This window comes from Ascidiella aspersa, chromosome 6 (genome assembly GCF_963924565.1).
Source record: "Ascidiella aspersa chromosome 6, kaAscAspe10.2, whole genome shotgun sequence".
In the NCBI taxonomy this organism is placed as follows: domain Eukaryota; kingdom Metazoa; phylum Chordata; class Ascidiacea; order Phlebobranchia; family Ascidiidae; genus Ascidiella; species Ascidiella aspersa.
The window spans coordinates 2,483,407-2,588,011 of NC_139452.1; the positions used below are offsets into that span (position 1 = coordinate 2,483,407).

The 104,605-nt window shown below is 34.8% G+C and overlaps 10 protein-coding genes across 10 annotated transcripts; 8 read left to right on the top strand and 2 right to left on the bottom strand.

Annotated features, from left to right (window-relative positions):
- The first annotated feature begins 25,013 nt into the window (after window positions 1-25,013).
- On the top strand, window positions 25,014-29,317 carry LOC146139130 (gap junction delta-2 protein-like). The gene is made up of 5 exons (XM_083391301.1): window positions 25,014-25,193; window positions 25,686-26,230; window positions 27,163-27,337; window positions 27,816-27,966; window positions 28,507-29,317. The coding sequence occupies exons 1-5, from the start codon at window positions 25,050-25,052 to the stop codon at window positions 28,779-28,781; spliced, it is 1,290 nt and encodes a 429-aa protein (XP_083247427.1). The 5' UTR covers window positions 25,014-25,049; the 3' UTR covers window positions 28,782-29,317.
- A 6,569-nt stretch (window positions 29,318-35,886) lies between these two features.
- LOC146139131 (uncharacterized) lies at window positions 35,887-38,451 on the top strand. Its single transcript, XM_083391696.1, has 4 exons — window positions 35,887-35,923; window positions 36,822-36,862; window positions 37,228-37,543; window positions 38,266-38,451. The coding sequence occupies exons 1-4, from the start codon at window positions 35,887-35,889 to the stop codon at window positions 38,448-38,450; spliced, it is 579 nt and encodes a 192-aa protein (XP_083247822.1). The 3' UTR covers window position 38,451.
- A 3,036-nt stretch (window positions 38,452-41,487) lies between these two features.
- On the top strand, window positions 41,488-44,252 carry LOC146139132 (body wall muscle protein HR-29-like). The gene is made up of 4 exons (XM_083392106.1): window positions 41,488-41,615; window positions 42,226-42,329; window positions 42,864-43,014; window positions 43,994-44,252. Exons 1-4 carry the CDS (start codon window positions 41,518-41,520, stop codon window positions 44,163-44,165), a joined length of 525 nt encoding a protein of 174 aa, XP_083248232.1. The 5' UTR covers window positions 41,488-41,517; the 3' UTR covers window positions 44,166-44,252.
- Window positions 44,253-45,363: 1,111 nt separating this feature from the next.
- LOC146139133 (membralin-like) lies at window positions 45,364-48,209 on the top strand. Its single transcript, XM_083391643.1, has one exon. It carries the CDS (start codon window positions 45,435-45,437, stop codon window positions 47,697-47,699), a length of 2,265 nt encoding a protein of 754 aa, XP_083247769.1. The 5' UTR covers window positions 45,364-45,434; the 3' UTR covers window positions 47,700-48,209.
- A 694-nt stretch (window positions 48,210-48,903) lies between these two features.
- LOC146139134 (protein transport protein Sec61 subunit gamma) lies at window positions 48,904-49,548 on the bottom strand. The gene has a single exon (XM_083392014.1). It carries the CDS (start codon window positions 49,417-49,419, stop codon window positions 49,213-49,215), a length of 207 nt encoding a protein of 68 aa, XP_083248140.1. The 5' UTR covers window positions 49,420-49,548; the 3' UTR covers window positions 48,904-49,212.
- Window positions 49,549-50,490: 942 nt separating this feature from the next.
- LOC146139135 (STING ER exit protein-like) lies at window positions 50,491-51,201 on the top strand. The gene has a single exon (XM_083391447.1). The coding sequence runs from the start codon at window positions 50,520-50,522 to the stop codon at window positions 51,168-51,170; it is 651 nt and encodes a 216-aa protein (XP_083247573.1). The 5' UTR covers window positions 50,491-50,519; the 3' UTR covers window positions 51,171-51,201.
- Window positions 51,202-52,047: 846 nt separating this feature from the next.
- LOC146139136 (ER membrane protein complex subunit 6-like) lies at window positions 52,048-52,876 on the top strand. Its single transcript, XM_083391448.1, has one exon. The coding sequence runs from the start codon at window positions 52,069-52,071 to the stop codon at window positions 52,411-52,413; it is 345 nt and encodes a 114-aa protein (XP_083247574.1). The 5' UTR covers window positions 52,048-52,068; the 3' UTR covers window positions 52,414-52,876.
- A 779-nt stretch (window positions 52,877-53,655) lies between these two features.
- Window positions 53,656-90,463, bottom strand: LOC146139137 (doublecortin domain-containing protein 1-like). Its single transcript, XM_083391697.1, has 40 exons — window positions 90,327-90,463; window positions 89,914-89,980; window positions 89,041-89,199; window positions 88,785-88,870; window positions 80,465-80,606; window positions 79,786-79,948; window positions 79,279-79,475; window positions 78,040-78,133; window positions 76,311-76,470; window positions 75,744-75,843; window positions 75,172-75,310; window positions 74,241-74,386; window positions 73,887-74,021; window positions 72,621-72,790; window positions 72,058-72,151; window positions 71,223-71,363; window positions 69,861-70,003; window positions 69,326-69,459; window positions 69,123-69,187; window positions 68,744-68,866; window positions 68,168-68,370; window positions 67,498-67,618; window positions 67,013-67,095; window positions 66,354-66,553; window positions 65,804-65,896; window positions 65,407-65,488; window positions 64,729-64,863; window positions 63,593-63,777; window positions 62,722-62,869; window positions 62,153-62,264; window positions 61,485-61,686; window positions 60,649-60,896; window positions 60,114-60,245; window positions 59,323-59,410; window positions 58,770-58,899; window positions 58,125-58,312; window positions 56,789-56,892; window positions 56,168-56,290; window positions 55,270-55,492; window positions 53,656-54,678 (listed from the first exon to the last, which is right to left on the bottom strand). The coding sequence occupies exons 1-40, from the start codon at window positions 90,455-90,457 to the stop codon at window positions 54,467-54,469; spliced, it is 5,601 nt and encodes a 1,866-aa protein (XP_083247823.1). The 5' UTR covers window positions 90,458-90,463; the 3' UTR covers window positions 53,656-54,466.
- Window positions 90,464-91,997: 1,534 nt separating this feature from the next.
- On the top strand, window positions 91,998-92,833 carry LOC146139138 (small ribosomal subunit protein uS14-like). Its single transcript, XM_083393081.1, has one exon. The coding sequence runs from the start codon at window positions 92,007-92,009 to the stop codon at window positions 92,241-92,243; it is 237 nt and encodes a 78-aa protein (XP_083249207.1). The 5' UTR covers window positions 91,998-92,006; the 3' UTR covers window positions 92,244-92,833.
- LOC146139139 (protein arginine N-methyltransferase 1-like) lies at window positions 92,830-100,517 on the top strand. The gene is made up of 10 exons (XM_083393080.1): window positions 92,830-92,951; window positions 93,507-93,653; window positions 94,528-94,747; window positions 95,328-95,470; window positions 95,741-95,872; window positions 96,206-96,277; window positions 96,891-97,041; window positions 97,315-97,436; window positions 98,170-98,284; window positions 99,752-100,517. The coding sequence occupies exons 1-9, from the start codon at window positions 92,910-92,912 to the stop codon at window positions 98,251-98,253; spliced, it is 1,113 nt and encodes a 370-aa protein (XP_083249206.1). The 5' UTR covers window positions 92,830-92,909; the 3' UTR covers window positions 98,254-98,284; window positions 99,752-100,517.
- The last annotated feature ends 4,088 nt before the right edge of the window (window positions 100,518-104,605 follow it).

Here is a 104,605-nt window from a genome sequence, read left to right on the forward strand (position 1 = left end):
TTATCATCGATTTAACTTTTATGGCGTAACACAGAGACAATCGTATTACGCACAATAATAGGAATGATTGTCTCCAGTGAATTGTCATTATGACGTACTAAATGATTGAATTATTGTTGCAGTTGTTCTCCAGGAAGTCAGTTCGTCCAATGTCTCAACTGTTTCGGTAACATTGAACGAATATAAATAATAGGATAAGATGCAATGAACTTGATAACACCACGTATTTTATTACTTTGTATTTTATTTCCGGTATTTTTTTAAAAGTTACGGTAAAAAGGTTACATTAAATTGTCCCATGATCAGGTTTTTTTTAAGGTTTGGTTTGGGTGACCGCTAAGTAGTTTTAAGAGACCGCAAGTGTTTCATTTAAATACCAAAAAGTTGTAAGTCCAAATTTTGGGAAACCGTTTCGGTCCCCCAAAACACCTTCGGTCCCCCCAAATACCTTAAAAAAAACACTGCCCATGATCTACTTAGCCCTGATACCTACATTGGAAAAGTCCCTATCGCCTCCTAACCGATATTACCGGTCGATTTTTACAATTTACCGACAACAAAGATTTATATGCGCTATTGCTGTGTATGGTATTACTTTCATCATTTTGTCACAGTTCAAGATCTTCATAGGTTTATGGCGACAGCATTTAATTTTATTACTAGGGCGAATATTTTTTGACTTGTCAAAAAAAGTCAAAATTTTGTCAAAATTTACACGTTAGGTCAAAAGTCAAATTAAAAAAAAAATGTACATAAATCGTTTACAAAATTAAAAAAATATATATAGTCAGCTTTTTGAAATTCGTCGTTCAGTTGTTTTGAAATTTATCGTTCAACTTTATCAAAAAAAATTAGTTTTGATTTATGTTCAAAGTCATTTTAACCGTATTATACTTTGATTAGAGCAATATACAGTACAAAAAAACGCGTGATTAATGTCGCCTAGCTCATTTAAATCAATGTATTTCTAACAGGTCAAAATTTTAATTCTTCAGGTCAAAATTTCCTATTTTTAGGTAAAAAAATATTCGCCCTACTTATTACAGTTTGATTAATTAATAATCACCGATAGATTTACGCTATATACTAGTCTAAATCTGTTTTTTGGTTGTCAATTGCATTTTATTTTGTGTGTTAATAGTAAATTTCCTAGATAGATTAATGTTTTAAATCGCAAACTCGAAACTGGTGTTATACTAACCAAGTTTACAGTTTATTTTTTACTTGAGTCAATAAGTTGTTGCAGAAACGTTTCAACTGTGAATGATTATGACGTCACAATGTTGATTCACGTGTCATACAACGACGGAACAGGGGCTTTTGCCGAACCGAGGGGACCCTATTTGTTTTCTGTTACGTCATGAATGCATTTATGCTTGATGTCATAGTTTGCAAGAGGTTGCAGTAGGTAATGCAAGTTACAGTCATAACAAGTCAATAGCAAACATGTTACGCCAACACAACTGGTCCCTTTGTCTATACCAGTGGCCATCAACCTATACTATACAGAGTTAACCCCTACCGACCCGCGCCATACTTTTAAAATGAGGATAAAGTATTGAAGAGCATATGTGTTCATTAACCACTGCGATCTAGCTCCTCTAAAGATAAAGAACAGATAAAATAATGTGTCTGATGCAATTCACAAATAAACGTTAATGAAATGTTAAACTAAACGACACTTTAACAATGATAAATACATATTTGTTACAGGGTTATTTATATTTCCTTCGTTAAACAATATTCAAGTTAATAAAGTTCAACGCAAAATTTTATGTCTGGCCGGCGATCGTAAACCGCCCTTTAAAGAAAAAAGTTTAGAGGTCTAACAAGTCAAAAACCAGCAAATGGCCGATTTGTACAAACGCATAATGTTTGTCAGCGTTGGGATACACAGGGTTGTTCACAATTAAGTGTAAAGATGTCCGATACTTGACATTTTAATACCGATACCCGATATTTTCGACAAAAGTATCGCGATCCTAAACCAAGTAGCCTCACAAAATATCTATTGCTGGGTGCGTCGTAAGTCTAATAAACATTTTAAAAGGCGTCACAAGAAATGGAATTTAAGAACCACTGCTTTAAGAAGTTATAGTGGTTACGAAAAATAGACCAACTAAGTTATTTATGCTGCTAAAGCTTGTTACATTAATTTTTTTTCTATTTTTGGTTTTAAAAGTTTTCCCGGTAAACTGTCCTGCGGTTTGGCAGCATACGGATTATTACGTCATTATTCAGCTATTGTGACGTTGCAAGTGCCGGGGGATTATATTGCCGTGGAAAAGTGCGAGCCGTGAAATAGTGCGACGATGATTCGACAAGGGATTTCCCCCAAAAACTCTGCAGAGCTTATAAATTACGACACGAATCTTCACAACTCAGAATCATAGGAATGTAAAGCAACCACCCATTGCTATTATATTAGAAACCAGTTTTATTTATAAGAAACTAGTTTTTCAATGCTTAAAGTTAAAAGAGTGACAACGAGCCAAAAAGTTCTATAAAGCCAGTTGCTGCCACAAATCCTTTTTGAATATTTGCAGAAACAAGGTTTAATCTCGTGACCATTGCCTTTTGCCGGAGGTTAATTACAAAAAACACAAAAAAAAACGCTATTTTATAAAAATTGAATTAGAAACCAGTTTAATTCATGAGAAACAAGTTTTTTATTGCTTGCAGTTCAATAGAATAGTTAAAACGAGCCACGCAGTTCTAGCCAGTTGCTACCACAAAGCCTTTTAATTATTTGCAGAAACAAGGTTTAATCTTGTGACAATTGCCTTACGCCGGAGATTAATTACCAAAACCATATTTAAAGGATTATTTAATAATGTTATGTATCGCACATGTAAGATCAAAAAAAACTTATGGTGAGACAAACCTGGGGTAAATTCTAAGCAGTTGAGTAGTTTTTCACATTGAACACCAGTTTGTTATCCCTTCTGATATACTAGTGTTCTGCTACATGGAATGCGTATTTTTGCTAAATTTTTTTTCGGATAAAGATTTTGCACTCTACCAACCTATTCCGACCTCAAGGTGATTTATTAGTCCTTGAACTTCCAATAACTTATATAATCGTCGAATCGGTTTTGTCCGACAGCTGAACAAGCTTTCCCGGCGCTCTAATTGGTCCATTCCAACAACAGGTCAACTGTGATGTCATAATCCTCAATGGAAAAGGCCGCATTCTGGAACAACTTTGGAGTTTGCACAAAGGCTCAAGTACTTTCTGTTGTGATTCTATATTTGTTGTGTTCTGGGCCTTTTTACTCGAAGTTACTACTGAATAACACACCATGGCGTGTGACTTTGATTCCAGTTGTGTTGGGAACGATGTTTGAAGACGGATTTACCTTAATCCTTCAGCTTTGCCAGCTATTTTTTGTAATAAGTTATCCAACAGCATCAAGAACGTGGTTTTTGGGTATAATGTTTTCAAACAGGACATGTTTGCGGCTTTTATTTGGCTATTACTTTAGCTAGTTTTAAAAGCTATTCACATCTGGCCATGTTATATCTATAGTGGTTTTAAAATACAAACTCTTTATTTAAACAATTTAGCAAAGAGCTAACAAGTAGTAAGGAAGCCTTGCATCTGATATATATATAATGTAGGAACAGTATAAGTGATAGATTAGTCTGATTTAAAGAGAGGGAATTTACAGTAAGTTACAGCTACAGCCGAGACAATTTGGTTTCCTGAAATCCCAATTTACTATATTTAAACTTACAAATTGAGAAATAAGTGGTAGCGACAGTTTACCAATCTTATTCGGTTAGTTGTTGATTTACTGCGATCACATCAAACGCTAAGAACCACTGAATGCTAGCGCCGCTTTGTCAATTAGGCAGCAGAGTGTAGGACGCCTTGCTAGCCAGACAATCCGCCTACAATGCTCGCAGCGCTGTAATTAGTTCACCAGTTGCTACTAGCGCGTAAGTTGTGTGTGATTTTGGATCAGGTTGTGTTTTTTGCTAGTGATGTTTAGGCTTCAAGTTTAAACAGCGCCAAAAAATTGACACACGTTAGAAATACGTGTAAGGAGAATATAGTTGCACAAACCACAGGAATATTAAGACGAACTTGCATAAGAAAATTTATAAGTTTACCAGTTGTGTGTGATTACGGATCAGGTTTTGAGTCATGCATATTTCTTGTTATGTTTAAGTTTGAACCGCCCATAAACCTGAAACACGTTAGAGATATGTGAGGAGAAAATAGTTGTGTGTGTGACAATTCGTGTTGTACGTGTGAAGTCTAAGTAAGGTAACGCTAAATAAAGCCGGCGCGGAATCCGCAGTTGCAAATATGACGTCACAGAAGTGTTATCGCCGTCATATTACGTCATCAAGTTAGAAATATAATATAGGTTTACCAGAACCTTCCTGAATTGTATCGCAACTTTATTTCCATGTGATCTACAACCTCAAAATGTTGTTTAAAACTTGAAGGCGAATGGAATATTAACGAATCAGTCCTTTTACCCCAGTGTGTCTCGAGAGATTGCCTTATGTACCGCGGAAAACAACTTATCCTAATTAGAGTGACATCTCAGAATATGAGAATAAGTTCATACAATCCGTAGAATAAACTGACAATATTGCGGTATTTTCTGGTAAACTTCAAGTTAAAACTGTATTGGAGTGGTATGTAGTTTGTGGGTCACGAATAGTAATTATTTCATTGGTGCGCCAAAATCTCAATAAGTTTGAGAGACATAGTGGCTGACAACTTTCTGACATACTTTTAATGAATGTCGAAGAATTAGTTTCATTTTGTGTTCTTTTGATGAATGTTATTGGGTTACTTTCAATTTGTGCACATTGGTAATTTCCCTTGTTGCGTTGTTTTAAGTATGAATGCCTGCTATAAACACCAACGAACGCCCTATCAAATGCCCACAAATTAACAACTTAAAACTCGGTATGGCGTATTTTTTTAATTAAAAATGAACACTTTAAAAATTAATTCAGTTGATTAACGCAGATTCAGTGTTTTAACGTATCGAAGCAGTTTGTTAATTTGTCAACGCATTCCCCGAAAACAATCGTTTCAGCACTTCTGTTTATATTTACCGAAACAGTTAAATTTTCAATTTTTTTTTAAAGTCACAAAATCCAAGCCTTAAAAAATAGGTAAGAGACCAACTAGGAAAGTAGAAAGAAACCAAATAAGGCTCGCAGTGAGACACAAAAAGGGTGTCGACATATTTCTGGCAAAAAAAGATCCGCGCCCTTCAAACGCGTCAGGCTCAAATGGATCAGAAAGGACAGCGTTTTAAGGAAGACGATTATTGGTGCATTATAACGCTTCACTTACTTTAGGATTCTGCCGGTTCTTTTCTCAAGTCATTTCTAACTCGCTAAAAGTTGTTTTTGACGCAAAATGCATAATTCGTCGTCCCAAATCAAAATATTTCCTTGTACTACAAAGTCAAGTATTTTAGACATAATCCACGCCATTTTAAAGGTCATGCCACGTGTTTCTCAAGGTCATACCTGTTGTGACACGTTTAAATGCTTTGTTTTGTTAAATTTAAAAGTGTAGTCAGAATTTGCGCACTCTTAAGGTCAAACCACGCCAGTCCGAAGTTCAATCTGAAAATTTTTGTTTTCTTAATTTGTAAACTTTTCTCCTATTCCACGTCAAGGTTATGTGCACTAACTCAAAATTAGATTGTGTTTTGTTTAAAATTCAAAACTTTAGTCACAATCTACCTGTTTTCAAAGTCAAATTACGCGAATTTCAAGGTCATTTGCACTGTGCGTCAAACTTAAACTGGTGTTTTACTAAATTCAACGTTAGTCATGACACACCTGTTCTCAAGGTCGAGCCACGCCAATTTCAAAGTCATGCCCATGGCGCCAAATTTAAATGTTGTTTTTGTACAAATTTGTAACTTTAATTTGATCACAAATGCTGTATTGTGACGAAATTTAACGGTTGGTGTTTAAAGCCCGATGAACAACACACAATCATTACTTGTTTGTCACGCTGATTGACTTTGAGTGCCGGTAATAAATAAAATTTTTAAAGCACGACTAGCGGCGTATATAAAAAAAGTTTACGTGATCTTAGTCTCGTAGCATTTATATTAGTCGAGTTTAAAGATGGTTACCGCTGAGTGATAGTGTTGATCGCTAAAGTTTAAAGTTGTATATTTGTCTTTGTTTAAATCTATTATTAAAGCGTTACGAAAAAAAATAGTATAAACCTTACATTTTCCGTCTGTTGTGTATCTGCAAAAAATTGAAACGTTTTTTGGCACTTCTGTGCTTTACCATTCTTCTTGAAAACGTAAAATCAGATTTGTATAAAAAAAGCCAGTCGTAATTTTACTATGTTTGTATGTAAAGGCTTGAATGTTACAGGAATATGTAAAGTATTATCAATACATCAAAATTAATATATTAATTTTAAATAGGACTCACCTTAACGATTTGAATTGGCCATTAAAATAATATAGAGTCTTAAAGACGATATAAAGTAAAACTATAACGACAGCTTAGCAATATGCGCTCATTGAATGCGTAAGTGGTGGATATACAAGCGTCAACTTGTTATACGGTATGCTTGAAATTAAAAGTAACCAAAGTTTAATATAAAATCAAGCATTACAAACCACCATCAAAGTTCTTTACTGATTTTTTTTAATTCTGCATTAATAACGTATGTAACTTCATCAAATCATAACTTGAGTGGGTGAATATAATCCCAACCCTTTACAAATACCCCCCCGGCGCACCCCTAATTGAATCCTTCCCTCCAATTGTCACCAATCCGTAACGGCTGACCTTCGGTGACCTTGTGGGCCCACGTGCACTCCAGGGTCTCAATCTTACCCTAAAGCCCCTGGTGTTTTTAGGTCCAGCCAAGCGTCCAACGTAATGGACACCTGAGTGCAGGAAAAGACGAAGTTATGGGATTGAATGTAGTTTAATGCTTGAATGAAGCTGAAGAGCTTTTTTCTCTGTTGAAATTCTACAGTTTTAGAGGTTTACAGCTGAAGATTTAAATCGCTGCTTTAAATGCATTTGTGTAGCACTGTTATAAACGCGAAGGCTTAGCTTGGTTTTAATTTAAATCATTGTTAGAAATTCGAAAATGACTGTTATATAAGTGACGTAACAAAGATGTTGTTGTTTTATTGCCTTTTTCTTGATTTTTGATGGACAATGTTATATATCAGTTTACTTAGTTATCGTTTGGAAACTTCCATAACGATTTTTTGTTGTTGTTCGAAAAAGTTTTGGAGCGACTCACATTGTTATGCTTGTGATGTCACAATGCTTGACTTGTTGTCATAGTCAGGCATGACTGGCCACAAAAGTTTTAACGGCAGATTTATCAATATACCGGCAGCTTTATCTCCCAAACTTAGGCGACGATCACGTTTTCCCTGAAGACGTTGCCCATTTAACCCGACGAAATGTATTTTCATATGGAACAGAAAAAAGCTATTCAATAGCTTCAAGAGAAACGAATTGACCATGACTTGAAATGAGGAATGTATATGAAACCGTTTGCCTATTTCTATCTTAGTTGATAGTGCTACTTGTTTTATTCACAAACTAAAAACAAATGGGACAATTGGCAAATTAAATTACTGTTTAAAAGCATTTGATTTGAAAAGCTTGTTAACATTTCTATTGGTTTTCAGTTTTGTGTTTTATAAATGACCTTGCTTTAAAATATCAAATACAAATCGTTAAACGTAAAATTGTGGGGGGTTGTAGTGTTTTGTGCTTATTTCATCGTTCATATTTCGGTTAACAACACGTGGTCTATACGGTTTATTTTTGTCACCTCAGAACCAGAGCCAACTTTTGCTGTAATCTAAAACTGTTCGGCAACCGGCGTCTGTCGCTGCTCTGTTAGGTAATAATACGGCCATTGTTGCGTTAACAGGCGGCCTGAAAGGAAGCTGGAATGTTTAGTAAACTTAGAACAAGCTTTACCAGTGTAAGTACAACTAAAGCAGGTCGTGATTCAATTGTGATGGACGTTTGATCGAAACGACAGTTTTATGTGTTTTTGATAGTGTGTTTAATTTTGATAATTTTTAAGTAGTTAAGCTGTGGAGCATAATGGCTTGAGGTTGCAGTAAGACGTAGTAAGAATATCAAAGCCCATATAGAAGTAGGTAGCAATTATGTGGACGTTTTGAATATCTCTTTATTAAAGAGAAACGTTCTAAGTGCTACCTACTTCTGTATGGGATTTGACATTCTTGCAGTTGCTTTCTGTGGTGATTGTATTGAGACTCCATCTTATCATGGAAACACTAAACACGGACCTGTTCATAATCTTCAGTAGAAAGAGTGGCCCAAAAAATAGATACAAGATTCATTATATTATTTGCATACGTTTCGGCAAGTGCTTACGCCATCTTCAGTCATTTTTACCGCACTGAAGATGGCATAAGCCCTTGCCGAAACGTGTGCAAATAAAATAATGGATCTTTTATCAGCTATTCGGGCCACTTTTTTCTACTGAATCTTATCATGGCTTTTGATTTAACTCCCAGTAAGAGTAGCCCGAACGGTGAAAACAGGTAAATGTAAGAGGAAAGGTAAAAAGCGTTATCAAGAACTGCTCTAGCTTAAACCAATATTGTAGGTTAACAAAAATGTGAGACTGATACTTTGTAATCAGTTTCCCTAGAGCTTAAATGTATGCGCTGTTTCTTGCGTTGAAGTATTTGTGAGATACAATCACAGTTGGAACTTGAAAAATGAAACCACATCCCATGACAATTTATCCTGGCCATTATATTCCCAGCTCTATACTAAAGCAAATATTGTATGCAGTGGCAAAATAAACGTTTTACTGAGATTATGATCGTATATTAGTGGGTGTGTACATGTTGTTATTCACGTTGCGTATAGACACCTGGTACAGCTTTCTTCATTTCTTTCACTTTAATATTTTAATTGTAATTTGTGTTTTATTGATATAATTAATCGCTGTATTATGAGTTTATTAGGAAATGATATTTCTCCACAAATCGAGTAACGAATTTGACGATAGTATTCGTAGAGATAACACTAAATAGCTCAAGAAACATATTCTATCCATAAAAAACATTCTTCGTGTGAAAACCTATTAAGCCTAACAAGTTCATAATTTAATACGCCCGAATCGGCATTAATTTTCTGATATATTTTACCCCATTTTGATTCCTTTTTTAGCCAAATAGTGTCGTGTTTCTCATCGCATAGGCTAAATTATAAGTTTTTTTTCCGCTTTGCGCAAATCCATAACATATTTGTAATGTAGCATTTGTATTAAAAGTACCACTTCTCCAACCTTTACCAATATAAACGAACTGTGTATTGTTCCTAAGGTTACTTATTTTTGACGTCACGTTTTGACGTAACTTTGTGACGTCATCTCTCAAATATATTTCATGGCCCCCCCCAAACAAACATTTATGAAGTTTATGTTCGCATTAAGCTTCCTATAATAAAGTGAATTTAGTCTTAAGTCCAACATTAAAACGTGTTAAACATCGATGCGCCTTGGGATCTTAACAAAGGGTCATTTGTCATGCTTTGTTTCGTATCGCCGACGCCTTCTGTGACGTAATAATTACCCTGCACGACACCCTGGGGTGTAGTCACGTGACGTGATTTTAATGTATGTTTGATGGATTATGATTATATTTTATTTAAAGAAAGACACGATCTGCAATCTTTGGTGTACTGGAACTGGTTAAAAGTGAACGTGAATATTCGCCCTAGCATTAGATTATTTGCTGCCGCAATTGTTTAGATATTATCACAGGCTAACTGTTTGTCATTTTTTAAGGGGGATGTAGAAGCGGTCGCTTTGTAATCTTCTGAGTGCTGCCTATTCCCGTTTTAGACTCATATAAATTGTGTTCTTAGTTGTTTTTGGATAGCTGTTGTTAGTTTTTTATAACTGCAGAAGAAATCGTATTTTTCGGCACTTTTAAACATTATAATTAAACCGCTGTATTTTTGTTATAAAATTGCAAAAGTTACCTTATATAAGTCTTTATTGTTGTGTAATTTATGAAAGGTTAATGCATATAATATTGGCCTTTGATGCTATGTAAAAAAACAACAACATTGAGTAACTGATTTCGTCTTTAAGTTTTTGCAATAGATAATTTGTTTATTTTTGAACAGCATTTGTTATGTCCTGTGTCAGGTCGCATTGTTTGAAAAATCTCCTTGTTACGCCACAGTGCCATGCTTCTGTGGCACTGCAGTAGCTTGAGTTGGGTCAAATTTGTCGGCGAAGTTTTTTCTGAGTCCAACTACCGTTTTATGGTTTTACGGATTTGCAGAACTTCGGTATTCGCAACGTTTAGTTTTTTTGTAAAAACAAAAGCAATGAAACTGTTTTGATTGTTTTTAATTAAGTGATTGTACTTGTAAATATCTCACTTTGTAAATATAGTATTAAATCTTAAATAACCAACTAATATTCTTTGCATTTAGTTATTTGGATACATATAGGCCGTTTTTACCGTTATGTTGCAAAGCAGTAATCACCTTAAATTTCGGATTAGTTAGGGGTATTACTTAAACAAGCTTTTTATGTGATTTAATTATAAAAGTTGTCTTACAATTCACACCTATCTCGAAGTCTATACAAAATTTGTTTGTTACAAAGGCGTACAAAAATCTACTTTTTATCGGTGAAGAGTTATTTATATGGATGTCTACAGGTATTATATGTAGTACCTTATCCAGAGGCTCTATTTGCGAGACCCAATTGTCTAAGTGAAATTACCATTTTGCAGACCAATGTCCTTTTTGTATAGTCCAATATTCTGTCTGTTTGCGTTGGCTTTTGAGGTATTTATGAAGGTTTTAAAAAGATATTCTAATCTTAAACATATCTCAAAATATAAACTGTTGTTACCAGGTATATTGGGCTGATTTTAAGCTGTTTGTGATTAAACACATCTCATTGCAGGTGGTTTCAGTTGTATCAATTATGCAGGGCGTTTAGCTGCGCATTCATAAATGCGGCATCGACGCTGAACCTTTGTGCTAAGGTGCAAGCTTAAACAATTATTCTGGCACCTCTGCATAATTAATTCTGCAAACAACGCGAGGTATCTAGATACGAGATACGATTTATAATAAGAAGCGACTTAAATTCCGGCTGTTTTGGATTAAGGCAATTTGCCTTGGGTTAATCGTATTTAAGCGGAAGGTAAAAGGCAGTTTTGTGCAGGTAATTTAGAATGATGCGCGTGTGGCTTTCAGCGTGTTTCAAACTGTTTTAAAACATGTGTTAAGCACTTTAAATTTTGATGTAAAGATTATCGTAAAATGGAAACCAGCTTAAACAGTTACTTGTCTTTATTTGCAAAGATTATGGCGGTTAAATAGACTAACCTTAACTTTTAATGCAACGTAATTTGGCAGGACCTTCAAGTTGCTAAGTTGTGGTTAGAATTATTTTTCAAGGAAACCGTTGAGAGTAACTTGACAAATATTTTTTTAGCAGTTTTACTGTAACACCACTTGAAAGAATTTGGCATTGATTATAACGAAACTTTGCTGTAAAAATAGTGCGTTAAATGCAACACTCTATTGGGTGTTACTTCCCTAAAATTTGTTTGCAAAATCTTAGTTTGAACAGATTTACTGTAACGTGTTTGTGTGACGTTTGCAGTTTCTAAATCAATTATTAAATTTGCGTTTATTACTAGTTAAGGTTCCTCTCAAGCTGTTTCAAGAGACCGCAGTTGTTTGTTATATATTTGTTAAGATTCTGATTTTGTGGCCACTAAGCATTTTTTACGAAACCCAACTATTTTATAACCTTGGTTTTTATAGGTTACAGATGTAGGCTATATTTTGAAAGACAGTGTCTGTCCCACAAAATCCTTTGAAAAACACTCCGTGTGCATGGTTCTAAACCAGTGGTTCCCAACTTGGGGTTGCAAGAAGTTGTACGAGTGGTCGCCGTGTACTACTTTCTGAACGAAAAATTGACAAGAAACAAAACACTACAAACAAATTAGCAGTGTAGTAGTAAAAGAATGTCTAACAATTATGTTATCGACATTTGCTTTAGTGAACCAGTTATGTTTTTGAGTCAATTTTATCCTTGTTTTCAACCCATGGAAGAAAAAATAGGGGTCGTGTAGGTTCTTGTAAACTGGCAAAGGGGCCGCGACAACAAAAAGGTTGGAGACCACTGTCCAAACCTTTCTCACAACGATTTATCATTACTTTGATTAAAATAGCTCGTTCAAGTTACCAAATCTAGATTTAACTTTTCATATCGAGCGCCTGAACTACAAACTAAGTCTTCAATTCCTTCACGTAATTCTCGAGTGCCGAAAGCAGTCCAGACCGTGAGCTGACGTGTCGCTGAGTGATTGGTTAAACCACGAGCAGCCAGTAGCTTTGGTGTAATCGTGTAATCGGCTGCTTCCCAATAGGACTCGAGGTTTGAGGGGTAGAATATGGGCGACCTGGGTGTTGTCTTAATCCGCTAAGGCGCCCAACTAATATAGCCTAAGATTCCTAAACAACCAGTTTGTCAAACTTAGAGTTATGCTATTTTTGGCGTTATTGCTGTTGCCAGTGATAACATAAAAAAATTAAAAATTGTTCTACTTTTTTGTAAATGGTGACCTTCTGATTAGATACCATTTGAAAAAATCAGTAAAAGTGAGAGAAGAATTTGTGTTTGTTTGACAATAGAAACACAATATGATTGGAACATTGAAATATTTAAAGTGATAAGAATTGATTGCAATACCTTCATATTGCAACTTCAAATGCATTTTGAGGTAGTGATGTAGACAGCTGAACTCCGCCGTACAATTTAAACACTTTAAAAGTTGCAATAAATGCTTGAATTACCGAGCCGAGAGTAGCCTTAAATCGTTGGTAGGGTACAGTTGGTTAATTAACAGTACCCTGCATCTGCAAAATAGTATCGAATTACACCTGCTTGAATTTCCGTTGTTTCTGAACATCTGGTTTGTTTCTCGTGACACTGGGGTTTAATTACTTTGACACCCAAAGAATTATATTTAATAATTTTGTCATCTCTTGTTAATAATTAATAAAGGCAAACATAACGTTTAATCGTTGACAACAGATTAGGTTGTGTCGAAGGCTCAAAGCGCTGTTTTGTTAAAACTTCTGCAATCTTAAATAACGTCTACAGAAATTGTGAATTAAACAAAAGCGACATTTGTTACACTTATACAGTATAAATGCTTATTAGCGAGTTAAGACCTAAAGAAAGATTTAAACGAATGTAAGACAATGTAATTAGCGAAAGAGTAGCTCATTTTAACCGGCTATCCCCTCTTTCCTTTTGTTCCGTGCTTTTAACCGTCACCAAATGACAAAATGATAAGGCTGAATAACTGTGATAACGAATAAATGACCAAATATTTTTTTACCAACTGTCTAAAAAACAAACAAAAAAACATAGGTATTAATTGTATTTAAGTGGGGTGCTTTTAAAAGAGCATATAAACTAGGCCACACTTTTGTGGTGCAAGTCTGACACTAAGTAAGCTAACTCTCGTAATTTAACCGAATAACCCATCAGGTTATAGCCCCTTATTTCCCTTAACTCCAAACATATCGTTACTTTCTCTCCTTATCGTGAAACGTAATTTGTTGAACAACGTCCGCACTTCCAACTTGAACATGTTTTTCACACATTGGAATGGCCCACTTCAGAAGTAACACTGACCAACGATAACGGAACATATCGGAGGGTACAGATCATTTCAGCAATGCTGACGAATCAGTCCCATATGTTAAGCGTAGACAGGGGCCGCCGGAAACTGTGAACCACGAGCTAGAAGAAAACGCTATCATTACTTTTATTCAAGAAAATTTTGGTAGATTGTGAGTTATATTCGGACATAATTTTGACAGTTATTTTCAGATGTTAGACAGTCAAAGTTGAACCTATATTTGTGCACAGGTTTTTTTTAAGCTTATTCGAAATTGTAAAGGTCCTTCCAATTTCATGTATAAGTATTATGTAAAAAAAATAATTCGAAGCTTTAGTGGCAGAACTATTAGAGCAAATGACTGTATGTTGAAAGACCGCAACTATTTTATCGAACTACTGATTTTTGTAATGTAAATTGCAGAAATAGGTTTGATTTTCAGAGCCCGTTGACGGAATTTTAGAGACAGTTTTTAGAATACTGTTTGTGTCTATTATACTTAAAACGTACTAATACTCGTGGACTAATTTCCTTGAAAGTATTGAGTATATTTCTCGTTTTTGTGCTAAAGTTTGAACAGTTTGCTCTGTTAAGTACTAGGTTTTGGGTTTTTGTTTAATTTCCTACTAAGTATGGAGCGTATTCAACGGTTTACCAAGTTTACAGCATGTTTCGTTGTTTTGTAAAAAAGTTAAAAGCACTTTCCCAGTTTTGTAACAAGTACTGACTATTTTTTTACAATTTGATTCAAAATGTTGCCCATTTTTACAGTTTTTTTTTAGTCAACATTCTATTCTTGTGTAGCATAGCGCTAGTACTGTTTCCCAGGGCCAATAGTAGGTGTGGTTGGAACATAGAGTGGCACTACTCAAGCCTACCCCATAACCTACCGTCTAGCCCTCACAACCGCGATATACTCAGCACCGGTCGTCTTGATAAATTCGTGCCTGCCTATTCTCCAGTCTGACAGCTCTTCAGATTTGAACTTGAACCAAATCGTCGCGAGTCTAACCACTGTTGCGTCACAATATCAAACTTGTCGCTTTCGGAATGGCGACTGTGACGAAACAGAAGGCGTGTCACGTGAGACAATTGAAACCGACGATAGATCGCGATTTAAGTTTACAAAATGGTCGCTTCGTTAATTTAAAAAAACATACAAATTAGAATTTAAGCTATTGGAAGGCTTTAATTTGAAAGTTCAGCTCGTTAAAGTTTGTCATAAAACTGTGTTTATTTTTATTTCTTCTAAACAGTTACTAATACCTATTTTACCGAAAACTAGAAAAAAACAAGAATCATCATAAAACACGCTACAGGATCGAATAATAAAGCATAACTAAAGAAAATAATGATGACAGATAATGTTTAAAAACATTCGCTAAAGTTTAATGCTGAAAAACTTCTAGCGGTCTAAACGGCGTTTTTACTTTTCAATGTTGACTTAAAACTTATTTTTTGACAATAAACTGACTGAGTGAGCGATTTTAATTCAGATTTTGAAATGAACTTGTCCGTTGTGACGTTGACAGAGGCCCATTCACGAGGGACAAACGTCACAATTGTTTACTTTGTCTGATTGACAATCGGCAAGCAGCACCTGCAGAAACAAGAAAACTGACCGTAAAATTCCAGCACAATATCGCAAAACGATGCGATTCCGCTGGAATTTTGTCGGAGCAAGCAGTTTATAAGGAAGCTGTTTTGTTTGCGAAATACCGAAATGTGTGACCCCGTGGCGTAAACTTTATTTGACCTGCAAGTTTACATTTACGCGTGTCTGTTTTTTTTTTAACTAAACCTCGCGTGTGCACTATTTCTTGAAAAGTCGAGTTTTGAAGTTTGTCTAAATCGTATTTGGTTGTGAAACTGGAATATATTCCATAACTTTCATTGTACTTTTTATCAGTTGTATTCTGCAATGGTTAAAACGGTAGATTTCCCACATTAATTAACTGTGTAGCCAGAAACGAGTGCGTTTCGGTGACGATATGTTATAAACTAATTTTCTTTGTAACTATATTTGTACATTTAAAACCTAAATGTAATATTTCATTCTGTTATATACTCTCATTTCCAATATTTTTGTTGTTGATATTTTAAATCAGGATAGGTATACGTAGATTAGGGTTACAATGTGTCAGTATCTTCCCATGTCTGGAATTTCTGTGCTACACTTTTCATCCGTTATATCAATTTAATTTTGATCATTCCAGTATAATGGAGAAAATGGAAAAGCACAGTTTTACTGTGGTATATTACTTTTACCAGTCCATGGTGTAGTTATCCAAACTGTCATAAATATATCCTGGATTTTGCCGGCTTAAAACGCTAACCAACGTGTATGTGAGTGCATTGTCCAAAAAAACACACATTTTTGTCATCGATCTGAAGTCATTGGTAAAACTGGGTTCGGGTCATAATACTCAATTTATTGGATAGTTCATTTGATTTTTTTGCGGTATAAACTAGACAGAGTGTATAAACCATAAATCCGCCCAACATTTCTACTGTATATGCGCTGGCCAATACTATCAACGCCAAGACAGGTAAATATCCCTGCCAGGATATAGCAGTCTTAGAAGTTTAAAATTTGGGCAATAAAACGAAGCTTGTTTGACTTTCCCCCGTAACGTTTTGCCTCAGATTTTTGGCGCCAAGTGTTAAAATATACTTTCAGTGTTGACCAAGGCGAAAAATCAACGCAAAATGAGTGTGCCTTTTAGTTGGCTTCTGGTTTAATGAAACTCTCGCCCACGTTATTAAACACACGCATTCCGCTGTGTGGGTTGGTACACAACCTCTAAATAACTTGATTGCTTTGTCCTGTCCATTCTGGAGTTATTGTTGTTTATATTCTATTCACAGCAGTAAAACAATGCTACATTGTTGTTCAGGTCGTTATGCCGTCATAAGTCGCATTATCGCGTCATAATGTTTGTTATTCCAGCCCCTAAAGGCTTTAATCCACCTAGGGAGGTCCGAAAGGTTACCGATCGGTACAAAAGAGAAATTTCCTGAAAAACTTCGACCGACTCAGCTCTTTGTGTCACGCCCGGTAGAGGGCGCTACGCTCAATACAAAAATATAAAGGCGGATCTGATTACTGTGCGAGCGGTTGGCCAGAGATAATCCGGGATTATTGTTTCTACGGGTAACTTTAAACTGGATCAATATTGGTCTTTTGTAGCCCAAGACACGGGACGGGAGAAGATAAAAGACTTTATATCTTTTGTAATCGCCTGCATTTTGTAATTATACAACCGCGCACCTAATTAACCCTTTTCGTTGTAAATGGGCGTAAAAAGTTTATCAGCTAACGATTTCAAATCCCGTTGCCTAAAGCGTGTCTTTGAAAGTAACTAAAGTTTGCAAAAGACTTCCATTTTTTAATTCCTATATTTTTTTTATTTGTTCTTCCAAATACTTTTTGTTATTTTTTTGTTCTTAAATTTCCTCAACGTAATTCAGTTTAATTCACTCTTTAAATAATATGTCGTCTGATTTAATAAATATCAAAAAAGGCTTGATTAATATTTAAGAGATAAAAAATTGAAAGAGAATTTCGGGTTAACACTCTGAACTTTTAATCAACTAACATAACTTTGGTCAAGTTTTTAAACTTTGAGAATCACTTGTATATCAACATATCTGTGGAGCAGTGATCGACAAGCAGGAACCTGCTGCCAATGAATATACTGTTGCTGCCAGGCATTGTATCAATCGTAAAATTGTTTGTCCAGCAAAGATTTTTATCAGGTGTACCGACGTTTAACATTATACGGGATATCTTTATCAGGGCAATAAACTTGCAACTGGGCAAGGAAAAATCTATAGATCAGCCAACTGCTTCCAATGGTTTTGAATTCCATAAAGATTAAAAGTTTTACATTTTTAGTTTCAAAAACTTAACTGGGCAGCATTTTAAAATTAAAAATGTCTGATCCTGGTTTATTTTAGTTTTAATTTTGAGTTCTATTGTTAATATACGCGTCAGCTGAACAGCGACCGACAAGCAAAAACCTGCTGCCAATTGTTTTTAGATTTTATAAAGTTTTACACTTTAATATTGTTATTTTCAAGAAGTCAATTGGGCAACATTTCAAATTTAAAAATGCCTGACCCTATATTTTCACTCGATTTTTTACCTTTGAGTTTAACAGTTAACGACAAGCATGCTGCCAATACCTTAGGATTCCATAAAAATACACCCTTTTATGGAAAAAACTGGAACAGGGTCCCATTTGGACCCCATTATGTGACAGCACCCATCCACGCATCGTGTAACCTTGGCAACCGAGCATTATGAACCAGTTGACTTTCTCATAACTCCTTGGTCGCGTGACTTTCTTCGGAAACTTTCTTTTAAGCGTCGTCTTTCGGCGCCGGAGCGTATAAATAAGAGAGCGCGCGATGTGAGTTCAGTTGAAAGAGTTTGTGAAGAAGAAAGGGTAAAATAGAAGCTGGTAGACTTTGGTGGAAAGAAATGCTTAAAAAGTCAAGAAAAGTGATCTACAAGCAAACAAAAATATTGCTTGGTAATTCTAAAAACTTTAAAAAATGAGTTGTGTACACTATGCACGAATCGGTAATGTAGCTTGATAAAAAATGCTTCTCAGTCACATTAACTAAAGATGATAGAAGTTTGTATCGAAACGTCTTTATCAAGGTGATGTCGATTTACTCGACCTTTTTGGCTTTAGATTTTATTATCAAGTTAAAAAATTACTTGTTTAAAAAATATTACTTGTTAAATACGCTTCAGCGGAGTATCATTTTAAATTTAAACGGTAAAAGATATCCTTATGCTATGTTGACTATTGGCGTAGGAAAGTCCAATATTATTAATTTAGGGTGCCAATTAAATAGTAGAAACTCGATGACGAGTATAGAGACTGATTCTGACGGTTACATAAGATACTGTTTTTCGTTTTTTTCTTTTACGTTTTTTTTTCGAAATATATTATTTGAATTCGTTCTGCTGTGTGGCTATTTTTAAGGGGTGGCATCTATCCCCCCTTTTTGGCTTTTTGAAACCGTTGTTTTTTAAACTCAGATTTTTATCCGCAGCATTAATACTGGGCAATTTTTAGGGGTTCTTTTCATTTTTTTGTTTTTTAAGGCCGTTGTTTGCAAATCCATTGACACTTAACCTTCTTAGCGCAATGATTTTGGCCTCGTTCCAATGTAATTTACGAATTCAGTTAGAATCTTCTGGGAAAAGTCTAAGTTGCCAAAGTTGCGGCGTTAAAAACACAAACCGTTAAAAATACTCGCTTTCCGACCTCTCCCATTAGTGACGTCATTCCCGGGGGGTTAGTGGAAAAGTTTGGGAAAAATTCATAATTTCCCGCTCGGCCAATATGCCGTTAAACCTTAAAATAACAGCTGGTTCGCTTGGCGATAAATTGCATCGCTAATGTTAACATAACAACTTCGTCTTTGCGAAACAATAAATGTATCTTATGCTGGATTTTGGAGCATAATGGCTGAAGGTTGTAGTAAGACGTAGTAAGAATATCAAAGCCCGTACAGAAGTAGGCAACATTTTGAAAGTTTACGAAATACCTACTTCTGTATGGGCTTTGTTATTCATTCTAGGACGAACTCCAACCTCCAACCATTATCTTAAGATTTATTCAAAACGTTCAATACGATACCTACTTTGGTATGGGCTATGGAATTGTTACCTATGGTGAATCTGTTTCGTTTAACTAGAAATGCAAACCCTTTTACAAAACAACTTGCGCATACAAAAAGTTGCACACCAACGCTTTAAAACGCAAATGAGCCTTGAGACTCGATTGTTGCATCGACGCGCGCGCTTTAACATTGTTGCGCATTAATTTGATTTGTCGTGGATATTTACTGTCGCTTTCCGATCTTTAGGTAGCTCTTATGTCAAGTAGCGCGACCCGGAAAACGCTTAAGTCAATTGGCTTATCTAATAAAGCCAAGAGCATCTGCGGGAAAATCGCATTAAAATTCCCGCTACGAGCCATTTTTTTTCTTGAGGCCCGAACCAAGCACTTTGACAAAAAAGCTATTAAAATGCGTTTTGCGGATGTCAATCAAGTCTAGAATTGCTCGCCCCAGATTCAATAAAGGTCGGGTACTCTGACTGCGAGCTGTATAAGATTTGCGCTGGGATTTAGTGTGTATTCTATAAAGCTGTGGTCTAGCACTTTCGATCCGCGGCGAACTGAGTTCCTAATACGTTTTCCGATAAGGTTTTTCTGTAAATTGTGATAAACGTAAAGGTGGTTTAAAGTTAAACTTAAAACATGCTAGTTTGACTAAACTAGATTATTAAACTTTAAACGTACTTCGGGTCCGACTGCGTAAAATTTCTTTAAATCCCTTAACTGGTTTCTTCAGTGGATAAGTGTGAACAGGCCTATTGTAGTAAAGTTAATAAACAGTGTACTTTGGTTAAAAGTGCGTCCAATGCCACGGTTTTAAAGACTGGTTGCAAAATATTAACGGACTTTGGGTTGTCATGAACTAAGCGTTTACATCTGTTAGTAAAACCGCCCAAACCGAACTATACATCAAGTTTTCGCACAAAGAACACGTGTATCGACATTGTATATAAACAACTTTAATGCCAAAAGGCCATTGAAATACGGAATTTAAATTGGGCCAAAAACATTTTGAAAAAACATATGTGTGGCTTCGTGTGGCCACATTCTACATTAAGCCAGTGTGTTAAATTAGGGAGACCACAGTACAGCATTAAGCTCGCAGGTAAAAAAAGTGTCTTAGAAATTCAGGTTGTTGTTCGGATGTTCTTCAATATATCATTTTATTAGTGTAACTATCACCTAAGTTTAGAACGACACAAGTTTGTAAACTTTAAGAGTTACCAAAAGTCGTAAAACTGTCAAAACCAAAGCTGTAGAAGATGGCATTGTGTGAATGTTCTCGTAAAACAATGCACATTATCAACGTCATACTTGCTGAAGGTTGTACAAAGATACAATGTTACCTGCGTGTACAGCAGGCTTAACTTAAGCTGGCAATAAAGCTGTGTTAACATCTAAAGAGATCCATGCTTGTTAAGACAGCAGTGTGTTCCTTTCAGTGGTTTGCTGTTACTAACGTAGTGGTTCTCAAACTCGGCTTGTTGTAATGGTAATTATCATTTGACAGCTTTTTAACAGGTATAGTAGTTTGTATGAGAAGTGGTTTAAATGTTAGAGCAGAGATGTTTGTACAATATTTTTTTACCGGAGTGTATGGAACTTTCAGAAATGACGTTCCAAAATTACGTCGCAACGAAACGTCTAAAATGAGTAGCCTTAGGAAACCTTAGGTTATGTAGCCTATTTGATTTATGTAGCCTATTGAACAAATATGCAACTTAACACCCAGTTTAAAGCCATTTAAAGGAGATGTTGGTGTAATAACTTTGCCAAGGTTAAACATTTACGGGATCCTTTATAAATGTGAGGAAGTGAAAGCGAAAAAGTGCGTGAACTACTAAACCATAGATTTAAATCTAACGGGCTCGGTAATATTTGCTTTGACGTCATACCCGGAAGTTCGGAAGCGAAAGTATTTCCAATAGTGTCGGTTTAGGTTTGTGTAAGTTTTATAGGTAGTCTAATCATCGCTTCATCGCGGCAAAACCAGCTAAAATCAACTGTTTTATAAGAGGGTAGCTCACTGTATTTTCATTAACCAACGCAAGTTAGGTTAAAAAATAGTGTATTCATAAGCTTAATTGTCGTTTTTCGTTCTGTGAAACAGTAGTTATGGAAGAATGTTAAATCGCGATTTAAGTTTGTTTTAACGTGTATGCAAAGTGAAAGTTTGAGTAAAATTACCATTTTTTTATTTAAAGGAGGTGGCAATAACACTAAAGTCGAGCTTAGATAAACATTCTGCGATCTCATCAAACGCAATCCATGTTAGATTCCATGTTAAATGTTAAAATTCTAAATAACGCGACTTAATTGTGTTCAGTTTTGCTCCAGTTCTAACGCATTCTATATTATGGAAAACATATTCTGACAGTTTGAATTTTTCGCACAAGTCGCTTTACCGAATTACAACCTTGTGCAAACAATGTCGTTAAATTATCAAGACTAACGTATCCTCACAGTTGTAACTTGTAACTAAGCCTTGTTCGTATTTAACGCGTTATTTTCTATCTTAGTCAGGCCAAAAAACGTGTAGAACCTTTTGGCGTTCAACAAATATTGTTTTATAGATGTTTCAACAATGCGTGTGTATATTGGGATTTAGTTCCGGGTCACAGATAGTATTTTAGTGGGCGAATCTAGGAATGTTGTTTAGGGGACATGTTTTTTTTTCGGGGGGGGGGATGACGTCATAAAGTTACGTAAAAATGTGACGTCACAAAATTACATTACAGCGCGACGTCATAAAAGTAACTTCATGAAAACCACACAGTTCGTTTATTGAGTAAAAGTTTAATAGATTGGCGCGGGGCGCGAACATTGTTTGCATTTGCTTAGTTAAAATCGGCGAAAAATGCAGTTTGCCTTTAAATCTTTACACAACCCTGTGTCAAAATATCATTATTGCAACTTAGACTCCCTCTATACGAAACTGCAGAACATTCACCCGGTGGTTAATATTTCCAGTTTCAGAGGAGTTATTCGTCTAATTCTTAAATCATGCATCTACAAATTCCAAAACAGGTGCCTCGAAAAGCTTCTTAAAAACATTATTTTCCTAAAATATCATTTAAACAAAGAAGTTCCTAAATATTGCACCAAAAGGGTAAAGCTTGCAGTTTCAAAGGAGTTTTTTGCTTAATACTCAAATTTCCCAACCACAAAATAAGTTTCGTGTGCGCTGTAAGCTTCAAACGGGCGTTATATTTGCTCGAGACCATACGTTATAGACCACTGACTGCACTTCAGCTAAAAACAAGCAGTGCTTAAATTGTTTGGCTGTCAACAAGCTTTTGCTCGAAAGTTTCGATTAAATATGATAAGGATCTCAGATTTCCATTTGCCAGCTGTGCGTAGGCTTTTAACTGCTGGTTGAAGAATATGTGCGGCAGTTCCATTTAAATAAGATTCAGAGAAGTCCTATTGTGGTTTATGAATCAGCAAAGATAAGCATAAGTTCGTTGGTAAAATCATTTTGTCGCATATTATCGACAGTCACAAAGTTATGAATCACTGGTGATCGTCGCTAGCTACTTAGGGAGCAAGTCAAGAAACAATCATAACATTGCTTTTCTTCATCCTATATGTAAACTAGCCTATGGCGAGATTCGAACTTACGACCACGGTCAAAGCCGGGCCTTGATACGCTCTTAAACTTCCGAAAGGTCAATGAACTTTGCGCAACCTAGCACCTCTAAAGTAACCCTGACCCTAAATCCCTCGTACACCTAATCGTTGTCACTAGGTGGCGAGAAAGGAAACGCACGTCATCGCGTCAAGGTCACCCCAAGGTCAAGTTATCACTGACCCAGTTGATTGAACCCGGGTTGAACTTAAATCGAGTCCTGATGTCTTTTGCGCGTCTTTAAATAAGCAATCAGTTGCAATAACACAGTCGCAAGTATACAGGCGGCTAAAGATGAAGCTGCAATAAGTCATAAATTGCGGATAATTTAGATGAACAAAATAGTTAGCGCTGAGAACTTATGTTTCGGAAGTTATTAAAGACGTGTTATTTCTTCCTCGAATACGTATTACATTAAATAACATAAAATTGGTATAGTCTAAGTACCGTTTATTATGTCTAATACAATGTAAAGTAAGTAAGCATTGTTGAAATGTTCTAGTAGAACAATGAACATTGTCGACGATGGTTAAACAGAATGTAAACAAATTTTGCGGACAAACGAAAATATGTTGTAGTATTACCTTCAGATGAGCTGGTTTAGCGTGTACTTACAGTTTTGCATAGCTTATCTTCGAAAAAATGCTGGATATTATAAAGAGAAATAGATGATTAGTTTGAAGTTTGGAAATCAGACTTTGGTATGTGGCATGACTTTCAGTTTGCATAACGGTCATGCTAGCTACTGACGGAGAAAAAAAGTCGAATAACTGGAGAGTACTAGTATTAGAGCGCATACAGAAGTAGTAGTATTACGGTGAACGTTTTTTAAACAATGGTTTTATATTGGACAGTAAAACTACAACAGGTCGATAGGCATTAATGGTTTATTGTTTAGTGTTTATTGTATAAATGAAGCCTTATTCGTTTTTGAGATCCTATAGTTGACTTGGCCCGCCACAACATTTCAGGTTTCTCATGCGGCCCGCAGTTAAAAATAATTGCTCACACCTGATCTAGAGAATTTTTTGTATTTGTGTAAACGTTGTTCTATTTGAACAATACGCATTATGCGAGCGATTATGGTTTTAGATTGTTGCACAGTAAAACTTATAAAAACCCACAGATGGAAAGACTTCCAAGTGATTAAGGAAAATTTATTTCACTGTAATTTTTTTAATTGTGTTACATTAGGTGATAAATTTTGTAGTAATTTTGCAGTAATTTATGTAGTTGATTTTGGCGCCTTTCATTGCTTGCATAACGCAATCGTAAAGCTGTATATGAAAGCAAACAGGGTTAAGTTTATGGCCGGCATCCTTTTTAAAAAGGAAACAACCGCAATATTATCTATTTTCGGCTTCATTGTTTTTTCGCGAGTATAACAGAAGCAATATTAGTTGAGTCATTGTATTTTTCACAACACTAGGGGCTGCCGCAAAGCCTTGAAATCTGTAAAGTCTTTGAATGTCTTTGAATTGATTTGCACATTGAAATGTCATTTTAAAAAGGTTTAGTCTTCGAATTTATTTTACGATAGGCTTAAGTTATGTAGGTTGTGTTCAAAACGTAAAAATAGCTTTTAATTGTGTTGACGGTAGACATTTATTTATACTGTCTTGTTTACGAATTGTATTGAAAAATCGTCAAGCGATCCGATTATTGGTCTTAAAACCTACAAACCTTCTTTGAAAAGTCTTTTTTCTACGAATTGTGGGCAACTCTGTAGTAGTTATCTTTGAAAATTTGAAAAGGAGGTTGTATTTTATGAAATTCTTATCTTTTTTACCAGGGAATTTCTTGTAGTTATAACTTTGATTTACTTTTTTTCCAGTGTTCGAGAAAGGTTTAAAATAAAAAAGTTGCACTGTGTGTTATTTCCGTCGAGGAAACGATTTCCGCCTCCGTAAATTGAAACGTCCGGAAAATCGAAATTTGAAGAAAAATTTAAGATCACCAAAAAAAAAAAAACACCAAAAGAACAAAAAGACACCAGAAAACACCAAGAAACTAGAAAAGCACCGAAAAACGCAAAAAAAAGACCAGAAAGGCACCAGAAACTTCTAACCAGCAGAAATGGCTTGGCATATCCTCCATGGCTTGTTGGAGCAGGTCCGGGTCCACTCCACGTTTCCAGGAAAGATGTGGATTTTCCTCATGTTTGTCTTCCGCATTGTGATCGTTGCGAGGATCGGAGACATGGTTTACCACGATGAACAGGTTGGTAGGACTGATTACGAAAATATATCAAGCACTTTTTAAATTATTTACTTCCAAACCATTCAGTTATTTTGCTGCAGTTAAACTGCCACATAATTTAATCACGTTAAGAAACTTGACGTCAACTTAAATGACGTCAGACTAGAAACTGAATGTTAAGGTCTACATATTTTAAAAAATTATCTTTTGTTTCTTCTGAAAAGAATTGTAGCTGATATGTCCAGGCCACTTACAGATTATTCTTGAAAAAGTTAATCTTAATTTTGTTAAAAAAAAAAAATATTTGGCGCTTTGTGCAAATCTTGTTCCTGTATCGAAGGTAACGTATAGTTAGAGCCCTTTTCAGTTGCAAAATGCTTTTTATCCCTGATTGGCAATCGTTGCCGTTGTTATATTACGATACACAGCTAACATTCAGTTTGGTTTTGGCCCGCGACTAGAAGTAGTTTGCCCACTTCTAATCTAAACCCTCTTTCTGTGTTTATTCTCCAGTCTAGCTTCATCTGCAACACGCTCACTCCCGGCTGCGAGAATGTTTGTTTCAACGGATTCAGTCCGATTTCCCAGCTCCGATTCTGGTCTCTTAGTGTCCTGGTGGTCGCAGTCCCCGGCATCTTCTTCTACATCTACTCGCTCCACAAGATCTACCACGCAAGCGTCAAGTTCCCGGAGGACCCAGAAGATGCAGAAGAAGACACAGAGGATAGAAAGGGACGCTGGGACACTGACTCCTGCTCTCACCCCCCTGGTGTGAAGAGGAAGAGGGATAATCATCCTCCTCCTTCATTTGCCAACGCAACAGCTCCTCCTTTGTACGAAGTGAAGAGGCTCAACTCAAGGAATTCGAGGAAGAACGAAGGCAAAGACGGGATGCGGATGCGGGAGATGGATCATGGAAGAAGAAGGAAGTTGGCAAGGAACAATCGGGATGAGGACAAGGATTTGATCGAGAAAAGAAGGGGCTCCACCACTGATAATAATTACACGCCAACTGAGGATTTTACCCCCAGGAAGTACCAGCACTGGGGCGACACCAAGTGAGCAAATAAACATTTCTTTTGTAAAAATATTAAGCAGTTTTTTCAAAGTTTGTTAACTTTTTTCTTCACAAGAAAAACCGGAGATTTTTCGATGTGTATTACTTTACAAAAACTATACACCTTTGGAGGTCTCAACACTGAGGCGAAACCAAGCGAGCATATGAACACTTTTGTTTGCCCGAAAAGAAAAAAAAATTGTAGAAAGAGAACCAGATTTTTTACTTAAATACACGTGTTCAAAATTAGCACCTATTAAGAAATGTTTTAAACCCTGAGAATTTCCATTTGGACAGCAAATTTACGTGTTTCGTGAATACTTTTTAGAAAATTACAACGCTAAGGGACACCGACAATCAACTATTTTTTGTAATTAGCCGTTTTTAGCAATTGCTTAATTTGTTGAATTAAAATTTCACTTTAACAAACAACTAAATAAAATCGACACATTTTACCATAGTTCATAAAACCTCTGCTTTTATGGTGCCTGGCTCTTATGCGACACCAGGCGTCATAGTTTTTTTCCAAAAAACTTCTATTATACAAGATTTAATTTCACGCAATTGCCCTTCTGATGCGAGATGCTTGTTAAATTGGACGCCATCTGTTTAATTTGTCTCAAAGTTTGACGCAAATTGTTTAATTTGACTCCCAATTAGACGCAAATTGTCTATTAAATGTTCGGAAACTCAGCAATTCTTTATTATCAGACATCCCTACCTCATGGTATATTATAACTTACCGAACTCTTAAATGTGTAAATAACACTTCTTCTCTGGTTTTGCAGTATATGCTATCTGTGTTGTAATGACTTAGGTAAATATATTCCACTGTTGTGATTACTTAAGGCTTGACTTAGACTTAAATTACTTCAGAAATTACTTGACATGCCTAACCCGGGTTTATCAAAACTTACCCAACTCTTGTTTCAGTCGCAACGGCTTCCCGATTTACGCTGACAACAGAGGCACCAAGGTTGAGTACTTGAAGAAGCCCAAGGTACATTCTGAGGCGGTCCGTGGTAATAAGGAGAAGAAGCTGTTCCTCGAACACCCGATGCTCTGCCGCGCTTATTGGTGGCATGTCGTGTTCAGGACCATTCTAGAGGTTGGAAGCTTTCTTTATTCAAGAATCGAGCGTATCATAACGAAATATTTTAAAATATGGTTTCGAGTTTTTAATAAAATGCTAAATTTAAAAACTTAATTCAATATAGCAGCGCTTCTTAAGCGGTGCGGCATCACAAGAGGAAAAAATATTTTAAAATTTAAAACGTATGTATTTTTACTTTCTATTTGGGTTTAGCTCATTCATCTCAAGATAAGCAATCAGGCCCATAAAATACAATTTGCTAGTATTTGAAAAGAAATGCCGGTCTTACCGAAAATTGAGCTAAGCTATAGTTTGGCTCTTAGGCGCGCAATTTTGCGTGTGCTACCTGTTTCGACAACAATCACTTCGACTGATTTCCCTCCGCCGTTTGCGCCAACTTATATGTCAATAAAACCAACAATATTCCAGTGGTTTCTTATATTACCTTAAAAATCGAACTTATATCTCATGCTAACGTAAACTTTTACCTCAGGCTGGCTTCCTACTTGGTCAGTACTACTTGTACGGATGGATTGTGCCAGAGGTTTACAAGTGCACACGCCAGCCTTGCTTCGAGGTCGTTTACTGCTACGTTTCAAGACCGATGGAGAAGTCTTGTCTCATGTGGATCATGTACTCTTTAGGTAAGTTAAACCTTAAATCCGTAAACCAACTTTTTCTTGTTTGACCTGACTGGATATATTAGTACTATAGTTTATACTACGCAAACTGTAGTTTCACTGATTTATCTGACAAATGTTTCATTATGTGAAAATAAAACACTTTTTATAATGTTTAGTTCAATAAATACAAAAGTAGGCCAATAAAGCGGATAACAGTTAAATTGTAATATGTTAGGGCAATTACTATAGGAAAAACCTGTTAAAATCTTGAAAAATTCCCTTTCTTGGTCCTTTTGTTTCAAATTTTACTGGAACGCTTTACACCATCACTCTCAGATAAATAACATCATAATTTTTTCTTCAAAAACGTATTAGTTTTTTTTGGTGGGGGGTCTATTTTTTGTATATTTAATTTACTATTTTGTTTTCTAGATTTCTAGTTGTTTGAGTGTTTTTTATTGATTACAAGATTAACAATTTTCTTTCGAAGATTTCCATTTTTTTATCGTTTTTTTGTATGTTCGATTTCCAAGTCAACAATGTTTTTCTTTTTATCTTTAGGTTTCTTCGCTTGCTTCCTGAGCCTGGCCGAGTTCTGGACTCTCGGCTTTCGCAAGTTCAAGAACGCAGTGTGCTGCTGTGGGAGGAAGAACCGCCACCTCGGCTACGAGGAAAAAAGGCGACGCTTGGCGCGTTATGCAATCCAGCATGCGTCCGACGCCAAAAAGGAGGGGGGTCACAACGCGCCCGTCGGGGAGGCAGGGATTATGCACAGGGAGGGCTACCACGTATCCCTGGACAGCCTCAGCAGCGATACGACCGTCGAGAGCGTATGATGACGTCACTGTGACGCGCTGTAGTGCTTTTGTGACGTCATGCTGCTGCTTTTCGGTTGCAAGCCATCTCACGCTCGCCCCCCGCGCACCTTCGATCAAATCGAAACACACCCCCGCACGGCCGGTTTCCAACCCGAGACCCTCGGAACTTTGCGCTTTTTGTTCCTTGCTCAGTTTAGCGCAGTGTTACTGACACCTAGCGGCCAGTAGACGAACACCTTTTTTTCTTCACTTGCTTTTTTCCGCGCGCTTCGTGAGGTATTATCCTGTTTCGGCCGTCGCGCGTTTTATTGTTGACGTCATAACGACACTTTGATGACATCACACCTTATTTTGAGAGCTTAAGTTTCTTTAGTTTGTTCTCTGCTGCCTCGAAGCGGTGGGATTTTGCTTTATAAACGTAAATTATTTTTTTTAGAAGTTTTTGTTTGACGAAGATTTATTTTTTGCGACCCTGAATCAGTTTTAGAGAAAGTTTTTTTTTCGGAGTTTCTTGATGTACAATCAACTTTTGTAAAATAAAACCAGCATTTGTATTTCGTCTTGTTTGTTACAGGTTTATGACGCAATAATGGGAAGTAGAAATTAACTAACAATCTAATTTAAATCTGTTGGTGTAAAATATTTCGATTTGATTCAGTAAAAAAATACAACATTTTCAAAAGATAAAAAGTAGTGACACTGGTTGTTAATTTATGGTAGACACATTGCTTCACTAAGAAAGAAATTTAAGACTGCACTTCTTGTTATAACAAAGTCAACACAATTGATGATTAAATAAATAACCTAAAATTAAATCACTTCTACACTATTTTATTATCACAATATTCCAGCCTAATTGTCAGTTAGCGCTATCTTAGTTTTCCTCTAGGTTTACTTAAATCCCCAATAATACGAGCTTAAGCCTCCTACAAACCCATAGTTATTTAAGACAGTAAAAATCGATTTCATCAGCCTCTTTATTATGACGGTATACTTTTACATGACGTCACACTGGACACAGGTTTTTGTTTGATATGACGTCACAGTTTAAGTCCAACATAATACCACAACATAGTTGATTGCAATATGACGTCAGATTTCAATCAAACATAACGTCACAGTTTCTTTATTTCATGCGATATTACTCAGCATTTATAATTTTAACGAGACTTCGCGTTGTGATTTGTTGTGACGTCACTCTTTTTCTTCTGGTATGACGTCATTAGGGTTGACGAGAGCGACTTGACCCCTCTTGAATGGGGTCATCTTCAAACTGAGATTCGACCTTGACCGTTTCAAGGTGAACCGAGCGTTTGTCTGGGAAGGACTTTTCTGAAAAAATATTCACAAGGGAGGTTTAAAAAAATGTTTGCTCTTGTGACGTAATAAAATCTTTGTGACGTAATGATTTAGGAGTAAGTGATGACGTAGCACATTTTATAATTAACTTAAAATACGACATAACTAACTTTGCGGGAGGAATTACCAAAAGTACTTTATTAAGCTATAAACATATTAACTAAAAAATATTTCGTCTACCTTTTTTGAAATAAAGAAAAAGAGTAAAACACTGTTTGTTGTGAATTTGCAGTTAAAGGAAGTTTAGAATCTGGGAAAATTGAAATATAAGACTTAAATAAATGAATGAAAGCAGAATTGACCCAAAAAATATAAAAAAACACACGTTTGCTTTCTGAACTAAGTAGAAACATAAAGCCTGACGTTTGACCTTAAACTGACCTTGAGTGAACAAACGTCCTGACTGGAAAGCAGGGGCGACGGTGTTGACGTCATAACGACGTCATTGTTCCTCTTTTGTTGCAGAACAAACATGCGCTTCCCGATCGCCATCCCATCTTCTAGGTCGTCGTTTTGCAAAACCATGCTTTTCACCCTTCGTACTGCTTGGGGCCTGAACATACAGAAGCAAAGATTACTGTAGACCAGCCTTTCTTAACCTGGGGTCAATTTACCCCAGGGGGTAAATTTACTCGTTCTAGGGGGTAAATCCAGGGATATGTATTCAAGCTCTTAATATTCTGGTTCCATTTTCTGTAACTAACTTTTGCGAAGCGGCTTCTCTGCATTGCTAACTATCAAATATAAAGCACGAAACCGACTTCATGTTAAATCTGATATTCGTTGTGCATTATCACTAATTTCCCAGACATTGCAATTTAACTCGTTGCCAAAAAGCAAGGGCAGCCGTCACACTGACTATAACTGATCTAATTTGTTACTTTCGTGTTTTTAATAAATGCGCACCACTTTAAATATTGGGGGTAAATTTGATATTCATTTTTGTTCAAAGGGTAAAACAAAAAAGGTTAAGAACCCCTGCTGTAGACGGTCAAACATACACACGAAATACAAATAGGCCAAGTCAGATCGTGGGGAAGACAGGGATTATGCAAAGGAGGGCTAGCACTTAGTGCTTTGGTTAAGGCGGTTTTGTTTTGGCAGTATATCCTTGTGTTCAATACACCTGTCTGTGTGGTTGCAAGCGATTCTTTTGAAACGATTTGGCTTATACCAGTGTTTCCCAACCTTTATTTGTACTAGCGCCGCCTTGGGCTCGACAGATTCTTTAAACGCCCTCTATGTTACAACAAATCAAGGGGTGGATTTAAGATGCCTGATTGAGATTGGCATAACAACATTAGAAAAAGACGTCAGAAAATCAAGTCATAAAGCAAGTAAGTTAAATCAAGTTCAAATAAATTGAGCGAATTTATGCCGAGAATTAAACTCTCTCCCGCGTGCAGCACTATATAGGAATTATGTTGACATTTGTACCACAGGTAGTTCAATTTCCTGCTTAAAAACCTAAACAGAAAAAGTTACACAATCACTTGTGAAGCGCTTCTCAACTGTGAGGCCCATAGATCTCTGGTAACTTATAAACAGTGATTATTCACTTAGTTACCGGCCAATGTATTAAGTAGCAGTCAGGGACAGTTTCGCTTTCACATTTTAGATGTAGTCGTATACCATAACATTCCTTTCACCTAACTTGCACGTGTGGTTAGTTCAAAATAAAAATAAAATCACAACTCAGGATATAAGGTGATCAGCATACGGTTTGACATATCGTTTTTTGTTTTTTAGAGATTTTTCAATTTGGAATATTTTAATCTACCACGGGCGCAATTAATTGCTCTGACATGCGAAGAAATGCCAAAATACTGATGGTCTGATATAACTAAAAGTTATCGATCGAGCAACGTTACCTTACAATTCGTGAAGCTTATCAAGCAAGCTGTTGAAAAAATACCATTTATTTTCAACCTGTATGAAAAGCAATTTATGCAATAGTTTTAACAAGATCACTCACTTGATGCACGTTTTGTCCGACGAAGTCATGACGTCATCATTGAGGTTTAGGGCGTTTGGGGGAGGCCTGGGGAAGATTTTCTTGGGGGGTCGGGAACCACTGGTTCCGGGGTCATCGTTTCCGGCCGCCGGCATTATCGCATGACCTTCACCGACCATTCCTGAACCTCCGACAAGGTCATTGCCTGTGCAGTTCAGTCAAGCTTATTTATTGCTTTTGTCAAGGTCAAAAGTTCGATTTTTATTTTATGTGATAGTTGCAAAAATGAACCAATGCATTGGCAGAACTAAAAAAATGAAACCTTCTAAAAAAGTAAGTTATTGGTTTATTTTAGAAATTGAAAATAAATCCGCAATTTCAAATTAAGTGACAGCCAATTGAATAATGTGGTCTGTCGTTTGAGGGTAATGTATTTACTTTTTAGTCCCTTTTAAGTAATTTAACCAAGGCTGTTATATTGCAGAGCCGTTATTTAAAAAAAAATCAAAATTTTCCAAAATAATTTTAAATCGCATTCACCTCCAGATAACCTTCTTTGCATTTGAAGGTCACTTAATTCGATTTCATCTTCGTCAAATAAATCGTCAAATTCGTCGTCAGAAAATTGAAGGGCTTCCTCCTCATAAAGTGCATCCTATAATAAGATATCTATGAGTAGGGATGCCGGATAGTCATTTTATTACGTTACCGATACCCGATAATTTTGGCAAAAGTATCGCGATTCGATAACATGTGACGTCATTACTGTGCTCAAACAAGAAAAACAAATAATATTAAAAGATCAAACCCAATGTTTTGCAAATTGTTAGGCCAAAATTTGCTCGAGGGTTAAAAAGTTCAGTTACCATCATTTGTTTTGTTTTATTTATTTTAAATATTTACATTTTAAGTCGAAATCACTGCTTTGGATCACAAATCAAGCCTTAAATTCCATATTAATTTGATATCGGATCGGCACCGATATCACCTAGTATCGGACGAGTACCGATACTACCACTAGGCATCGGGTATCGGCGATCCGATATTATCGGACGAGTACCGATACTGCCACTTGGCATCGTGTATCGACTCCGATATTATCGGACGAGTACCGATACTACCACTTGGTATCGTGTATCGGCTGCGATCCGATATTATCGGACGAGTACCGATACTGCCACTTGGCATCGGGTATCGGCGATCCGATATTATCGGACGAGTACCGATACTGCCACTTGGCATCGGGTATCGGCTGCGATCCGATATTATCGGACGAGTACCGATACTGCCACTTGGCATCGGGTATCGGCGATCCGATATTATCGGACGAGTACCGATACTGCCACTTGGCATCGGGTATCGGCGATCCGATATTATCGGACGAGTACCGATACTGCCACTTGGCATCGGGTATCGGCTCCGATCCGATATTATCGGACGAGTACCGATACTACCACTTGGTATCGTGTATCGACTCCGATATTATCGGACGAGTACCGATACTACCACTTGGTATCGTGTATCGGCTGCGATCCGATATTATCGGACGAGTACCGATACTACAACTTGGTATCGGGTATCGGCTCCGATCCGATATTATCGGACGAGTACCGATACTGCCACTTGGCATCGGGTATCGGCGATCCGATATTATCGGACGAGTACCGATACTGCCACTTGGCATCGGGTATCGGCTCCGATCCGATATTATCGGACGAGTACCGATACTACCACTTGGCATCGGGTATCGGCGATCCGATATTATCGGACGAGTACCGATACTACCACTTGGCATCGGGTATCGGCTCCGATCCGATATTATCGGACGAGTACCGATACTACCACTTGGCATCGGGTATCGGCTCCGATCCGATATTATCGGACGAGTACCGATACTGCCACTTGGCATCGGGTATCGGCGATCCGATATTATCGGACGAGTACCGATACTACCACTAGGCATCGGGTATCGGCGATCCGATATTATCGGACGAGTACCGATACTACCACTTGGCATCGGGTATCGGCTCCGATCCGATATTATCGGACACCCCTACTTGTGGGGGTTAAGGCGTCGCACTAACTGTATAGTCCTTGACCCAAGAAATCAAACGACGATCTCACCCAAGGGTAGGAAAGTGTAAGACATAGGGGGGTGGTTATATACCCTGTGGCCCTCCTGGCTACGCCTATGGATATGTCTGTTCTGTTCTGGGCGAGAGACTTGGGCGTTATAGTTAACGCTAGACTGAGTTATCGAATAATTATCACTAGACAAGCGCTACCGTAAAATAACCGTTTCCTTTGAATTTCAAAACCTTGTCTAATCGTATCCTACCTCAAACCTTCCGCTCCATGACCCTGTTTGCTGTTTACAGCTCTCCCCCAGCCTAATGTTGTCCACCGATCTTTCGCTGTACAGTGAGTCGTTGCTATCCGAGTCGGGAAAGTACTCGCTGTCTGTCTCGCTTATTGCGTCATCACTACTCGTGTACTCGGGACAGACAGGTAGACTCGGCAGCTTTGAGTCGGCAGGGAACTCGGCCTTACTCGATTGCCCGAGAGTTTCTTTCTGTGCAAAAAATCAGTAAAAATGAGGTTTAAATATACTGTATAGGCAAAATCTTAAAGTTCCTGCTAGGAAACTTTGTGTTTTAGATTTTTTCTCAGTATATAGTTATACTCTATTAGCAACATGGATTGTTTTTCCATCAAAACTAAAAAACAGTAAATTCATAACAGGTTTAGGCGACACTAGTTTATTACCGCCCAAACTGGGTCACGTAAAACATGTCTATAGAGCTGAAACTTTTTTTCCATGATTCATAGGTCCCTTCTAACATATTTTAGTAAATTTTAAAATAAATTAATTTTTAAATGTACAAAAACTATTTACCTCGAAATTCCTCGAAGTTTTTTTGATTGCCAAAATTTTTCTTAGTTTTGACTGAATATCCGACGATTGCGGATTTGAAGTACCGGCTTCTTGGACATCACTGGGGTCCAGAATACCGCTAAGTTGGCCCGATAAAAAGGCAACAGCCTTCCCGGATATTTCGTTCACCTTTTCAGCCTGTGTCATTGCTTGGGCGGAATAGGAATCCACGCATTTTACCAGTTTTTTTAGTCTCTTGACCTGTTTGTTGGAATGTTCTAACACTTCGCTGACATCGTGCGAATTTCCACTGCTAGATTCCATTTTACGGGTGTTTTTTTACTAGCCACATGGTTAAAGTCAATTTGGATCGAAAATTGCTACATTTTCGATAAGGTATTCACTTCTAGCTAAATTTCTAAAATCTTATATATTTTCCCTGCTTTTATTGGGATTTTAACGTGAATTGTTACGTAACAATAAATTTAAAATGAAGATCAAAGATTTGTAAAAACAATAAAACAACAGGCAAAATAACGCATTTAAGTGAAAAATGTTCTGAAAACAAAGTTTTAAATTTATTTTCACGTTTTACTCAAAAAACTATTTTAACAATAAACGTCACGCGCAAAAATGATAACATCCCGAAGCACAAAACGCTAAATTTCTGGGGCGTGGTAAATTACCCGAAGATTACATTTTACTTAAATATTAACATCATTATTTATATATTTTTATTATTATCCAAAGAAAGTTATTCTTAAAAAGTAATAAATATGCTTTAAACATCTTAAAAGGTGTAATTTTGACATAATTTTAAGATTGATACGCTTCAATTATGTTTGTTGTCTCCCCAATACCTGACGTTTATTATTATTCAATAAATAGTATTTTTCCAAATGTTTGTAAACATTTATTTGAAGAATTTTTATTCAATGGAAGAGCCAGAATATACAGTTGTTATCGAGAAAAGTAAGTGAACGATATTAGTATGTTATAAGTCTTTTAAAATACTTCAACTAAATATTGTAAAAACGTCAGTCTTTCAGAAACAAGGATCCGAAAATGACCAGAATTTACATTTCTTACTAAATTCTTTTTAAACCACGTCAAATTAATGGGCGCTGGTCTAGAATCCTACCACAACCAAACATTATTTGGGTTAGGGTGCGGGTTTGGGTTAGGCTGGGTCAAGTATTATTGTTAAATAAAGAATATAATAATACTTGACCCACCCACACCCGAACGCTAACTCGCACCCTAACTCAAATTTTGTGCTTTGATTTTATAACTGTGGTAGGATTCTAGACCAGCGCCTTATTTGCACTAGTCTAGAATCTTACCATTTTTTACACTAATTAAACGAGTAATATTACAAGAAATAAATAAATATAAAAACAATGCTTGACCCACCCAAACCCAAATTTGCATTCTAACACAAATAATGTTAGCAATCTAAAACCCTAGACGAAATGTGGTGATTCTAGACCAGTTCCCAATTAAGTTTCTGCCTGCTAAACCATCTAAACCTACACAAACAATCTGCGAAATAGTACCTGTTGTGGTGGTATTATATTAGAGTTAATTTTTAAGAAGTCTTTACAGTTTGTTTCTTGTTTTATGGGTTTTTTCAGTCACATTTATTCATTCAGATTTATTCAAGTTGTTTGGACATTTTTTCCATATGCATTAGTTATTCTGAAACACTATATACAGATCTGTTCATAAGTTTAATGGTGAAAATCACAGCCCAAATAGACATAAAAAGCGACATGCTTTATTGTTCAAACGTTTCGGCAAATGTTCATGATGATGGCATGAGCATTTGCATTAGTTATTCAATATCTAAGAAAATGTTATTACGTTTTAGATCCAATTATTTCTGTTGAACTCGAAACTGAAGATGAAAAGGTAATTCTTGTTATAATTTTTACTGCTTGTTGAACTTCTAAATTAAAACCATTTAAACCAACTAGAGGTGATTATATCATGTTTGTTGACTTTTCATTACAATTACCAGTATGTAATCTTATTGTTTTGCAAACATTTATGCATCAAGTGCCTTCTATTTGAAACAAATGGTATTTTAAGAAAACTAACTGCTTTATTGTATAAAACCTATTTTTGGCATTTTATTTTATTTGTGATGTTAAGGCATGGAACTTGAAAACTTGAATTATTATATAAAAAAAATGCCAAACCTATAGAGTTACCTATTTCTATTGGGCTTTGATGATTAAAGCTCTAATTACTACAAGTGCTTATACTATTTTCAGGATTCTCAAAATGATGCAAACTTAAAATTTGGCACATTTGGACAATCACAAGATTATCGCCAACACACAAACAATGTTTGCAATCATTGTGGATTGATTTTCCCAACCAAACTGTTGATGTCCGAACACGCTAAGACCCACTGCGATGTTCGGAAGTTTCAATGTGTTGTCTGTCAGAAGTTGTTCCGCTTCAAAGAGCACCTCACGTCGCATATTCGAACTCACACCGGGGAAAAACCATTTAAGTGTAAATACTGTGGGAAAAGTTTCACTCAGAAGGGAAGCTGTGATAAACACACAAACTCTTACCACATTGGTGAGTTTTGTAGTTGTTTAACAGATAAAATTATAATGTATAAAGCAGTAGTTCTCAACCAGGTGCTGTGGGGCCCTGGTGTGCCATTTCTAATGCTAAAGGGTGCCGATAGGCAATAGTTATTCATGAAATTTTTAAGAATTTGATTTTTGCTTAATTGGTAAGCTTCTTGGTACAACTATTTGTGTACGTTGAGCAACCATGTAAGTAAAATGACATTTTCCTACATGTTTTAAGTCGATTGTGTTGTTCCAGTTCCATTTATAGTGAAAATTTCAGTAGAATACTCTACAAAAATCCCAGTCGGGGTGCCGAAAATCTATTAGTTATTTTCAACGGGTGCCGTAATTCATAAAAGGTTGAGAAATCATTGGAAAAAATCATAAAGTTAAAAGAATTGGAATTTGCTAAATCCTTATTTCTTTTTATTACCGATGACAAAATACCTGTATTTTCCCATTAATTTATTTTCACAAATGAATTGCTGTTTTTCTTAAAAGTTTTGGCCTAACTGTTAAAATGACTTGTTAAATGAAAAACATATATCATTTTAGCATCGCTATTTACGAGTTAGTTGTGTTGGTTGGCAGTGTTTTCCATTTCCAAAAGCAAAGAAATGTAGAAATCAGTTTTACTTGTTTTAAAGTCCTATAGTTACTGTTGTAAGCCAATTTTACTTTTTACCAATCGTTTTGGTTTTCTAACAATTTTTAATTTTCCAGGCCAGTGTTTGCAGTGTGATATCTGCGGAATGAAATTCACTCGGTCAGACAACCTGAGAAAACACATCAAGACTCATTCTAAGGAGAAGCCATTTCAATGTCCCATTTGCAGCAAAAAGTTTAAACGAATGGACAACATGGTGTTGCATAAAAAGAAGCATTTGACAAAATATGCAAAATCCTAGAAAAATTGTTAAAGTTACATTCGTGAAAGTTTGGTGTTGGTCTAGAAATTTACAACTTTTTTGCAAACTGGGAGAATAAATTTAATAATTAAGAACAATTCACCCTACGAAACGCTAACCAGCACCCTAACCCAAATAATATGGATTGATTTTTTATAGTGGTTGGATTGTAGACTAGCGCCATAAGACCTATTATAATGTAACATATGTTTAAAATCAATTTGAAGGAATGCTATTGCTTTTACCAATCGACAGCATTTATATTTGTTATATGTTTATAGCCATTTAGTTTATATTACAGCTTGCAGGTCCCAGCATGCTAAATCACATGATTCATTGTACTATGCAATAAAATAAAGTTTTAGGTTTCTATGTGGTTTTATTTCTATTTTCTTTGTAATTTATTTGTTGTCGATCAAGTTGTTCAGTTGCATTAATTTATCCAGCATTTTAAGGCGCTTCACATTTTTTTTTAAATATAACAATTTTTAAACAAGTCTTCCATTGCTTGATCGTGTGTTTTTTATTTTAATATATTTAACTAAATGCAGATAGATCGTACTTATTTTTGTGCCATACTTTTTAAAAGATATTTGGTAACATTTATATGCATGTGGATGATTTTTGAGGCATAACAATTTATTTTGTATTTCACACTACTCCATTACTTAAAATGAGAGTTTTATCTAATACCTAATTTCATAAAATACCAAGGACATTCCCACCACGTTTTAACGTTTGATGCTTGTTATATTTTGTCTGTCTTGTGTCAGTATTATAGCTGTGATCATTGTTTTTTGAGAGAACAATTTTATTCTTTCCAACTGGTATTGGGTCATGTTTAAAACAGTTTAAACATACTTAAACCTGTTTTTTTGAAGCAATGCGATTGCCCTTAAATCTGATTAAAAATGAAATTTATATGGATTTTAATCCATTTTAGAATTGAGTTTAGTCAGATATATTCCCTCGCTTAAAATATAGTTTGTTAAAAGGGGTTCTTTAACTGGGGTCCATGGATCCCTTTGGGGTCCATGAAAGCCTAATTGAAATGTTAGTGACTCCATTTCACGTTCGCATTTTACTTCCGAAGTCGGCAGGTTTATGAAGTCTGTTTAAACTGTGACGTCAATTTATGACGTTTTTTTTTTGCCAACCGTGTTCCACGCGAGGCCAAAAGAGAATTTAGCGGTTAAAAAAAGTTTAAAAACCCCTGGTATAGAAGTTCATAAAATACACTATTCTTGTTTTTAAGTAGATCATTTTAGCACATTAGCTTGCAGGTTAATCTAAAATTCTACATGTTCAAGTTATAATATCTAGGTTCTTTCCACCCGAATAAAAATCGTGTTGGTAGAACACAAACGTCTACCACGGAAAAATAAGTCAGATGTTTCGTTTTGGTTTTCAAAACCAAAAAGTTTTAAACAAGTGCCTTAAATTTCGGCAAAGTCAACAAGAGATTTAGAAGCTTCATATTTAAACGTTAAATATTTGCAGAACCCGGAATGTCCGATACCCGATAAGCAGTAGCATCGGTACTCGTACGATTCTAGGCTGGTATCGGTGCCGATCCGATACAAACACTAGCATAGGATTTTTGCAATCCAACGCAGCCATTTCAACTTGAAAGGAAAATTTATTAAAAATGGTAGGTTTAAACTTTCGTCTTATAACCAAGTAAAAAATACCTTTAAACTTTTCAATTTCATTTTTTGCCTGTTTAGGGATAAGAATGACGTCATTTGGTATCGGAACACGATATATATTGCCGATAGTATCGGGTATCAGAATAAGTTGTGAAGTATCATCCCTCATTCAGAGCCCTTCGGTGACATTTGTCATGGATTTAAATTTGTGGTGAAACATCCTTCACAAGATAACATGCTGCCATGTGTCGCATGTAACTTGCCAGTCAGGCATCACTAATAGCTCATAACGTCATGCATGTTCCCAGAGGAACGCTCGTCTTTTATGGTGAGTTTGTGTGGAGCTGTGTCAAGGCTTTAATCATTTGTATTTCAGTGCAAGACAGACTTCGCAGTTTAATCAACTCGTAATGTTGTTAACATTGAGACGTCTGGTAGAATTGAGGCATTTTTATGATGAACCAGTATAGTCGTTTAATTAGCCATCTAATCGGTAAGCTACTGACTTGCTGCGCATATTTTAATACCTATTAGAAAAAATGTAGCTTGGTAATAAGGCATTAAATACAACTCCAAAAATGACAGAAAACATAGTATCCTAGAAATAAAATATAATACTATTTTAAGCAGTATAACGCAATTGTTTGGTTGTGACGTCATTTTTCAGTGAAGTTGGTACAGTACGTTACTAATTAACGTGATGACGTCATCCTGGCGTTTCAGCCACCAAGGGCCGTGAATAATACCGACGTGCGCATGCGCAGTACAAATTTCGAAACTGATTTGGACACAATGGTAAAGTGGAATTGCATATGGTAAAAAAGTTTCCAACCTGTAATTGTGGGTGGAGGAGTTGTATGACACCACTATGAGTGGAATGCTGATTATGCGATGTATTTGAGTTATGTAAATGGAGGGAATACGGGCTGTAGAGACGTAGAGAAGGTTGGTTAAAAAACCTCTCTGGCTCGGATGTTTTTCAACCAACACCTCAGTCCTGGATAGAGTTATCTCTAATATTTTAGGCAGCTATACAATACAAAAAAATAGTAAAAAGTTGAGATTTAAATTTCAACAATCGCCTCGTTTGTCATTTTAAATAAATTTAAATAAAAAAGAAAAGTCACAGCATGATACCTGCCCAACCTTTTTCGAGAGTTCTACGAAAATTTTCACTCAATATGTTACTTCATTCTATATGTGGCTTTGGTACAACTTTTATATTAAAAACTTATCTCAATATTGTTTTCTTCCAGCAGTTATAACCGTTCTAGCCCAATATGTCCATGATTCCCTTTCCCGGTGATTCCTCGGACCACTGGCCCATGACGTCACGGCGGTTCCAGGACCCGATCGGGTACGGGGGATTTCCCTACATGGCACCGGCGCCGCGCTGGAGCGACCCCCTGTGGCCGAGTATGAGAAGAGATCCCTCTCCTTGGATGAAGCAAGCTAGGGAGAGATTCTTGGAGATGGAAAGAAGATTTGATCACTTTATGGCCAAGGTCGACGGAAGGTCAGTCGACTGCTGCGAGACTAAATCTGCATCGAAAATTTAAAAACAAAAATTAGGCAAAAATATTGTTATTAACACATTCCAAACGCTGTTACACGGATGAACTTTTTTATAGATTACGGCCAACCAAAGCTCAGTAGTTAAAGAGAAAAAAATCTACGACTTTGCTTATTCTTTCGAACTGAGAAACATCTTTAATTTTCAACAATTTTATGAAGCCTGCGTCAAAATTATGCGAATCTATATCCATTTACCTATTTACAATTGATTATATTTAAAACGCCATTAATTCTCATAATAGTGCGAATGCTATAATTTTTATTTTTTTTAGCATAGATTATGCTTTTCAGACTGTAAAAATCACTAAAGTCTTTCAGACAAAAGATTTTGAGAAACTAAAACTGCCGTTGGACAAAATAGAATTTTCAGTAAAGTCCGAAATAAGTCTGGATTCAGCGGGATGTAAATTCATGTTAATTATTAGATTGACACATGTTGTTGTTGATGACTTATTGATTGCTTTATATCAATATCAGGGATTTCACTTGCACTCGGTAAATGCCTATAGTTGTTTTAGCCACAAACATTTCAACGTCCTTGTTGTGTCCAGATTCAGCGGGATGTTGAGCTTGGTGGATCTTAAGGAGGACCTTGATACGAATCTTCCCATACAAGTACAGCACGAAGGAAAACCAAGCATCACTGCAAAGGATGGTAACTATAATGGCACCTTATCAACATAATTCATATATGTGACTTTCAGTGTCAAATCGGTGTGCTTTGATGTTCAATATTGCTAGGAAATATTATAAATTGAAGGTCGCTTAATAATAAATATAATTGAGGTGGTTTAATAGTTAGAATGGTGTTTGAGGTAGAATTGCAAAAAAGTTGGACTCGTATACTTCATGGTATTTCGTTTTCATGCTTTATGAAAGTATAAACGCGATACTCCAATCAACAAAGTCTTATAAAATGTCTGTATGGTTGTTCATTGTTTTTTTTAATAAATTGTAATTTGACTAAATCAATAAAAAAACTAATCTTACACAGCGTGGTAAAATTTTGAAATGTAACTCAGTATCCAGCCCAACAACGTATTTTGTTGTTAACACCGGAGTGTGTGTTTTTATTTAGCAAAGATATATTTTACGCCAAATATTGTGTTTAGCTTAACACCGATAAACCACATGTTTCGTCGATTGGGGTCGCCAAGGCTCCATTTTACCATTTTATCCGTGTCTGTAGAATCGCGGCGCGGTTATTACCGAATGGACATCAACGTGCAGGACTTTAAACCGGAGGAGGTGACGGTGAAGGTGGATGAGGGCAAGGTAATGGTGCACGCAAAGCGAGAATCAAAGAACGAAGATAACGGGATGTACGCCTATACCTTCAGGTTGGGATGGTTTCGGTGTCCACTATGCTTAGCAGTGTTGAAAACAAGTCATTTCCAAATGTCCAAGTCAAGTCAAATTTAATAAATAACAAGTCAGGTCCAAGTCAAGTCATAATTAGAGCAAGTCCATTTCAAGTCCTTGTCATAAAAATAACATTTGTTAACTAAACTCAAAACTACGATAAACGCAACTAAGAAAAAAGTGAAAAAAGTTAGTGAATAGTGAAAAAATGCTTAATGAAAGCATTTCATTTTAACCCAAGTCATTCTCCAAAATACTAAAGTCAAGTCATTTGAAAACAGTGACTTATGCCGTTACAACACTGCCACTATGCTTCGGGTTTATTCCGAGACCAATACTTTTGTGGTTGTTGTTTGGCCGTCCTTATACCATTACGTCATTACTATTGTCTTTGATAGCCCGCGACGAAATATATTTGGGCCACAGTGATGCATACTTTGACGTGTTACGCCATGTGAACTCATGTATTCTATAAGGTGTTTCGTGCAATATGCGAATCTCTTTTATGTTCCCAATACGTCACGCACGCACCTTTTTGAATTGAAAGTTTTGCCAATTAATCCAAATAAATTTATTTTTTAAGACGTTATCTTGTGACGTCCACCCTAAAATTTTCATTTCTATATGGCGTAGTGCTTAATATGGAAGTATGAATATAAATAAAAGTTTATGCCCAACTATTGGAACCCGTAGAGCATTACACAAAATGCACACACGAAATATGTATATAAAAGAATAACTCAATACCTCAGTTGAAATTGTTGGCACTAAACGTAACCAATTGTTTCACATCTGTTTATTTACATACGTAGACTATTTAGCGGAAACGCATAAAACACGTAAAAACATTTAGGTTTTTGTTTCAGTGCAAAAACGCTGAAAGCGAATCGCGTTTAAATTCCGTAAAATTTAGACAAACTGTCTCAAATTTGTTACAAATGAAAACTTGTGATTTAGAGAGTTTAAAAGAGCCTTCACTCTACCAACTGGAATGAAAACAGAAGATGTAAAATCGTCGCTCTCTGGCGACGGAATATTAAAAATCGAAGGACCGCACGATGTCAGCAAGGAGCAGCTTTGTTTAACCGGAGAAATTCCAGTTAAAGTCGATCACAAAGGCGAAAAATAATAAAAGACAAATGCTAATAAAAAATATTTGTTTTGTTGATTTAGAAGCGTTTCTGTAGTTGAGCAATAAAAACATGAGCTAGTTTCATGTGTTTTTTGTTGTGTAGTTCTAATGTGTAGTTAAAAGCATGTTGGAAGGTTTGTTTCCACACATGAAGGAAGTAAACGATTTGCAATAATATTTAGCAGCAGAGATTGTTTTAAGTCTGTTAAGTGTTATAAGGCAGTTGGTGTTTACTTGTTAAATCGGAATTATATTGTTTTCTTAACTCGTTTGTATAAAGTAAGAAAACACAGGTTATTATTCAGTGTTGGTGGTTTACCAATTAAATACAATTATAAACAGTAAAATGTTGGTATTTATTTGTTAAATCAAGCAATGCAATGACGTGATGTTTTCATTTTTTGCCCTTTGTTATCGAAATTCAGAATATCTATTATAAAAATTTTAGAATACAGATGTTACAGAACACAATTTTTGGCCAATTACATAGAATGGCTAAAAAGTTTTTGATTTGGGTACTATTAAATAGTTAGGTTTAATTATTAACTTTTTATATAGAACTTTATGAATACTCAGAATTTAATCTAAGCCTGTTATAGTTGTATAAAAGAATGATGCCCTTTTGTCAAATTATGGTTTAAAGTATATGAATAATTTAACAGGGTTGAAGCGTATGTTTCCAAAGTCATTGCTATTTAATTTATTGGTGTTCTGAAGTATTGACCTTTTTATGACCGACTTTAAACTAAAATTTGTACAAATATTAAAAAAATTAGATTATTTTAGCTACAATAATGTTAATATACATCTCAGTTGTTACTAAGTATTAAAGATCTTTTTGGCACTGGTCTAGAATCCTACCACAGCGTTACAACAATTATTAAAGCAATGCACAATATTTGGGTTGGGGTGAGGGTGGGTCAAGTATTATTATATTTATTATTTAATAATATTGCTTAACTACCCAAACCCGCACTCTAACCCAAATAATGTTCGTTGTGATAGGATTTAGACCAGTGTCATCTTTTTTGAATTGGGTTGTAGTAACCAAATTTTACAACCTTTGGTTTGGGTAGTAATATGTAGCTTATTAGGAAGCATTAGATTGTATTCATCATTTTTTATTGCGATAAAAGCTGTGGTTGTCTCATAAACTATGTTTTAAATCCGTTTTAAATTTGCAGAATGTGTAACTTTTAAGGCTTTTTAGTTTTTATAAAAGAACAAATGGTTCTGAATTGAATTGTAACCTTTTAAATCTACAAAATGGATTCTTTGGAAACTTCAACAACCGAGCAACCTTCTGAAAACACCTCTTCAGAAAACAGTCCATCGCCAGAAGACTCACCTAAAATACCTCTGGTCAAAGTTTCTCCACAAGGGTCCCAAACTTCAACCCTACCACTGTCTTCAGAACAAACTCAAAACCCTGATAATGAGAATGAAACTTCTGAGGATTGTAAATCTACAGAACAACCTGAAAATCCCACAGAGTTGCCTCAAAACCCTGTTCCAGATAATGGTAATTCTTCAGGCTGGGAAACTGACACTTCAGTAAACACAACTGTTGTTGAATCCCCAGCTCCGCAAAATGCAAACCAGCAGAACAACAATCAGCGAGCGGGGCATAACAGGAACAATAACTCGCCTTTTTATAGCCGGGAAGGCTTTTTTATGCATTACTTGTTCATAAATCTGTCCGTGCGTTACGCCACTTATTTTAAGGTGACTTCTCGAAGATTACTCGAGTTTTTTGCACTGATAAACGCACTTGCAATGCTAGCTGTTCTCGTTTATGTCCATGTCACTTTTATTCGATGCACAAACGACTGTTTAAACCATGTGAAGGACATTTGGCCGAAAACTGGGATTCTTAGGGTTCAGGTGTCCAATAACGCGTCATTACCCGAATACAAAATGTACTTTATGGACGAACCATTTGTTAATTCTCTATCAGTGGAGTCATCTTCGTACAACACTGTCCTGAGGTATTCAACACCTGTTTCCTATCAAGATATCATCAACTTCAAGTCGAAAATCCACAACCGCATAACATCCAAAAGCACTTGCCCAAACAACAATGCCATCAACAGTTACTTCCAGTTTCTTGAGGTCTTGGGACTTCGGCCAAACTATTCTCCCGTTTTAAAACCAGACTTTGAGTCTAGAGTTAAAAAATCCTTCTACAAAAAGTTGCAGTCAATTGTACCAGATGTTACTGTAGAATACAAAAACAAGTTAAGCACTGTGAATATGATTAATCAAGAGTTGCTCTACTATGAAAATGTTGACTCAAAATACGACCCATTCGAGCCAAGTCCGATTCGTGATTTCTATGCCATTGAGTATAGCGAAGAATTTGGATTTCTAAGATTATCAACAGAATCTCGAAACAAACTTGCAATCCCAACTTTGGTGGTCAACCTCAATCCTGAAAAAGACGTCTGCTTTTCTGGTGCCTTTAAAAAGTTCATGTTGTCAACATTTCTCGGATATGACGACTACATAATGACTAGCATTAAAAAGTTGGCGGAAAAGGATAATTCACAAGGATATTTGCACAATCTTGTAACTGGCGAGTACTTCCGTTTTGTTACGATGTCAATCAGTCATGCATCATCGGGTGTGGCATTTTTAGCAATGGTTGTGTTCACGCTAGCTGTAACAATGCTCCTACGATATTCATACCACCAAATATTTGTGTTTATGGTAGATCTTCTGCGTTTAATTGACACCGACACCCGCCTAATATTCCCCGCCGCCCCAATGCTGACAATTATTTTAGCTCTGGTTGGGATGGAAGAAATAATGACTGAGTTCTTCCATGATTCAACAGTCGCATTCTATGTGATCTTGCTTCTTTGGGGTGCCGACCAGTTTGACGTTATTTGCCTTCATACAACGATAAGTCGACGTCACTGGGTTCGTTTCTTCTTTCTCTATCATTTCTCCTTCTACATTTACCACTACCGATTCAATGGACAATACAGCAAGCTGGCTCTCTATACTTCATGGCTCTTTATACAACACTCAATGCTTTACTTCCTTCATCATTACGAGCTACCGTTAATCCGCAACCAACTGATCATAATACAGAACCGCAACAACCAACAGGCAAGAACAGACAACAACAATGGACCTGACAATAACAGCAATAATCCGACAACCAACGATTCCACGACCGACCAAGTTCCAATTAACAACTTTCCGAATCCACTAGATGGAGACCTTTTCCTTGATGATGATGCCGACCAAATTCCGACTCATCCTACAATATTCCCGCGACAGTTGTTTATGAACTTACATTTTATTGCAGCTAAAGTTGCCACTAGTCTACGAGATTTGGTGAAACGTTTTTGGGAAAAGCTTGTATCAATCTTTCTGATTTGCAAGTCGGACATTAGCAAAATGTGCACAGTAGGATTATTTTGTATTGCTGTCGTTATATGTACAGCGGTTTTAATTCACCTTAATCTTAACAGAGCATCTACTCTAAATTTGCAGTTACAAAAAATTGATAAATTTGTGTAATGATTTTACTTTAGGGAGCATAATGGTTGGAGATTGTAGTTAGACATAGAATGAATATCAAAACCCATACAGAAGTAGGTAGCATTTCGTGGACTTTTTAAATAAATCTTTGTAGTTGTTTACCAAGTACTACCTACTTCAGTATGGTCTTTTATATTCATTCTATGTCAACTTTTTGTTTTTATTACTTTTTTTATTTATTTTATCATAATTGCTAAGGTTTTTTTTTTATTGTGTGAATTTTCTTTTTTGTGTTTTATTTTGATGCATACACACTACACAGCCCCTAGTTCAACTTTAGGTAAAAAATGCTTTTAAAGTTGTAAGATTGTCATTGGTTTTAGTGGAAAATATTTCAATTTGTAGATTTTAGGTGATGATCTTTCTAATTTTAGTTTCATGCAATTTCTGAAAAATGCTTTTGCTTTTGTGAAAACACTACTTTTAGCAATGTACGATGTGGCGTGGATGTATTTTAAATAAATTGTTCTTATTTGTGGTTAACACACAGCAACATAATCTTGAAGAATGTTTGCATATAAAACAGCTTGTTTAGTTACGCTACCTTAACAATTTTTTGATACTATTCGGAAAACTGTTAATACTAGGACATTAAATTTGTTAGCTATCCATTGACCGTGTATGTTAGTGTTTCTCTACATATGGATCACAATCTAAACACGATACTGTTTAATTTAGTGGATTGTAGACTGCCATAATCCACTTGGTTAGGTTAACTCCAAATGTTTGAGAAAGTTGTGGGTGAAATACAATACATGGCAATTAATCAAATTCGAGTTTATTAATGCTTTTTGAGTTACGTTTTGGTCACTTTTAAGTTGATTTACTAGAATATGGTCGCCAAAGCTTTGCTGTTACATTTACACAAAGTATTAGTACAAGGCTGAGAAATAGTGTTGTAGACTAAGGAGAATAATATTTATTTTGTATTACTTCTAATATTATTGGCAACATTTCATGTTTCAATGAAACCGATAAAATTCCTCACTCTATCATGGAAATTGCTGTTAATTGCTAGCTGCCTTGAAAAGTTGGATTTTGTAATTGTATAAAACAAGTGAAACTAAAAAAGCTAGCTAAAAAAATGTAATTCAAAATATATCTTTGCATTTCTACAATAACATGATCAGCTGGATAAAATTTAATAATTTCTAGTTAACATAATGAATAAATTAATCAAATCTTTCATTTTCCCACTTTATTCACAGAAAATAGCAATGTAGAACACCATCTGTATTCGTCGACAGATAAATCGCAAAAGTTGACAACAATTTGCAAATATTTAATTATAAAACTTTGTGTAGAAATATAGGTTTAAACAATAAACTACAAATTGGCCCGAAAGTTTTATTTAAGAATCATACAGTAGAAAATATTCAAATTGCACTTTTTGTCTTTAATCCGGGTGTTTTAACAAAAAAAAACACCACAAACTGCTGAACGTTGAAATATACATTCGAATAAAAGTTTTTTGCGTAAATTTTCGATAAAATTAACTTCCCACGATGATATTGTTGATGGGAATGTGAATAAGCTTGACGAAAAATCCAATAAATCCCATAATCGCGAATCCGATGGCAGTTGCAATGGCGATTTTCTGGAACTCTTTCCGGTCAGGTTTCGTGCATCTTTTCACCAAACGAATTGAATCTTTGGCGAATTGCTTTCCTGGCTCGACCCAAGCGGTTACTTGATCCATTTCTAGTTAGTTAGTTTGGTTTCTTCGCGATAAAAAAATGACGTCCTTTCGATGTCGGCGCTTCGAGATAGTGACCAATTTTTACGTCACAATTGAAAAGGGTTGCAAGGATGATCCACGTCACCTGGTGACGTCACTGAGGAACTTTTTTCGAACAGTTCTATTGTTCACAACGACTCGATCGCCCCGGGGAATTTATTTTATTCCGGTCGACGTTTTTATCGGCGCTTCTTTTGTTTGATTCAAAACGGATCGTAAAACCTCTATTATCTTTAATTTACGCATTGTATGAAAATAAAACAAAGAACTGGCAAACACACCTGGAGGCAAGTCTTTAACTTTTATTCACATGGTATGAGAATGTCTTAGAATGAATTTGAAATATGTTTGGCTTTATTTGCAAAAAAACTCATATTAGTAAACAAAACATTTTTTAACGTTAAAAAATAAATAATTTATGTCCCGGAAGAAAAAAAAATTATTTCAACATAAAATTCTTATATGATAAATAGTCCCTTTGTCGATACTGCATGTACAACTTTTTTTACAATTTGTAACTTACTAAAATATATTTACTGTTAATTAAAAAATATTTTTAATCTATTTTGTAATAAAGAGTCATCCCTAAGTAACTGAGATTAAACCAAATACAAACTTAGTAACAAATAATTAGTTTGTGTAAATGTTTTTAGATGCTAGGCTCTCTCTTGCTTTTAACTCATAATTTCTTTTTCTGGGTTCTGCCCATTTTATTTTGTAGTATTTTTGGATATCGATGATCCACTCATTAAAGTTAAATATATGTACCAGCAGTTATTTTGGCGCTGGTCTAGAATCCCAATTCTTAAATCAATGCACAATACTTGGGTTTGGGTAAGTCAAATATTAATATATTTATAATTAATAAAAATGCTTGACCCAACCAAACGCTTACCTGCACCCCAACCCACATAATGTGCATTGTGGTAGGATTCTAGACCAGAACCGGTATTTTGTTTAAGACCATTGTAAATGCCACTTAATCACGAAATTATTTAAAAAATTTCAGAAAACAATACAGTTAAGGGAAAATATATGTTTTGATTTAGGTTTGTTTAAAAATGCCTAAAGTAATATCAAAGAGTGTTGTCTGTACAGACAGCCAGGACCAAGAAGTGTACGGAGAAAAGCCGTTGTACACTTACTATTGCTTGTGTGGACAAATGCTGTTTATTCTCGACTGCAGCTTGGACCGACTACCTCTAAGAAAACGCGATAACGCTCGAGTAATCGACAAAACGAAACACGCAAACAAAGTTAGCAACATTGAGAATTGTGAATCGATTTATATTCGGAGACAGGACGGAATCGAGCAACAGTTCCGAGAAAAATGCACCCGGTGCGACTTGCCGGTGTATTACCGCCACCAGGAGGCATCAAAGAACGTCCGCTTCATTCTTAACGGCGCTTTGGTTAGCGAGAGCGAAAGCTCGTTTAAAACGAACATTTACAAGAAGCAGGATCAACCAAAAGCGGTGAAGCTTGTCAAGCACACAAAGAACATGGGAAAGTTCAGTTCCGTCACAGTTTCGACGATGGACGAGGATGAAGACGCGTTGGAAGCGAGAGAGATCGCTGACAGTTACGCCGCAAACGCTAAAGTTATCGAGAAGCAGCTGGAAAGAAAGGGAATGCTCGGGAAACGACAAACGCTGCAGACCGTCGACGATATCAAGGCAAAGAAAATGAAGGGGACTTTAATTGATAACTGAAAGCTGTCAAAAGAATATGTTTGTTACAAAGATGTGGAAGAAGTTTGTTTCAAATAATATATTGTGGTTGAAAAAGCCAGTTAGTCGAAGAGTTAATGAGAACTTCCAAGGGTGTATGTAGAATTGCTTAGCAGGTTTTATTTGGAAAAACTTTTAAATTCCTGCTTTTACTACAGTAATTATTTTGCTTATTTTATAAACATTTTTTTATGTTTTTTGTGATCTTTGCTTTTCACATAAAAACAAGACTTTGTTGTCCCATTCCAACAAGACTTTGTTCAACGTTTGGATGACCGCAAGTTATTTTGCTTCGTTAAATATAATTTTACAATGTTTTCTTACTGCTACTTTCCTATGTCTATTTGTGGAAACAAGTTTTTACTGATTAGGCCATTCTTGTAAAAATATATGTCATACATTGTTTTTGGATTTATTTATTTCATGTTAGTAGTTACATGTAATTTTTTAAGTTAATGCCATGCTTCCTAAAATGGATTTGTTTTAGTTCATGAGATTAATTTATCTATTGAACTTGTTATATTGGAAATGAGTAATATGGAAGATAAAATAAACAAAGCCTGTTTACTAGTAAATATCTTTCGGAATTTTTTATGGAACCAGTACTAATTCCACAACAAAAAAACTCCATAAATTACCATAACTGGTGGTAAATTTAAACACTTGTCATTTATTATACCAATCAAATGATGTTGAAAAAATGTAATGTTTCAGTAAAACAAACGATTATCTGCAATCCTAATTTGTTTAAAACAAAAATGTGAATTTATTTTTTACATACAGTTTGTCCTACAACTGCATAGTAATGTTTTACATGTGGTTTAACTTGTTTTACTTTTTACTCACTCTTTACAGGTACCTTAATAAACTTATCATAGGCATGGGTAAAGAAATGGGTCGAGTTTTGCCCGATGTCCAATACATCAACCCAATGACAGTTCGAATGAACATGGCAACTGCAGAATATTGTCGCACCTCTGTGTCAGCACTCAGCGGGGTCACAGCCGGCATTTTGGGACTCACAGGCTTGTATGGATTCGCATTTTACATCGTTTGTGCTCTTTCCCTCTTTGTTGGACTTGTAGCGAAAGCTGGAGGCAAGAAAACTACGGCAAAGCAGTATTTTATGGCGAGACGGCAACTTCTTTTCAGTGGACAAGTGGGCGCCTTGTTCACCTACATTTTATTCTGGACCTTTCTCTATGGGATGGTTCACGTTTACTGAATCACCATCTCAGAGATTTAACACGATCTCTTCTACATGTTATTCTACAGCGTGGAAGCAGTGCAGTATAAACTGTCAACACCATTTCTATTTCACAATATTATTTCGCAATTCCGATAATTTTGGTTTTGCAGTTCAGATTTAGTAATTTATTAGTTTTTGTTCACTATAAGTTTAAAGCTATTCGATTAACATAATCCTCTTAATGTATAATTTAACAACCAGTGATTACATAGTTGGTTCCCTGGTCGCTTTTGTTTTTCTTGATAAAACAGTTATGTGAAAAATTCACGGTCGCTTTGTTAGATGAAGATATTTGTGCTACGCTACGAAATGAGTTTTATGCCTGTGTTGTTTTTGGTGGAATGTTTGCAATGCTATGACATGTTTATTGCCGCCAATACATATTTGTGCAATGTTTTTGCTAGTGTGAGTCTTGCATTGTTAGTTAAATTGTAAGGTTTTATAAACTGAATAAAATATTGCCTTATATGAACAACAGCAACTTTTATTTGAATAAAACTAAAAAACAAGCTTTTTTAGTGAAATTTACAACACAAAGAGTTTTAAGTACAATATAAAAAAACTTAAAAGCTTTTTAATTTTTAAGGTTTGAAAAACCTGCTTCGATAAGGATTCACTTGAAATTTGAGCACAATTTTTTTTATCAAATTTGGCAAGGTAATTTAGTCTAGTGGTTTAGCCCTTCAAATATTTTTTAAAATGTATTTTTATGAAAAAATTCGCTGACTTTCTTCAGCAGCTTGATATAAACTAGTTTATGTCAGAATTTGGGGGAAACTTAAAGCACAAAACTATTTAAATTAAAGAGTGGTGTTTTTATCGAATTTACTACAAAATTTAATTATTCAAGAAAATATATACCATGTTTTTAAATGAAGTTAGCAAGACTGCTTTTTTATTTTCGAGATTTTTCAAAATGATTTTGTTTAAAGGGAATATACCGTATTGTTTGTTACAGCCAACTAGACTAGAAGCACCATATAATGCTTTAATCGGGAATTTCGGACAATATAAAGTACTAAAGTGTTTTGAAGTAAAATTATAAAATTTGACAAGGCTATAGTCTTGCCCATTTTCGACTTGTGGGAAATATCTAATAATCCACTTTCAAAGGTGGACTTTTTCATTTTTTTAAGTTTTTTTATGGCAATTTTTCCATAGTTTTCAGCAACCTGAAAAAACAAACTAATTTTTTTTCGATTGTACAGCTCTATGGAATAAATACAAGGTTATTTTTAATGACGGAATCAAAGACAAACAAAATAAATTTCAACAAAAAATAATAATTATAACACCAATCTCTAGAAACAAATCACAATGCTAACAAATGCTTCTTAAAGCCATTAATGCAAATAAAAAACAAGAATAAAACAAACAATCTACATCAACACCTAACAGACCACAATCCAAAATATTTTTCAATGTTTGAATTAAATTTCGTCATTTTGAAAATTTTAATCGTTAATGGTGATCTACACTATAGGTAAAATCGTGATAAATTGTTTTTTTAATTGCGCCAGCGCTATATATTTTTTTTAAGATGAACTTCAAATTAATTTTTTTAGAGAATTATAAATGCGCAATACGATTGCAAGTTAACAAATCTAGCAGCAACAAATCATGCAAAAAATAAGGTTAAATCACCGAATACTTGCACATCACCAAAATACATAAAAGTGAAATAAAAAGCGAAACTACTACATCGAAAATCAATTTTAATTAAAAACATGTCAACAGGATAACTAAAAAGATACATTAAGAAAAATTGATTTTAAAACACCACAAAAATGTAAATAAAATTATTTCAAATCTATATAAAATAAAAGAAGGCGAAACTAAAACAATAAAATTACATTTTATTCTACCAAGTAAAATTGTCAAACATGATTTTAAAAAACCGCAAAAATTTAAAAAAATTAATTTTATATTTATAAAAATAGTGAAGCTATAGAAAGATTTAGGTTGTTTTGCTGTTGATTTTATAATTATTCTAAATTTAAAAGAGTTTTTTAAAGAAAAAAAGTTTTTTTTATTCAACATTCCAGGCCACAGCGGTTTGATTTTGTTCAGAAGTTATTTCAAGGTTAGAAAACGGGTTAGAGGTCAAACCGGGTGGGCCGTAAGGGTCGACTCCAACTGTGGTCAGGTCATGACTAGTGACTGGGACGTTTGCGGACTCTGGACCTTTCTGTTTGCGAACTTTGGCATAATTGGCCTTCATTTGCATATCGCTTTGTTTGGCTGCAAAAAAAGTAAAACCAAATTTAAACTGGAGAATTAAAAGAGTTGATTTGCACTTTTCCGTTAAACTAAGAGGAAAGTCATCGCTTGTTTTACTAAAAAATAAAGTTGAAATAAAAATCGAAAATCACCTATAATTACAATTAAAAAAGTGTTTGTTTTACAAAATAAAAGTAAATTAAAAAAAATGACCCTCTTTTTCATAGAAACTATTTATTTTTTAAAACAAAAAAATGTTTAAACATTATTGTTTAATGCAGAGATAGTTGCTTTCTAAAGTTCTTTAAATGCATTGCTTCCATGCATAAAGAATTACTTCTTATTTTTTATGAAATTTAAATTAATGTAATAAGAAAGCGGAAATAAACGAAAATGATTTCTAGAGAGGCTTACAAATTATTTTTACAAAAATGTAAAAATAAAAATATTTTTTTCAGTTCTTTTAAAGACTGGTGTTTTCAGTGACAAAATGGATTTTTATACTGTGATTGAACAACCAAATTTGTTCAATTGATAATAAATATTTTCATATTTATATCATATTTTAAAACTAAATATTTAAAAAAAAAACTAAAATATTTCTACACTCACGTCTTCCTTTAAGGGATTCCCCTGAAGTGACACAGAGCAACGAGTCTCTTTCAATTCCATCGAACGAGGTGATCTTGGCGCCGTCCTGGTCGTACAGGGACCTGGCCCGTTTGGCCATGTTCAGGCGCACCGTGGCGTCCGACAAAATCTCCCCTATCGACTCCCCCCAAACGTAAGCAGCTTTGTTTGCACTTTCCCCCTTCTGGTAAACCATCACACGTTTCTGCAAAGTAAAAATAATTTGTTCTAATTTTCGGGTTAAGTTAAGCAACTAATGAGTATATACTGGTAAGTATGTAATGTAATGTACAGACAGATACTGATTCTTTAGTTTTAGGAATTTAAGACAAGTGACGGTCTTTTAGGTTAAAGTGTATATCGATTGAACCAAAGCAGCGTTTTGCTTAATAAATATTATTTTTTTATAACATTTCTAGCGTGGCATAATTTGACTCTGCAAAATGCAAGTGGTAACGCCATGCTGGAGTGAACGATTTTTAACAGATTTAAATTCGGTTAGGGTTCAAGTTCTTTTAAAATATTCGAATCCGTTCCGGTTCGGTTTCGTAAAATAAAACGGTTCATAAAGTTCCGGTTTGCGAATTTCGAATACAAGTTTCAAAGTTCAACAATTAGAGCAAGTTTGCAATAAAAGGGCGCCACGGAGTCCAATCACGTGATGTACGCCGACCAATCAGCGTCGGTGTGTGCAATTACGTCATCATATTGTGTTCTTGTTGTCGAAATATTGTCGTGCAATATAATTAGGCCGAAATCCCCCCAACTTTAGCCGTGGAGTAATCCGACAAAGTTCTCCCCGTAAAACAGCTTTTGACTTTGTTCGTCTGGACGAGTCTGTTGCTAAAACCATTACATTTATGTAAAATTCTGTTTTTACCTTGACAGGTTGTCGATAAAGTTCTCGGTTGAAGTCGATCCCCTTGGTCTTTTGAATCGGATGAGAGGGCCGTTGCTCCGACAAATGTTCTTCCAAACGATGAACCAAGTCGATTTTACTCGCCTGAAAATCAAACTACAAGGTTAATGAAGTTCAAATATATTTTCTAAACCGTAAAAAAATCCTAAAAAATATTTTTAAAGGTAACAAAATTTAAAAAAAATACTTAAAAGCTTTTAAAAGGTGATAGAGGTGTTATAATTTGGCCTTGTAAATAGTTTTTCAACTGAGTCAGTCGGTCTATTAAGCATTTCCGTGCTAGTAATGCGAGCTTGAAATATCTGAGATGAGATAACTCACGGCCTTCTCTGAACTATCTGACAATACAGTAAGTTATGCCACGAAACAGCAAAAAAATTATACCTTTAGTGGATTTAGTGGACTTAATTTTTCCGCATTACTTTATTAAATACGTTTTGCGAAATAAAATACCATAATTAATTTTCAATTTCAAACGTACATATTCCTTAGGTTTTCTATAATTAATTTTAACTCTGCAAAAACCACAAATAATCCTTTTGATATTTTATAAGGTAGAATTCTGAAGGTTAAATATTTGACCTCTGACTTAGTAGTCTCCTGCCAGCCTCCCTGAATGAGGATTGGTTGTTGCGGACTTTTCGTTGGTTTCAATTCGTGGGGAGACATCTCCTTAAAACGACGACCTTTAAAAAAAAATTGTTTTGATGTTTTTTTTGTGTCGAGTAATGTTTGGTACAATTTAGTTAAAGTACTTGATGTAGAAATATAGTTTTCAGTCAGAATAGTAATTTTATATCTCACTGGTAGAATATATATAATATGTGGGATACATTAGTTGTACATTTTTAACCAGTTTATAAATTTTCATGACGTTATTTTTATATTAAAAAATACACCCAAACATTGTTTCTTAAGATGTTTAGAAAGACTGAAACGGTGCCGAAATGTCTCAAGCGGTCTCTCAAAATATGGCTGTTTGTAACTTATAAACTATAAGGTTATTTGTTCATCCTATCATGAAATAAGTGTAAGCGGTCTCCCAAAGTCTTATAGACACCTCTGTAAAATTGCCCCTTTAAAATATAGTTTGTTTTTGCCAAATTACAACTTTTAAGAATGTAACTAACGTACGTTAAAAAATAAAACAATCCTGTTTTGACGTTCGATAAACTTTTCAGGGCTTTAATAAAAACAAAAACAGATCAAAATTCCCCTAACCCAAAAAAAGTGTTTTATAATTTGTTTTTTTTTTTAATTATAATTCTAAAAGGAAAAAAACTTGCGTTTAAAAAGTTTAGAAAACATTCTTGTTTTGACGTTTGATACATTGTTTAGGGCAGGGGTTCTTAAACTTTTTTTACCGCGGACCCCTAAATTTTTTTTTGCTTTGCATGGACCCCGGTAGACAGGAAATGCTCCAAAATGACGTCATAAATTGACGTCACAATACAAATAGACTTCATGGCTCTGTTATTTCGGTCCGAAAAATGTGAAAGTTAAATGAATCTAACTATACATTCAGTGCAAAACCGTTTAATTTTGAATTAAAGTGTTTTCTTTTTAAAATTAATTACTTTAAGTATACACTAGTTCTTTAATTAGGCCTTCACGGACCCCCAAATATCAGTTCACGGACCACCAAGGGGTCCATGGACCCCAGTTCAAGAAACCCTGGTTTAGGGCTTTATTAAAAACAACAAAAACAAAATTTCCTCTAGTATCTAGATTTTTTGTTAAATTATGATTTTCAAAAGATAAAACGTATGTTATAAAAAAAAATAAAAAACATTCTTGCTTTGACGTTTTACACTTTTCAGGGCTTTATTACACAAAAAACCATCAAAATCCCCCTAGTCGAAAAAAATACTAGCCTCCAGCTGCAGCCTCGCCGGTTCCCACGGCAACATGCGCTCACCTTGCATATGTCTGATCACGTGCTTCTCGGTGTCAACCACGAGGTTATCGACGTTTCGGCCCATCTGCTCACCAACACGCTGCGACACCAAGTGTTCGGCCACCCCCGGCGGAACGAAGTTCTCCCCACACGACACCCAAACTTCCACCGGGTGGCGTAACACGACAGCAAGTGGTATTTCATCAGGTCTGCAAAGAAAAAGTTTCAGTTGCATAAACATGAGGTGATTTTTTTTAAGTTTAATTCGGTCCCTAATTTTTATTTAAAATTTTATTTATAAATTAAAAAAAAATAATGCCCAGAAGCAATCTTCTAAAATTTAACCATATGAATTACTGAAGTCGGTAAGCCAACCTAATTAAACGATAGACAATTAATTTTGGGTCGCGTTTCATGGATTTGGAGACACTGGGTTAAAATATCCCTCTATACTTAAATAATATGAATAGAGAGGTTCGTTTCATCAGCTTAAAGTGAGGTTGAAATTTTGGTTTAATTTTTTAAAAAAAACATTTTTTAACAGTCCGCTTGTTTGTTTTTTAATTTGGACGTGCAATTTTTAGTCGACGATTTGAACTAATTTCAGAATTAAACAATAACTATTTTTCAAGGCTTTAAAAACGTGTTTTTTTACCAAGCACTTACAAGCCTTGCATATCAGGGGATTTCCCTCCAGACGGCGAGCTGGTGGGAGGTTTCCTGCCACTAGGTGGCCGCATGCGCGTAATAAGTTGGGGGTCTTCGTGGTCCGGTGTACCCTCCGTTGAGTGGGCGTCTGGGGGTAAAATAATGGTAAATAGTGCAAAAGCAAGGGGTGGGCATTTTTTGATAGGGGGCCATGAGAAATGGCAAAAAGTATTTGGCCGGATCAAAAGAGGAACTCTGAAATATATTTAATATAAAGTGGGATTTCCCTAAAGAAAGCACTTTCCAACACATAAGTTAAGCTGGTCATAAAAAAATTTAAAGTTTATTTAAAAACTTTTGAAAAAACATGGGGTTTTGCAAATAAATTGAAATACCGTTAAAAAATCAAAGACTTTGTAGCACAACGAAACACCAACAAAAATTTCAGCACATTAATGTTTTTCCAGAAAAATGTAAAAAATATGCTTGAGTCATTTTAAATTACGTCACGTCAGTTGGAAGACGTTTCGTTATATTTTAAGTATAATTTAAGCGTTTTTGTCGAACTTACTGTCGTCGTTCTTCTTTGGGGAATGCCCCTCGGGTTCTCCCCTACCGTACACCGCATCTTTATCGCCAGAAGCCCAAAGACTTTGAGCCTGGAACAAAAATAATGAATTTCAGTAAAAAGTAATTCTTTTTGTCAAATATTCCTATTTACCAATATTTTATCTTTAAAATTGATAGACGTTTCGTTCAAATGATCTTTTGTTTTGTCATAAGTCTGCTTTCGGTTAATTAAATAGCAAAGTTTTCCCGCTGTATTTTGTTTTTTTAAAAAAGTATTGTATATATTACAGAGAAATCAGGTGGCACTGTATCAAAGTTTGACCTGATGAAGCACGGTTGTCCAAAAGCTTGTCGAGAATCAAATACAATTTGTCTTTATACAGTGCCACCTGATTTCTCTATTTAGAATTAGACAAATACGGCCAAATACAAAGATGTATATATTATATATCCCCCTTTTTTTTCAAATTGGCGTAGCACGGTCAATACTGAACCAAACGTGCTCAGATTTGTTTTGTGGGTTTTTTAGACGCAAACTAACAATTCCAGGGGGGCCCACTGAAATTTGACAAAAAGGTGTTTTTTTTGAACAACCCTAATATATAATCAAGTTATTCGAAACGTTTGCTGCCGACTTTTGTATGGGCATAGATTGGTCCTATGTTGTAAATATATTTTTTTAAATTACCTAGAAACTATTTTTCAATTGCAAAAAGTAGAAAATATTCTTCTTTCTTTGTATAGAGTTCGGAATTGTTTGAAAGTTTGATGCCGTATTTCAAAGTTTGTCACCTGTTGTTGGTTAAAGTTGTTGACTGCCCACTGGACAAGTTGCTCCATGTGAAGAATTTGCATCCCATCGCAAGTGTACAGACGCCGCGCGGCGTTTCCTAGCGACAGACGGTGAGTACATTGTTCCAAGATCTAAATAGAACCAAAAAGCTTTTATACCATCAGCTTAACCCAAGCTAGTTAAATAAATACTGTGTGCCGCGGTGCACTAATGGTAGTTAAGTGTGCCATGGAACTTTGTGTAATTAAAATTTTGTAAGAAAATAACTTATTTGTATTAGAAATAGGCTCACACGCAAAAAAATTTGTTGTTCTCTAAAAAGTGAGCCGCGAAATACTGAACATATTTTTAGTCTTTCGCACAGCTAACAAGACTGAGAACCACTGCTAAAAATAAAAACTATATGTACAAAAGCATATTTTTCATTAACCACGAACGTATACAGGAATACACCAAGGGGTTTGACGTCAACGTGACCCCTAGGTTTAACCCCCCCTCCCCCTCAAAAAATACCCCAAGAGCCATGAATCTCACCCCAGAAACACTTGTCCCAATAATCAGCTCCGGGGATTTTAACCTTCCCTGACCGTTTCGCATGGCTAGCACTCGACACGCTTGGTTGGGCACGCTGGTGTTTATTTCACGGTTGATCGACCGCAGGCTAGTCACGTGATGCAGCTTGTCCAATTGCATGCTCCAGTGGCTCAAGGTCGAATCGGCCTCGAAGGTCGAAAGGTCAACCTTGCCGTTTAGGAAGGCGAAACTTCCGCGTTGTTTCAAACCTGAGACAATGGAAGAACAATTAAGACATTGAAGAAAACAAGTTGGACAATAGAAACACAATTATAAGTAACAAATGTAAAGCAGTTAGGGCAATCATAAAGAAGTTAGACAATTAAAAGACGTATAAGAATATGAAGAACAATTAATTCGACAATCAAAAAAAGCCACTATAATACATTTTATTTTTCATTTAACAATAAAATAAACCACAAAGGGCAATGATGAACCCAAGCCAAAAGAAGGGTTAGAACATTGCTAACCTCACTTTCCCTGAGGTACCTGAGCCTTTAACAATAAAAATAAAATTGGTGTGTTATTGAATCTAAATATTTGCAAAACAATTTGATATAGCCTTCTCAGGTTTTGGTTTTAAAGTTTTAACATAGTTTTACGGAAATGGTCAAAAAAAATCTTTTAAAATATCAATCTTAAAAACATCAATCACATATCCAACGAGATTATTGTCTTTTGTTTGCGTTTTTTTATGTTTTAATACGGTAAGTACAATCCAAGACTATTTTTAGCCGAATCATAAACTAAAAAAAACACAAAAAATTCTTTCCAAGTTCACAGAAACAAAAACTCACCGTATTTTCGGGGATTCCCCATCGCACAAGCGAAACTCCAATTAGCCGGTGCTTTCTCGAGTTGGGTGATTCCCCTCATTACTTTTGCGCATGAGCAGCAAACCAGGATCGGGTCTGGGCAATTGTTCCCGGGGGACAGGACCAGGTAGCCCTCCTGGTTCAAAGTTTGCGCCCCCGCTACTGCGCATGTGCAGATCGACATCTGACAGGAAAAAAAATTAACAACCTAACTTTTCGAGTAAAGAAGCGTGCTTTACTAAGTTAGGCAAAATAAACTTAAGATAACGATTCTAATTCCATAATTTTATAACAGCCTTTTTAAATAATTAATTGTTTTTCAAAACAAAATTATTTCTATAACTACCTTTTAAATACAATTGGAGCTTATTTAGCATAGAACGAAATATATTGCGGTAAAAAAAAAATTCTTCAGTAGGCAAAAACGCACTTGGCTAAGGTAAATCCACTTCTTACTTTGAAGTTATTAAAGCTGAACCAAACGTGTTTTACTGGTCCATTTTTTACAAACAACTTTAAATTTATACTTTGAGAAATGTAAGTTATTTTCCTTTTTACTGATTACATAAGAACAAAAAATTTGGTGATACAAAGCGGATTTGGAAAATTGCTTTATATACCAGAAAGTCGTTCAAGGATGTTCAACTCACATGGTTGGCTGCAGTAACTTCCTTGTCAGTTGTGTGTGAATGGAAAGCATGGATTTGGTCGCTTGTCGGATCCCAGAACCACTTCTGGTGCGAACGACCCTCGCTCTCTTGTCTAAAAACATAACAACGAAGAGTTTTCGACTGCAAGTATAAGAAGGTTTGTTCACTTCAGTTTTAGTATTTACTGGCAGGGGCAGCGTCGGTAGCACACCACGACGTATTACAACTAGGGAAGTCCAAAACTTGACATTTAATTGCAATGCCGATACCCGATATTTAGAACTAAAAATATCGCAATCCGATACTAAATGACGTCATTACTGTGCTTAAACAAGCAAAATAAATAAAACAAATACGTCCAAAGTGATTTTTGCCAGGTTAATAATTCACAGTTTGCTTTAGCGTTGATAAGTTCAGTTACCTCCACTTGTTTGCCAACCTACCAATTTTAAATCAATTCCCAGTTCAAGGCAAACCGCCGCGTTTAACCACGAATCCAGGAAAAAATTCCCGATGTTAATTTAGATGGGGTCGGTACCGAAGCAAATGTTTGGTGACCTTTTACTGACCTTATCTGTTGTATTGTGACGTAACAACCCTCAAACGTCACTTCTTGGTCGGTTCCGGGTTTAAACGGCGGCGGGGAAACCCCCAAACCGAAACGGGGGTTGCACCGGAGCCGTATGAACCCGTCTTCAGTGAGAACCCATTGTTGGACTGGGGAGGGAAAAATATTAACGTTTCTTGGACTTATAAACAATAAAAAACGGTAATAATACCAAAAGTAATAAAATTATTAACAAACTATCTACTAAAACTTTCGGACATATCAGTTGGTTTACTCGGTTTTCTTTGATTTAGGTCGTTTTTCACTTTTTTAAGGTGAAAAAGCAAACTGGATTGTGTTACCAGGTAAAGAGAATCTAAAATCTCGAAAGTGATTTATGGAGTAAAATAAGACTTTCTAGGAAAATTAAACAAACCAAATAATAATACGACCAGCTTTTTTATATTTTTTTAAAATGTTACACTTTGCTTTTAAGTGTTATTTGTTTGTAGGGTATCATATAAAAAATCAAACTGACTTGACCCAAACCGGAACTTGCGTTTTGTTCTTAAGTCAATCTTAAATAAATCGTTCACAACAATAAAAGTTAAATATTTTTTTTGCTGCAAATTCCCACTTTTATCCACAACCACCGATCTTGCAAAATTCAACGTCAAATTAAATGTGAAGGTCCAAATTACTTCGTTTGGGAATGAAAACATTCTGACTTATTTCTTTTCAGTAAGAATTTTTAAACGAAGTTTAAATGGCCGATTTAAACTGTAAATCAGCTTTTTGTTGATTTTTTTTTCATTCTTAAATAAATTGTTCACAACAAAAAAAGTTAAAACATTTTTTTGCTATAAATTCCACTTTTACTCACAGCCACTGACCTGGGTCGTCCAACGATTTCTTGCAAAGTTCAACTTCAACTATCCCCGATATTTTGTCCAGATCTAACCCCGTGACCCCCAGAGCGAGGCTCTGATTGGCTGAGGGCGATATGAAGCCGTCGGTGAAAACGAACCTCTGGTTTGAAATCTGCTTCTGCTTCCGATCTTTACCGAGAGATTTTGAGCTAAAATGATACACACGTCATAAACCTTTATATTCAGCCACATTAACTGAAGATGATACAGGTGCGTATAGAAACGTCTATATTCAGACGATGTCAATTTATCCGACCATTTTAACATTAAAATTCATTTTGAAGCTACATTACAGATCCGAAATTGCAAACTAGGAGAGAATTTATTTGTGTGGGCTTTTTTGAGATTGGAATATCTTAGATATACAAAAGGCGCCTAAAATGTAATGTTTACAAACAAAGGAACATACAACGCATTAAAACATATTTTGACGATCATTTATCCTATTTCGTAATTTAGATATACATATATATAATATACACAATGTCTATTCTGTGATCAAGTTGCCTTCGGAAAGGCTTACCGCTACCAGTAAGCCCGATCAGGATTGTAGTGCAAGAAAGGCCATTTTACACATTGTGTATATGTGTGTTTCAGTTGCTGGAATAAGGGCTGTCGATGCCCTTCGATATATGTTGTGTGTACCAATAGATGCAGTAGGCAACGGTGCTGTGGTTGTTTCTCGACTTGCTCCCCTCTGAGCCCCAGCTTAGTTGATAGAGCCTCGGTCCCGGTATGATCCAGGTTGTGAGTTCAAACCTCACTGAAGGCTAGTTTTACGAACAGAATGCAGCATGTAACAGTGCTATGGTTGTTTCTCGACATGACTTCCTTTGATCTTGTGTAGCTTAGTTGGTAGAGCGCTGGATACCGTATGGTCGAGGTCGTGAGTTCGAACCTCATCAAAGGCTATAAGTTGTTTTTCTAGCCTGCCCTATTTTGCTTGCACTATAATCCAATCAGACTGACTGATTTCGGTAAGCTTCTACGAAGGCATCTTGTGTACTATATAAAGGAGCAGTTTTAAGTTTTCTCTATTTTGCGCCAAAACTCAAACTCAGCCATTCTTAAGCGAATAATAAATATGTTTGATACCGTACCTCCTGGCACTGTTCATCGGTTCCGCTTCGGTGATCTTGTCATCGTTCAAATCCTCGTCATTGTTGCGTTGCCATGGATACTTCTTGGCGTTGAAACTCAAGTCGGATTGAAAGTGAGATTTCTCATGAGCGCTCCTAGTGGGTAAACATTACAAATACTTTTTTTTAAATACAAATTTTTGATTACACTATGAACGGATCTGTAATGTAGCTTGATAATAAATTGCAAAGCCAAAAAGGTCGAGTAGATCGACATTATCTTGATTAAGACGTACTCTACTCGAACTTTTTGGCTATGCAATTCATTTTATCAATACAACTTTTTCACAGAAAATCTATCGAGGTTAGTTGTAATTGGAATATTTTGCGAAAGTGTCCCTATATATCTGATTTGCAATTACGTCTGAAAGGATTTTTACTAAATTCCATTTAAGTTAAAATAATGATTTAGAAATATTTAGGCTTTGCGTTTATTGAGCCAATGTACATCACTAAGTGTAAAAAGAAAAGTGTTAATTCAAATATCCTTTTATCAGTGAGTGAAAACGAGAAATATTATTTATTTTCAGTAGTTCTATTATGTTGGCATTATGTTTTAAAATAAAAACAAAAATTGGGATTCAATATAAATAAAAAACTTTACTTTCAGCAAACCCATAATGTAGGTATTATGTTTACCTAGTGTTGGAAACAAGTGGAATTGATTCGTCGGTGGAATTTTCTGAAGAAATATCATCAGTGACTCGTTTCCGTGATGCGCCTAAAGTAAGAAAAATTCAATTTTCACAATTTGTAAATCACATATCGATGATAACAATAACACAACACGTAACTTATATTACTGTACAATTAATCAATTGTAGCACACTTTTAATTTAAACTAATAAAAACAACATCTAATATTTAAAAAGGCCAAGATTTAACAAAATTTTAAACACCCTTAATTTTTAAGTCAATCAGGGAGTCCGGGAAAATAAGTAAAGAACGAAACTTTAAAAATTAGCTAAGGAACGAAAAAAGTAAAAAAAAAATAAAAAAGGCGAAACATTAATTTCTAACATTGCTGGAAGTATACCTTTAGTCATATCCTTTTTCTCTTGCTTTATAATCTGTTTTAAAACAATCTTCGAGCCTGGGTTGGGTCCATTCGACAAGTCAAGGACAAGATCTGTAATAAAGATTAAGATCCGATACTTGATACTTGAGCAAAAAGTTTATCCATACCCAATGACGTTTTACTAAATATTTTTTTAACAAATCTCGCAAAAAAAATGTTTTTTGGAATAAAAATAAAACAGAAAGTTTCGGATATTTTTATTTTAAAACTATTAGACTTACAAAAAAAATTTTTAGTTGGTTTGGTATTTGACCAAAACAAACAATGATTTTTTTACATAGTAAGAATATCAAAGTCCGTACAGAAGTAGTTAGTATTTTACGAATAACTTCCAATTTATTCGAAACGTTCACAAAATGCTTCCTACTTCTGTATGGACGTTGATATCCTTACTACGACTTACTACAACCTCCAACCATTATGCTCCAAATAAACGAGGCTAGAAAATTATATACTTTGAAGCTTCAATTATTAACTTTTTCTTAACAAGTATTTGTTCAATTCCTACCTTGTGGGTTTCTGAGGGCGCAAAACGCCCTGATCATTGTGACGTCATTATGAAGTCGCGCGAGCATCTGGCGCCGCTTGTGGTCGGACTTGGTGGTCCGGGGGTCAACCCACCCCTCCCCGCTGCTCACGTAGACCACTTGGTGTCGCACCAAACCACGCAAAGTGTGAAGTTCTTTGCCCGAATCGTCGAATAAACGTCTGCGTGAAAATTGAAAGTTTAAGTCTGGGTTTTTATTTATTGTTTTTTTTTGGTTTTAATTAATTTATTATTTTATTTAAAATTTTACCAATTGTTTTTAGACATTTTATAAAAACGTATATCAATTTTAAATTATTTAAAATTCGTGTCATCTATTGTTAAAATTGATTTTTTTTAAATTGCTTATTTTTAAAAATTGCTTATTTATAAATATTAATTTAAAAAAAATTAATGTAACTATCACTTTAATTTTTTTGTTTTTTTTATTTATTTCCGGTTAAAACAATTTATGTGTCACTATGATTATGCTATTTTTAGGTCGCTTTCAAAAGAAATTAAGTGTGAGCATCGTGTTTTAAAGTTTAAGATCGAGCATTTTTTAGAAGTGTTTCCTTATTTTAATTTGTGGAGGAACTTATACATTTAATGTTTAGTAAACAACGAATTCGTTAAATTACCTGGCTGCGAATCCAAGGTCAAGCAAGGACGTTGCTCTCTCCAGAAACAAGTTCATTTCCAAATCTTCAATCTGTTTCTTGGTCTGCGAACATCAAGGCAAAAAATGAATGTTTTTCAGGTAAAAAAACAGGTTATAAAGAAACTTAAGGTCGCTGTATTCAACAACAAATTGACCTCCTTCAGTTTGATTTTGTAATTGCAAAACATGTTTAAAAAACAATAGTTATAGCAGTAGTGTTTTAAATATAACACAAAAAACATTTAAACCAACAAAACCTAGGTTAACATCAACTATAAACATAAAACATCTTGTGAAAACATTTGAAATAAATATTTTATTTCAATGCTTATACATTGTATTTCGGGCCAAAAGACGGACTTATTACAAAGGTTAAATAAGTACAAACAATAACAGGGATAAATACAAAATCGACTTTGATGCAACCTTGTTACGCAAGAATGGATTGCGTCACAATCGACTCACTTTCTCGATTTCCGCTTCATCGACTTTTTGGCGCCTTCGTCTCCCACTTCTGGGGAATCCCCCGATTCTGGGGTCTTTCTTCTGCATATGACTTAAGTCTGGTGCCACCAAGTGGACGAAACTAAAACCCGACAAAAAACAAAGTTAATTTCAAATTTAAACAAGCTAATAAAAATAAATAGAAAACACAGAGTGGCCAATTTATATTTCTTTGTTAATAATTTGGTCTAAAAATTTTTCATTTTTTAGCCATTCATTTTTTTATAAATAAGTGTCAAACATACAAATATAATAATAAATTATTTTCACAGTATTTTTTGTAAAACCTTTTTAATTGTTTTATTAACTTATTATTACAATAATTATCGATTTAAAAAAGATTTGTTACAACAGATTAAAAGTAATTCAAGTTTTTTAATACAATTTTCAACACAAAACTCACAAACTTTTGTTGAATCAAAAAATAATAATGACACAATTTCGTGTTATTTTTTCTTTTATTGTTAATATCATTTTCTAATCAATACATCATATAAGGTTTTTGTAAAAATGAAAGTTAAAAAATAATTCACATTTTTGTAAAAAAAATTACATTTTTGTAAAAATAAAAATTAAAAAAAATCTCTTTTAAGTTCTAAATATAACATTTTTTTTCCCAGTAATTACTCACCCTCTCTTTCCACTCTCTCCATTCCTTGCGACCTTCAGCTTGACAACATCTTCTCCTCCCGATTCCTTTCGATCTTGTTTATTCGGGGGAGGAACCTTACACAGCAGGGCGCCCTCAAGTGGCCAGTAGTAGTCCTTGTTCCAGTTCCCGTCCGGGAGAACTGGCCACGAGAGGGCCAGCTTACGCCAACACCGGTTCTCGACCTGGTATCGATTCAACACAAAAAAGTTTTTACCTGCTAATGCGTTAAGTTGTTAAAAACAAAGTCATATGGAAAAGGAAAGAAACTAATAAATATTTAATTTAGCCAGTGTTATCGAATGTACAGTGCTGTAGCATTATACTGGTGGGAAGGTAAAACTTTTTGACCTTGGGACCACTTGGCCACTGACCTTGGAGCCACGTGTCTACTAATTTTGAATCACGTGCCTTGGCCTTGAGAACAAGTTTCTACTGACCTTGAGGCCACGTGGTAATTGACTATGGTTACGTGCGTATGACATTGGACTACTAGCGTTGCCCCCATGACCTTGAGACACGTGTGCATATTAACCTTGACACCACGAGTTTACTGACCTTGGTGTGCTTCCACTGGTTGGGAGTCACCAAGCTTTCTTGCTTGATCGCCCACCGCTGACACGTGACCAGCCGGTTCCGCTTCACTGCCCTCTCCAGGGCGACCACGCTCAGCTCACAACTCTGTGAAATAATTTCAAAATAATTTCCAAACTTTCAAATTAGTTTATAACTTATTGGTTAAATGGCCACAGGTAAAGAACCCCTGTAGTAAACATAAATTAAACGACAACCAAACAGGACAGTCGACAATCAAAACGCTTAAATCAGGAATAAACAATTTCGGTTTAGAGTGTACTTTTTGTCCATTTTATTTTTATCTTGATTGAAAAACAACTGAAAACATGGCGTTGGCCATTTTGTGTCATGTATGTCTCACAGGTTGATCGGGGTTCGGGCGAGCTGGCGAGAGGTTGGAAACAGAATCCGGGTCCGTAGAATCTCCTGGGTTTAAATAACGATTAGACTAGAAAATGTATTTATTATTAAAGGGTTTATACAGAAAGAGTTAACAGGTAAACAAAAAGCCGTTGGTCAATCAAATATTTTCAGTAAAACTGTCAGGTTTAGGCTGAATTTTACCTTGCTTCGAGAGATCAACAATTTTTTGCACGAGTTTTTCGTCCAAAAAAGTTAAAACTTGTTCAGATCTTGAAATAGCATGGATGTTCCCGCTCTGGGTAAATCCCCATTCCTGAGAACTGTCACCCTTTATTCTAAACATTTAAGAAAAGTTTGGCATAAAAATGGATGTTCGTAAATAAAACAAAGGGTTAAAAAAGCTAAAATCGCCTGAACGGCAGTATGGTTTACCTTTTTATGTTTCTGATAAAATTAATGGTTGCATATTCACCTTATTTTACGTTACCAAATGCGTAGGCTAATTTCAAATCTAAATCGATTGATATTTTTCATAATTATAAATTAGAAAGGGTTACAAAAGTTAAAATTGCCTAAATAACACTACGTTCTATGTTTTTGGCGTTTTAAAAAATCGTGAACTGGTTTACGTGACTTTATTTTAAGTTAGTAAAATTTCAGCCCAAAAATTTTATGTCGTGTGTTAGTTTAAACGCTCTTTAATTTTAATTCCCTGCATAGAAGTAACGAAACCAACCTTCTTCGAAGTGAAACCTTTGATCCTTCCAACATCGTTCCGTCTGTCAGGTGGACTGTGATTGGTCGGTTGTTGTCCAATGAGAGGGCGAGGCCGGGAAAAGCGCGGGAATAGATTTGACCGTTTTGGTTGAATATGAAAGTCTGAAATGGAAGTTTACTAAGTTACATCCATAAAAGGGAATATACGCACACATTTGCGTACAAAAACTGTGATCTAGCCCTAGTAAAGCTTTCTGGAGGAACGATTAAGTATTAATTGTACACCAGATTCTGTTAGTCTGCGTTGGTTTCAGTGTACAAGGTCAAACAGTTGCCAATATTAGTTATTGCTAAACCAGTTTGTTTTAGTTAAACAATAATGTATAAGAATATTAAAGCCCATACAGAAGTAGGTATCATTTTGAACGTTTCGAATAACTCTTTATTCATTTTCAACATATGAATAAAGAGTTATTCGAAACGCTTAAAATGCCACCTACTTCTGTATGGGCTTTGATATTCTTATTACGTCTTACTACAACCCCCAACCATTATGCTCCAAAATAATGTATACTTTTTTACTGTTTTTTGCAGTTAATCTTTTATATTATTTGTTAGCCACACTATGAGCAAAAAAGTCAATTAAAATGTGGTTGTGTTTGAATCACCCAATTCTGCTCGAGTGTATGTTAACATTTGAAATTTCAATTTACACAGGCGAGCATTTCAATTACTTTTCAAGTAGCTTCAAGTAGCTTCAAGTAGTCAATCGTTTATTTGGCCTTTGTTGAAAAAAGTGAAGTAAAACATTTGATGGCTTGAGGGCCAAAAAAAACAACGATTTAATAATTGAAAATAAATTTCGTGTATTAAGTATTTTTTGCTCACCAATTAACTTATTTTATTAAAATACGGTTATACTGCGTTTACCACATAAAAAAGCTGTTTTTGGAGAAGTTTTTGGGGTATACCAGTTTTTCGGATCGTCACTCAATTTCTCTTAAATTTAAGTTTCAATTGTTTTTCGCCCCATCCGACGATAAATGCAATGCACAAGCAAAATAAGAAAGTAAGTAATTAGAAAAAGGAACAACCTTCGACCACAATGGGTTATACAAAGAAACTGTCTTCGCATTTTGTTATTACATACAAGCTTCATAGTTGAAATATTTTTAAAATACTGTGGGTTAAATAAGCTAAGCCGAAAAAGAAACTAGAAAACTAAATGGTTTATAATTTAAAACATTTTTTTCATTTCGCCGGCAGCGTAATTGGCAACCTTTCATTGTGCACCTTTTCATTTTGGGAGCCACTGAGTTAAACACTTGGCTACGTAATTAAGAAAAGGTGTGGGAAATAAAGCTATTGTTTATGACGTCACCTGTGCTTCTCGGGGCCATAGCTCCCCCCTGGATGACGACTTCAGGTCGACCTCAAGTTCAGGGTGAAGCACCAACTTCCGGTCGCTCTTGTGCGCCAGGTAGTGGTCGTCAGACGGGAACGATTGGAACTTGATCGATTTCTGTTGAAAAAATTGGAAATTGAACATGGACTTCATTTCGACTCGTGGTCCTCTGGTGGTCACGACCCCCCCTACCCTGGCCCGGGATCGCGACCTGGCTGTCAATTCTTAGAAATACGTCGATTACGTCATAGACACCAACACGACAGTAAACATCAACTCCTTTAAAGATCGTAAACTAAACGTCAAGCTGCTCTTTCTTCTTCTTGGCTCTTTCTCCTTCTTTTTCTTTTCTCCTCTTTTCGTCTCTCTTTCTCTCGCGTACATTGGACCAATTGATTTACCTTATAAAGCATTCAAGCGCGTGGCCCTTCGTCTGATGACTTCATCAACTTTTCTTAGAAGATCTATTGTCCTCACACATATGACCTACTTACCTTGTACAAGTTTTTCTCAAAAGGCAGCGACCAGAAATTAATCACAAATCAATTGCTGAGGAAAATTGCCAAAAAACACCTCAATTTTATTATGCGAGAATATTCTCTGTAGTTAACTGCTTGTCAAAATAGAAAATGAGATAACAGATGCCTAATGTCCAGCACGAATTTTTACCTATAAGTTGCCCGATATAAAGTTACAAACCTTGACTATACACAAACCAAATCCGGTTATACAATGGCATTGATAAAATTATACCAATATTATAACAAGGAGAAAAAACTTACTTTTATAAACACAACAAGAAGAAACTTACCTCAACCTCATATTTCCTTGCAGGATGGAGTTCACTTAACGGGAGAGAATCGTAGAAAGCTGGGAAACCATCGCTAACCTCCCATTGGTTTGACCTGAGGAAGGTAAAATATAAGGCTCCATAATATAGTGGGTCAACAGACTGATCCCTAATAAAAATATATGCTCGGTCATTATAACCTTGATAAAGTGATATTCAAAGTTTTCTTTTGAATAAAAGAAACAATTCTGGTTGCACAATAATCATAAAGATTAATTACACAACTTAGTGAAAAGAAAATCATTTTTTACAGTAAACTAAGTATGACCAAGAGTCTTTAAAAGAGCACGTCGAAAACGAATAAGCAAAATACTGTAAACCCTTGCTTGATTTGTCTTATAGTAATTTCGAAAAATACTTTAACCAAGTATCACTTTAATTAAATATGCACAAAGTAGAATTAATTACATCAGTGGTTGTTTTTTGGAACCATGCCAAAATTAGAACAACCCATACCGAAGTGAGAAAAAAGCTTTTAGAACAAAAATATAAATAAGTCACAAAATTTGTGCTTAAAGCCGTACCTCTCGGCTCCTTGTGGCATATCGTTGGCTACATCCAACATTTCCCTGTAGACCCGGATAGTTTCTCCCCCTTCTTCGCTGTCGTCAGTGACCGCTGCGACCTTCTCGATCTTGAAGGTCAAGGCAGGGGTAAAGTGAGGCTTGAAGTCTTCGCCGTAAGACAACCAGATCTGGAAACCAACGAGAAGATTATGAGCGGGTTGAAAATGGATGAAGGTCGATTGAGATTTTGCAATAGTCACTCGATCTACTTGGATAGGTTAAAGTTTTAAAGACTTTTCTTATATAGTTTCTCTGCAATTACTGTAATTAGAGAATAGGTCAAAATGTTGAAAATGAAAAAAGACTTTGAAACATATGTACACACATATAAGTGTGCTTACAACTGAGATCTAGCCCTTCTGTCTGCAATGGCTTTTCAGTGTATTAATAAAGACTTATTCGAAACGTTCAAGATGATACCTACTTCTGTATTGGTTTGGTATTCTTATTACGTCATACAACAACCTCCAACCATTATGCTCCAAGGTCAAAATTAGTGTTATTTTTTTTTTTGAGGTTGGGTTTATATGGAAAAAGAGCCGATAGGTTTGTAACTGCAAGTTGATGCACCAACGGTCGTTAAACAGGAGTTTAGGTGAGACATTTTATAATAAGACAACCAGAACTGGGAACTAAAACACCACAGGCGAATTTAAACCCACAAATATAACCCCTAAACGCATTCACAATTAAACCATACATATCTTTTGTCCATCTTCAATTTTCCCATAATCTTCAATCCAAACCCTCATTTCACCCCGAACCACACAACTTAACTCCAACATTCCTCTTTCCAACCCCTTATTCCAAACCCTAAACCTCACAATTTTAACCCACCTACAAAAAAACTGTTCATCCCAAAACCCACCTTTTGTTCGTTTCAATCTTTCCAACATCTTTCATCCCATCACCATCTAATTTCTCCAACTCCGTCAATTTAACCTCACGCCCCACAAGGTTTCGCCAAACCTATAATTACGCCCTAAATACCCTTTTTCACCCCTAAATCCAACGTTATAACCCCTAAAATACCATGTTATTCCCCCCTTCTATACCTTCTGTTTGTTTTCAATCTTTCCAAAATCTTTAATTTGTTCGCAAATTTAATTCGAACTCCAATTTACACCCAAACCCCACAACTATACACCAGACCAATAATTGCGCCCTTTTCACCCCTAATCCAACTTTTCAACCCACTAAACATCCTTTTCACCCCAACCATACCCTCTGTTCATTTTCGATCTTTCCAATATCTTCAATCTCGTTTCCATCCTCGTCAAAGATGCGCCGAACCGTGACGGATCGAGCTGGTCCGCTCGGGTCGGTCGGTTTGTGCCACGAGGTCAGCACTTCGAGGAACTACGTCACAATAGTGGGTAATTTTGCAATCATATGCAGATTTGCTAATATTCACATCAAAAAAACCTTTAATATTCAGAGAAAATAGAAAAATAACCAAAAAATAAAATAAAATAAAATAAAAAAATAAAACAGAAAAAACTTAGATTTAAAGCACAAATAAAATCATTAGTCCGCCCTATTTCTTCAACCCATTACTGGGGTTCCTGGGGTACTTACCCTGGCCCTGATGAGCCGCTTGTCCCCCTGCGCCCCCCTCATGACGTCACGCATGTTGACGTGTACTTCCTGGGGATTTCCCTCCACCCCGTTTTCGTGGATCCGGACCTTGATGCCCCGCAGCCCCACCATGCGGTCATCACACTCTGCAAAGAATGAAGGGAATTTTGTGGCTCTCATTATTGCTCGAGATGATTCAATTGCTGAAGATTTTATTGAGAAAGAAATAATAGGGAAGTAAAAAAAATTAAAAATAAGATGTGTATATAAATCCAGACTACCTTAAAATAGTTCAAAAAAACAAAATCATCCAATTTTATTTGAGGTCTTAAAATAAATGCTTTACTTGAAATATGTTGATTGGGTGGATTTTTATTGGTTTTGAACAGGGATGTCCAACCTGCGGCCCGCTAGTCTTTTTCACTCCAAGTAGTATTTTAAACGTTCAATTTAGCCTAATTAAAATGTACCAGTCAGCTTTTAGGGGCGCACTAATAGTATAATATGGGTAAAAAAATATACATATATAACTCTAAAGGCCCGTTATAACTCTAAAAGCCAATACTTAATCTTGAAACTTGATAGGTTCTGCGGCCCATTAAATTATTTCAAGTGTCAATGCGGCCCACTATAATAACATGTTGGACATCCCTGGTTTAGAAAAATATAACTGTACATCGAAAATAAAAAAAAATATGAAATAATTGTGAAATAATTGAAATTAAACGAATTAAATTACTGCTAAAAAAACATGGTACTTTTGCAAAATATATTCATGTTGTTAATGTAACGCGTGTATTTTAAAGTAAATAGCATGGGACCCTTTCAATGGATTTAAATATATTACAACCATATATTAGTCACTTATACACAGAAACCAAGCACATTACTTGGTATTGTTTCATCGCAGCCTTATTTTTTATTTTTTTACTAATACTTTGCAATATGTTTATTAATATTTTCACCCTACCATATTCACTTTCCTCTTTTGTCGTCATGTCTTTCAGCGTTTTTCGGCGGCTTTTATATTTTTGCAACAAGCTTCTTATTTCCTCAACATCCTCATTAACCTTAAAAGCAACAGGAAGTAAAAAAAAGTTAAGGTATCTACAACAGAGCTCAAATTTATCTATTTGCTGACTTATAAGTCAAAAAGCACTAAACATAATTAATTTATGATTTAACTTAGTCATGCCTTGCAAATTTTTTAAACAAAACAGCAAAAAATCAGAATTTTCTTTCGAATAAAATAATGCCTGAATCCGAATGGTGAAAAATAAACGATTCTTGGTTCACATCAATGATAAATATTAAATTAAGTGCAGGATTTAGTAAACCGAAAATAAATTTGTGAATGATGTTGCTTTAGTAGCGAAACTATATTTTATCATATAACATCCAAACAAACTGATTTTCGGTTTACTAAATAGCAAAAAATTAACGATAAACTCTGTATGTAGAATAGTTACCAGACTTAAATGTGACAAAGTGCTTTAAACTCACTTTATCAAGTGTAGGTTGAACCGCCCAAGCCTCAAGCTCAAGAATTTCTTGGCTCGTCACTTCACCGAACCTTTCCTCCAACATTAAGCCAAGCTCATTTCTGGAAGGGTTTATTTTTATAATTAAACGTAAAAGGGTAAGGTGGCTGTTTTTTTAAATTAGCAAATATTCTAGTAGGATACAATAAGTGTTACAAACAAGTCATTTTGAAATGACTCAAGTCCCAGTCAAGTCATTCGTAAAATAGCTTAAGTCCCAGTCAAGTCATATTCTGTGAAAGTCAATTCCAAGTCAAGTCCTTGTCAGGCAAATTAAACGCTAAGCTATTAAAATGGGTAAACTAGTCCGATTGTAGAAAAATACTTTTAGAGTAGATTTGCTTTAAACATGCGTCCACTATAGATTGAATTAATTGCCTAATAACACTAACCCTAAACATGGCTATTTTTGCCCTTGTGAGTAGATTTTTCTCCACTGTGATACAAAAAAAGAGGCTGGTGTACTTCATTTGTTAATAATGAGCATAACAACGATTTGTACCCATTTGTATGAGTTTTTGTCACTTACTTGCAGTGTTTTGCGCTTTGAAGTTGCAGTCTGGTCAGCGAAATCACCTCTTTGACATACCCTAGTGCTCCGGATGGGTTAAAACTTTCACCCTTCGAAACCCAGAGGGGCCCGAATGAAACCGATGGGGTTTTGAACATGGTGTGGTCTATTTTTTCAACTGAAATAAAAAAAATGTTTAAAATAAAGATTACACCATTTTATATAAACAATTTTGATTAGTATTTCCTTTGCAATGGAGTTTTTAAAGTAATAAATTAGAAAATAATATTAATTTGCTCTTTAAAAATGAAACATAAAATTGGATTTTGTTATGGTGATAGCTTTTTGTTTGTTTTTTATAAAACTTTTTTAATTCAAAAATTTCTGGTCATGAAAGTATGTGATCTATTTTTTGACTTAAATCAATAAAAACAGATATGAATTAACTAAAATAAAATAAATAATCTGGCCAATTCAATAAATATTATTGCTTTGAATTTTTAATTGGGCCACAACTCACAATAACAGGTTAGAAAACAATATTTATTTTGGTCTCTGTATAATTAAACTAAAAGTTCGACTTGGTCATAATGATACAGCTTTAATGTTAACAATTTTTTAAGCCTGTTATACTGTTAAATTGCATTTTTCACAAGGAAGGAAATACAAAGAAGGTTGCTAAATATGTTAAAATATTCTTTAAAGCAGGTAAATGTGAATCATAGCAAAAGCTAACATTGCAATTATATGAGTTTACAAAGTTGTATACCCACACAGAAGTAAGTAGTATATTTTAAGAGTTTCTGACAGATCTTCGTTTTAAAAATAATAAGTCGCAAAAAAAAATCCTTACACTTTACACATTTTTTGGACTAATTAAATGTGTGAAATAATGCAAAATTGCAAAAATAACTAGATAAAATAACAACAATATTTTAGTATTGTATGAAGAGTTACAGATACTCAAAAATTTGCTTAGCTTAGATAAACACAACTTTCCAAGTATTTTAAATACATTTAATAAGAATATCAAAGCCCATACAGAAGTAGGTATCATTTTGAACGTTTCGAATAACTCTTTATTCATTTTCAACATAGAGAGAAGTCACTGATGGTAAGTGTATATATAGTGCTAAGACAGACAAAACAACACCGACTTGTCGCTTGGCGTCGTCTTTTGATTAAGGAAACCGTAGAAATAACACGGCACAACCCGGAAATTAACGCAGACCAAGCTTCTATACCACTCTATCTTTTCAACATCTGATCACGTGGATGGCCTTATCTGCTATCGGCGACCTACCTTCTAATCGCCGCACACCCGGTTTAGATTATGTATCTATCCACGTTTCCTTCTTTCTGATGTCTGTCTCAGCACTATATATACACTTACCATCAGTGACTTCTCTCTATGTTGAAAATGAATAAAGAGTTATTCGAAACGTTCAAAATGATACCTACTTCTGTATGGGCTTTGATATTCTTATTACGTCTGACTACAACCTCCAACCATTATGCTCCAAAACTTAAATACATTTGATTTATCACAACTGTTTTATGTACTTTTGTGATGTATATCAAACCTGCTTCACAAAGTCAACTGAATTAATTCAATATTCAAATAAAATACAAAATGCCAATTTTTACTTTGCAATTATAAATAAATATGACAATGAATTAGTAGTTACTACAACTATACAATTCCAACATTGAGATTATTTTGTTTGCTGAGCATGAAATTTCTTACTTTGTTCCGCTTGAGTGATGCTGTTGCCTTTCCAGTCATAGACTGCACGTACAGATGCATTAAAGCGTAACCGTGCTGTACATGCATCAAGGAACTAGAAAAAAAAGCAGAAGTGAAAGTGTGGGTTTCTCGCGATAGTATTGGCGAATAAAGATCAGTTAAGGTGCTTTACTATTCAGCAGAAACTTTACTTACAATCAGTCATCAGAATGCTGCCATCACTGCATGTTACAGACAGTCATTGTAAAACAAAGTGAGGGCACTATTTCAATTTCACAAGAGCTTGGAATGTTTTAGTTTTTTTGAAAAAAGCAGAACAAGTTCATTTTAATTTAGACGTTATAGATGTGTTTTAAATTGTAATTAGGCTTAGTTTAATCTTGTAACCTTTGAGAAGAAATATAATGTCTTATGGTGGAAAACTAAGAATGAACTATTTATAAATAGACCAATTACTGGGGAGGTTAACGTATTTTATCATAGTATCATATTTCGGTTTATAACAGGCAGCCTGTTGTACATATAGCGCTAGTGTTATGCAAAGGCTTTTTCAGTTGTATGTGAGCAAATTTCTATTATTGCATTTGCTGGTATTTCATATATTATTTTGTCACATTAATCGACATATAACAAAAATAGTTATGGCCTAAATAAACATTGGTAAATTAACAGTTTTTTTTAATAATAGTAAAACTGCATAATAGTAAAGCTGTAAATTTAATAATAATGAAATTGCAGCAAGAAAATTTGAAAAGCACATATTTAGAAGAATGAATTTGTCAACTTTATAATCTTAAAACAAATTGTATTTAGGTGTAAAGATGTGAACAATAACACAGTTGTTTGTTAGGGTTTAGATTTAGAACATTCAAGCTGAAACAATATAACGGTTTCCAGAAATCTAAAAACAGAACAAATATGAAAATATTAATTCAGCTACATCCTTAGTGGTATCTTCATAGTTTTTTATACTAACAAAGAATAAGTAGGGGTGCTTTCTTAAAAAAACAAACAGAAATGTAGTAAGAATATGAAAGCCCATACATAAGTGTGCATTTTAAATGTTTTGAATAACTCTTAATTCATAAAGTGATATTCAAAATGTTTAGAATGTTACCCAATTCTGTGTAAGCTAGGCTTAAATATTCCTAAAACAAATGTGAAACACAAACCTTAAGTTGTCAACACTAAAACACTTGTCAGAAACAAACGCCCACTTGGCAATTTATCGCCACTTACAGAGACCATTCCAGCTTGAGGGTTAAGAACCACTTCGTTACTTTCTTTGTTCGTTCCGTTCACAAACACAACAACCCTCTTTGTGTGTTTCCCCACCAGTTCGTTGAGTCGCTTTAACCCCGGCGCCTTAACCTTCTTTCTTGTGCCGCGATTTTGTTTCACAGTCGGGTAAATTTCTTGTTGAGAAGCCTCCATATCTTTAAATACAAATGTTGAACTAAAACAAAACAAGTAAATAATAAAAAATATGCAAATAATTAAAAAAATGGTTTTAAAAGAATGACATTCTTTCAATAAAATTCTTCAAATTGTTTTTCAATTAAAAATGCTTATGTTAATTGAATAAAGTGGTCGCTAATGGATTACTTGTTCAGCAACTAAACATTTCTTTTTTTAAACCTCTTAATTGTTTGAATTTTTATTTTTATTTTAACTTTATTTTCTTCGGTTGAGTTTTATATTCTTTTATTATTTGGCAATACGTATACAAAAAAATAAAATCACCACCTTTTAAACCTCTGTAAGGATCTTTAAAAGCTTCTCCTTTTGAGACAAATATGTCGGCATCTCTGGGAATATCTCGTGGTCGGAACACTTCGCTACCGTCTGCTAAAAATAGTCTCCGCGCAGCAGTGTTTAGCCCAAGTTTGAGAGTCGCACATTCTAAAAGCTTAAATGTAAACAAACAAAAAAATAGAAAGGTGTAGATTAAAATAAAAGATAATGAGTTTTTAGATTTTTTTTCACTAACATAATTGTGTCTTCTTCTATACATTTTTTATGTTTCATGTACATTTTTTTTAAGTTTTACCCAATATGCTTTTTAATTTTAGCAGATTTGATTATTTATATTTTAGTTGAAATGCCCGGACAATTAGCTGAAATAAAACACTTAGATATCTTGTGTTCTAACAATACCACTATCTCATGAAGAATTAAGAGGCTGTTCCCAGTTTACAATTTGCACGTAGTTTTGGTGCGTTTTTTAAGATCCAAGAGACTTTATGCTAAAAATGTAATGAAGTGTCAATTAAAACAGTAGCATATTGCTCTCTACTGTGATGCACGCTTTGTATAGATTTCCTTTTGTACCTTCATTTGCTTAATTTTATATTTTTGTACTGACATTTTAGTTAGGGGGTCCAAATTAAGAGCAGAAAAATATATTATTTTGTTTAACACCAACCTGTTTAATACTCGGTGCAGTTAACTTGGTGCTGCCCTCTAGTGAGCCATTCTTATATGCCATACACATGATTGTGTAGGGCTGCCGTTTGTACAAAGGCCTTGATAAGTCCTGACTTGGACTGAGAGGAATTGAATCCTTCCTAAAAAGAAAATAGTTAGATTTAGATTTCTTCGAAACAATGGTAAACACATGCAAAAAATGTAAATAAAACAGAAGCTTCCATAATTGAAAAGTGGCACATTTATCGTAATAACATTAACTTAAAGATGACACAAGCTCATATTGAAATGCCTTTATCAAGATGATGTCGATCTACTTAACCATTTTGGCTTTGCAAGTCATTAATAAGCTACATTACAGATCCGTGCATAGTGTACCCTGAACTAACTTAACTTCCTTAAAAGAAGAGTGGTATGTAGCAATGAGTGCTTAAAAGAAAACTTGTTGCTTTTATTGAAACCTGGAATACCTTAACTTTAATTTCAAGACGTTTTGTAAACATACTTGAAAACAAAGAAAACTTGAAAATCAATAAACATGGTTTATCATCAAAATATTTTTATTTGTGGCACATGTTATATTGATGAAGCATTTTTATACATATGTCTTAGCACAACACAAAACCAATATTTAAATATATACACACACAATATATATATTTATATTGTTAGTTGATCCTTAATATTTGTTCTTTGTTGGTAATGGCTTTGTTTAGGAAAATATATTTTCCAAAAACAAAAGTCTGATTCTGTGATATACTTGGGTTTCATACTTGTTTTATCTACATGTGGGGCTAATATAACAAGGAATAATAGTCTATTAAAATATTTAGGCTAACCACATCTGCATGTCTTTTCAAACATTAAAATGGTTTCAATAAAAATTTTGCATTTCATAAAGAATACATATTGTTGAAATTTACTTTTATCGACCAGGCAGTAAAATTCTTTGATTGATAAAAAATAATATATAATCTATAAAAAAAGTGTAGAAATGGTAGGTTTCCCCTTTTAGACAAATAAACTACAGTACAAGCATTCGGCTGTGTTGTTAAATTGAGTGGGAAATCACCCAGTTAGCCAACAAAGAGAGGAAATACAAAAATGGTTAATGTTTAACAAAGGCATGGGTTAAGAAACAGGAAGTAATATTCCAGTTCTCAGTGTAATTTCCACAGTGATTGAAGCTAGTAAGGTTGGTTTGAGTATAAGTACCCAGCAGTCAGTTATTATATGTGGCTGATAATGATTTTATTTGAAAGTAATGTGAATAATTTGGCATCTGTAAAGGCTTATTATAGAAGCTTATTTGTCATGGTTAATTTTTTTTTTAAATACAAAGTGTTTAATGTTGTTCTGAGTGTGTGTGGCCTTATTGTTAAAAATAAAAATGTTAGATAATATATTTAAACAATTAACAGATAATGATTAACTTTAAATTGTTTTAATAACACAGAGTAACAAAAAATATTTGGTATTTTACCTATGTGGGTTTATTGGTTACAGTAGAAAATTGCTTTATTGGATGCAGTTAAAATTACAAAAAGTATTGTGTTTAATTTTACACCCACAAAATATTTTTCAGCTTAAAAAAGTTCACTATATTTGCACAAGCTAATGAATGCCCATTGAATATGGAAAAAGATAATGATGAGTTTAAGATTTTGGTGGAAAAACTAAGATCAAAATGTCTTTCAAATGGAAAAGAAAGAAACAAGTTACAATCAGCAAAGTGCTTACATGATCTTGGTAAGTGGTATTTGAAGCAACTTTCTGAAACTCCAAATGAAGACAACGAACCTAAGCCAAAAAAACCCAAAACCTATACCAAAAGTAAACTTTATTTTATCCGAGGTGCCGTTTTGCTTAAAGCTGCAGCTCTTAGAAATCCAAAGAACACCAAAATTACAGATGACCTTAAGTCAATTTGTAAGTTGGCAGTGGAAACTGCAAATATTGACAGAGGTAATGTTTCAGAAAGTAGGGACTTGGAAAAGCTAAAAGACCTAACACAAATCAAACCCTTGATCAAAAAAAGAAATAACTTAAGAAAGAAGGTTGCAATGGAGTTGAAAGAAATTACAAAGTGTTTAGACAACAATAAAAAGATTGATTCTGTCAAAAAACTTCAGGCTTACATTTCAAATGAATACACATCTCTCATGTCCAACATTATGGACAGATCTATTGAACTAATGGGTCCAGCCCCTTGCGAATATGCCTTGGTTGGAATGGGTTCACTGGCAAATAAAGAAATTACGCCTTACTCTGATTTTGAAAATATAATTGTCCTTGATGACGGTGCTACCAGGAGTGATAGTGATTTAGAATATTTCCGATGGGTTGCCATGATTTTTCAGCTACTTTTAGTTAACATGGGTCAAACGATAATTCCACTTGTTGCAATTCCATTAATAAATGACAGGGATAATCAAAAAGAGAATTGGTTCAAGGATGTTTTTACGCCACATGGAATATCTTTTGACAGCTACATGAAGCACTCTTCAAACTGGCCACTGGGGGCGCCAGGTTTAGAACTTATTAAACCGATTGGGGAAATGGTTAAACTTTTAACACCCGGGGAACATAGCACACTTAGAGAAGGGTATCATCTAAGTGACTTACTAACAAAAACTTGTTTTGTTTTCGGAAATCCACCCACTTATAAAAAGTTTGAAAAGAAAGTGTCTGATCACATTCAGGTAAATGACATCCCAGAAGCGTTTTACGAACAGGTTGATCAAGATTTGCAAAAGTTTGATGTTGCAGAAATGTTAGAAAATCTTGACACATATATAGATTTCAACCTTAAAGAATTTTATAGAAGTAGTACAATATTCCTCTCCGCACTTGCCCGACAGTATAAACTCAAGGAAAACTCTTCATTTGATATTATTGATGCTCTAACAAAAAATGAAGAATTTAATATTAAAGCTAAATCAATATTAACTGGCCTTCTTAAATCAGATACATCAATAGACAACTTCGCCAATGAATTAAAATATGCCGTTGCCCTTGCTTGTCTGTTTAGACTTCATATTTACCAAAAACGAAAAGGTCGCAATGATATTATCGATTGCATAAAACAAAAGAGAAATCGCAAAATTTCCATATTCGTCTATTTTCTTGGTAAAGACCCTGCTGTCAACTATTTCCTTCATACTTTAACTCTGCAGTTGATTGTTTCATCAGTTTGCCAAAAAATCACAAAAGATGGTGAAGAGGAATTCAGTTCTTCGGAAAGTGTGGATTCTACTGAATCTTATGAAAAGGTGATAATACAAAACCCTTTCCTTTTTATTAAAATTTGGATATACTATGTTCTTGAGCTGCATGGAGAACTTATGATAGAGTGTGATCAGTTACTATCACAAAGTCCAACCCCTAAAAAAACACACATGCTGTATAATTTTAAAATTTTTGCATTTGTTGCAATGAACAAACAAGCAAATGCTCTTGAAGTGTGTTTGAAGTTAGAAAACTGCAAACGGGATGATAAAGACTTAGGTTTTTTTTGTAAGACTGGAAGATGTTACTATTTAGTGGGAAAATACCATCAGGCATTGCATCATTTGCTGAAAGCTTTGGAAATAGCCGACACTAAGATAAAAAAAATTATAATTTTTATGGATATTGGTGAATGTTTGTCACGAATGTTTCATCAGGATGAACATGCTTTGCATGCTCACAAAAAAGCGAAAGAACTAATAAAACAATTAACCAAAGAAGAATGTGAAAAACATGAAGAATGGCGTGATGAAAATAGTTATCAATTGGATTTCTGGATCTGCAAATTATTGATTAAACTGAAAAGACCAGAAGAAGCTTTTGAAATAATAAAAGAAATGAAAATCAAATATTTTACAAATCCTATTGAATCAGCAGATGATTCTGATGATAATGAAGATCAAGAAAGCTCCTCCCCGAATTCTTACGACTCAGATACAGAGAGCAAGAGTAGTTTGGATGACGAAGCAGAATATTCCGTAGATTTGTTGGAACTTGAAGAAAAGTGCTATGGAATGCTTGACAAACAAAATGAATCGATTTTGGTTGTAAAAAAGATTTTGCTGGCATTAAGAACTGAACTTCAAATTTATGAGGAAAATAACTCGTTTTTATTTGAAGCTTGTGGTATACATTTCAGATTTGCTAAATACTACAATAGGCTGGATGAAAATGAGACTGGTGATTCTCATTTGGATGAGGCCATCACAGGACTTGAATCTCTAATAAAAAAGGAAAAAGAAGATGATATCTTAGAATCTTTGCATAAATGTTACATGCTGAAAAACAAATTTGCACTAGCTTCACAATGTTTGGAAAAAATACTCGCTAAAAAATCCAGTATTGATACAGCTAGTTATCTGTATAAATGCGGAGCAAAACTTCTGAAATGTGGCAATGAATACAAGGCACTTCATTGTTTTAAAAAGACATTGGATCTCCAACGAGAGTTGGTAAAAAACATTGAAGACCAAAGAATAAAGGCCATTCTCTATCATGGAATTGGACATTCATATTATTTTCTTAAAAAATATGATGATTCATTAAAAGCATTTCAAGAAGAATATAATCTCAGACATAAGCTTCCAAGAGTAAATAATTGCAATGTTATGGAATCTGACAAACTTGTTTTGAACAGTGATTGGGACTTGGCAAATTGCAAAATCAATATTGGAATGTGCTTTATGTCTCTTGGCAGATTCGACACAGCGCTAAGAAATCATGATGAAGAAATTAAACTGTGCCAGATGTATAACTATGATGCGGGTGTGTTAAAAAGCAAATGCAACATTGCAAACTGTTATAAGCAGCAGAAAGAATATACAACTGCAATTATTGTTTACAAAGAAGTTTTACAGATGTGTAGATGTTTAGGTGAATCAATTTACAGCGAAATCACAACACAGTGCTTCAGTGGTCTTGGCATTTGTTACAACAAAATTGATAAAAATGAAGCTGGAAATTCACTAAAGGACAACCAAATGGCATTGGAATGGGCAAAACAAACTCCGTAGGAACTTGGAATGATGGGAAACAATCTTGGGTTTAGTCTGATCAGCGTTTCACTTCTTGGCGAAGCTACAAAGCATTTCAGTACAACACTGGAAACTTGTGAAGACCTCACAAACAAAGATATTCAGTTCAGGGCTATATTTGGCAAAGCAAAATGTCTAGGTATGCAACAAAAGCTGAATGACGCCACAGGAATGTGCATAGAAGCACTGAATATGGTCACAGCTGAAAAAACTACAGGGGTATTCTATGAAGAAAACAAAGCAAGAAAAGAGGTTGATACATTCACAAAAAGACTCGAAGAATGTAGTGATGCATCTCAAAAGCTGTCAGTTTTTAATACCCATTATGCTGCAGTTTTACGTTCCTTGTCACAACCAAAATTTTTTGAAGTCAGTGATTGCATTAATCAACTTGAAACATATATTGAAAGACTAGAAAAATCAAATAAATAATCATTTATGTCTTATTTCCTTAATGCTTTTCTTATTTTAATTTTACTTCTTAATCAGAAACCTACTTCTGATAAGTGTGCTAGATAACTGGTTTAAAATTCTTTATGTATTGTGTAGCTGTGTGCGCAGTATCTAAATTTAAATGCAAGTAATTGTCTAGTTTTTAAGCTTATTGTTAAAAAAAAAGTTTTTAATTTTTAATGGTTTAGTCATTCTCAAAACTGTTCAAGCTTGTGGTGCACCAATAAAAAAGGCTCACTTCAAACACTTGGAAATCACTATTACTAAACAACAAGGCAATAGCAAATTACCTTTTTATTATCAGTTATATAATAGATATGGTTTATTGAAGCCTTGTATTCTTGCCTGCCCTTATGTAAAATTAATAAGTAGCCGTTCAAAAAATTACTAAAGAATGTTTCAGAGAATGGTAAAGCATATTGTTCTGTTCTGTGGCAAATTAATATTTAAATATACCCTTAATATAAATGCTGTTTACTTAATATAATGGCTGATGTTTATTATAATGTTCGTCCCTATTTTTTTTTTTAATTCTTAACAAGACACATTTTTATCTAAAGCAGCAGTTAAAAAAAATTCTAAAAATTTGACCTGGTGGACCCGTTGCAATTATTTTGATATTTTGCGGCCCTATATAAATTCAAGGGTCAGTTGACCCACATTCCTTGTAGTACACTAGTGCAGTTATGAATATTTCTAATGTAACAACTTTAGAAGTAATTCAAACAACTCTCTGATAGCAGGTGGTACAACATAATAGGTACTTTATGATGTCACAAGAGACATCATAAAACATGCTATATGATCGAATAATAAAGCATAACTAAAGACAGCAATGAAGACAGATAATGTTTAAAACATTCGCTTAAGTCTAATGTTGAAAAGACTTATTCTCCTTGGACCATCTGAAACTGCTGCATGCACCCAAGTTTAGGAACCGCTGATCTAAATTTTCTTTCTAAGGCAACGTTTAATTCTTGTTTTCATTTTATCTTTTATGATGGTAACATTGTTTGTTGAAAATTATTGCTTCGCAATGTATTCAGTGTATACATGCTAAATGATTGTTTGATTATTGTGAGGCTTATATTTTGTATGGTTTCTAAAAAATTAAACAATAAACGTCTGACGAAAGGCTAAATGCATTGAATAAATAGTAAGTTATGAGCCTAGCCAATTATTTATAGTAAGTGTTTTTTTTAATATATGGACAAAACATGCCTTTAGTGAAAGACTCTAAACCAAATCAGGGTCATTTAACAACGTTTAAAAAAAACAGTCAAAACAGTTAAATCAATTTAAAAAACTATATACAAAACAAAAAGAAAATTAATGCTTTTGAAAGAGGTGTGGACAGATCACAATTTTATAGGTAATTAGCTACTTCTGTATGGGCTTTAATATTCATTCTATGACTAACTACAACCTCCAACCATTATGCTCCAAAATTTGTTTCTTTGTTTTCAGTAATCAATGGACTACCGGGATCCCGATAGAATAGACGAAATAACGTTTCTTGTAAAACTCTCTATCTTTATGTTGTTTAATAACGTTGCTTTTATCTTAACGTTGTTCACTTTTTTCAGAGTGGAGTAAGAACAGGGAAAACCAATTAAGAACAGGGGAATTTTGTCAGCCACAATCGTGTTTTTAGTTTACCGAAAACAAACTACTAAAAACTTCATAGATAGGAATCATTCTTCCGGGTGTAAACAAATTTATAAAGCAACATTTTATCTCGTGTAGCAAATTCTAGTACTAAAAACTTAGTACAACCGGTTTGATGAGTTGAACTCAGCCATTTTATTTTTCCCTAAACTTCTTTCCAAAATTAAGCAGTGTAAAAAAGACAGTTTTAAAGTCAAGTCATTTGTTAAAAAAATTTAGCCCTAGCCAAAATTAGCAAGTCAAGTCTTAGTCCTAGACCAGGGGCTCTTAAACTTTTTTTACCGCGGACCCCTAAAATTTTTTGGGGCCTTGTGTGAACCCTGGTAGGGGAAAAAAATTCAAAAATACATCACAATACAAATAAACTTTATAAATCTGCTGATTTCGGTCCAAAAATGTGAAAGTGAAATGGAGTCTAAATACGTACAGAGCAAAACCGTTTTATTATTAATTAAACTGTTTCCTTTGAGAAAATGGTAACTTTTGTAATATACACTAATATTTCAATTGGGCCTTCATGGACCCCCTAAAACTACTTCACGGACCCCCAAGGGGTCCATGGACCCCAGTTTAAGAACACCTGTCCTAGACTGTGTATTAGAAGATTTGTATTAGAAATCAAATCCACATCATTGACATTAAAAATAAATTAAAACTTAAAAAATTTGGGGGACATGTTTCTTTCTGGACAATATTTTGCACAGAAAATGCTAAAAAAGATAGAAAGGGCAAGTTAGATTTTTTTGCATTAATTGACCAAATAACATAATTTTACTAGAGTGTATTTAACTAAAGCACCTAAATCACATATTTTGCATGAATTAATGCTTAACAATGATGGGTTCTCAAGAGTTTGATGGATGTTGAAATGCAACTTTATAGTCTCGATTATAGTCTCAGAAAAATCTAAGATTGGGCCTACATCAAATACTGCGCGTTCTACACGATTTGATGATATTTGAAACAATTGTTTTAAATAAAGGCTACTGAAAGTGAGAATAAGTGGTGGGCCGCACATGAACATTAGGCGGGCCGCGGGTTGGACATCCCTGATCTAAACAATGTCTTGTGCATGAATTGGTTAGGTTAAGTCAAGGCATTTGAAAAGTCAATATTTGTAAATTCTAACATTGTCCAGAACTGTACACAAAATACCTTGTTCCAGCTTGCGCTGATTTTGATCTTTTTCGCATAGAAATCTTATGAGGATTCCTGGCTTCATCCACATTGAATTTATTTTCCTAAAAACACACAAAAATAATAAATCTAATAAATTTCCCCTATACATAGAAAAAAGTGAAACATTTTACTACATATAGAATTTCAAAATATAAATCCCGTCAAAAAAGAGTATTTAAAGAAACACACTAACTTTGCAAACAATAGAAGAGAGGCATAAAATCAGTTTTACCTGATCAGATTGGTCGTTGCTATCGCTTGTAAAAGAAGATGAATGATCGTCATCAGCTTTGACCTCGGAATGAGCTTGTTGTGAAAATCTGCTTGGGGCCGAAATATTTAAGCTGTTCAACCTTCGCCTGCTGCTAGGTTTGGCCGACATCGGTCGTCGCTGGTAAAGTAAGTGAGAAATAGTTTTGCTTTTGAATCTTGAATTGTTCGCTTTAGTTTGCATAAAATTTAACTGATAAACAAATTGAAAAAACATTTGATGGGTACATTTAATAGTCTTGCTTTTAGAGTTTATAGATATTTCTAAAATGTTTTCACTTATCCAATGAAACATGAACACACATTTGTGTGTTTACAACTGAAATCTAGTCCTTCTGAAGCTGCTTTTTGACCAACGATTATGGCTTACATATCTACAGCTTATGGTCCCGGCTTGACCGGAGGTTGTGAGTTCGAACCTCACTCCAGGCTAGTTGTTTTTCTAGTCAGCCCTGCTTTCTTCATTGATCGAAAGATTCGGTGAAGAGTTTGCAATGGCTTTCGGTATATGTTTTTAGTAATAATATCAAAGCCCATTACGAAGTAGGTAGAATTTTAAACATTTTAAATATTTCTTTATTCATTTCAACATTTTAACATTGTTAAAAATAAAATAAAATAGTTTGGAAATGAAAAAAAAAGATTTCAACATTGTTGAAAATGAATAAAGAGTTATTCAAAAAGTTAAAAATAATACCTACTTGTTTATTGGCTTTGATATTCGTACTATGTTATCAGCCATATTTACAAAAAAAATTCAATAGAGTTTCGTTTGAAAGAAAAACAGTTATACACTTTTGAAATATATTTAGAATAAAATATAATATTTAATTACCGATTTATTGAGTGTTGACATACTCTCAGGTGCAACCTTTTTTTGATAGGGACTGGCAGAAGTTGGTCTGAATACAAGAGAAATAATGATTACTCAATATAAAATAAGCAGAACCTAATTATGAAAAAAAATGTAAGTCTTTTCCATAACATTTTTTTGTGAGTTTAAATCAGAGTCCAGGTTTCTTGGCCTTATTTTGTGGGCATAGAGTATTAGGGGGCTTGACAAGCGAATGATGTTTTAATCTTAAACTTAAATTTATGATTTTCATTATGACTTTTAAGGCCTGTCTTGTGTCATATTCAAATGAATCATAAACAGACACAAATTGTTGAGAGCCCATGAGAAGGACTACCATGCACAAATATTTGGGAAACTTGATTTAAATTAATAAAAATACTAAGTATTTAAACCTTTTGGGTTTTTTTTTCTTCTTTTCATGATCCTGATCCAAAGATTTTTTGTAAAGTTCGATGATAATTTCTTCCAAACTATCCCTACTGCTGGACAAAGAGTGCCGACGACTTCTCTCAGAATTAGCCATTTTAATTTGAAATGTATTCTGCAAATAAATAGGTTTACTCTATTGCTATGAATTACTAAGTATTTTATTGGCTTTCAGTGTTCCTCAAACCGTTTTCTTGCGACTCCTTGGGAAACGTTAATTGGACTTGTGATGCGCCAAGCGATAAAGATTTCACTAGTTTTTACTAAAATTTTCCACAACTAAGGTGTTAATAATGTCTGCAAGGATTTTATAATTGCAATAAACTTTAGATACGGTATAAAATGTAATAATTTAGCGACACCCTTTGAAAATTAAAACGATGCACCAGGAAGGCATGCCACACCGTTTGTGAACCTCTGGGCTATTGTATCCTAAAAACTGAAATCACAGTATCGAGAGAAAATACCTTTAGACTGTTATTCCCGAAAACATTTCATAACTCTTACAAAACATTGAATTTGTAAGGTTCCTAGATTTTAAGAAAGTTAGTGTTCTTAAGGGTAGAAATAAATGGTCTAACTGTATATTAAAAAATATTATTTTTAAATACAATCTGAGACTACTTGTATTCATAGGCTTATTGATATATCGTAATATATGAATAAACCCCACAGGTATAAGTAAACAATTTGAAATCTAGTTGTAGCACATAGCTGTAAATAAATCCGACTCCTTAACTGCTGTATAAGTCGTTTTTTTACTGGTGTATGTAAGCCAATTGTAAAATACATTCTAACACTTAAATACATAACTTGAATGTGAATAACAGAGTCAAATGGGCTAAGTTTAACACTATCATCTTTTTTCGACGCTTCAATACAGACTTTTTTACAGTAACAAAACGAGTTGTTTAAATGGAAATTGCAATGAAGAAATACATATGACGAATAAATATACTCATATTACTTGACGCACCCAAACCTAAACGCTGTAATGTTAGTAATATAAAACACTGAACGAAATTGTCTCGACCAACTTTCGGTTATGCTACATTTTTTTAATTGAGCTGTAGACGCCTTTAACGCATCCTTTAATTTAATTAGCTCAACTAGTCCTATGCTAAATAGAAAGTGATTGTTATTTTTCTCATAAATAATCTCTGTTTAGCGTTGTTGCTTTAATTTGGGGAATAATATCATTCAAATCAAATACAAAGCGTCTTAATTTCTATGACGACAATTTTTGTTTACCGTAAATCAAAAGGGAAAAAACCGTTTAAGATACTGTAACGGAATAAGTTTTTATCTCTTTATTTATAAACGTACTTTAGAATTAATATTATAGGAATTAATAGAAAAAAGCTTAAAAACTAAATTTGTAAATTGAGTTAAATCTTGTGTAGAATTCTATAATTTATTTTCAAACAAAAAGCTTTTTTGTGCAAAAAAATTACCATTTTAAAGGGCAGTTTTTATTATTTTAACTTTAAGATTAATTTAAGCGCTTATATTTTTCTTAAAAATAAACCACTTTAACTTCAATTTAATACCTTTACAATAATCTTTATTATAAATGTAAAGTTGCGAAATTTGTGGCTCTGGTCTTCAGGATATATTATTTCACGTGTTTTTTCGTTTTACAATTCATGAAAAATTTCTCTTGCAATTTGCCGATATACTGGAACAGGCTTTTTAGCGAAATCGAAAAAAAGATGGGTCATCAGAATATCTGGCACTCTCACCCCCGAAAATTTGGACGTGGTTCACGTTTCTGTCGTATTACAGGAAACCGACATGGTTTGATCAGAAAATATGGCCTCAACATCTCTCGGCAATGTTTCCGCGAATTCGCGAAGGATATTGGATTTGTCAAGCTGGATTAACTGTTCAAAAGGATGCAAGCAACAACGAAAACATTTCTGTTATTATGGCGGTGTTGACAAATAAACCAACAGTTGATATTGGAAAAATAACGCAATTTGTTCTGCTGTATTTTATACTGTCAAATGAATTTCAAACTAACACATATAACTCATGTTTATGTACAATGTGACTATAATTTATAAACCGTATTTGGGTTATGTTTTTGACGCCTGGTTTAAATTTAAACTTTTCAGTTATTGCAGTCTTAACAGGTTTGCCGCATAGTCTTGTGAAAGTTTTTCGAATTGTAAAAAAGCCTTATGTTTTTTCAATAATCTCCAAATTTATTTTATGTTTTGGTTATGGTATGTGTTTTTCAAAGTGTCATTAAATTGCTGCTGTACACTTTTCATTGTGTTGGCCATGCTTTATCTTGTTTTGTTTTCAAACTATATTCAAACTCCTTAAGTAACCCAATATTAACTCTTTATAAACCTACTAATTTTGTAGAAAGTTCTTTCAATTTCTTAATTTTTCATAAAGTTGTGTGGCAATCTTGTATCACATAAACCGTTCATAATTTAACAGAAATTTTTGTTGTTGTTTAGAATTAGGCTGTTATTTTATTCTTGGCAATTTAATTCAACTATTTGGTCTACAAATCAATAATTTAAAACACAAATTCAATGGAGGTTACTGAAGCTAAAATAATTGAACCCGCCACAAAGGTATGAAAAGCTTTTTGTTTTAGTAGGCTAATATCCAGTGCCTAAAATATTGTAGGTTTCTACGTCAAGTAGGTTGTTACTGTTTATTTATTATATAACTGTGTTTCCGATTTTATTTGGGTGAGGGTGCGTCAAGTTTTATTATTTAATAGTATTGCCCCACCTATTCAAACCCCATTCTTGAAAGTAAGGCTCATCTCGACAAGATCTTGCGGTGCACAGCTAAAAAATCAGGGTGATCGGGTGCAACAGAGGTAAAAAAAGTTCAAATTTTGGGTTGCGCTTTATGAAGTGTTTTACATTTTTGGGGTGCAGTTTATAAAGGTTGAAAAAAACTTGTGGGTGCACTTGCCATACTTTACACAGTGGCCCAAACCTAAACGCTAACCAGCACCCTAAACAAAATATTGTTTTTTGTGGTAGTATTCTAGCCTACAATCTGGATGAATGAGATTAAATATGAATAAGCCAAACTCTAACCAAAGTTTTTATTTTAGGAAACTTCTAGCACCGGACAAAATTTGTTAGTTTAACCTTGGTTTCATTTTGTTTCAGGTGATGAAGTCTGAAGAGTCGACAAGTGTCCATTCCACAAAGGATGGCCAAAAGTCTGACGAAACTGTGATGGGAAATCTTTCACCCGACAAAATGACCTCCAAAGACTATTATTTTGATTCATACGCTCACTTCGGAATTCACGAGGTCAGTTGGTTCATTGTTTAATTGTCTTGAAAATACAGCCTTTCGAATTTCCATCGTGAATTTTATTTTTGTTAAGAATATTTCTCTTTATGAATCAATACTTTGTTCAACTTTAAATTTTTTTTAATCATTGTTTACCATATTTTACGGACCATAGGGTGCAGTTTAAATCCATTTTTTCCTCATAAATTGATTGTGCGCCTTATAAGCCGGTGCACATAATGTATGGATCAAGTATGGTAGTGCTTTATTGCCTACACTTAAAACCAGTACCGATAGACGAAAAAGAGGAGCGCAGAAAAAGTGGGAGGAGTAGGAGGAAGAGCGGAGCGGTTTACCATGCAGCTGAAGTGTCAGCTTTTTTATGGAGGCCTCAGCGTGTTGCGGACGCCCGGGTGATTTGGATAAATTGATCGTGCGGCTTATAACCCGGTGCGCCTTATGTATGAACAAAAATCAAATCACAGCAATTTATTGTGCGCTTAACGGTCCGTGAAATACGGTAGTCATAATCTGAACCCTAAACACAAATTATAATTTTTTGCATAATCTCATCAGTTGCATAATAAATATTTTTTGATACAGTTTCTTATTGAAGAAGAAAATGGGGATTTCGAGAACTACTCGTTTTAATCCTAAACAGTTTTCGTGTTTTAAGACAAAGATGTTTTAAGTGTAAATGCTTTTATTTTTTTTAACACTTCAGTTTTCTTCTTGATTGCTTTTTTTGTTTACAATTTAGAAAATGTAAAAAAGAAATATAACAAAAAAAAGAATGTTTTTTTAAGAAAATAGCAAGTTGTTTTATTTAAAACTTTCAGTTCATATTTTGATGGTATAGTTTGGCATTGTTTTATTTGTTTTAACCCTTTAGGAAATGTTAAAAGATGAAGTGCGTACTTTAACCTACCGCAATTCAATCTACCACAACAAGCATTTATTCCGTGGGAAAGTGGTCCTCGATGTGGGCTGCGGAACCGGGGTTCTATCCATGTTTGCAGCCAAGGCCGGTGCTGCCAAGGTCATTGGGGTCGAGTGCTCGAGCATCGTTGAATATGCACAAAAAATTGTCACCGCAAATAAACTTGACCATAGTGAGTTTATCTTTATCCATTTGCTGTTTTATTTAGGGATGGGGAGCCACAGTAAAACAGCATTGGCCTTGCTCCGAAGCCATCAAACACTTATCTAAAGGCTCCGTTACATTTGTCAAACTAAACTGTTTAGTAGTTTTCATTTTAGCAATTTAATATTCTTTTGAGCTATAACAGATAAAAAATTCATATCTTTAGCTCTCAAAATTTAAAATGGCAAGTTCGGTTAAAATGCTAAGATCCAGCTCTGTCTTTCCGCCCTGATTTTATTTGACATGTGTTAACAAAACACAGTTTTGTTCAAACTCACTTTCGTTTAAATGTTGCCAAGATGTAACTTTTAAAGCATCAATTTATGTTTGATATTTTATCCAATATAATGTGATAATGCCATGGACACTGAGTTTGGGGTTCTTGAGTGCCAAGAACACACCTAGTGAAATACAAAGCAATAATACTATGTTTATGTAAGTAACTAAAACTTATGCAAGATAGTAACTTTGTGGTGTCCTGATAATTTGTGAGTTTCGTTTGAAACAACTTAGGATTCTTCCTAACAAAGATGTAATTGTTGTTTCAGTTGTTACACTTGTCAAGGGCAAAGTGGAAGAAGTGGTTCTTCCCGTCGAGAAAGTTGATATTATTATTAGCGAGTGGATGGGTTACTGTCTCTTCTACGAATCGATGCTAAACACAGTACTCTATGCTCGCGATAAGTGGCTGGTAAGTTATAAACCGCTACACTAGAAGTTTTAGCCTACAATTGCACTTCTAAACACTATGCAATACATTTTGGCGAAAAAAACCTTAACCCCCCAAAAATAAAAACTACAAAAATGCATAATTCATTTTTTTATTCCTAATGCGACACCGTTTTAAAAGACTTCTGTAAAAAAATTGGTGTTTTTTCATGTTCGATCACTTTGTGCGATTTTGTTTTTAATTTTTTTATACAGTATATTGTGAAAAGCTTAAATGAAATTATGTTTGAAGGCTCCTGACGGCCTAATTTTCCCAGACAAAGCAAGTTTGTACGTAACGGCGATCGAGGATCGTCAGTTTAAAGACGACAAGATAAACTGGTGGGACAACGTCTACGGATTCGACATGAGTTGCATCAGAGATGTAAGTTGCACTAAATATAAAATAAAATAAACTAGAAGAAATGCCTGATGTTGCCCAGGATAAATATAATATTTACCCGCATAATTTTAACCCAGCGTTGCCCAGGTTAAATAAAGTATCTACCAGTAGCACTAAATAATTATAAATAATTCAGTTTTAGAAAACTGCCTTTTCAGCATTTTGAACAAAATTAAACAAATATAAAGAAAAATAACAAATTGAAACATCTTTGTGATAATGAAGTTGATTTACTCAACCTTTTTGGATTCAAAATATATTATTAGGCTGCCTGCCATTTATTTCTAATTATTTTTGTTAATTTATTATTTTCAGGTTGCCATTTCTGAACCTATTGTTGATGTTGTGGAACCGAAGCAAGTGATCACAAACGCTTGTATGGTTAAGGTATGTTTAAACTGAAATAAGTGTCGTAAAGGAAATATTTACTTAATTTCTTGCATGTTTAAGGTATGTTGTTGGGACCGCTAAACTGAAAAAAGTGTTGTTGATTGTTGAATAAACTTTTTGTTTACGAAACTGAAATGAAATATTTTGTTTTTTCGTAAAACACTGTTAAAATTTTGCAAGTGCAAAATAATAATAATGCAAAACACTTTTCAGTATAATTAAGACATTTTAATAAAAAATTAAAAAAATATATATTAGAAGCAAGATGATGAAATTAAAATAACAAAAACTGATACGAATCATAAGACAATTAATAGCTTTTAATAAGATTGCTTCTAGCACTATTTTTTAGAGATAGAGCCATATCAGGGTTGGTATTTAATTAATATTTACACTCGCCAAAAAAGCCGGCATGCCTTTTGCAAATCCTTGAAGGACGTGAATTGCACTTATTGGCGAGCAGGCGAGCACAAAATCCAAACCCTACATATCACAAAATATTACTAAATGCAAGCTATGAAGTCATGATATTTAACAGATTACAAATTTTAACGACTACTACCCCGGCCCCGTTTTCTCATACAGTGCTAAAACTTTGGTACTTTTTTAGGAAGTTGACCTTTACACGGTGACCGAGGCTGACTTGGACTTCTCGGCAAACTTTCACCTTTTGGTAAACCGCAACGATTACATGCAAGCACTCGTCACTTTCTTCAGCGTCGAGTTCACAAAATGTCACAAGAGAACCGGATTCTCAACAGGTAATTACCATACAATAGGTAGGGAGATTTTATGTAGATTTTTTTAAAGTCAAACTTTTTTGGAAAATCAAAATTAAGGATTACCTGCAGATTTTTCAGAGTAGAAGGGAATAGTTTAAATCTAATTTTAAAAATCTAACAAACTATTAATTTGGAGAAGGTTAGTTTATCGAAAGATCGTCAAATTCAATACAATCCAGACTTTTTAACTTCTTAACTCCCAACAACGTTTTGATAAGTTTTGTAATCTAATTTCATAATTTTTAAATTCAGGCCCTGAAGCCCCTTATACTCACTGGAAGCAGACAGTATTCTACCTGAAGGATTACATCACAGCAAAACGTGGCGAGGAAATATCAGGCACTCTCTGTGTAAAACCAAACAACAGGAATAAGGTGAGACTTAACGAGAAACTAGCACGGACATAGTGATAAGGTCCAGTGGTCCACTGATTTCGGTCATTTCTTTCCGAAGGCTCCCGGTATATCATACCTACATCATTTCGAATTTTGTGTTTTTAACTTTTCGAGCTTTTCATGTTTTTAACTTTTCGAGCCTCTGGACACAATAAAATAATTTTTAGGAAAAACCTGCATTAAATAAACAACGCAACAATTTATTCGCTTTTAGTTTTTATTGTTGGAATATCTGGGCCTGTTTGGATGAGGATAAAATATATTCCGGCTGTATAGCAGCCACACGTAATTGCTAGCTTAGTATTATACAATAATAAATAAAACAAATAAAGTACATTCAAACTGGTGGTAGTGATAGTTACTTTATAAAAACAAACTATATACGCCTATTGTGTGTTAAACTAAATGTCAATTGCCTGTAATTTTGTAACTTTGTTGTCACGTTTTTTTTTTCACGAACTCATATTTTCCATGTGATCCAACTAAAACATTGTTTCCTGAAAACACTTTCAAGTCAAGTATTTTGACTCAATGATCTTTAAAAGACTAGCCATTTTGATCAGTGGCTCAAGACTAGCGGACAGTGCAAAATCACGATAGTTCATTTAAACTGCTGGTGATAGTTACTTTATAAAAACAAATTTTTTGTCCATACTTTGTAATGTTTTTACGTTTTATTTTTATTAACTCATGTCATATTTTTCATGATCAGCGTGATCTTGACGTGAGCATCAACGTGAGTTTCCGCGGAGAACTTTGTGAGTTGGAAGAGAAAAACGAGTATCATATGAGATGAAAAATGTCATGTGAAAGTTCATGTGAATCAGGTTTGTCCTTTAGAATTTCTTCGTTGTGCTTTTCTTTGTTTTTTCGGCCAATATTTAAAGTTTTATATGAATAACTGAATCAAGATTAAGTTTGATCAATTTTCACGACAAACCACGGATTTTGATTTATGCTACGTTGTAAAAGAGTTGCGATCAATTTACGTGTCAACTAGTTTCTAATTCCAAACTTATTAAGGAATTTGTGTCGCATTCACAAAATATCAAAAAAACACAAAATACATTTAGAATTTACAAGATGTGTTTTTCTTTGGTGCTTTATATTTTAAAGTTTTTTGAACAACTAAATGGAAATCAAGTTCAATTAATTTACTTCACAACCTAAATTTTCACTCACTCTAAATTTCTGCATTTAAAAAAAAGTTGCGATAAGATTACGTTTGAACTAGGTTCTTATTCCAAACTTTTTAAGTAATTTTTCCACATTTACAAAATATTAAAATAAACAAAATATCTTAACACTTGTCAACTAAAAAACAAAAATAAATAAATACTGAAATCTGGAAGACAGTTACGTGGAATAATAAAAAACTAATACATGTCGTCCACTTTACAAAGATATAGGAAAACCTGGACAAAGGATGTGTTGGAGTTGAAATTTAGCGCTCGTCTAGAATCCAACCACTTTTATCTAGATTTACGAAACGAGTTGTCAAAATAGAATTGCAAGGAAGAAATAAATATATGGGAAAATAAATATAATAATAATACTTGACCCACCCAAACGCTAACTCTCACCCTAACACAACTATTGTTGGCAATATAAACCACCGAAGGAAAAAGTGGTAAGACTCGAGACCAGCGCCGAAAAGTTATCTCCAGGAGTCGAAAGCAGTTTTCCAAAACCTTGTGCCACAAAACAGTTTGTAATTTCGGAAAACAGAGATTTGTTGTGCCAATATAGGTATACACGCAATCATTTTACACTTAAATATGCAGTATCCATCATAAAATTAATAATATTGAGACATGTAGAACAGTTTTTCGTGGATTAAGGGCGATTGTAAAGTTACTATATTGTTCTGTTAAAAGTGTGCCGCAAAATATTAAAGTTATTTTTTAGTGTGCCACTCGCCAAATAAGTTTGGGAACCATTGGTCAAAAGGGCTGGCATATTTAAGGCCAGGACTGAGCACGACTTTGAAAGTATGTTTGTTTTAGTGTGCGAGGTATAATGGTTCGCCCAAAGCCTTTCACCACCCAACTATTGAAACACCGCAAACCTTTATATACCACCCATCTGTCGCATGACTAACGTTTGTGGCGCGCATGTAGTACAAGACGTCCCTTGTGCGTCTCTGTACAATTAGGTCACGTTTATGCTGGCTTGAAGTTTAAATGCTATTCAGATGTTTCAATTTTAACAACTTTTTTTGTCACGCAGCTTCTTATTTTCACGTCATTTTTGTAATCCAATTGAACACCTCTACTTGTTTTGTTTTTTTTTAGTTTCGACGGTTGTTTAGGTGAATCTCCACCTCTGCATATTTCGTGCGCAACATTTAGTCTGCTTCCATCCTTCCGTATTGAGACGTGTTTTTAGCCTTGCTGGATTTCCATCGTCCAGATAGCATGTCCAGCTTCTCAATTGCGATTTCCTGTCCAGAAGCCCGCTTATTTCTTGACTACTGCCACTTCTAGCATTCTTACCGTTCGTAAAATTCAAAGCTTGTTTTTTTCGCTACATTTTTGTCACTTCATCTTAAACGCGTTGGTTTTTCTGTCGCAGGTTAATGGGTCTTGTGACCTGAATTTTTTGCGAAAACCGTGTTCAAGTTAAAGACAAATTAGAAAACTGTTTGCCTTTAAAAGAAGCTATTTTCTAATTTTTGTCTTTTTACGGGTAAACTTAATTGAATTAGCTAATAATAGAAAATCGTGCTTTTAAAAATATCAAAGCACCAGTGTTTTTTATTCCCGCTTTTGAAAGCTTTCACGTTCAAACATATCAACTTGTCTGTAAGGTCGATCGTTAAGTTTAAGCTTTTTTTGTCTTGTTACTTTTAGAAATCGACAACCACTGTTCGAACAAGTCTGTCTTGACTGAATTATAAAATGTTTTTTTGACCGAAAGTTCGATTTGATTTTTGTATTGAACTGAAACTCTGTGTTAAATTGCTTTTCTTAACTGACGCCTTTATATAGTTTGCTTCAACATTCGCGAAATGAATTTTTTAAATTCTGTCCCCTGGTTATGAAATATAAACACTTGTAAAACGTCTGACTCGTTGTGAGTGTATCTGCGACCACCTGTTAACAGAGATTGCGCAATAAGTTGAAGTTTATTGCAGCGGAAAGTGGAACAAATAAGGTTTATTTCAGAGACGAGAGGTAGAATATTGCAAAGTTAGCGAGAAATTTTTATTAAACTTGTGAGCAATTAAATTTCGGGAAACAATGAGCCGCATCAACGGCAATAAATTAATGAAACGCAACAAAAATTGCATGAAATGTTTTTGTCATCGTTTCGAAAAGCAAGTTTTGCGAAAATGGTAATACTTGCAAACTTCAAACTCGCTGCTCAAGAAAAAGTCTTTTATCTGCCTTTAATACAGCGCTTTTTAAAACTTTTTTCTTGCGACGCACCAGCGATAGGATCTTTACTAGTTTGATTTATTAGTTTCAGAAAATCGTAAAAAATGCTGCAGCTTTTTTCGCAACAATTTCGAATGTACATGCGAAGAAATGAAACGGGGTATTATTTGTTGCCGCATTTTGGTGCTCGCTAATGTTACCTTTCACAAGGCGAAGTAATATTTTCAGTTAAATATAAAAAAATGAAACAAGAAAATGGAAGTTTTTACGACTTTCCATTTTAATATTGTCATTTTTTTTAAATAATACGCTTTACAATGGTTCCTTCGTAAAAAATTGTAATCGCGAAAAAAGCAACAAACTATTTCCACATGCTAGCAAATATCGTGGCACTAGGTGGCGCCACGTAGCCTCTGTTGGCGATCGCGTTGCTTTGTGACGTCACACAGGGCGAAAATAGTCCGGAAAGCTGGAAGAGCGGTATCAGGTTGGGGGAAATTCCCATCCGCAGCATCACGGCCGTAAGCGCCGGGTTCGGTTGTTGGGGATATCCCCAGGGAAGTTGCCTCGTGACGTTGTACATCGGCATGATGACGTCACTACGCTGTGACGTAGCGGCGGGGGAGAGGTGGTTGGTAGGGGTTGAGACGACCTAAGCGAAAATGACGTTGAGCTTAAATACGCGAAAGTCAGAAAAAAGGCTAGGGCGAGGGCTTAACAGAAGGGCCAGCAGAAAATTTTCCAGGGTGGGCAATATCAATATGTAGACATAATTTAACATCAATATCTATGATATTAGTATATAGGCTACATACCATTTTATATCAGTAGAAATCTATATACAAACAAATATTATTACATTAGTAACTTAGTAAAACTGACTAAATATGAAGTAATGTTACAATTATAAACAATACTAATAATCGCATTTCGAACCTACAGAGAGGGGCAAGTGCCCACCGTAGTGGCGCCTAACGGGCCTAACGTTTTAGTTTAAATCCGTGGTTCTGAATCTATTTAGTCCAGGGCCAAAAAATATATAAAATAGATTAGCGGAAAAACGCTAATATCACCAGCTGACAAACGCCCTCAAAACAAGACGATATTTCACAACAGGAAGTTTGCGGTCAACTCGTGGTTTTGCACACCAATGAAAAACGAGTTTCCTTTTGTTCTGAGTATTTCATGAAATTTTACTAAGATATGAAAGGTTGCTTGATTAGGCTAAAATTAAGAATTAGAGGAAACATCTGATAATGAGTGAGGCCAATGGTACAACTTAATATTTAATTTTTAATGTGTAGTCATTTTTTATATCTCTTAAAAAATTACAAAACGTCGACAGATTCGAGAATACCTCAATACACAGTACAGTTTACGAGGTTGTCAAGGTACACAGTTTGGGAATAACTTAATTAGCCTATTTGGCTCGCAGTCTTTTTAGGCCGCCTAATTACATAAGCCTTCTACTCACGTTCGGCTTGATAAGGTAGCTCGCCTTTGGAGCTGGAACGATACTGACTTCCCTCATATCTTCCAATCCACCAAACTTGCTTAACTTTTCACACTTTCGCCATTTCGCGCGGCGGTTTTGAAACCAGATCTGAACAAAATACAATTTTAAAGACAAATCTGGCGAAACAGTTTCAAGCATAAGACTCTAGCCATAATACGGTACCGAAAAAAAAACAACATCAACGTCGCAATAAAACACATTTAGGAATAACACCAAAATAGGACTTATACCTTATAGTCGTAAAACCGTCGTTATAAGAACTAAAATGTTAGAATCAGGCCTATACAACCTAACCTAACCCCAAATCACACCCCTAAGTTCATCACTAACTCCCCTAATAATTTAACCCCAACCCAATTTCTAAACCCTACCGTTTCGGTCTTATTCGAACGATTTAGATATTATTCTGTCGAGGATATCACTTCGAATATCACTTCGAATTGGGTTTATTATGTCATTGGTCTAAATCAGGGGTCGGCAACCTACGGCCCGCGGGCCGGATCCGGACCGCCGATGAAATTGATCCGGCCCGCCGCCTCTTTGATAAATTAGAAACGAGTCTATTTCACATACTTTTTGACTATTTTAACTACGTAAGAGCGAAAAATTTTCGCGCTTCGCGCGAATGACCATTCTACGTCCGATTTGTGCACGATTTGATGCTGTCTTTTCAACTAGATTAGCTCTTTATTACCGTTGCGCCATGGAAGGTTGCCAAGTGCGTCGCGGAAAAACGGAAAACATACTTATTCTAAATTATTGGACATATATTTTTTATTTATTTTTCATTTTCGGCAATGTATGAAAACTTGCAAGAAATTTAAAAGAAATGCCCGTATACAACAAAAAAAATCGCGCTCGCTTTGCTCGCCAGGTCTACTTTCACCTCAAAAGGTTAACAAACACTGAGCTATAAATTCCCTGTGAATGTTATCGCGTTCCATCAAAGTAGTTTTATTACACTTTTCATTCGTTGCACGGATGACGATAAACACGTTTTTAAGTGCAAAAACGATCCGAGGCCTGCCTGATTCACATTTCTAACATGTTAATAACACAATTATTAGTTAACATTTTGTGCGGCCCGCAGAGACCTTTCTGAGTTTGGTTTTGGCCCGCGACTAGAAAAGAACATCCAATTTTTTTTCTCTCTTCAAACAAATTCACAACTCACCTGAATCCTGGCTTCCGGGAGATTTATCTTAGCGGCCAATTTGTCTCTTGTACCGATATCCGGGTAATGCGTAGACTCAAAAACCCTCTCAAGCTCCCTGATCTGGCTCGGGTCAAAGGTTGTCCTAGAGCGGCGTTTTCCTTTCTGGAATCCCGCGCAAAGTTTTTCCTGGCTCGAAGTCGAGGCAGCTGTCTTGCTCAGGTCGAGAACTGGTGAATTTCAAGCTTAAAGTCAGTTAACTGGTCTAATATAGGTTACACCACGTGTACGCGTGTGGTAAAGTATAGTTTGTATTACGTATTTATCAGCAAAATACTCTTTAACTGCTGCTCATAAATAGAAGTCGAAAATATGATGTGTACTTGCTGAAAGCATTCTAATATACATTGTTAAGTGTTTTCAATCAGTCAACTAACTTTATTCCCATTTCTTAACTTCACTAGCGCTTCCGTAGCTTATACGGCGTGTTCAGCTGTTCGCGTATTATCTCGCGGTAAAGTATAGTTTATAGTTGGCATTAACAAAACATTTTTTGACTACAGTTCATCGAACATACGATGTGTGCAATTGAATGGCTTAGTGTTGATGAATTGCACGTAGGCTACGTGGCTTGTGGCTTGTGCATAAACATAACTTTTGGTCGTAATACCATGTATCTTTGAAAGAACTGCTCGAGCGAACTGGTACGTTCATATTTTTAGCTAGCATCTAGTCTAAAACTTGCGTTTTTCTGATGTAAATTGGCAAAACCTTCAAGACGCATTAGACACCTAAAATGGATTCAAATATGGCTGGATTTAATGGCATTTATTGTAAAGTTGAACAGAAAATGTAATTTCTATGCTAAATTAAGCAAGGCGCCTTAAGGCTAAATATATTTCCTTTAAACAGAAAGAAGAAAAACCTTGCTCCACATAGTAAAATATATTTTAGTGGGGAATGGCCCAACTCTTAATATTAACTTGACTGTTGCAAAAAAATTAATTGCCACGCTTTTCGGGTAGACTACGACTACACTATAACGTAGCTCTAACTTTTTCGAATGTTTGAAAAATATTTTAACCCCGTTATGCATATT

Excerpts from the sequence above, each read along its gene's own strand:
- LOC146139130 (XM_083391301.1), top strand. The coding sequence starts at position 25,050 with ATGGCTTGGCATATCCTCCATGGCTTGTTGGAGCAGGTCCGGGTCCAC. Across the intron at positions 25,194-25,685 it reads TGGTTTACCACGATGAACAG|TCTAGCTTCATCTGCAACAC; the intron begins GTTGGTAGGACT and ends TTTATTCTCCAG. Across the intron at positions 26,231-27,162 it reads CAGCACTGGGGCGACACCAA|TCGCAACGGCTTCCCGATTT; the intron begins GTGAGCAAATAA and ends CTCTTGTTTCAG.
- LOC146139131 (XM_083391696.1), top strand. The coding sequence starts at position 35,887 with ATGGAAGAGCCAGAATATACAGTTGTTATCGAGAAAA. Across the intron at positions 35,924-36,821 it reads TACAGTTGTTATCGAGAAAA|ATCCAATTATTTCTGTTGAA; the intron begins GTAAGTGAACGA and ends ATTACGTTTTAG. Across the intron at positions 37,544-38,265 it reads CACAAACTCTTACCACATTG|GCCAGTGTTTGCAGTGTGAT; the intron begins GTGAGTTTTGTA and ends TTAATTTTCCAG.
- LOC146139132 (XM_083392106.1), top strand. The coding sequence starts at position 41,518 with ATGAGAAGAGATCCCTCTCCTTGGATGAAGCAAGCTAGGGAGAGATTC. Across the intron at positions 41,616-42,225 it reads ATGGCCAAGGTCGACGGAAG|ATTCAGCGGGATGTTGAGCT; the intron begins GTCAGTCGACTG and ends TGTTGTGTCCAG. Across the intron at positions 42,330-42,863 it reads AAGCATCACTGCAAAGGATG|AATCGCGGCGCGGTTATTAC; the intron begins GTAACTATAATG and ends CCGTGTCTGTAG.
- LOC146139133 (XM_083391643.1), top strand. The coding sequence starts at position 45,435 with ATGGATTCTTTGGAAACTTCAACAACCGAGCAACCTTCTGAAAACACC.
- LOC146139134 (XM_083392014.1), bottom strand. The coding sequence starts at position 49,419 with ATGGATCAAGTAACCGCTTGGGTCGAGCCAGGAAAGCAATTCGCCAAA.
- LOC146139135 (XM_083391447.1), top strand. The coding sequence starts at position 50,520 with ATGCCTAAAGTAATATCAAAGAGTGTTGTCTGTACAGACAGCCAGGAC.
- LOC146139136 (XM_083391448.1), top strand. The coding sequence starts at position 52,069 with ATGGGTAAAGAAATGGGTCGAGTTTTGCCCGATGTCCAATACATCAAC.
- LOC146139137 (XM_083391697.1), bottom strand. The coding sequence starts at position 90,457 with ATGGCTAATTCTGAGAGAAGTCGTCGGCACTCTTTGTCCAGCAGTAGG. Across the intron at positions 65,489-65,803 it reads GAAAAAGGATATGACTAAAG|GCGCATCACGGAAACGAGTC; the intron begins GTATACTTCCAG and ends TTCTTACTTTAG. Across the intron at positions 55,493-56,167 it reads TTTATCGACAACCTGTCAAG|AAACGTGTGATGGTTTACCA; the intron begins GTAAAAACAGAA and ends TTTACTTTGCAG.
- LOC146139138 (XM_083393081.1), top strand. The coding sequence starts at position 92,007 with ATGAAAAATTTCTCTTGCAATTTGCCGATATACTGGAACAGGCTTTTT.
- LOC146139139 (XM_083393080.1), top strand. The coding sequence starts at position 92,910 with ATGGAGGTTACTGAAGCTAAAATAATTGAACCCGCCACAAAG. Across the intron at positions 94,748-95,327 it reads CGCAAATAAACTTGACCATA|TTGTTACACTTGTCAAGGGC; the intron begins GTGAGTTTATCT and ends TTGTTGTTTCAG. Across the intron at positions 95,873-96,205 it reads ACATGAGTTGCATCAGAGAT|GTTGCCATTTCTGAACCTAT; the intron begins GTAAGTTGCACT and ends TATTATTTTCAG.